Source organism: Megalobrama amblycephala, linkage group LG7 (genome assembly GCF_018812025.1).
Source record: "Megalobrama amblycephala isolate DHTTF-2021 linkage group LG7, ASM1881202v1, whole genome shotgun sequence".
NCBI lineage: Eukaryota > Metazoa > Chordata > Actinopteri > Cypriniformes > Xenocyprididae > Megalobrama > Megalobrama amblycephala.
In genome coordinates, this window is record NC_063050.1 from 50,570,032 (window position 1) to 50,692,798 (window position 122,767).

General features: G+C 35.2%; 4 protein-coding genes across 4 annotated transcripts; 1 reads left to right on the forward strand and 3 right to left on the reverse strand.

Annotated features, from left to right (window-relative positions):
• Window positions 1-11,280: 11,280 nt before the first annotated feature.
• On the reverse strand, window positions 11,281-82,994 carry hecw2b (HECT, C2 and WW domain containing E3 ubiquitin protein ligase 2b). The gene is made up of 30 exons (XM_048197989.1): window positions 82,495-82,994; window positions 59,075-60,777; window positions 48,464-48,571; window positions 46,214-46,308; window positions 42,062-42,137; window positions 41,020-41,189; window positions 40,399-40,541; window positions 40,027-40,127; window positions 38,007-38,692; window positions 36,527-36,842; window positions 35,112-35,213; window positions 34,800-34,950; window positions 33,335-33,435; window positions 33,064-33,188; window positions 30,507-30,692; window positions 28,466-28,600; window positions 27,053-27,152; window positions 24,400-24,496; window positions 24,240-24,323; window positions 23,985-24,094; window positions 22,176-22,296; window positions 21,982-22,095; window positions 21,697-21,849; window positions 21,431-21,529; window positions 19,765-19,894; window positions 19,527-19,673; window positions 16,198-16,312; window positions 15,922-16,007; window positions 15,723-15,835; window positions 11,281-12,888 (listed from the first exon to the last, which is right to left on the reverse strand). Exons 2-30 carry the CDS (start codon window positions 59,406-59,408, stop codon window positions 12,777-12,779), a joined length of 4,410 nt encoding a protein of 1,469 aa, XP_048053946.1. The 5' UTR covers window positions 59,409-60,777; window positions 82,495-82,994; the 3' UTR covers window positions 11,281-12,776.
• A 1,005-nt stretch (window positions 82,995-83,999) lies between these two features.
• gtf3c3 (general transcription factor IIIC, polypeptide 3) lies at window positions 84,000-100,789 on the reverse strand. Its single transcript, XM_048197990.1, has 18 exons — window positions 100,571-100,789; window positions 100,275-100,389; window positions 97,509-97,798; window positions 97,262-97,385; window positions 94,249-94,440; window positions 93,954-94,119; window positions 93,643-93,790; window positions 92,151-92,277; window positions 90,779-90,879; window positions 90,055-90,226; window positions 89,733-89,935; window positions 89,543-89,644; window positions 87,337-87,472; window positions 86,830-87,055; window positions 85,084-85,274; window positions 84,784-84,908; window positions 84,414-84,566; window positions 84,000-84,216 (listed from the first exon to the last, which is right to left on the reverse strand). The coding sequence occupies exons 1-18, from the start codon at window positions 100,655-100,657 to the stop codon at window positions 84,094-84,096; spliced, it is 2,781 nt and encodes a 926-aa protein (XP_048053947.1). The 5' UTR covers window positions 100,658-100,789; the 3' UTR covers window positions 84,000-84,093.
• Window positions 100,790-100,949: 160 nt separating this feature from the next.
• Window positions 100,950-111,586, reverse strand: fastkd2 (FAST kinase domains 2). Its single transcript, XM_048197991.1, has 13 exons — window positions 111,452-111,586; window positions 111,076-111,157; window positions 108,873-109,509; window positions 106,613-106,716; window positions 106,420-106,528; window positions 105,489-105,612; window positions 105,258-105,397; window positions 104,709-104,881; window positions 103,166-103,326; window positions 102,863-103,087; window positions 101,729-101,813; window positions 101,471-101,585; window positions 100,950-101,283 (listed from the first exon to the last, which is right to left on the reverse strand). The coding sequence occupies exons 3-13, from the start codon at window positions 109,470-109,472 to the stop codon at window positions 101,155-101,157; spliced, it is 1,965 nt and encodes a 654-aa protein (XP_048053948.1). The 5' UTR covers window positions 109,473-109,509; window positions 111,076-111,157; window positions 111,452-111,586; the 3' UTR covers window positions 100,950-101,154.
• Window positions 111,587-111,668: 82 nt separating this feature from the next.
• Window positions 111,669-118,346, forward strand: mdh1b (malate dehydrogenase 1B, NAD (soluble)). Its single transcript, XM_048197992.1, has 9 exons — window positions 111,669-111,796; window positions 112,218-112,330; window positions 112,459-112,593; window positions 114,303-114,445; window positions 114,892-115,406; window positions 116,729-116,870; window positions 117,067-117,242; window positions 117,383-117,522; window positions 118,159-118,346. Exons 1-9 carry the CDS (start codon window positions 111,775-111,777, stop codon window positions 118,198-118,200), a joined length of 1,428 nt encoding a protein of 475 aa, XP_048053949.1. The 5' UTR covers window positions 111,669-111,774; the 3' UTR covers window positions 118,201-118,346.
• Window positions 118,347-122,767: the final 4,421 nt, after the last annotated feature.

Genomic DNA, 122,767 nt, shown 5'->3' on the forward strand with positions numbered 1-122,767 from the left:
ATATTAAAAGTGTGCTTTGTTTGTTTGTTTTTTTGAGAAAATTAGGAGCTGAAATGGAGGATGAAGGACAGTGTGAGCATTTAACACACTCCTTTACCAATCATTCAGCCCACATTTGCATTTCAAATAGAAATAAATATTCCAAAACATTCCATGAGTAAACAAGCTATGAAGTCTGAGTAATAAAGTTATAAAGTCTGAATTGTGAGATATAAACTTGCAATTCTGAGAAAAAAAGTCAGAATTTGTGGGATATAAACTCGCAATTGTGACTTTCTTCTCAGAATTGTGTGATATAAAAAAGCTGAGATAAAAAACGTTGCGAGATTAAAAAAAAGATAAAAAGTTGCAATTATCTTTTAAATTGCTCTATTCCTTATAGCGGAAACAAGCTTAGTTCTCCATCCTCACACTGATTGCTACGGAAAAGGATTAGGGCCAAGCAATAATAAAAAAATAAAACCATCTCGAGATTAAAGTTGTTAAATTTTGAGAAAAAACTCGTTAAATTACGAGAAAAAACTCATTAAATTTCGAGAAAAAAGTCGAGATAAAATGTTGAGAATAAACTTGTTAAATTATGAGGAAAAGTTTGTTAAATTTCGAGAAAAAAGTCGAGATAAAATGTTGAGAATAAAATCGTTAAATTACGAGAAAAAACTCGTTAAATTTCGAGAAAAAAGTCGAGATAAAATGTTGAGAATAAACTCGTTAAATTACGAGAAAAAACTCGTTAAATTTCGAGAAAAAAGTCGAGATAAAATGTTGAGAATAAACTCGTTAAATTTCGAGAAAAAAGTCGAGATAAAATGTTGAGAATAAACTCGTTAAATTACAAGAAAAAACTCGTTAAATTTCGAGAAAATGTCGAGATAAAATGTTGAGAATAAACTTGTTAAATTATGAGAAAAATGTCGTTAAATTTCGAGAAAAAAGTCGAGATAAAATGTTGAGAATAAACTCGTTAAATTACGAGAAAAAACTCGTTAAATTTCGAGAAAAAAGTCGAGATAAAATGTTGAGAATAAAGTCATTAAATTATGAGAAAAAAGTTGTTAAATTACGAGAACAAATTCGTTAAATTATGAGAAAAATTTCGTTAAATTTAGAGAAAAAAGTCGAGATAAAATGTTGAGAATAAAGTCATTAAATTATGAGAAAAAGTCGTTAAATTATAAAATTATTAAAAATTATTAAATTATTAAATTATTATTTAATTAAATTAAATTATTCTCGTAATTTAATGACTTTTTTCTCATAATTTAACGAATTTGTTCTCGTAATTTAACAACTTTTTTCTCGTAATTTAATGTCTTTATTCTCAACATTTTATCTCGACTTTTTTCTCGAAATTTAACGAGTTTTTTCTTGTAATTTAACGAGTTTATTCTCAACATTTTTTCTCGACTTTTTTCTCGAAATTTAACAACTTTAATCTTGAGATGGTTTTATTTTTTTTTATTATTGCTTGGCCCTAATCCTCTTCCGTAGATTGCTTCCTGTTTGAGATGATTGATCTTAAAGGGCAAGTGTCACAACTGTCAAAAAATGCTCAAAAAATAAAAAAAGGTAATTGCAACTTTATATCTCACAATTCTGACTTTTTTCTGAGAATTGCGAGATATAAACACAATTGTGAGTTATAAAGTCAGAATTGCGATATATAAACTTGCAATTCTGATTTTTTTCTCATTTGTGACTTTATAACATGCGATTGCAAGTTATAAATTCAGAATTGTGAGATATAAACTCGCAATTCTGAGAAAAAGTCTTTTTTGCTCACAATTGGACATTATAACACAATTGTGAGTTCATATCTTGCAATTCTGAGAAAAAAAGTCAGAATTGTGAGTTTATATCTTGCAATTTCGAGAAAAAGTCGCAATTACATTTTTTTTTATTTCATGGCGGAAACAAGATTTCACATTTGTGAGACACATTCACAATTGTTAATTTGTTGTACTCTGAGGTGGAAACTTGAGGCTGAGGCTTCCATATGATGTATTGAACATGAGTCATGAAAACAGGAAAAAATACATTTCGACAGTGTGTTCGACTCTATCTCAGTTGGTCGATGAAGCTTTCAGCTCTTTCAACTCTCAATAGTCCTTGAAGGAGACACCAGAAAGTCAAGAGGGATGGTGGCAAGCTAAATAGACATCTCATTAGACACACTAATGCATTCTTTTGTGTTGTGCTGCAAATCAAAAAGCCCCAAAATATTTCCAATTATTGGAAATGTGTCAAGCTGACCTGTTGTAATTAACACTTAATCATCATGGCTGGATTCAGAAAAAGGGCTCCTCATTAGTCAACACCTGTCTCCAGAGATCCAAACCCGCTGCCTCTGCTCATGAGAGACACACTTCACGCAGAGATTTTTATTCAAATCAGCCTCCATTTGACTAAACCAGATATGCATTACTTATCACCCAGTGGTGCTTTTATCATGGTGTCACAATTTAAACTCCCTGAACTTCTCTGTACATGCAAAGAATTTTGTTGTAGTTTATTATTGGCACTGGTTAAGATGATAATAACCATCCAGAACTCTTAGCAACCACATAGCAACAGACCATAAACCCCTCAGATCATCCTAGATTGTTGCAGCATGTTTTGCATGCATGGGCAAAATCATTCATATTCACAATAAAATTGTTACAATAATAATAAAATAGTTTGTCCAAACAATTGCACATCTAATATTTTTACCAGGGCTGTCACTAATGATTATTTTGGTAATCGAGTAATCAGTCGATTATTTTGACGATTAATTTTTTGTGGTAAATCGTGGATTCTCATCTGTGGAATGCACCACTTCCGGTATTTTACCGGTTATTTGACATGGGCTATTTGCAATCGAGGATTTTTTTAAATCAAGTGCTCAAATTTAAAGGGGACCTGTTATGCAAACTTCACTTTTACTTGGTGTTTAAACATAAATGTGTCATCAGTGTGTGCCACCCTATAATGGTAAAAATCCACACACTCCTTTTTTTAATCCTCATAAATCATAAGCAGTGTCTCAGAATAAGCTGTTTGCAGTTTCTATGCAATATGACGTCACATTACACAGGCCCCGCCCATGACTGCTGACTGACTCCTCCCTATTAGCTTAGCTCCTCCCCTGAGTGAGCTGTACATAGTCTGCCATGTTTATCTCCTCACCAGAGCATTTAACAGCAGCATTCAAGTGAGAAATATATTCCTATTAAAGCTACTAAAGTTATTCAGTCAAGAGCAGTGAAAGATTTTCTGTTTTTCTTTTGTTGTTTGATTCATATACAGCAGTAGGTACTGTATATTACGCTACTGTCAATTGAATACACAGATCTAATGTTAACATGTGATTTCTTTCCCTGCTGTTTACGTTCACAGACATAACCGACTGTGTTTATGTGAACTTTGTGTGTTTTTGAGTTTAAGTGCAATAACATGTGAAAGAGAACTTAGTTTGATACTCACAGGACGCTCCGTCTGACATCCAGCTTTCTGCGCGTGTGCTTCAGATGTGTGCGCTCAGAAAACCATATATCAGAAGTTTAAACTGTTATGGCTTTAAAACACATGCAGATAATAAACTTTAATGATGACGAAGAACTGCAATGTCACATGAGCGTGGCCACGATATAGATGATAATCAAAACCAAACAGATGCTTTAGTTTTTGCCAGAGTATCTGAGGCACGGTGTTGTACAGGCTCTGCCCTCTTCTGGAAAGTGGGGCGGGGAGCAGCAGCTCATTTGCATTTAAAGATACATGCATGAAAACAGCATGTTTTTCCTTCCACTCAAAAATGGGCATTTACAACATGCTATAATAAATGATCTGTGGGGTATTTTGAGCTGAAACTTTACAGACACATTCTGGAGACACCAGAGACTTATATTACATCTTGTGAAAAGGGGCATTATAGGTCCCCTTTAATCGAGGAATTGTGACAGCCCAAATTTTTACTGTATTTTCTTTCCTCAGAATTTACAAATCATAAAATGCACATATACGTACATACACACTAAATATAAAAACATTTTTTTGTCTGTTGTCCCACTAGAGGAAGTGCTGTTTTTTTTCTGTCCTCTCCTCCTCTCTTTCTCTCGGGCCATGCATAATGCAAGATAGCCTTTCCATTCCACTTCCTCCTGCCATGCCTGTAAAAATAGACCCATGAAGGTCCTCACTGTTCCTGTTTCATTATTTTATCATGCATACTTCTGTTCTCCACAATGCAACTGATCACATCAGAGCTATACGTCAGCTTCACGACAGATGTGTTTTGTATGTGCGATGATAATGTGTCTGGTGAGCTGTGGCTGCTAAATTGTCACACGGAGAAAAATTGGTGTCTGTCTGTTTCCATGGTTCACATTAAGTGGGTACTTTTCAGAAAAACGTTTATCCATGTCAAGATAAATCTCACGATTGAATAGATATGTAAGCATACAACATCTGTTTGGAAAGGAGGGACAAGGAATGTTCAATATTCAAGGCATTTATTGTCACCGATATGAAAAGTGATAATGGCTAGCAGGACGATTCAAGATCTTGGTTCTGAAGCACCACATTAAACAAACATAGTCTTAACCTCAACCACAAGCATATTAAAACTAAAATTAATTATCAAGTTAAGAATGCTATTCAAGCCCTAAGATAAACCATAACTATAACCCTAATCCTAAAATCTAACATGGTTAATAACATGTTGTTCTTGGACCAACAAAGTTGTTGATCATGTTCTACTTGGCAAAAGCACAGTCATTGTGCAAAATACCATGGCACTTCTTGTTATATCTTGTTACCACATTTAACATACATCAATCAAGCATAACATTATGACCACTGACAGGTGAAGTGAACCGGCGACAGGGTCATGGGCGGCCAAGGCTCATTGATGCATGGAGTGCGAAGGCTGGCCCGTGTGGTCCGATCCAACAGATGAGCTACTGTAGATCAAATTGCTGAAGAAATTAATGCTGGTTCTGACAGAAAGGTGTCAGAATACACAGTGCATCACAGTTTGTTGTGTATGGAGCTGCATAGCTGCAGACCAGTCAGGGTGCCCATGCTGACCCCTGTCCACTGTCGCTTACCTGGGGAACACATGGCACCAGGATGCACTATGGGAAGAAGGCAAGCCGGCGGAGGCAGTGTGATGCTTTGGGCAATGTTCTGCTGGGAAACCTTGGGTCCTGCCATCCATGTGAATGTTTCTTTGACACGTACCACCTACCTAAGCATTGTTCAGACCATGTACACCCTTTCATGGAAACGGTATTCCCTGGTGGCTGTGGCCTCTTTCAGCAGGATAATGCTCCTGCCACAAAGCAAAAATGGTTCAGGAATGGTTTGAGGAGCACAACAATGAGTTTGAGGTGTTGACTTGGCCTCCAAATTCCCCAGATCTCAATCCAATCGAGCATCTGTGGGATGTGCTGAACAAACAAGTCCGATCCATGGAGACTCCACCTCGCAACTTTCATGACTTAAAGGATCTTGGTGCAGATACCACAGCACACCTTCAGGGGTCTAGTGGAGTCCATGCCTTGATGGATCAGTGCTGTTTTGGCAGCAAAAGTGGGAACAAATCCAATATTAGGAAGGTGGTGATACTGTTATGCCTGATCAGTATATATACCATGGTATTTGACACAGCATTTCATAATTACAGTAAATAAAGCTCCCGAATTGCTCACGGTACTTTGATGTCATACACCAATTGGTCTGCACAGCGCCACTTCAAGTCGAACACACCTTAAATCTGCAGTGGTCATGTGATACAAGTCATCGCTCTCAGAAAATTACAAGTTTACATGTTGTAATTATAAATTCTACAAGCACATGAAGGCTTTTTACAGTTCAGTTATGGTAATTACAAAATGGCGTGAATGCACCTGTCCAGTAAGGCCCTCTAGTGGTAAAAATAAATAAAACTGCATGTGTCTTGTGGAAGGACATTACGGAGCTACTTTTCTCCATATGGTAATGATGTGACACGCATGGCAGAATGCCATGTGTGCAATTTCCAGCGCACTCCGTCCTGACAGCTATAAATCATTATTATAGATTTATAAAAGTATATTTTTGTACTTCTCATTTTTATATACTATAGGCCTGCAGTCCTTGTCCAGAGTATTATTGTCCATAATACACTATCACTTGTACTATAGTACAGTGAACATGTTCACAGTTTATGTCAAGTTTAGGCTTACAACCAGGGTTTGGTGCTACATCAGTGTTATTCACCTATCATTTCCCTGTGATTTTAAGGATAACTCATGGGTAGGGTTAGGACTAAATTTTTCAAACAGGAATGTTGTTCCAGAATCTACTAAATATGTTGATCCAGGAACATGGCTTACTTGGGAAAATCATGGTGACCACTATACTACCATGGTATTACCACAGTTTTTTGAACATGTGCCACGATAGACCACCATATATCCTGTTCTCAAGCCTATTCTTTGGATTAAATACTCTAAATAATTTTGGTGCCATAGTATTATTATGATACTGCCACAGTACTCATTTGCAAGGCATCCATAAACATAGTAATACCATGGTGCCTTCTGGTCTTTTAATGTTAATACATTGTACAAGTACGACAAGATCTAGATTGACTAAAAAGACATGTCTTTGACAACATTTTGATCTGTAGTTGACCAATGTAGGTTTTTCAATGGCTGATTTTTTAAATATTACATTTTATCCTCTTCAGTATCTTGATTTTCAATGTCTTGATTTCTCATTTCCTCAACCCAGGGGAAGATATACCATATGCACATTCTCGTGACCAAAATGATTCGCAGGGAATCTTTGAGCTTTTTTACTCCCTCAAGGTCAATAACTCAATATGTCCGTGTGTCTGTGCGTGTGCATCTGCACGTGCACATTTGTGAGATATTAGAGTGCACGGAATGGCAAGTGAAAAAAATCGTCCATTATTGTGAATCTGTGTGCACATGCCTGATGCATCCAATACCAATGATTGCATTTACCGTAGTATTTTGTCCAAAAAGAAGAAAAAAAAAGAGTAACCTTCCTGATTTATTATTATATATTGGATGAGTTTATCACATCCCATGGGATCCTACACACCAGCTGTTACAGCAGGGTCACCCCCACTCAGTTTACACACATACATACACACACACACACACAAACAGTGCATGGTCCATGTCACACTAAAAGCACAAGGGTTTATGGGTAGTGTCAGCAAAGCACTACTGAACAGATAAAACAGCTGAAATAGGTTTCTAAGGGACCCTGAAAATACTGCCTCATTGAACAGAGGCGGTGGGCCCGGAGTCACACAACCGGCAATCAAGGCCCGTGTGATTGTACGGCGAGAGCATTTCTAGCGCCGCGCATCAACACGCTCTTTCATGCAGCAAAGACTCGCATCTCTCGCAGTTGTGGATGTGTGCGCTTTGCAGTGGAAGGTGCTAATTAGCATCTATTTTCATTCTTCTAACCGACTGCCATATTGTCAGAAAATCTGCCTGAAATCTGACAGTATTGTGCATCTTCTGTGCAGTGTATTATAACACGGTTCTGAGGTCACTAAGTAAGATTCAGAGGTTAATAAACATTTCAGATTGGATGGACATTTGACAGTCTTTAATGTTGTTTTGGTAGGAGACCGTCTGAAATTAAACCATAAGTGTGGTCTGCCATCTGCTGTTCACAAATGGACATGCATGCATCATGTTGAGGGATTTATTAATTTTGGTTTCTTTAAAATGCTTATAGATCTGAAACAAGTATGTTCATGTTGCTGTTGTTGTCGTTTTGATTATATATGAATATTTTAGCATGGCTGCTGTATGTGTTTAATTACCTTTCTGCGAGAAAAGCTCTATAAAAGGAAATAAGTTACAACTATTTATCATAAATCATATTTTGATTAACCAAATCAAAGCAAGGCTCAATTAAGTAGCCGATTCAAAAACTTTGAAAATCTCATTTTCTCATAATTGCGTTACTTTAATGTATTTATATTTTTTCAGCATTCTTTTGGGTCTTGAAGACAAACTGAGCCATTTTTTCCATTATGTAGTTTCCTTCGCATATAAATGTCCACTTAGCTGGCAAAATTAGCATTTAAATGGGTTAAAAGACAGAATTTTCAAAAAAGAAAGAAATAATAAAAGAAAAAGAAAGAAAATGCATGGAAATAAAAATAAAATAACATTTTGATATGGTTTATACTTTTCAGTTTGACTAAAATTATTGCATTTTTACTAAAAATTTTTACTGAATATGCAATCAACAACACAAAATCAACATGCAATATGCAATCAACAACACACACACACACAGAGAAACAGTATGAAATGAAGACTCAGTCATTTTCTGTGAGATAAACAGCTTTATACAATCATCTTTGCTGAAACAAAAAAAGAGAAAACCCATGTGGAGCTCTGAAAGCTGTTATCCAGTCAACAGTCACTCATTTCAGAGCATGTGAACGGTGCAAAATTGAAGTTGTACATAAAGTCAAAAGCAGCAGCTTTCTTTTAATGAACACCAGCAGAAAGCTGGAGTCTGATCTCAGTCTGAAGCCTCTGGTCTTTAGGAAGGCAGGATACATTTAGGATGTGTTCACACTTGGCAGATTTGGTTCGATTAAAAAAAATTCTGGTGTGATTCTTTGTTGATGCAGTTCATTTGAATAAGTGTGAACCTTGGTGTGCACCCAACAAGCGGACCACCTTTTTGGTGCAGTTAGACTAAATATGAACATAACACGGACATGCGACCCTAAAAAGGACAGAATGCTCAAGGATACCTATTTTTTCTCGTCATATGATCCATATGTTGCCCATTACACTTCAGTACAGGTGTCAGAACCATGTCTCCTTGCTGCAGATCTTTGTGTTCAACAAAGGAACACTTTTTGTTATACGGGTTAAAACTCTCTTCATCCCGATAGCAATCAATAATAGATGTGGTCTAAATATTAAATATATATCTTATGTGGATTTCTCAGGACCAAAAAATGTCAGTTCAATCGGTCTGAATGCAATGATATGATCTCCTACCTGCCTGTCAAAATGTATTTCCATTCCTCCACGCACATGCTCGCGCAGACATCATCAGCGTAACCAGACGCAAGCGGCGCGACGCAATGCATCAAAACACAATAGAACCCATTATAATCCGTGATACGGTCTACACTGGATTCGGCACGGAAATTCCCGACAGTAAATGGATTCCCCGTTCTATTTCTGACATAGTCAAAGTGCTTTGCAACGTTCAGTTTGTCGCGTTCAGTGTAGACAGCTTTTAGCTGTTGCGGCGCGATGCAACGCGATAACAGTAAGGCTATGCAGAGTTGTAGACAGTCACCGAGCGCCACAAACAAACAGCATCCACATTTCACTGTTCCTCCTGAACCAAAACAACAAGCTTATGCTGCGTTGTATACGTGTCATAACCGCAATTACGAGATGGCAACCCGTGACGATGTCCTCAGACTCGGATTAATGTGTTTCTATGTCAACACTATTAATGCCAAAATGATTCTGCAGCAGTCAGGTGGTACAAGTAAGAGCTCTGTAAGTTGTTGACGTTCATTATTATTGTAATGTTATGTGCTTTGAGACACAATTTAACACAGACTCATGTGTTTTGAAGGAGTGGCGGCTTTGGAGACGCTCTGAAGGGAGGGTGGGATCTTATGCTTTCAAGGCTAGTTTGCTATTGCTAGCCTCTCCTGCTAAAAAAAAAAAAAATAAAAATAAAAATACCACTATGACACACACAACGAGCACATTTAGCCCAACACAAAGGACAAATGCTTTGCAACGGGTGCTTTGCCGCGTCAAAGTCCCTTTAAGACAAGTCATTTCACTTCGGCCATCTTTGAAACGCCTCTGGGGAATGCAAGTGCAGCTCCGATCTCTTTGAATGGGGAAACATCAAATTTTCCAAAGCTGTTTGCCAAGCTTTCATATTTGACATCACCAATGAAATCTGACAACAACTGTCCCATAAATTGTGTTTCTAAACGCTCGAATCATAACAAAAAAAAAAAAAAAAAACTGTATTTTTCAGGCTGGATCAAGCCAAAGTCCCTTTAAGACAAGTAATTTCACTCGGCGGCCATCTTTGAAACGCCTCTCGGGCATCCTGGGCATCATGCAATCTCTTTGAATGGGGAAACATCAAATTCTCCAAAACTGTTCGCCAACCTTACAATTAAATTCCATATTTGAAATCACCAATGAAATCTAACAACAACAACCGGCTCATAAATTTAGTTTCTAAACGCTCCAATCATGACAAAAAAAAAAAAAAAAAAAAAAAAAAAAAAAAACTATTTTTCAGGCTGGATCAAGCTAATGCGCATGCGCAGACCTAAATGCTCGTCTCTTCGGAGGCGCGCGTCTGACTGTTTCTATAGAAACCGGTGATTCTAACGGCCGCTGATGTGACGCGATGACTTTACCAGTCGGCGATTGGCTCTGATTTAGAAGGCGGGACTAATTATTATACTTAATAATTACTTAATTATTCCGCCATATTGCGCGTATTACATTTTCTCCCATTCAAAACAATACGAGTGACACGTCTTGTGTTATTCTATAGTCTTTTATCATGCTAATGTGCATGCGCAGTCCTAAGCGTCTGTTTCTATAGAAACCAGTGATTCTAACTGCCGCTGCAGTGACGCGATGACTCTTATTGGCTCTTATTAGAAGGCGCGTTGCACTTTCTTTCATTCAAAACGATAGGAGTGACGCGTCTTGTCTTTGGTCGCGTACAGTGTAGACAGCTTTTAGCTGTTGTGATGCAAGTGACAACATCCGGTGTAGTGTTAAAATGACAGTGTGAACGCTAAGCGAACCAGGACTAAATGTATAATTTTGTTGATTCGGACCAAAACAAACCAAGAGAACTGGATAACAAGTGTGAACATACCCTTAAAGGAACAGTTCGCCGAAAAATGTAAAGTCTGACATTGTTTACTCACCCTCAAGTCTTAATCCACATGATGTTCTTTCTTCCTAGGAACGCTGGATTTGATTTTCTAAGTCATAAGACACGAGGGTGAATAAAGGACAGAAATGTAATTTTTGGCTGAACTATCCCATTACGTCGCCTGATGATAAACCATACATTAGACATACTGCATCCACATCAGCAATGCATTTTCATCTTCAAACAACAATAAAAAGCAGAAGTGAGGACACATTTTATAGCTCCTTTATATTTAGGTGTAAAACAGCATTGTGAAAAAAACTACTCTAAAAAGTCAAATTAGGAGGAAAAATTGGGTGATTAAAAAGATTTGTCTTTTAATATTTGTTTTAATAAAATTTCTAATAAAACATAGACAGAAGTGGGGTAGGGACAGTCTACGGCAGCCCTAAACCTTTGGTACATTCAGCACAAATATCACCGCAAAAAGCCTTAATACAAAAAACAAAAATCTATCTGGTTTGTATTAATGACCTAGCCAGCCAAAATTGAATTGACAAAGAGGATATGCTTGTATTTTTCTTCTGTTGCTATTCCAAAATGTGATGGACCTCATGGCAGTTTCAACTACGCCAGTTTTCACTGGAAGCGATATTAATTTCTTACACAAAAATTCAGGTTACAAAACATTCAGAACTAGAGTACAATCCAGCGTTCCTCAGCCACGGCAGTGTTTCATAAAAGGCTGGGTTGAGTGAACGCAAACGGAAAGGTCTGGAATGTATCGATATGGTTTTTTGTGGGCTTGATATTCCAGTTGCAAATCATACAAGAAAACACGGTCAGACTCGAGAGTAGCGAGTACAAAAATGAAAAGGAAAAGGGGGGAAAACATTCAAGAAAGCTGCGTTGACATCAGCAAACATTCATGTAAACTAAAGCTATATGAGGATATGGAAATAATAATAAAGTCATCATGAAATAAGCCATTTTGGGTCAGTTTTAAATTCATGTTGACTTGTTGAGTGGGTATGTGTGACCATTCTCTCTTTCAAAATGTCATCAGAAATAAAACAGTGTTATCTGAGGACAACGGAAAGGCCAGAAGGTCATAAAATCATCATTTTTCTATCATTTAGTGGTCACATTCATGATGTTGTAGTGCGTCAGTATAACATGCCCTTTGAAAACGTTGCGTGTGAGAGCACATGCACAACCAAATTCATTCAAAAGTGTCACAAATCTGACACGACAGCTGGACAGAATACGCTTTCAAACCAAACATGTGACATGGACTCGTGTATAAATATGATAAAAAGAAGAGAGAACACACATTTCAATTCAATATACAGGGCAGCGCTGTCATGTGTCTTGCTTGAGGCGATCTGAGACGTCTGGAAAAGCTCACAACACTATATTTGTTCATTCACGCTGCATTTTGATGCTCCGTAAAAAAGTCTTTTTTTTTTCTTTGTTTTTTTTTTACAGATAAAAAGAGTGAGAATATCAAAGTCCTTTGGGTTTGTTTTGTTCCTCATTTAAGTAACTCAGCTTTGCATTTGGCTGGTCACATCCTCCTCAATGCATCCAGAGCCGATCAGTTTTTGCTGTGACGCCACACAGACGGAACAAAAAAAAAAAAAAAAAAAAAAAAAAAAATCACGTTTGCATCTGGGAAACATTCAGAGAACATCCGAACTTCTATCAGTTCTGCGCGTTTCCGAGGAAGTATTTTTAAGTGATACGGTGTACAAAATATACGTCTAAGTGCTTCTGGTGTCTGTTACTTCCTTTGCTCTTCTAGACATGTTGCGGGAATGTATTTGATCGGCTCAGAGCGCAAAGGTCAACATTCACTCCAAACCGAAAGTGCTGGTCTCCTCCACTGCCGTCAGCATCTTCTCGTACAGCATGGAGAAGGAGGGATACGGGGGGAGGTCCAGACGGTTGAAACATGTGTGAGCCCTACAAGGACAAATAAACACACAGTTCATTCTCTGATCATATATGATGACATCCACAATTTTTGAGTGACTGTATTATGAATTGCCAGATTGTGCCATCTTGTGGATCACATAAGCAATGACATCGATGGCAAAAAAATTTAATTATATATAATTTTAATTCTATTTTTAATATGTATAATTTATAATAATATATAATATATAATATATATCTTTGTTTATTTATATACTCGTGTATATATATATATAGAGCAGCAAATCATCATATTAAAATGATTTCTGAAGGATCATGTGACACTGAAGACTGGAGTAATGATGCTGAAAATTCAGCTTTGATCACAGGAATAAATTACACTTTAAGATATATTCAACTAGAAAACAGTAATATGTGAAACTTTGTGACTTTTGTTACATTATCTATCTAAACAAACAAAAACTGGGCTTGATTCAGATGTACTGAAGGTATGTAAAAAAGTCACACTCATGGTCTTTGAAAATGAATGGGAAACAGCAAAAAAAATAAGAGTTTTTATCTTTCATTTTTCAATAAAATCAGTAAATCCGGCATAAATTTGAACATTTTCAGACAGAAATGAAGGCCTGGTACTAGATCACATATTCAACACACACACACACACACACACACACACACACACACACACACACACACACACACACACGTTCGTTTTTGTGAATTGTGGGGACATTCCATAGGCATAATGGTTTTTATACTGTACAAACTGTGTTTTCTATCGCCCTACACTACCCCTACACCTAAACCTACCCATCACAGGAAACTGTGCACATTTTTACTTTCTCACAAAAACTCATTCTGCTTGATTTATAAGCCTTTTGAAAAATGGGGAAATGGGGGTAATGTCCTCATAAGTCACCCTCTTCTTGTAATAACTATGTCATACCCATGTCATTATACAAATTTGTGTCCTGATGTGTCACACACACACACACACACACACACACAAACAGGTGTGACTGCAACAGATGGCATTTGTATAGAATTTGACAAACAAAATCAGCCACAAATACAGATATAAAAGGGTGAGGCCTAACACAAACACATACACACACACTTATGCAAACACGCACTCGCATGCACACACACAAGCACATGCACACACACATAAAACTCCTGTTCATTTCTGCTTGTTGCTATTATTTACATATTTTTAAATAATTTCTTATTTTAACATTAGTTATTTTTATTATTTTTTTTTTACATTTGGTTTATTTAAATAAATAATTTGTGAATACAATATAACATATTTTTTTAGTGCCATTTTAGTTATATTTTTGCAAATTTATGTGGCATTATTGCAAAAACAGGCTGCAAAACACCTCAAACTACAACAAAAAAAGTTCACAACCTTTCACAAAAATACTGTTTTTAATGTATTTTAGAATGTTTAAATATATATATTTCACAAAATATATCAAAAAAAGTTGTGATAGGAGCAGTTAGCCACATCCAGAAAAATGAATGGATGTCTATGGCCCTCTGCTGGATACAGTATATGGTCAAAACACTTTATTTCTGAAAATGTTCCTACAGGTTTTATTCTAACCAGCAGATGGCAGAATTCTGCCTCTAACACCTAGATCAATATCCAGAAACATATTTAATTTAGATCATCATTAAAGTATATATATACACTACCGTTCAAAAGTTTGGGATCGGTAAGATTTTTAATGTCTTTAAAAGAAGTTTCGTCTGCTCACCAACACTGCATTTATTTAATTAAAAATACAGTAAAATCAGTAATATTGTGAAATATTATTACAATTTAAAATAACTGTTTTCTATTTGAAAATATTTGAAAATGTAATTTATTCTTGTGATGCAAAGCTGAATTTTCAGCATCATTACTCCAGTCTTTTGTACAGATGTACAAATTATTTGTGTACAATATTTTTTTTCAGGATTCTTTGATGAATAGAAAGTTCAAAAGAACAGCGTTTATTTGAAATATAATCTTTTGTTACATTTTAAATGTCTTTACTGTCACTTTTGATCAATTTAATGCATCCTTCCTGAAAAAAAAAAATTAATTTCTTTAAATTCTTCTCAAAAAAATAAAAAATTTTTTTACAAAAGCTTTGTATTTCAAATAAATGCTGTTCTTTTGAACTTTCTATTCATCAAGGAATCCTGGAAAAAAAAGTACACTGTATAACTGTTTTTAACATTGATAATAATAATAATAAATGTTTCTTGAGCAGCAGATCAGCATATTAGAGTGATTTCTGAAGGATCATGTGACGTAATGATGCTGAAAATTCAGCTTTTCCAACACAGAAATAAATTACATTTTATATTCTATTCCAATAGAAAACAGTTATTTTAAATTGTAATAATATTTCACAATATTACTGTTTTTACTGTATTTTTAATTAAATAAATGCAATCTTGGTGAGCAGACAAAACTTCTTTTAAAAATATTAAAAATATTACTGATCCCAAACTTTTGAACGGTAGTGTATATATAAATATATATATATATATATAAAAAACATGGCATAAATGTGCAGTTTAAAAAAAATGATATATCATTTGTGTGTGTGTGTATATATATATATATATATATATATATATATATATATATATATATATATATATATATATACACATACATACACACACACACAATGAGACCATGAGTGTAAAGGGTAATGTGGAGACTATGAGGGTTAAATATAAATTAATTTAGTTAAGTTTAAGTAGTCTATAGACGGACATGGACTAGACATGATTTCATGGGGTCATAAAGGCCCCTTCAAACTTTTATAAACAGGATCTAGTGTAGAGAAGCAGATCACCTGGGCAGAGACGAGATTTTCCCCCATTTCTCTACACAGAAGCGACGCGGTCCGTTGCTGCCCCTGAGGGCGGCGAAGCCTTCGTACGGGATACTGGACGTCCCGGTCACAAACTGAGACAACAGAGACAATTCAGCCACGGGGTCGAGTATGTACACCGTCTTATTAAAAGAGCTCACATTTCTCTTCCAACACTCACCTGGAGCAATCTGAGTCTCTGCTCATTGTTGAATCGCTCCACTGCCGCCCAGAACCAGCGAATCACGATGTGGTTGTCATGGTAACCTGGAGGGAAAACCAATAAACTCAAAATGTGACCTGTATGGATGATAAACACTGTGGAAGCTCACAGTCTATCATGCGGATAATATTACAGCAATAAATCAGAAACTGATACCACGGTCTCACTATGTTTTACCATAGTTCTGGACACTACCATGACGGTAATATCATAGATATAGTAATCATTTATTACCTCCTCTGTACTCAGTGTTGTTCCTCCAATCTCCCAGATCGATCTCTGCCGTTCCGGCGATCACCAGCTCCAGCTCTCGCGCGTCAAACACCGACACCAGCCGCGCATCTACAACCTTCACAGACATACGGATCATAACACATCTGCTGCAAGCTCAGTGCCAACTCTATGAAATATGATGTGAAATTCTTGATTTTCTGAAACACTCATTGGGTAAAGGCCCGTTCACACCCAGGACAATAACTGTAACGATAAAGATATCATGGCAGCGGCTATTTACACTAAGTGAAAATAGCGTTATATTTTATTTACACTATATAAAAAAAGTAGCAGTTCATTTCATCGGACATTGTGCAGTTCAGAAATGAAACTCATCAATCATACATTAAACCTACTGAGCTCTATTAATTAATTCATCTTCTTTCCCATTTCATTCAAGGTCACACTAAATAATTTAGGATTTTAAAAATAAATTTTCATTCCTCACTGGCTGACTTGTTCGTTTGTCAGTGATGATAATTTAAGGTAACAAGAACCAGTAACAGCAGAACTGACGAATTTTAGAATTAAGAGAGAAAAATCTGTAAGAAGAGTCTTTAAAAATGACTTTTTCATGTTCCACAGGAAAAAAAAAAATCAACAACAAATTAACAACAAATTAAATAGAGTAAATAATGATCGATTTTTTTATTTCTGTACCTGCTCGTTTAAGTTGATCATATAATGATCCGGCTTACTGAAGACATTTTAATGAAAAGCTAACATCATTTGATTAACGACAGTGACATTTAAAAGCTGACCTTTTAAAAATCATGAGATTATTATGACATAATATGTGGATATGATGTGGTCATGACTATAACCTTTAAAATCAAGATTTGATGTAGTCATAACACTACTTATATTAAAATACCTTTTTATGTAATGTTAATTGGTATTTTTAAATTTAACATTATTAAATAATATTATCTAACAATATTTAATACATTTAACTCTTAACATATTGCCAAATTTAATATTAACTAATATTAACTAACAATATTTAATACATTTAACTCTTAACATATTGCCAAATTTAATATTATTACATAATATTAACTAACAATATTTAATACATTTAACTCTTAATATATTGCCAAATTTAATATTAAATAATATTAACTAACAATATTTAATACATTTAACTCTTAACATATTGCCAAATTTAATATTATTACATAATATTAACTAACAATGTTTAATACATTTAACTCTTAACATATTGCCAAATTTAATATTAAATAATATTAACTAACAATATTTAATACATTTAATATATTGCCAAATTTCATATTAGTAAATAATATTAAATATATATATATTTATTGCATTTAACTCTTAATATATTGCCAACTGTAATATTATTAAATAATATTAACAAACAATATTTAATACATTTAACTCTTAACATATTGCCAAATTTAATATTATTACATAATATTAACTAACAATATTTAATACATTTAACTCTTAATATATTGCCAAATATAATATTATTAAATAATATTAACTAACAATGTTTAATACATTTAACTCTTAACATATTGCCAAATTTAATATTAAATAATATTAACTAACAATATTTAATACATTTAACTCTTAACATATTGCCAAATTTAATATTATTACATAATATTAACTAACAATGTTTAATACATTTAACTCTTAATATATTGCCACATTTATTATTAAATAAAATCAACTGACAGTATTTAATACATTTAACTCTTAATATAGTGTTAAATTTAATATTATTAAATAATATTAACTAACAATATTTAATACATTTAACTCTTAACATATTGCCAAATTTAATATTAACTAATATTAACTAACAATATTTAATACATTTAACTCTTAACATATTGCCAAATTTAATATTAACTAATATTAACTAACAATATTTAATACATTTAACTCTTAACATATTGCCAAATTTAATATTATTACATAATATTAACTAACAATATTTAATACATTTAACTCTTAATATATTGCCACATTTATTATTAAATAAAATTAACTGACAGTATTTAATACATTTAACTCTTAATATAGTGTTAAATTTAATATTATTAACTAATATTAACTAACAATATTTAATACATTTAACTCTTAACATATTGCCAAATTTAATATTATTACATAATATTAACTAACAATATTTAATACATTTAACTCTTAATATATTGCCAAATTTAATATTAAATAATATTAACTAACAATATTTAATACATTTAACTCTTAACATATTGCCAAATTTAATATTATTACATAATATTAACTAACAATATTTAATACATTTAACTCTTAACATATTGCCAAATTAAATATTATTACATAATATTAACTAACAATGTTTAATACATTTAACTCTTAATATATTACCACATTTATTATTAAATAATATTAACTGACAGTATTTAATACATTTAACTCTTAATATAGTGTTAAATTTAATATTATTAAATAATATTAACTAACAATATTTAATACATTTAACTCTTAACATATTGCCAGTTATGTTAAAGAAAGATTGGCATGAGCACATTTGTGAATTTTACAGGATTTCTTTAAATACAAAATTTGGGGTCAGTAATCAGTAAGATTTTTTTAATGTTTTTAAATTGAGGCTTTTTTGCTCACCAAAGCTGCATTTATTTGATTAATAATACAGTAAAAACAGTAATATTGTGAAATCTTTTTACAATTTAAAATAAGTGTTTTCTATTTTATCGTAAAATGTAATTTATTCCTGTGATCAAAGCTGAATTTTCAGCATCATTACTCCAGTCTTCAGTGTCACATGATCCTTCAGAAATCATTCTAATATGATGATTTGCTGCTCAAGACACATTTCTGATTATTGACAATGTTGAAAACAGCTTAATATTTTTGAGGGAACCTTTATACAATGGTTTTTTTTTCAGGATTTTTTGATGAACAGAATGTTCAAAACAACAATTTGAACTTTTTGTAACAATGTAAAAGTCTTTACTGTCACACTTGATCAAAATAATGCAACCTTTCTGAATAAAAGTATTAATTTCTTTAAACAAAATATTAATTTACTGACCCCAAACTATTGATCGATAATGTACTGAAGTGAGTGAAAGCATTTCCAACCAAAACTGTACAATGATCCAAATCTATCAAACAGAAATTCAATAAAAATGCGTTCTGGGAAATCTCAGGGCATCTCCACATGGCAGAAGTGGCATGTTCATGTCATGTTCTAAAATAACGATCAGTGACGGAAAGCATCCGGAGTGTTGATTCGATTTCAGCACCTCATAAAATCCTCGCACGAGACTCTCCGTCTGTTGGACGACACCCCGCTCTATACGCCACTTCACCATGCGCTCGATGTACTCCTTCTTATTCTTCTCTGACACAGGAATATTGGCACCGCCAGGCTTCAGCTCACGCTCTGTGATCTAACACACACACACACACAAATGCTTCTGTGAGACAATAGCCAGAAGTTGTGCAAGCTCACACACATTCAGTTTATAGTCACACACTGACCTGTCCGAACACCTCTTCGTTGACGGTGAAGGTCAGGTCCAGCATATCTTCTATGTCATTGTCCTTCATCCACTGGAGACTCTGATGAAACTCCTCATCAAGATACTCCAGATCACTCAGATCACACGGACTGCAAACACAGGTAGCAACAAACATGAAATAATGCTTGTGATCTAAGTAATCATACAGAAGATCATAAGTCTAGTTCAAGCACCTGTTGAATTTAGTAAAGAAATTTTATATTTACGTTTGCATTGGTTAAATATGTTCATTAAATTTATTAAATATTCTTAATTAATATTGATATATATTATAACAATAATTATAACAACATTAATTACTAATATTCATTTTAAAAATAATATTAAATATAGCTGCGAGCAGCAATTATTGGGGTTTAAGCGGTTTAAGGTATTTAAGCACGTGCATAAAAAGGTATTATGTTTTATTTAGCAAGCCTGTAACCACTTAGATCATAGATGGAAAAGACCATTTACAGTAAATACAGGCAATTTACCATAGGAAATACATGGTTTTTGAAGCTTTTTAACAGTTATCGAGGTTGAGCCAAAAACCTAGGACTAGTTCACCAAAGTTGGTTTTTGAAATAATCTCCAATATTTAATGAACGATTCAATTGACAGCAGCATTCCTAGAGGCAAAGTTGCTCAGAAAAAGGAGCTCTACCATGTGGTACGAATTTCATGGGTGTGTGTAAAAAATCGCGCAATATACGATCCTTTATGCATGTGAAAAATGCGAAGGTGCCCCCTGGTGGCTGATTTTTTTCGAATTTCTCACAGTCCTTTAGTGCCGGGAGACAAACAGGCCCAGCAAGTTTCGTTCCGATCGGCCTCTGTTAACCATGTCTGATAGCTGCTCAAATTTCATTGGCCGATGGCGGAAATGTTTTTTGAGATGCGTCAATGTCCTCATAAACAGTCATAGCACCTTGGATGAAGACACTGCATGCCAATTTTCAAGTTGATCGGACTAATGGTGAAGTAGTTATAGCCATTTTCATGTTTTTTTCATGTTATAGCACCACCAAGTGGCCAATCGATGCATTCTTTTTCACGCGACCAAAGAATGAGCTGTGCTGAGTTTGGTGGAAATATCTCATTCCGTTCACGAGTTATAGCCATTTTAGTAAAAGTGGCTCCACCCACTTCGAATGTTTTGGCGGCCCTTAGAGACAGAGATTCGAAATGTCAACTTTTTTTTGATAACTACTGACAACCAGATGAGCGAATTCAGGGCATCTTGTCTGTCTTGAGCCAAGGATTCCAACAATATAAGACACTTTTAAGAGGTTATGAGCCATTCATACTTTTCACTGCTGTCAGGCCGATTGGGGCGAGTCTTGGTGACGTTGTAGATGGTGTAAGTACTACCAGAGCAGCAACATATTTGATGCTAAAGGTTATAGTCAGAACCACAATGTCCACATGGTTATAAAATTTAAACATTATTTTTTAAACCAATATTTTTAATTAGTTTTGTGTTAGTATTTTTTATTCTACAAATACTAATAAGATCACATTCAAATAACATGCTTTTATAGCAAAAAAATTGTAACCAGCTTTTTGAAGGGGATTTTTACTTTTTGTTCTATGTACTAAAATATTTACCCAAAAATGTATCAGAAATGTTCTTTGCCACTCACATTCGCAGTAGGCCTTTGTAGAAGGGACGTGTGAAGAAAGCATCCAGCAGGTACTGATGGATAAGAGCGAGACCCAGAATACGGCCACTAAACCGAAACCTGACAACAGAACATGATTAAAAAACACTGGGATACATCTGTGCAAGTGTGGTCTATCGGAAGACATCTTTCTAAATCTTGCTTTTAATATTGGATGTGCATTGAAGCTTCACATGTGTAATAAAACTGTAAGAAAAGACATAATATAAGAGAAAAATGTCACTCACCACTCATGATGGTTGTCAACGAAGGCAGACATGGGGCTGATCTGGACGGTGTAGGTGTCATTGGCCGAATACTCAAACAGGCCGTAGTAAGGGTTAAAAAGCTCCCGTGACACCAGAAAGAAAAACTCTCGTGATGGGCCGCTGTAGTCCAGTCTGAACGGGAGCAAAAATAAACAAACGTGTTAATATAGGCTTTGGGGAGGCTTATGGAGAGATAATTCCATATGTATATTTTATATAAATATCTTTTAGTGTAAAGTCTGGTTAAGATGTGGCAACACTTACCCCTCTTCTCCAACAAAACTGACGTAGAGTTTACTTCTCTGTAGATCTTTGCGAGAGTAGCACATGATCTGATTGAAGGCGTCCTCCAGTAGATGATCTCTGCGGATTATCAACCTAAAACGAGCATAAAAGGTGAGCATGAAAGTGAAAATGTGTTATTAAACAAGACCTCAGAGTACCTTACAGATGCTTACTTGACTTTGCCTGGACCCTGTCCGTAGCCTTTCGTCTCCAGTTTGCGATAGAAATTCCGAAGTTTGGCTTCAAAGTCCCGCTTGTACGGCGCAGGGGCCCGAGCGTTGGCTCGCTGTGTACCTGAGAGATCAGAGTTATGAGAGAGTTTGGTGAGAAAAGTGACTCTGACAAGAACCAAAATCAGCTGGTTAGCAAACATAGATAAATGTGTAGAAAATGTATAGATTATGTGGAAAAATTCAGGCTTTATTTGTCAAATCTGATGGCCATTATATCTTCTGAGATAAAAAAAAGAGCCATCTCTGAGCAATAAAAATGTCCAATGATACAGTGGATGGATGGATGGATGGATGAATGAATGAATGATACAGTGGGTGGATGGATGGATGGATGGATGGATGATACAGTGGGTGGATGGATGGATGATACAGTGGATGGATGGATGGATGGATGGATGGATGGATGGATGATACAGTGGATGGATGGATGGATGGATGGATGATACAGTGGATGGATGGATGGATGGATGGATGATACAGTGGATGGATGGATGGATGGATGGATGGATGATACAGTGCATGGATGGATGGATGATGATGGATGGATGGATGGATGGATGGATGGATGGATGGATGGATGGATGGATGGATGGATGGATGATACAGTGCATGGATGGATGGATGATACAGTGGATGGATGGATGATACAGTGGATGGATGGATGGATGATACAGTGGATGGATGGATGGATGGATGGATGGATGGATGGATGATACAGTGCATGGATGGATGGATGGATGGATGATACAGTGCATGGATGGATGGATGGATGGATGATACAGTGGATGGATGGATGGATGATGGATGGATGATACAGTGCAGATGGATGGATGGATGGATGGATGGATGGATGGATGGATGGATGGATGGATGGATGGATGGATTGATGGATGACAGTGAATGGATGGATACAGATACAGTGGGCAGATGAATGGATAGATAGATGGATGGATGGATGGATGGATGGATGGATGGATGATACAGTGCATAGATGGATGGATGGATGAAAGGATGGATGGATGGATGGATGGATGGATTGATGGATGGATGATACAGGAAAATAGAGATGTATAATACAATGCAGTCTATCCATCCATCCACTGTATTATCCATCCATCCATCCATCCCTTGTTCATTATTATATCTAAAGAGATATAATCCATCCATCCATCCATCCATCCATCCAACCACAGTGGTTGGATAGAAGGATTGATTATATCTCTTTACATATATTAATGGATGGATGGATGGCTGGATAGAAGGTTAAAAGGAATCCGAATGATTTCTAATCGAGAATATAAAGCACTGTAGAGTCAGCAGAAGCTGTATCCAGCGGTCAGTGTAATCCCTGAGTGTCATCGGTGACTAAAGTCAGATCACAGTGAGTTAGAGCATGATTCCCTCTGGCAGCGTGATGTCCGCCACACTCCAAACAGACTTGTGAAAATCAGAGTGTCAGTATGACGGTTAAAGAGCAGCCTGCACGGATTAGACAAAAACCCTGAACTCCAACCACACAACAAATCCCAAATAGCGGATTTGACGGCATTGGCAGCTAACTCAAAAAGTACCCAGGAAATCTGGTGGACTGAAGTCAAGCTCTACAACCAAACCAAAGCAATGCTGTGGAAGGATGGGTAGGACCAGAAACAGCATCTCTTAAAGTAATGTAAGATATCAAATCATTTTTTAAAAATTTAAATAGTATTAATAGTAAAAGTTTTTTAAATGAGACCGTGAGGAACCGACCAGGGGAGTTCTGAGGGGAGGAGACCGGAGACCCTCGTGGTGATTGACAGTAGCTGGGGTGCAGTAAGGCATGAGGTGGCACATACGACATCACTTCCTCTTCAAACAGGCTACAGAAAGAAAAAGAGATTGTTTACGTTTGGAGGCAAACACAGAACAGGTTTCTCAGCAATGTTTTGATTATGTTGATAATTTAGAGGTCTTCAAAACGTATTATTATTTCATATTTTCTTACACCATTTTTGCAGAAAGTACCTGAGTAAAATCACCAAGTCTGCATCGCTGGAGAGGCGAGCTAAACCCGAAGCTCCTTCATTACGAATAAACTGCACCTTCTCCCTGTGGATTAGAAATGGCAACATTTTCATAATCAATATCTCAAGACTTTGTTTTGTAATATTTCTTTGAGTCTCACCTGAGTGAGTGATTCCTAATGAGCTCAGGCTGCCTCTCCTGAAGGATCTCAAATATGTTCGGCTGCCGCAAAAATGCCACTATTTTATCATTATAGGCTATGAAGAGAGGAACAAAGCAACTTGTGAAATGTCAAATGAAGTTGATTCAAAAGTTATAACACCACATTTTTATAAAACAATGCTTTATGAAGGATATTACAAAATGAACAAATCTAGTTTTGTCTAAACTAGTGCTGTCAAAATTCAGTTTAACGTGTTAAAAATATTTAATGCAATTAACAGCATCCGTTTTTTCATCATCCTAGCATTACATTATATGATCACGCTCTTATTCGTGCAAATGCTTTTAAACCATTCAAGCGCAACAAGACACAAAAGAAAACTCATTGTACCGGCGCGCGTCTGTGAATCTCCTGTCTGTGTGATAAACACACGATTCACACACACAGAAAGCCGCTTCAGACAGCGCTCTAGTACAGCACTGAGTTCTCTTTCGTGCTTGAACGGACAAAAACACACAAAATTATGCCAAAATACCAGTTTTGTCGAGTATCCTCGTAAGCACAGTCTTAAATGATTTAAATAAAGTCTTAAATGAACATACAGAGTTGTGAGGACATCGGATGTGTGTCATGTGCGTAAACTCTTAAAGTGACAGCAGCCTAATAAACCTGCTGCTGTCATTTATGTCAATCAAAGAACAAAAGAAAAAGAACATCACTCACTGCTCTTAATTGAGTAACTTTTGTAGTTTTAATCAAAATTAATCTATATTTTAATCTAAATTATGCAGTGAAGACTGTGAAGTGTTTGATAACTGCTTTGATTCTGGATATTTCCTACCTGTTCGATCAAATATTTAAAATATACTGTCTTTATGTTGTTTCTACATTAATTTGGAGAAAAAATTTTCTAACAATAGAAAAATATCAGTTTAATATTAATTTAATAAACACAATTTAAATCACACATCAATTTTGGCTGAGAAATTACCCCCAAAAGATAATGTCATTATTGTGTAAAGCGTTGAATAGTCATTACAAAAAGTAGCTTCAGAAAGAAATATTTTGATTCAACAGAATTTATTATGAACTTTTGGACCATGAGGTTGAGTATGACTGAATTTTCATTTTTGGGTAAACTATACCTTTTCTTAAAGAATTAGTCCACTTTTAAATAACTTTTCCTGATAATTTACTCACCCCCATGTCATCCAAGATGTTCATGTCTTTCTTTCTTCAGTTGAAAAGAAATTAAAGTTTTTGATGAAAACATTCCAGGATTATTCTCCTTATAGTGGACTTCAATGGGCACCAAACAGTTGAAGGTCAAAATTTCTAAATTTTCTTTCTCATTTTCTAAAAGAAAATTGAAAATTATATAAGTTTTAATCTTAAATGCATTAAATGTATTACGCTTAACACTGCTGGAATTCAAATAGAAGAGAAGAAGAAGAGAGTTAGTTCAAGATGAGCATTTAAGGTTAAAACTTATATAATTTTCAATTTTTTTTTAGAAAATGAACAATGGTTTCTCTAGATAAGACCCTTATTTCTCATCTGGGATCGTGTTGAACAATTTGAAGCTGCAATGAAACTAATTTTGACCTTCAACTGTTTGGTGCCCATTGAAGTCCACTATAAGGAGAATAATCCTGGAATGTTTTCATCAAAAACTTTAATTTCTTTTCGACTGAAGAAAGAAAGACATGAACATCTTGGATGACATGGGGGTGAGTAAATTATCAGGAAAAGTTTATTTAAAAGTGGACTAATCCTTTAAATTAATATGGAAATATGATTTTTTTTTTTTTTTTTAAATAAAATTAGACTCTAAATAACAAACTAAAACTGCCAGTAGGTGGCGGTAAATGTCTTAAATATTAAGTCATTCATTCGATTCATTCAAACGGCTGATTCATTCAGAAGTGAAGTAAATGGTTCTCTTCAGGCTTGTTGGACTTGAAGCAACGCTACACAGACCGGTGTATAACATCAAAGTACCACGAGAGCGGTTAGAGAGCAGACGGCTATGTTTGCTTTTGAATTGCTCTCACTGTACTTTGATGTCATACACTGATCGGCCTGGACAGCGCTGCACTGAATCATTGAATCATTTCACTCAGTTTGTTCAGAACATGGATTCAGAAATAAAAACACTGCTGTGTATTGTGTGGAGATGAACAGTTCTGCTTTGTCTTGCAAATTTGAAAAGAACAGACAGTATTGTGTCTAAAATAACACAATATTAACTTCTCATTTACTGATCAGTATTGCATGTGCACTCATTATATATGGAGCACTTGTGTGATATTGCTCAACTCATATGATCTAAAATGAGACAAAAACTCAAACGGGCATTTTTGCCCCCATATCTTGAATTTTAGGGTCTTTCTGACTGCATTATATAGGCTTCAACATGCAGTGAGCTGTTGTCCTGCATCAAATTCATCATCAATCAACTGTATGAATTACAGATAACCTACAACCTACAGGTTTGGGGCGGGGAAAGTGTGTTAAATCTTAGCGTTTTTTTTTTGTAAATTTAACATGTTAAATCATAACATTTAAGAGAGAAAAATTTGTGATTAATTAGTTCATTTTAAATCGATTGACAGCACTAGTCTAAACACTTTCTGATACACTGACTCACCAACAGGAACTAAATCTTGACACTGGTTGCGATTGGTTGTGAAGGTGTTTGAGGGGCGTGGCAGTACAGCGGGTCCAGCATGCCGAGGGTCATCGCCCACCTGCAGCACAAACAAAACAGGAAGTGACCACTATGTACCTCACATCCACAGGACGTCACACAAGAAAACACTAGTTTACTGCATAAATACCGTATGCAAATATTGCAGGGTTTCCATTTAATATTATATATATATATATATATATATATATATATATATATATATATATATATATATATATATATATATATATATATATATATATATATATATATAGTAAAAAAAAACACAAAAAAACAGATGATTAGACATATCTGTAACTGCAAATCAAATTACTTAGGCTTCAGTTGCTTTTGCATAATTCACCAGATATTTGCTCCCTAGCGAGTGGACTTTAAAGATGAAAGCTTCATTACGGGCCCTGTGACTAAAGATCTGACAGCTCTTTTGCTCAAGCTGAGTGGATTGTAAAACTTTCCCTGGCCTTTATTCCCTGGGTGTTTATATAAGCAGAGGGACTTTTTAATTAAGTGGGCTCATTTGCATTTTTATGTTATGAAAACACAGAGGATTTAAAGATTAGTGGAATAATATTTAGACACAATATGTTTACATGCATCCACATATGGCCCACTGACAAACGCACTCACACAAGAGACTGTGGGTGGACTGATGTGAAAATGACACCGCTGCATGCTGGGACACAGCGGAGGCCGATGCTGTGAAATTAATCAGCATATCTAAAGAGGCCTGAGAGGGCGATCTGTTCTCCACACGGCCACGATGTGACAGAAGATCAGATTCCCTAATGAGAAACCTGATGAGAATATTTTATAAGGAAAAACTAAAGATATTTTCATTAGAATATCTGATTACTGTCCCACACATGCTTAGCATGTTATTATTGGTTTAATAAAGGCTTATTATGCTTAAATCAAAAGTTATTATGCTGATACTCATCTAGTCTGCATTTATTTGATCAAACACACAGTAAAAACAGTAATATTGTTAAATGTTATCAATTTAAAATAACTATCTTTCTATTTGAATATATTTTAAAATGTAATCTATTCCTGTGATGGTAAAGCTGAATTTTAAGCATTCAATTTTAAGTCTTCAGTGTCACATGATCCTTCAGAAATCATTCTAATATGCTCATTTATATTTTTTTGTATTTTTTCCCTCTTTTTTTTTTTATTTATTTATTTATTTTTCCCTATTTTTCATATGCAAAAGTTTAAATCTAAAAAGGTTAGATTTCTGTTCAAATTCCCTTTGCAATGATGCTTGGTGCAAACCATGTGGGTGGAGCTTGAATTCTAATCTGAAGCGTCTGATTGGAGGAGGCCTCTTGTGGGCGTGTGAAGGCTCACCTCCCCTGCGCTGTGGCTGCGCTGGCGGCTGAGGTGCTGGCGGTGGGCGAGGAGGCTGCTGGGTCGGGCGCTCTGAAGTGGCAGTCGTGGGTCTATGAAGGTGGTGGCCCTGCAGTTATGGTCCACGAAGAAAGGCTGATGGGAAAAAATGATCATGTCAGCAAGTAGGCCGAAGGGTTTAAAAGCACAAATGTGAAGCTCATATTCATGTTAAAGCACTTGTGCCAGTAAAAACATTAACACATGAAATATTTACAGTAAGTGTTAAGGTTGTACTTTCAAAGTATGCTTTAAACATTCATTTGCAGCACCACCTGCTTTCCTGCTAAGCTTTCATTATAAGAATATTACTATGAAGCTCTTCCCGATACATCAAAATGATTTTATGTGGTAACTGACATCAAGCCACTGATGAATATAGTATGAATTCACTTATGGTATGACAATTATGCTGAAAATCATTCAAAATATGTCTAAGGAGCCAGAATATTAAATAATCAAATTGTGTAATACATTATAGAATTTTATAAATATATATATATACACACACACACACACACACACACACACACACACACGGAAGAGGATTAGGACCAAGCAATAATAAAAAAATAAAACCATCTCAAGATTAAAGTTGTCAAATTTTGAGAAAAAACTCATTAAATTACGAGAAAAAAGTAGAGATTAAAAAGTTGAGAATAAAGTCATTAAATTACAAGAAAAAAGTCGTTAAATTACGAGAACATATTCGTTAAATTATGAGAAAAATGTCATTAAATTTCGAGAAAAAAGTCGAGATAAAAAGTTGAGAATAAACTCATTAAATTACGAGAAAAAACTCGTTAAATTTCGAGAAAAAAGTCGAGATAAAAAGTTGAGAATAAACTCATAAAATTACGAGAAAAAAATCGTTAAATTTCAAGAAAAAAGTCGAGATAAAATGTTGAGAATAAACATAAAATTACGAGAAAAAACTCGTTAAATTTCAAGAAAAAAGTCGAGATAAAATGTTGAGAATAAACTCATTAAATTACGAGAAAAAACTCGTTAAATTTCGAGAAAAAGTTCGAGATAAAAAGTTGAGAATAAAGTCATTAAATTACAAGAAAAAAGTCGTTAAATTACGAGAACATATTCGTTAAATTATGAGAAAAATGTTATTAAATTTTGAGAAAAAAGTCAAGATAAAATGTTGAGAATAAACTCATTAAATTATGAGAATTATGAGACTTTATTCTCAACATTTTATCGACTTTTTTTCTCGAAATGTAACAACTTTTTTCTCATTTAACAACCTTTTTGTCATAATTTAACGACTTTATCGTAATTTAATTACTTTATTCTCAACATTTTATCTCGACTTTTTTCTCGAAATTTAACGAGTTTTTTCTCAAAAATTTAACAACTTTAATCTCGAGATGTTTTTATTTATTTATTATTGCTTGGCCCTAATCCTCTTCCGTATATATATGTAAGTACACAACTCAACAAAATATATAACATTGCTTTAGTGGTTTTTGAATATTTGAATATTTGAATATTCAATATTCATATTGTGCCTTTAGTGAGCATTTGCTATAAGAAACATTAAAAGTCTTAAAGGGATAGTTTTAAATATGGATATTTTTCTAACAAAAACCCATTGATTCAGAAGGCATTTATTAACCCACTGGAGTCGTATGGATTATTTTTATGATGGATGGATGCGCTTTTTTTAGCTTCAAAATCTCAGGTACCATTCACTCCCATTATAAAGCTTGGAAGAGCCAGGATATGTTTTTAATATAACTCTGATTGTGTTCGGCTGAAAGAAGAAAGTCATAGAATAGCTTGAGGGTGAGTAAATCATGGGATAATTTTCATTTTAGGGTGAACTAACCCTTCAATCATTCCAAACTTTGGAACATTATATTTAGATTATCATTTGTTTTTTAGGCTATATTTTATTTTATTTAGAAATTAAAAGCAAGGGGATATATACAGTCGACTAGCCACAGAGAGATTTATCCAGAATGTGAACACAGAAGAGATGGTTCCAGACCTTTCCCGTGTGGTCGTGTTTCATTTCCCAGCCTCGCGGAAGATCCAGCTGTTTGTTGGCGAACATGTTGAGGAAGGCAACCAGGTCTCGATTGTGCTGGTAGCGCTCGAAGTGGTGCGCGTCCCGTCGCACTTTACTGATCATGTGTTTTAGACATGTGTTACTTGTAAACATGCGGTAGGCACTCTGAGAAAGGAAAAGCAAACAGTCAAGAGTGTTTCATACTGGGTTTAAGTAATGCTAAATATGTAACAAAATTACTTGCACAACAGCACAAATGCTGCCAGATTTAAAAGAGTATCCCAACTATGACTGAAGCCACAAAAATTTGAGGGTTCATTAATTACATTTTAAAAGTACAGTTTATTAACAAAAACACAATTACACATTTGGCCTTAAAAAATTAAGACAACTTACTAACTTAGCGTGTGACTTTTAATTATAAACAATCCCGAAATACACCGGGACTCTTATTTTGAAATGTCTACACAATTGTGGGCTGATCCTTCAGATTCTTACAACCATCTAAAATATTTTATATAAAGGCCATAAAGTAGACATTGTAATAATTCATCAACTTGAATTCATCAGCAATCGCTTGGCATAAATCTGCGCTTTTCATTGATTGAGAATTTGAAGCAGTCTGAAGCGCTGTTGCGCGAGCCTATAGAACTCGCAACAGCGCACCTTGTGATTTTGCAACATGCAGCGCTCTTTGTGAAATATCCACAGCATCTCTGCAGCGCACGTGGGAATGCCAGCGCGAGTAAACAGTTCTGACGCACACGTAATGAGCAGGTATGAAACATGCAGAGCGAGGGGAGATTTTCCACTAGTTATTCGATCGCGGATGGTTTAATTATCTTGGGCGGATACAAAAGTAATAAAAGCATAAATGTGTCTCTATATGTACTTGGGTGGCCGTTAATATAGGGAGTGCAGAATTATTAGGCAAGTTGATTTTCTGATCATATTTTTTTCCCAAGCACATTTTACCAATTCCAATCCACATCAATCTTAATAACTACGCATAAATCTGCGCTTTTCATTGATTGAGAATCACTTTGAAGCAGTCTGAAGTGCTGTTGCGCGAGCCTATAGAACTCGCAACAGCGCCACCTTGTGATTTTGCAACATGCAGCGCTCTTTGTGAAATATCCACAGCATCTCTGCAGCGCACGTGGGAATGCCAGCGCGAGTAAACAGTTCTGACGCACACGTAACGAGCAGGTATGAAACATGCAGAGCGAGGGGAGATTTTCCACTAGTTATTCGATCACAGATGGTTTCATTATCTTGGGCGGATACAAAAGTAATAAAAGCATAAATGTGTCTCTATATGTACTTGGGTGGCCGTTAATATACCTGGGCGGCCCACTCAAGTAAAGTCTATGTATGGAAAGCACTGTGATGGAATAGGTTGGTTGTGTTGCCAGTCTTGTTTTTCACCGTCCGACAACATATTTTACAGATCGTTTTAATCTGCGCCTGGTCGCTATTTAAATAACCAAACCATTTCCATATAACTGAATTTTACTACCTTTTTTGTCGACAATTTCATCATTTTTGGATAATAACTCGAGGTTAGTTTCACTTTCGTTGCCGCTTCCACTCATTTTTGTCGTCCTTGTGGCGAGTTTGCTTTGCAATGTGCCGTAGGAAATTGACTTTGTTCTTTGACGTGAACGTTAAAAGCTGCACGCTGATTGGCTGTTGTCGCATATTTCTGCTGTATGATTGGCTCTTATATTAATCCATATTGAGTAAAAATGCCCAGTGCCTATCATCGTTATCGACATATATTTTATCACGATTCGATATGATATTGTTTATTGGCATGATCGTGAATTCAAGCACATTCAAGAGCAATGTTAAAAAAAACAGTGTTGTCAGTAATAATGGCAGGGCTTGACATGAACTTTTTTGCTCTCAAGCCACTGTGGCTAGTGTTTTTCCAAAGTTACTAGCCACTCAGCATTTTCACTGGCCACAATTTTGACATTGATACCATGGGGAAAACTGCCATATAGATATTTTTAATATCTCATATTTTGGCAGCAGGTATATTAGGCTGCTGTCACTTTAAGTCCTGATGCACGGATCCATTATACTGTTACACATGAGTTTTCTTTCTCAACTGTTTACATTCACTTAAAACATAACTGACTGTGTTTACATGAATACTCACCATTTTGACATTATTTTGTGTGTATTTGACTGTTTAAGATCAATAAGAAGCAAAAAAGAACTTAGTGCAATATGAGCAATCTCACACCGAAATTCAACCCCTGTAACATCAACAATTTTCATCCGGAGCAAATGAAGCGAGTGAGTGAAGGGAGACGAGTTAACTCGCTGTCGGAGAGATTAGAGAGAGAGAAAGAGCATCTGGTATCGTCTATCTATTCTGCGGAAACCCGCATTTGGCGGATATTAATATCAAGCCCTGAATAGCGTTGTTTTCGCAAGTTTATATACCGGTGTGAAAATTCCCTCACCGTGACATCCATACCTGTGGGTAAAAAAGAGTGAATAATTAATGTGTTTGGAGACTAACAGGGTTGGAATGCAGTACGGTGAAGAAATCTGGGCTGGTGAGAAACTTGGCGCTGGGGGACTGAAGCAGCAGAGACAACCGGGAGCGAGAGCTAGTGGGCCCAACCACACCGTCCCGACGGTACTCTGAAACAGAGGACAACTTACAGTGTGATATGTCTGCTGGGTTAAAACAAAAGATCTTTTTTTCTCCCTCTATTCTATTTTTCCTTGTATAGTACCTAAATAACAGACTCATATACAAGCAGTGCATTTCTATAGTGAGAGAGTACCAGGTATGGAGTGATGCAGCAGGTCAGTGTCGTCTGTAGGCATCTCTGCAGCCTGTTCGTCTGTCCTCTCATTGGTTATTGTCCTCCGAATACTCTGATACCTGAACAAAACACAGAAATACTTACATTTATTGGCATATTTACCATGTAATAATTTTGTACAAGGATAAGTGTACTTTATCCTTCATAAGTATAATGTAATATTATTATTACAAATAAATTATAATTGTTATTTGCTAATTGTTAAATTAGTTGGTGCTACTCTGCACAGATTTAAATAAATAAAAATGTAAAATAATAAATAATTTTAAGTAATCATAAATGTTATTTTTAAAACATTTTTATATAAAAACTTATTAAAAATAACATTTATGATTACTTAATATTACTTTTTATTTTATTTATATTTCCCGATATATATATATATATATATATATATATATATATATATATATATATATATATATATATATATATATATATATATATATATATATATATATATATATATATATATATATACACACACACTTAATAAATACTAAAATATATATTAAAATATTAATATAATTGGTATATAATATCATTAATAAATAATTTAATATTAAAATATTATGCATCAGAACTGTTTTCAACACTGATTATACCTTATAACATTAATACACACACATATATTTTACATTATTTATTTTTACATATATATATATATATATATATATATATATATATATATATATATATATGAATATATAAAATATTCATATAATATTAAAATATTAAGCAAATGTTTTCAACAGTGATTATAAGAAATGTTTCTTGAGCTCAAAAATATTAATATTAATTAAATGTATTATTAATTTAATTTAATTCAAAAGATGAAGAATGAAAATAAATTAAATTATTAATAATTTATTTTCTTTGCTAATATTATTTGTTTACTTGATTTGCACTTACTGTTTTACTTTTAATTTGTGCAATACCTGTGAATTAAACATTTTTTATTCCACAAATACTTACTGCAAGCCATTAAACTGTATTTTGCATTATTTTTTAGTTATGAAGGGAATATTCAACATATGTGATGCCACAAAACTTAAAAAGCATTCGATTTCTACTGACATTTTGTGCTTGACAAACTGTTAATTTTAGATGCTGCACATGTCTATGGCACAAATGCTTTTGCCTACGAAATGCATGCCAATAATGCAATAAATGATGCTGAGGGAGAGAAAGCATGATAATGGAAGAATAGATCAGGTTGCTGTGGTGACATTTTTAACGAGTTGTTTTTCCCATACGAGAGAGGATTAACAAATGGCATTTCAGACTCTGATAAATCCCACGATATTAGAACTTAAGGTCACCATGCGCTCAAAACTCTCCTGCTATCAGAACTCACTCTAATCACAGCTGATTTCATGCCAACTTGATAGATATCTGCTCGTGTGAATATTGTGCGTCTGACCTTCGGTTAAGCTGCTCCATCTGTTGAATAGAGTTGGATCTCTGTAGGATCTGAGGTGCAGCCGGAGCAGTGGGCCGCTGCCAGGTGGTGGTTCTGTTCACATGATCCACATAGAAAATCCTGCCGTGGCTGTCAATACGAGCTTCCCAGTCTACAACATACACATTACAACGACCATGGGCTTTTTTTCATGGACTAAGAAAAGCTTTGTGTTATGCCTGTTACAATGTATGCAAATATAGGACAGACCATCAATTAATTTAGGACAGTGGTTAGGTGAACCTTAAAATACATAACAAAATATTCTCTCACTTGGCGGAAGAGGCTCGTCCACTCTCTGATAGCGGCTGATGTCGTGACGCACTGAGGGAAGAGAACGCACTGGCTGATGGCCGTTCACTTGAGCACAGGCTCCTTCAAAAGGGCAAAATGAGTAAAATGTTGTGTTGTGAATATAAATAAATTATGTAAACATCAATACACTATACACAAATTATTCATAAAGTCCTCTATTACTCAAGTAGATTTACTCTGTAAAGCCATACAGCAATTTAATTCATTTTATTTAATTGAATAGAATTATTATATTTTAATAATACTTAATATGTTTTAATAAAATATATTTAATAATTATTTTTAGTTGATGCAATATTTTTTTCACATTATACATTTCATATTTTTGTTATTCGTGTTGTTGTTATACTACTTTTATATGAATATTATTAATATTATTTTTAAGATTATTATTCATGTTCTTAACATTTTTTAACATTTTTTATAATAAAGTATTATTAGAATAATAATTTTATATATTGTAATATATTATTTTTTTATATTATTATCAACAATAAATAAATCTAATATAGTGTGTTATATTTTTAAAATGATAAATATTATTTGTTATATTATTATTCATGTTCTTAATATTTATATAATGTCATACTTGAATACTAACATCATAAATTACTGTTTTTATTTAGTTTAATTATTTTTTCATTCCTCCTCTATTAAGTCTTTTATTACTCAAGTAGATTTTGTAAAGCCATACAGGAATTTAATTAATTCTATTTAATTTAATAGAATTAATTATATTTTAATAATAATGTTTTAATTAAACCTTTAATTATTATTTTAATTGATGCAATATATTTATTTTTCATATTATATCATATTATATATTTCATATTTTTATTGTTTTATGTATTTATTTTATTATTATTTTATTATTTTATTTAATATCATCAATATTATTATTCATGTGCTTAATATTTATAAAATATTATATTTTAATAATAACAAAGAAAAATAATTTGATATATTGTAATATATTTATTTTTTCTATTATTATCAACAATAAATAAATCATATGTTGTATGTTATATTTTTTAAAATGATAAATATTATTTGTAATATTATTATTCATGTTCTTAATATTTATATAATATTATACTTGAATACTAACATCATTTGTAATAAAATAAATTACAGTTTTTATTAAGTTTAATTATATATTATATATATATATATATATATATATATATATATATATATATGTTTTTTTATATAATATTAAAAAATATATATACATATATATATATATACACAATACATATATATATATGATGTGAACTGATGTGAAATCTGAAGGAAGTTTGATCACAGCTCTCTCATAAAAGTCTCCTAATGCTGATTTACTTCATAAATATCATGCATCATCACACAGTTACCTGTCTCTCCATCTGTTAGTGTGGCAGCCTGTGCTGCGTCAGCTGCCCCTCTCGCTTCATTGGTTAATTCCATCGCTTCAGCCTGTGATGCATTCCCTGATGCTTGCAGACTCTGCCTCCTCTGCCAGATTTCAGCATCTTCTTCCTCCTCATTGGCTGCCTCACTGGAGTTCCCCTGCTCTGGCTGTTTAGCTGCTGTGGCTCCGCCCCCATCACCAGCTGCATTACTGCCAGATGTTGAGGGCTCTGTGACCGCAGCAGCCTCTGTTGATCCTTCATCCCTAGTGACTGCCTTGGATGCAACTCCTTCCTCATCCTGTGAGAAATTAATTAGGAAAAATTATACAAAGGAAGGACTACATAATACAAATTTGTGCAAATTATTTATAATAACTTATTACTATCATTATTTTATTATGCATACAATTATGATAGTAATAAAAAAAATTATAGTAATAAAATTAAATCATAAAATGTTATGTATAATATGGTTTAATTAACAATAGCTGACAATGACGATATATATATATATATATATATATATATATATATATATATATATATATATATATATATATATAAATAAAATGATATATTTTTAAAATAATATTATTTGTAATAATATTATTCATGTTTTTAGTATTTATATAATATACTTTAATATAATAAATTATTGTTTTATAATAACAATACAAATTTGTGCAAATTATTTATATTAACTTATTGCTATCATTATTATCATTATATTTATTATCCATAAAATTGAGATTATCATAAAATGTTATTCATAATATGGTTTAATTAACTGTAGCTGACAATGACAATTATATATACATATGCTTAAAATAAAAACAAAAAAAATATTATTAGAAATATATATTACTAGAAATAATATTAATAAAAACATTAATATTTTTTACATTCTTAAGAGAAGTTTAATGGGTAACAATTTGTGCAAATTATTTATATTAACTTATTACTATCATTATCATCATTATTATTATGCATAAAATTATACGTCTATTTATATATATATATTTGTTAACATTAATTTTAACATTTATTAATGTTAACATTTATGTATTAACTAACATGAACTAACTGAGCAATACATTTGTTACGGTATTTATTAATCTTTGTTAACATTAGTTAATAAAAATCCAGTTGTTCATTGTTTGTTCATGTCAGTTCACAGTGCATTAACTAATGTTAACAAATGCAACTTTTGATTTTAATAATGTATTAGTCAATGCTGAAATTAACATAAACAAAGATTAATAAATGCTGTAGAAGTGCAGTTCATTATTATTTAATGTTAACTAATATAGTTAACTAATGTTAACTAATAAACCTTATTGTAAAATGTTACCATTTATTGTTTACAATAAATTAAATAAAGTTTAAATGAAATGTAACTATATATAACTGTAAAACCTACATGCAAACTGGGCTAATACAAAATACGCCAAATCCTACAGACCTGTATTTTGAAAACGGGCTGGTGAGAGCTTCTGGTGTTTTGTGTTGAGTCTCCAGAGGCAGCAGCTCCTTCTTGGCCGCCCTCAGCGCCTCCATTTTGGCTCTTTGTGGATCCACTGCTTGACCCTGATGCCGTGGCTTCAGTATCTGTGGTGCTGCTTGCAGCTTCCGACTCAAGCCTCTCCCTCGCTTTCACTGGACCCTCTCCTTTGTCCTGTTCAGAAGAGGTATGTCCATCAGGCTGCGGAGTGCCATTGGTCAAAGCCGTTTCCCGGGAGGCGTGTCCTTCCTCGTCTTCATCAGAGTCTATATGTAGCATAGCATTGAGCCGCGTGTCAGTGGGGAAACTTGAGCGCAGTTTAGGTGAGGCGGCCCCTAGCGGTCTGTCTCCGGGGCCCTTAGGGGCCTCAATGGCATCCAGGTAGTCATTAAGCGAGGCCTGGCGATGAGTATGGCCCGGGGTTACTTCGGCCGAATCTGGTGGTCCGTCTCTCAAGAGCCGATCCTCATCAGGATCCATCATGCACTCCTCAGTCCTAAAAGCGTCACCGTGCAGGGACCCTTCGGAGCCAGTGGGTGAGGGGCCCCTGGCCATGCGGGAGGAAGGATGCAAAACATCTTCGTCATCTGATGGGCTCCCAGGGTCTCCGTTCATAGAGGAGGCTCCCAGCAGAGACCCCATTGCATCTACAAAATAATATGACACTGAATATTTGATCTTGATGATGGGGACCCACTAAACAAAATGTTCTAAGAAATGTTTCCTCTTATTGATTCCTTTGTGTGCATTTTAATATGACTTTAAACCATTCAAGCGCAAGAAGACCCGCACACTGTTTTCTATGCTGTGCACACATCCAAAACGTGCACACAGAAAGCCGCCTCTCATACTGAATAGTACTGAATTGAGTTCTCTTCTGCGTCTTTTTGCACTTGAACGGACAAATACACACAGAAAATATGTCAAAATATCCTCGCAAACACAGTCAGTTATGTCTTAAGTGAACGTAAACAGTTGACAAAGAAAATGCACGTGTAACAGTATATTGAATCAGTGCAGCTCTTAAAGTGACAGCAGCCTAATATTCTATAATAATGTTAATAAAACAACAAAAGACAAAGAGACAATTCACTCACTGTTCTTGACTGACTAACTTTTGTAACTATATTTGTATATTTTATTTATAAAGTGCAGTGTTATTTTACATTTGATTAGTTTCTGTACCTGAATACCTGAAAATCATAAAACACTTTATTTCAATCGTATCTTTGTTCAGTTGTATTTATTTGTGCGATTGCTAATTTTTTAATTTGGTCTTTATTCTTTTCTCAGAATTGTGAAATGTAAGCTCATAATTATGAGAAATAAAGTCAATTGCAAATTATAAATTAACAAATGAGCGTTATAAACTCACAATTGTGAGATATAAACGTGCAATTCTGACTTTTTTCTCGCAAATCAATTTATATCTCATAATTCTGACTTTTTAACTTGCAACTTGTTTTAAAGTCAGAATTGCAAGATATAAACAATTCTGAGAAAAGAAATAAGAAATGCGAGTTTATATCTCGCAATTCTGACTTTATATGTTGCAATTCTGACTTTATAACACAATTCTGACTTTATTACTTGCAATTGCAAGGTTATATCACCAAATTCTGAAAACAGAAGTCAAAATTGCGGGATAGAAAGTCGCAATTGTACTTTTTTTTTATTCAGTGGTGGAAACAAGCTTCCATAGTTTGTGCCATGGTAGCACAAAAGTTGCTTGTGTAAGTGTTCTTTAGCCTGTTGATTTGTGTTCATGGTATTCAGATACAATTAAATGTTTTGCAATAAATGTGAATGATATCTAAGTTTTTTTTCTTCACCTTTAACCTTTTATCGAAATTATGAATCGATAAGAATTGGAATTGTTAAAATTCGAATGCTACCCAACCCTACTTGGTGAGCAGAAATCTTAATCTTAATAACCTTTGAATGGTAGTTTATGTATTAATAAACACACTGTAATTGGTACCTTCATGTCCGTTGGAGGTGATCTCCACCCTGAAGTGAAGCTGTCCGCTCACATGTTCTGTCGGCAGACGACGGCAAAGCGTGAAGCTCACATGTTGATCACTTTTACCAAAAACAGTCACACAGAAAACAATTATTGTTATTTCAATAAAAGCAATTTGTAATAAAGTTATGCATATAAAGTGCATGTAATCTTGTAATGCAGCACATTTCCGCTTTTATTTTTACAATAGTTACCTCCTGAATAATTACACAACTTATGTCTACATAAACATCAGTGGACAGAAATGAACTGAAAAGCATTTGACTCTGTTGTTAATGGAAGCTCATATATAATAGATCCTCTCAGGTATATTTAACAGTGAATACTGACCCCGCTGTATGTCTCTCCAGCAGTCTCTGCACCGGCATTGTCAGCTGACCTAAAAAGCGTTTGATGATCGGGCGACTTTTTGCAAATTTGTCCTTGACCTCAATTTCCAAAACGTCCGTCATCAGTGCAACAAAAGTGTACTTCTGCAGGGGAAAAAGAATAGAAGTATTAAAATTCAGATTTGCAGTTATGTTTCTGTGCTGAGGAAGCAAAATAATATATATATCATATATGGTAACAAAACTTTACTCTTTACTTAAAGGGGATCTATTATGCCCCTTTTTACAGAATGTAATATCTCTTAAGTCTCAGGTGTCCCCAGAATGTGTCTGTGAAGTTTCAGCTCAAAATACCCCACAGATCATTTATTATACCATGTTGCATTTTTGAGTGTAAGGAGAAACATGCTGGTTTTGTGCATGTGTCTTTAAATGCAAATGAGCTGCTGCTCCCCGCCCTGCTTTCCAGAAGAGGGCGGAGCCTGTACAACTTGTGCTTCTGCTTCTCTTACTACTCTCACAGCTACTGACAAGCAGGAACGTTACCCTGCAACATCCAGAGGTTATGTGCTGAAGAAGTGAACATAAACTCATTAACTGCCCCAGTCCGAATATGAATTACCTCTCCGTGCCACACAGGGTTAGTGGTGTTAGATATGATGGAGGTTCGTCTCTCTTGGCCGTGGTGGGTGAATGTAGGGAAGCCGTGCCTCTTGCCTGGTTGGATACTCATCTTCAGATAGGGGTCCGGATTAAAAAACATGCCCTTCTTCAGACCCTGAGCCCTGATATCTGCAATATATAAATACACAAATTTAAGCTAGCAGCATAAACATATCAATCTATCTATCTATCTATCTATCTATCTATCTATCTATCTATCTATCTATCTATCTATCTATCTATCTATCTATCTATCTATCTATCTATATCTATCTATCTATCTATCTATCTATCTATCTATCTATCTATCTATCTATCTATCTATCTATCTATGTGCACTAGCAGCTTATTACCACAAGAGGGCACATACATAGCAGAGTTTTAATTAAGAAGACAACACATTGATTTATTTATGAGATTGTATATTTGGGTTAGGATGAGACATTTGAAATCATTGTAAATTAGTCTGCAATATCAAAATCATGAAAGGGATTCTGTCATCATTTACTCACCCTCATGTCATTCCAAACCTGTATGACTTTCTTTCTTCTTTGGAAATTAAAAGAAGATATGTTGGTAATCAAACAGTTTCGGTTCCCATTGACTTCCACTGTATGGGCAAAAAATACAATGGAAATCAATGGGAACCAAAACTGTTTGGTTATTAACATTCTTCAAAACATCTTTAATGTTCCACAAAATGACAAAAAAAGAAAAAAGAAAGTCAAGTTTAGAACAACACGAGGATGAGTAAATGATGACAGAAATTTTATTTTTGGATGGACTACGCATTTAAGCCAAATTAACTGTATTATTTTGTGCACAAATTGTATATTGTGACTACTGTTTGTATAAAAATGTTATTATTGTTTTTCCATATATTCATTGTTGCGAGGAAGGTATGGGTGGTAAAATCACTGTGTGTCCTCTCATACAGTTTCTAACATTATATAGAAATCATTTTCATAAAGAAATATGTGGTAAATATCAACTATTCTTACCTGATAGAGTAAAGCTGACCAATTTCCTGCAGTGTTCAGTGACAGACTGTCCATCCACCTGTCCTTCTGTCCCGACCTGTAGAGGACATCGTAACACACAATTACACATTATGATAGAGATACAGAGGCCTTAGCATGCTGCATAATTAATATCATTATATTTTATATTATATATATATATATATATATATATATATATATATATATATATATATATAAATGTTAATGTTAACAATATATATTTTGTATATATGTATATATATATAAAATGTTAATGTTATTAACACAATATATATTTTTAGCATTATAAATATTATTCATTTAATAATTCTTAATTCTTAATATATATATATATATATATATATATATATATATATATATATATATATATATATATATATATATATATATATATATATGTTATTAAATTAATATTTATAAAAAAATATAATTTACATTAATACAATATATATTTTTAGCATTATAAATAATTTTGAATTAATTTAATTAAATTTTTAATTAAATTTAATTAAAATTAAATGTTTATGTATTAAAAATAATATATTTTACACACAAAATATTACAAATATAATATATTAAAATAAGTGATTTTCCTACAGTTTATAATGCCCAGAGAAACCCATACCTAGATGGCCTAATATATGAAGTCATATATTGATATATGACATACTGTATATATATATCAAAGCTGAAGTAATTAAAATAAAACTGGTAACCTGGCATTGACCACCACTTTAATATAAGATAAATGAATAAATACCTAAATCTTCTTGAAAGAGAGCTCATTTATTAATTAATTATTCAATATACTCAACATATTCAACACATTAATACATTTAAATATTTACGCCATGTATTTATTCAATTTGATATATTTTACAGCAGTATTTTGGTAAAACTATGGTGGTTATAGAGCCTTTAGCAGAAGAGATGATCATCGCTCAGGATCATGGTCATGAATAATTCAATCACATTATAATGTTCCTGCTCATTAACGTGGCAGTGTGATTTATGATTATAGACGATTGTTCAGCGGCAGAGCCCCAAAATGACGGCGTTTGAATGATGTTGAGATTGAGATATTACAATGTACATTTCTGTATGTCAAGCTGATGCACATTAAACTCACATTTTGGTTATTTTTTTGGTGTGTATTTGCTCAAAACATGTCACGCATCAATCTAAACCATATAAAATAGTAAGAAGAAACAGTAATTATATCAAAACATCCATTTTATAAAATGTTCAGAGTTCAGATCGAATCTAGAAAATATTCCAGTAAGCTTTAGTTATGTTATATTTGCCTGAGGAATCACAGATATGCGGTTTAGCACAAGATGACAGTCACATGATCAGATGTATTCATTTCAATAGCACAAAAATAAGTTCAAACAGCAATAGTGAATCCGTCCGGTAACTCTAGGGGTTCGAGCTCATGTCACAGAGGGTGGAATGTGCCCTTTGCACTAGTTCTGTGGCGCTGTGTCGGCAGCCAGGCGCTAAGCATATCAAAGAGTGCTCTCTACTTCCTGTGCATTCCCTGCATGCCTGTGAACATTATACGTCTCTGTGGAGTTCAGGCAAACTCCAGCGCCTGATAATGGAGCCTGCAGATACACAGGCTGAGAAACACATGCAGACCGAGACGATGAGAAACCGTGAGGATCACGCGTGTATCTGCTGCTTTTGAGGATGAGGATGAGCTCTGTTCGAATTTACCAATAACCAATATTAATATTAATGCAATTAGTTCATTGCTTGAGAACCATAACAGCCTTAAATTGGGCTAGTGAATTAAATTAGCATTCATAAGACTGGGGTCAGTAAGATTTTATTTTAATGTAATTATTATTATTAAATTGTGACAGGAAAGACATTATTTCTGTTTCATGCTGTTCTTTTGAACTTTCTATTCATCAAAGAAGTCTAAAAACATGTATTACGTTCCCCTGTTTATTGTGCTTAAAGCAGAACTCAGTAAGATTTGCGAAGCTCCCCCTACAGGTTCCTTCAGTGAATCACACTGTCTTAAATACTCCAAGCGCAGCTCTGGACTACAACGACTACAACGCGCACCAGTGCAGTAGTTTTGCAAATACAGTACAAGAAATCTCAATGGAGGTGGGTAATTTTCTAAATTGTCTTATAAACTCATAATATATACATTGTTTTTGAATTACCGTAAAGCATTTTGTCACTCTCGTGTGAACGTGAACATGAGGCGAGATTGTGTCGGGTCGAAGCTCAACTTGAAAGTTCTGTTTTCTGGCGTAGACGTGCCAGAGGGAGTTAGTGCTCGCCTCAAACACACCACTACAAGTCAATTAACCATCGTAAGGACTTAGAAAACTATTTATGAAGGTAAAAAAGTTACTTAAACAGTCAAATACACACAAAATAATGTCAAAATGCCAGTCTTGGCGAGTATTCACGTAAACACAGTCAGTTATGTTTTAAGTGAATGTAAACAGTTGAGCAAGAAAATGCATGTGTAACAGTATAATGGATCCGTGCATCAGGTCTTAACCCTTAAAGACCTAGAGCATTTTTGGGGCTCCTGACTCGCCTGCACTTTTCTCTGGTTTTCTGACCCATTCTAGCAGTTAGAATCAAGTGCCATATATCATTTTAAACAGGACAACTTGAAGTTTCAATTTAAAGTCCCAATTTTACATTTATTTTGTCTGAGAATCGATCAAATTTCCAGAATTTCAAAAAAATGCCAGCAAAAATCTGGTGTTTTTCACTGTAAACTCACACAAAACCTCCTGAAGTTTGGATTTTTTCTTTTAAAAAGTTATATTTGGACGTTTTAAACTTTCAGATGAAATTTTGTCTAAATGTAACAATCTCTAAGCAAGTTATAGCCATTTGTTACAATATTACTCTAGATAAAACTACAATATTACTCTTTAGGGATAAACAGGTATACTTTATTTATTGATAATGTGTGTCCAAAAAAGACCAGGGAGTAAAATAAATAAAAAAAAATGTTACACAACAAAACACTGAAGAAAAAGTGAATTATTAGAGAAATATATTTTCAGTCTGAACATGATTAAAAACAAATAGTGTTGCAAGTAATGAAAATGTGCAATGAAATGCTTGATGCTTGTGCAATGAAAATGGCACAAAATACACACAAAATGAGAGAGAAATATTAGTTCAACTGAACTAATAATGTAAATGCTCTTCACAAACTATAAAATAAGTATTTAGATAATATAACAAGCAAACAGAGCAGTCCTGTGGCTGTACTCCTCACTGAAAGCGCCACATTTGATTGCATAGAGACACGTTTGAAAAAAAAAATTGCAATAACTTATCTGATGTGGGACTGTTTTATCCTCATTTTCAGTTCATTTTATGTCAAAGTCATGCTTTGTAACGTGTTCTAATTCAAATCTGTTATTTTTGTGTTTGTTTTCATACACGCAGATACAAGCAAATACTTTCACTTTGCACTAATTCATACTTCCAAAGAAACTTGATAGTATCATGGTTCAACTGACCAAAACCTATGTTTATTGGTTGAGATGATGATGGTTTGAACCAATCTGGGCATAGGAGGCAGGACTAGGCATCAACAATCGTTCCTGTTTGGCTTGGAGGAACAAACCACATGCATTGCCTTGACGAATCAATGCTGCAGATTTTGATGACGTAACAAGTCTCACTACGGAGCCTATGAATGTCAGAAAAAGTCAAGAATCTCCTATTTATGGTACATTTTAAAGCATACAGTTTGGATTAGCGGTTCAGAAGTTATTAAACATTTTAGAATGATAGTTCTTTTTGTCCGTCTCGGTTTTTGAGGGTTAAAGTGACAGCAGCCTAATAAACCAGCTGCCAAATTATGAGATAATATTAAAAATATCTTTATAGCAGTTTTTCCCTTATGGTATCAATGTCAAAATTGTGGCCAGTGAAAATGCTGAGTGGCTAGTAACTTTGGAAAACCACTAGCCACAGTGGCTGGTGAGCAAAAAAGCTAATGTCAAGCCCTGATTATGGGAGAAAATACTCAACTCTGTTTTCAACCACAATTCAAAGATTGACAAAGATCAACAGGAGCATGTTTGCAGCCCCATCTGATGCCAACAACTCAATACTTTTAAGTCAGACACTTACTGTGACTCCAGGGTTGCTGACAGTGATGCAGGGGGTTGTGGCCCTCAGCGCTCCACTCACTCCATGGTAATATTTGAAACAGATTTTGGTCTCAGCTGAGAAATTTAAACACAAGATCATGTTTCTGAGAGCTCAAACATTTGAAATATAAACAGCACTTACAGTATCACCATTCTTATTCTCACATAATATCTTATTTAATCATCGTTTCAGCCTCAGGTCACAGACCGTCTGATCCATAATGCACACAAAAATGGAAAGAGCTTTCTCAAAAGGGCAAGCTGTAATCTGATTGGCTGGCTTATGCAATTCCCAGGAATGAGTGTGCAGAGGATTTATTGTTTCTCTGCTGAGAAACAAAGTGTTTTCATGTTCCCAGGCTGCAACACTGAGCGTTTCAAAAAATAAATCTTGCCAAAGTTTATGAGATTTATGGCATCTAATCTTTCAAATATTTTGTAAGACACATTTAGTGCTAAGTGAACAGGATATCTGTATATTTAGCTTCTCTCTGAAATTAAAATCTGATTTCAGCTTTACTTGCTCCTAAACATCACAGAAATTCAACACAATAAATATAGAAATAACCACTCTAAAAGAAGCTGGGTTAAAAACAACCCAACTCAACTACTGATTCAAAATTACAATATAGCAATTTTTAAACAATAGTTGAGTTAAATAAAACTACTCAGCAGGTTGGGCAAACATTTAACCCAACCACTGGGTCAAAACAACCCAACCGCTGACTAAAACAACCCCATCGCTGGGTTTGTTCATATTTAACCCAACTTGGGTTGTTTTTAACCCAGCATTTAGAGTGTATACGGTACAGTTGAACAGGACAGGTTTGTCTGACCAACATGTAAAGCACTAAAACACTGTTTGTTAATAAATTAATAAATGTTAATTTCCAACCGATTTTGAGTTACTTTTAGGTGAGCAATATACTAATTTTTACACAACAGTTCAGTTAAATAAAAATACCTAGCAGGCTGGGTCAAACATTTAACCCAATTGGTCAAAACAACTCAAACACTAGGTTAAAACAACCCAGTGTATATTTCTATATCTTATATTTCTTGTATCTCTCTCTCTCTCTCTCTCTCTCTCTCTCTCTCTCTCTCTATATATATATATATATATATAAAAATCAATAATATTTATAATGATAAAAAATATATCTTAAGAATATATGCATTATTAAATTAATAATGTGGAACAAATTTTAAGATTATAATTAATATGAATAATTATTTATTTATTTATTAAAATTGATTTATTTTTTGTATTTATTAAGTAGTATATAAATCTATTTTTAGAATATTAATTATTTAAAAAAAAATATTATTATTTATTTACAGACTGACAATTGTGACAGCCCAGGAATTAATAATATACATATTAATAAAATTAATTATAAATTAAATTAATAATATTTATAATGCTAAAATTATATAAGTTAATATAATATAATAATATAATATAATATATGAGTTAATATAAATTATACTTTTTTTAAATAGTTAATATTGTTAATGTAATAACATATATATAACATATATAATAATACACATATTAATAACATTTATAATGCAAAATCTTTTTCTGATTTTTTAACTCAGCATTTTTTAGAGTGTATACTGCACAGTTGTACAGGACAGGTTTGTCTGACCATCATGTAAATCACTCAAACATTATTTGTTTTGTTTTTACACACGGAGCAGATTTAAATTGCAAGTTAATATCACAGACATGAATGAAAAAAAAGTACTTCACAGAATATGCATTTTTGCTCTCACATTTCCAGTTAGTTTGCTATTAAACTTTTTAAAACTTTATATAGAAGTTTCTACACTACCGTTCAAAAGTTCCACAAATCTAGAATATCATTTTAGTTTACTGCTCACCAATTCTGCATTTTTTTAAATCAAAAACACAGTAAAAAACAGTAATATTGTGAAATATTGTAATATTGTGAACAATTTAGTTTGAATATATTTGAATATATTTTAAAATGTAATTTATTCCTGTGATCAAAGCTGAATTTTCAGCATCATTACTCCAGTCTTCAGTGTCACATGATCCTTCAGAAATCATTCTAATATGATGATTTGCTGCCCAAGAATATTATATATGATATTCTTATATTATATCCTGACCTCAAACTTTTGAATTGTAGTATACCAAACACTTGATGCCAGTAAACTTGTAAACCTAAAGCATATATCATTTTTCAACACTCTCACTTACGCTCCATGAAGTACGGTCCGGCCTCAAGCCTCCAGACGATCTGCCCCCTCTGAGTGCCGTTCACCCCGCGGTTCTTCGAATCCCAAACGTTAGCGGGACACGTCTCATCTGTGTTGGCACAAAAACGTGTAAATATTTGCTTTATACATAAATGACTAAGATGAAGGGCCTCCGCCAGGAGTCAACAACTCTCATGGCTGTGAAACTCGTAGGGTTGGCTGATCGATTGTGCCATGCAGCCGCCACACCTCAGGCACATTCTCTCAAGAGCTTAACGTCTTTTCTAAGGGTCTTGAGAACAAATCAATGGTAAAGTGTTTGTCCTGAAGGTAAGGAACCATGTTCTTACTTGGTGTTTCCTGCTCTTTAGCTCCTCAACTCAACATGCCCCCCTGATCAAACAAGCCTCCTACCAGCTCCCATCTGCTTGCCTCTCTCACAGATCTTACTCCATACAGACAACAGTAATACAGCGTAATACCCTTTCATGCATGATGCATAATACAGTAAATACAGCATACTCAAGCACAAATACACCATAAAAGTACTGTATTTACACAATGACAACTACGACAGCTAAAAGAGGCCAGGCAATGTTGTTTTATATAAAATATAGACATTATATGTTATATATATATATATATATATATATATATATATATATATATATATATATATATATATATATATATATATATATATATATATATATATATATATATATATATATATATATATATATATATATATATATATAATATTTATAATAATATTATAATTTATAATAAGAATATATGTATTATTAAATTAATAATGTGGGAAAAATTTAAGATTATTAATCATTTATTTTATTTTAATTTATTAAGTAATATATAAATATATTTTTAGAACGTTAATTATTTAAAAGAGAAAAATATTATTTATTTACAAATTAAATGAATAATATTTATAGTGCTAAAAATATAGTGTTATTATAAATTATAATTTTATAAATAATATTGCTAATTTAATAACATAATAACATATATAAATAATATTTATAATGCAAAAATGTATATATTGTGTTATTAATATTAATTATATATGTGTATGTATTTTAGCATTATTAAGATTATTAATAATTCATTTATATTTATATATATATATATATATATATACACATATATATACACATATATACATATATATATATATATATATATATATATATATATATATATATATATATACATATATATATATATATATATACATATATACATATATATATATATATATATATATATACATATATATATACATATACATATATATACATATATATATATATATATATATATATATATATATATATATACACATACATATATACATATATATATATATATATATATATATATATATATATATATATATATATATATATATATATATATATATATATATTTTTTTTAGAATGCTAATTATTTAAAAAAGAAATTAAATGTTTATATATATTTTATATGATTATATAGAGATAGTAAATAGAAAATAGTAAAGAGATAGTATGAATTTATAATCTCTATATAATCTATATAATCATATCAATATATATATATATATATATATATATATATATATATATATATATATATATATATATATATATATATATATATATATATATATATATATATATATATATATATATATAAAACAATCTACATATACAATTTTATTTTAATACAAAAAATGATTTAAAATACAAATTGTAATCAGCTGTGGGACAATGCAGAATGATTAATCTCCATTACAAGTCCAGTATCTATTGGCAAAGTAAAAAGAGGGCACTAATGAAGTGATTGGCAGTGATTCAGAGCAGACAGGCATTGTGGGTAAACCGAGTCCATGAGCACATTAGCTTCAATTTCCAGTCTGAGCTTGTCTAATCAATACAGCCACATAAACCAGAGACCCAATGACCCACTGCTGATTACCTCTCTGTGACACAATCTTTTTCTCCTTTCCGCCCTCTGATTCAGGACAAACTGTCTCTGAACAAAAGAGTGGATAACATCTAATGACAAAACTCCCAATTAAGCAATCAGCCTGATTTAGGTGGAATTAGGTCTTAAGACAGACAGTGAACATGTGACTCAAATCTTTCCAGTTGCAAACAATCATAAATGAATTCATGAACAAGAATCGGACATTCAGAAGTGAGTTTCCTCTGAAGAAGTGTTTACAGCCCGTGTTTGTCTCTAGTCTGTGAACAGTAATTTTAGGACACTGTTCATTCTGTCAGATCCTCAGTGAACAGACCAGCCTTGTCTACTGTGATCTACAGCAGCTCATCTGAAACTATATCACAGTGCTGACACTGGGCCTCTGTTACTGAATGCCTACAAGGAGCCACAATTCACCCGACCGTGTCACATGACTCACGTAAAAATCAATCATCTCTGACTCCATTGCAGCGGAGCCTTGCATCATCCTGTTTCCCGGAAAAAACAGCTAAATGCCTTACTGTAAAGTCAGGATATATTCTGAGCATGTGATCAAAAATAAGAGAAGTAAATAAGTTTAATACAATGTTTAATGTGTTAAAGGGGTATCCTGTAAGTTTCAGAGCTAAAAACTTCCTTGTTGTCCAATAAAAGCTTTTATTGACACCAGACCCAGCAAACGACAGGTTTTTCAAATTGGGGATCTATGACGTCAAAGGGCAGCAAGCACCGCCTCCGCAAAAGAAGATCAACGCCTACTTCATCACTACCTGTTTAGCCCCGCCCACCGATTTGTGCATGACATGCAAGGCAAGGCAAGGCAATTTTATTTGTATAGCACATTTCATACACAATGCAATGCAATAGAATAGGTAGCCTAAGTAACATAGGCCTATGTGGTGCTAAACCGAGCTACCAAGCAATAAACATGCCGCTGAGGATTACAAAATATTGTGCAGTGCCTGGACTCGACAGTAATGCAACAACATGTAAGTTACTGTGTTAATTCTAATGCCTGATCTGATATTAATGATTCATGTACAGTCATGTTCTTTGTCTGTGTGTCAGTAAATCAATCCCGTGACTAAACGTAAACTTGCGTTGTTTCTCTTAGTAGGATGAAAATAATCTCTTATTTAACGGTGATTAAATTATATAAAGAAAGTGATCAAAGAAAGCTCCCTTGGCAATCATTGGAGCAGCGCATGCTGAAGCTGTCAATCAAACAGCGCAAGTTTATCGTGACTGACGCGCAAAACTCCCGTTTAATTCAACGAATCTCTTAGTTATATCGCGTTTGCACTTTTAGTGAAGATGAAAGCATTTGTTAACATGCAGAAATTGAGTTGCAATGACGAGATCACTGCTTTCATGCGCTCAACAACAACATGTCTGTGATCAGCTACAGTGTTCATCTCTGCAACCTTTAATGCCACGATCTAAATATAATGCCATAGATCTAAATGAATGCAGCACTTTTCACGATTAGTTATCCTTGAGAGCTGTAATAGTAAAAACGCGTTAAATGAGAGAGTAATACTTGGCCATTTCAAATGGAAAGATGTCAGCCAATCACAGCAGTGGGCGTTTACACTGAAGTCTCACAGCAGACACGCCCCTTAAAACAGAGCGCTCAAACCAGAGGACTAAAATCAGGGTAGGAAAAATGCCTTTTATTTATAATTTATGACAATTTTGGATGTAAAAAGCTTATTAACATTATAAGTGCACCCCAGGAAACATTATAAAACAATAAAACAACGCAGTTCATGACCCCTTTAAAGGTAACTAATTTGACATTAAAAGAAGAGAAATGGCAAATAACTGTTTATCAGAAAGTGTTAAATAGACCTTCTCATCCACTGATTTATGGGTGGATCCTGAAGCCTTTTCGAGGTAACATTTGATCCCAAAATAAAAAAAGACATTTTTTAAAAATATGAAATAATATTTTTCATGAGGAAAACAAAATGTTTTAACACCATTATGATTCTTTTTCATGACATTTTCATAATAATTGAGCATATGATCTTTAACATAACGTGCCAAGATGTTTTATGATGGAAGTTTTTTGTAATCCCCATTATACTCAAATTATAATGAAAAAATTAACATACGTTTCTTTCAATTATTTAAACCAGCATAAAAAGGCAGTAAAACAAATATTATCATGATATTTAATTTTTTTATGATGTATAAAGAGATTTACTTTGTATTGACATGTATTTACCTCTTTTAATTTTAGTACAATTAAGTAAAAGTGAAGAAAATGTGCTTAATTTGTCATGAAAATATTAATGCAAAAAAAAAAAAAAAAAAAAGACCTCAATTTCTTTATGGAAAATATAATTTATCGTTTCTTTCTTTTGATTTTGGGCTGAGATGTGACCATAAATGTGGTGTTGGTATTGATTTTTTTGAAGGATTAAATCTTTTATCGGAATAACTGAATGCATTCAGTTGAATGCATACATTAGAATGAGTCATACATATAAAAATAATGAGATTAATATTATAATTATTGTTTTAAAACAAATAAAATGGTTACACTTTAATTCCGATGGTCCACTTTAGACATTCTACTTACTATAAGTAACTTTCCAACTACATGTTAACTAACTCTCATTAGAGTATTAGTAGACTGTTAGGTTAGGGTTCAGGTTAGTAGAATAAATTGACATATAGAATGTCTGTTGAGGAGCATCAAAATAAAGTGTTAGCAGATATTAAGCAGACTGTCTACTAATACTCTAATGACTGCTAGTTGACATGTAGTTGCAAAGTAATGTCTAAAATGGACCATCAAAATAAAGTATTACCAATAAAATGAACCAAATCAAACTGGTCATATTAAGGCAGTTGTTCTGTTTGTGTGTAGCACAGGTCATAAATCAGGTCACTCCCATGGGGAAAATAGGACTATGAATGAAACTCCAGAGGATCTGAGCGGATCGATAGTGGGCACAATCCCTGAGCAGAGGCCTTCCTCTGGGACAGGCCACAGAGGAATTCCCCCGTCCTGATCGATGGCCTCATGAAGATGGCTGTAGTAGAGTGAGGGATCGGCTTTCACTGACCCTGAACCCTGTGCTCATACCAGCAGAATCTTCTTTACTGTATATAATATGCATCTATCTTTAAGAATAAGCAAACGAAAAGCAAGGTTTTATGTGAACTACATCATTAAATCTTATATTTTTTACCAATATGTGAGTAATGATTATATGATTTTGTGGGAGCTTGAGGGGTTTTATGATATCAATATTCGATCCCTAGATAATTTAGGTCCATCTAAAGTACTTTTCGGCCTGTTTTTTCATTTGCAAAGAGAAAGACAGATCACCGAAAAGTAATAGTACACCGAGCTGCACAACTCAAGGTATCATTACCGTAGCTTGCACCACTAAATACCCACTTCCAAGAAGCCAAATCTATAGAGATTGTGTTTCTGAAGCAGTCTTGATACATATGATTCAAGCTAATGCTTTTCTTTAGCTGAAAATTTTTTATGAAGTTTAAATTCACTAGTTTACATTACAAACATAACGGAAATGGTTGCAAGTGTTGGAGGTGTTTTCCATGTTAAGTTGACAACTTTGTTTATGGCTGTTGGCCATTTAAAAGCATTAAACAACATCTGCAAAGTTACGGCGCTCAAAGTTCAATGCAAAGGGAGATATTTACTTTTACAGAAATCGCTTTTTAAGGACTACAACAAACGGCTGGTATGGACTACAACAAGCTTCTTCCTGGATTGGTGACAACACAAACCCTAAAATTTAGATAAACCCCGCCCCCAAGAACATGCAACAAAGGGGGTGAGGCCATGTTGGGCTGCTTTAGAGAAGAGGAAGAGTTGTTGTAGTAGAGAGTTGTTGACATGCCGTCATTTACATCAAGTGAGGATCAATTCAACGCTGGATTTGCACAAAAGATTAACATGACGGCACATGCTAGTCGATGAGTTGAATCAACTCCACAGCAATTACATAAATTTATCCACTAACCATTCAGAAATATCCAGTTTCATCTAAAAGTTGTAACTTCTTCCTGAGTCTCTCCATCAGTGTCGACTCCAGTTTGAACAATGTAAGGCTGAACACCGTTACTGACAATCCTCATTTTGGCTGCGTAAGATTCTCCAGTTTTGTTGTTGTTGTTAAAGCTCCACCCTCTTCTGGAAAGGGGGCCGGGAGCAGCAGCTCATTTGCATTTAAAGGGACACACACAAAAACGGCATGTTTTTGCTCACACACAAATAGGGGCAAATTTGACAAGCTATAATAAATGATCTGTGGGGTATTTTGAGCTGAAACTTCACAGACACATTCTGGGGACACCAGAGACTTTACATCTTGTAAAAGGGGCATTATAGGTCCCCTTTAAGAATATTATTCCAATTGGATTTGCACCTCAAACAAAACCATTTCATTTAATTAAAGATTTTTAAATAGCTAACCATCACTACACTATACAGTGGGGAAAGGAAATATCAAATGTGTCCACTTTACCTGCAACTACCCTAAAATGATAGTGAAATAATGTCTCTGAACATTACAAATGTGTGAATAGTGCAAGTCAGTGAATGGTTACTTATATTGCAGTTGCTCTTCTAGTCTGTATCTAGGGATACTGGTGGGTTGAGCTTGTTCATGGTTGGTTGGTATCTCATGGGACACACTTCGCTAATCCTCCCACCTCTCCTCTACAAATCAAAACTACGGCGGTTATGGGCTCTCAAAAGCATCCGCAATAATGCTGAGTAATTAGATTCAATCATCAGTGCAAGTGCAGAGGAGAAGACGAGATAAAATGTAGCTAATGACGTGGTGCAATTAAGACAGTGAATAACAGAGTCAGCAGTTCATCTGTTTTCATGTGTTTATTCACTGGTAGTCTTCTGTATTTACTATGCAATTTAAAGAATTTTTCAAGTAATTTTTCAAGAAATTTTAAAATGTTTGCAGCATGGTTAAAAAATACGCTACAGATATAAAATTGTGTTTTTGAGAGAGAAAAAAAAGTCACGTATAGGTCACATTTTATTATTAGGCCTACATTCAGAAATAGTGTAAAATACTGGTGAAGAACTCCTTTCTAATACACTATAAACATAGCTATAGGCTATTTTAGATCCCCTCACTCCACAACAAATCCTTTAAATTTAACGGTAGTCATGCTGAATGGCACAGATGCCGAGTTAGCAATGCTAGAACTGTGTGTGAGTGTGGTTGTGTTTGTTTGTGTATGTGTGTGTGTGTGGCGCCTGCGCGATCACTTGAATTTTTTCCTTATAACGACGGAAACCATTTAAAATACTCTGTCATTTATGGTCATACTGATAAGAGTAAGCTCAGTAGCTGAGTAGTCTCAGCATATATAGTGTTTTCTTTCTTTTTGTTAATCTGTTACTTATTTATAGGCCTATATGTAATTTTATTCTTTTTTCTGTGTTCACAGAAGCGCTGCATGTGCGTCATGTGACGGTGTGTGCATCCTCACGTTCTGTTGTTTATGCTGCTGTTTGTGGGTGTAATTTTGGTATTTTTAATGGGTCACAGACAAATTTATTCTAATTTAATTTAATTCTAATTAGAGAATCTTGTCAGTTAACAGTTAATGATTGGATAACGAGTGTTGGTTATCAGTCAGGGAAAAAAAACAAAATGAACAATAAATTTTGATGATTTTGGCGAGCATCACCACTTACATCAGGTGTAGATACGATGTTTACATTTAAATAAACTTACATTTTGGTTTGCATACATAAAATAAAAATCCAAATAAAGCAAAAAAGTCAATTTATATGAAGTAGCATTCTGATGTTAAATATTTACTTTACATGATTATCAATAAATATGCATTAAAGGTCCCGTTGTTCGTGGTTTTTTGAAGCTTTGATTGTGTTTATAGTGTGCAATATAACATGTGTTCATGTTTCGCGTGTAAAAAAAACACAGTATTTTTCACATAATTTACTTATCTGTATACCGCTGTTTCCACTGTCATAAAAACGGGCTGATGACTTCCTTGTTCTATGAAGTCCCTCCTTCAGAAATACGTAACGAGTTCTGATTGTGCCAGCGGTTCCTGTGTTGTGATTCGACAGCAGCTTAGCGTATCTTGCCCGGAAAGGTCACGCCTCTTACCATAACGTGGAGATGCATGCGCTCAGTGTTATTGTAAACGTGTCTTTAATTTTACCCTATCAATTTGAGCCGGAATCAGACCCGGTGATTGGACTGCGGGATGAAAATAACAGCGTTTCGACGACATGGCGACAAACACACTCTACAAACGCAACTCTTGTGTATTCCTGTGGGCGGAGGTTAGTCAAAAAACTGTTTTAGTGACGTCATTAAAGAAGGAAGTAGAGGGATGTAGTCCAAACTGGCCGTTCGATGTAGGCGACTTCTGTTAAATAAAATATCTCGCTTGGCATTGAACTTTGAGCTTTAAAATTTTACAGATTTTATTTATACTCTAACAACAACATTACACACTAACTAAAGTTTGAAACATGGGATCACGAAGAACGGGACCTTTAATGCATGCTTATGTAAAATGCTTATGTAAAAAATACATATAAACTGTGGTTGAAATATTGCATTATACTTTACCATTAATATAATATAAAATTACTCATATAACGCAATAAGAGTTTAGTCATACCACCCACCTCTGGGTTACAGCCTGTCCATATCCAGCTCAATGGAGCGGTAACAGAAAGAATCATCTTTTTCCATTTATCCACCTTTTCAGACCAGAAATGTTTTTTCTATCTCAGCTATTTCCAAACCTTGTTCATATGACTGTCAAAACATATGACAAATCTGACCTTTAAGTTACCAGATAAAAATAAACCCCTAACAGAAAAAAACTAGTAGCAAACATCTTAAATGATGAAGAAAAACTTTGAATGAATCTGCAAAACATTAATAAAACTCCATAACAATAATCAAAGATCATCTAGAGAACAGACTATGTGCCTTTTGGATATTCAAAGCCAAAATTGGGGATAACACATCACAAATTATATAATGTGATCTATTCATAAAATCAGAATTAGCACAATTTACTGCCTTGGTGCTTGGTTTCAGCCAGAAATACTTCAGATTAAAGTAAAATGTTGCAAACAACACTTCATGTTGACTTTAGTACACTATATGTATTCTTGTTGGCCTACATGGCATCCAGTCTACACAAATAAATGGTGCAAAATGTCAAAACAAGGTCTCTTTTGAAACAGAATTAACAAAGCTGTCCAAACTGCAATCACAATGTCTACAGGCTACATTCTCTGCATGAAAAATTAGGCCTATACTACTTTAAAGGTGCCATCGAATTGAAAATTGAATTTACCTCGGCATAGTTGAATAACAAGAGTTCAGTACATGGAAATGACATACAGTGAGTCTTAAACTCCATTGTTTCCTCCTTCTTATATAAATCTCATTTGTTTAAAAGACCTCAGAAGAACAGGCGAATCTCAACATAACACCAACTGTTACGTAACAGTCGGGATCATTAATATGTATGACCCCAATATTTGCATATGCCAGCCCATGATCGAGGCATTACACAAGGGCAGCCAGTATTAACGTCTGGATCTGTGCACAGCTGAATCATCAGACTAGGTAAGCAAGCAAGAACAATAGTGAAAAATGGCAGATGGAGCAATAATAACTGACATGATCCATGATATCATTATATTTTTAGTGATATTTGTAAATTGCCTTTCTAAATGTTTTGTTAGCATGTTGCTAATGTACTGTTAAATGTGGTTAAAGTTACCATCGTTTATTACTGTATTCATGGAGACAAGAGCCGTCGCTATTTTAATTTTTAAACACTTGCAGTCTGTATAATTCATAAACACAACTTCATTCTTTATAAATCTCTCCAACAGTGTAGCATTAGCCGTTAGCCACGGAGCACTATCAAACTCATTCAGAATCAAATGTAAACATCCAAATAAACACTGTACTTACGCGATTAGACATGCTGCATGACGAACACTTTGTAAAGATCCATTTTGAGGGTTATATTAGCTGTGTGGACTTTGTTTATGCAGTGATAGAGTCGAGAGCTCGGGAGGGGGCGGAGAGCGCAAGCAATTAAAGGGGCCGCAGCCTGAACTGGCGCATTTCTAATTATGCCTCAAAATAGGCAGTTAAAAAAATTAATTAAAATAAATCTATGGGGTATTTTGAGCTGCAACTTCACAAACACATTCAGGGGACACCTTAGACTTATATTACATCTTGTAAAAAAAAAAAACTTTCGATGGCACCTTTAAGGAGACAAACCCTTCTCCACCTCACTTTAGTTTCGAAGCTGCTGCAATTTCTGCACTTCTATTGGCACCAAATGGCATTGCAATCTGCTTGTTTGAGCGTAACAACATTAGTTCAACCAATGCCGTGAGCTTTGACCAGAACTACCTGTTTGTCTAAAATGATTGAATGGGGGAGTGTTTATTATTTTCTGCAATTCTGTTAACGGCAAAAGGAATAATGCATTGTAACATTATTAGCTGCAGTAAGTAAACATAAGTTTACCTTCCAAAAAAGTAACATATTTCATCATTTTCAATAGAGTTTCCCCACACCCCAAAACATCTTACCGATATGGTACAGCCCAATCCAATCAGTGGCATCCACCTCCTCCTTGATGTCCCAAGAGATGACCAGGTTTTGCCCTCGCCCGAGTGTGAACTGGTACGTAGAGGCTGTTAAGGAGGAACGGCTATCCGACGTCACCAGGTCGGTGTCGCTGTTGGCTCGCTGCAGGCCCATCGGTTCAGCAGCTCCTCCTCTAGAGCTCCCCGCATTCCCAGAACCACCCTGTGACGAAAGGCTGCGGAGGTTTTCCGGGCTCAGCGTGTAGCGCATGTGCGGGGTGCGCCTCCGCACCACTAGGAGATGTTCACGGGCGGTGGTGGTTGTGCCGGTTGCCATGGTGACTTGGGTGGAGGGGTGGGAAGTGTGGTGTGGGGAAGGGGTTGGGTGATGAGAAGGGGTTGGGTGATGAGAAGGGGGAGGGTGGGGGCGGGAACGGGGAGGGAGGACTGCCGTGGCCAGCGAGGGGCGAATGGTGGAGGTCGGGATGAGATGGAGGTAAGAAATAGGAGCCAAATGGCCAAAAAGGGAGGGAAGGGGTTGAGATTGGGTTTGGGCTCAAGAAGCCCTAGTTGGATGAAGTTTTCCTCTTCCTTAAGTTCTCTGGAAATGGTGGTGGCATCTAATATGATAAGTTTATTAATTTGACCTCAAAAATTCATAACAATCTTGGGTTTATGACCTCAAGGTATTTTAAGCACATCTAGTCCAGAAGATTGAGGGTTTGCTGGGCCTCCAAAACTCAAAGAGCATCTAATGCGAGTCAGATCTCTCAAGAGTTCATTTTCAAAGTCTTTGAGGAATGGTGGAAGTCATACAGAGATCGTTCCTGGGTGGTAAATGGCCTTAAAACAAGGTTAGATATGGGTTCATGCCCAATAAGAACCAAAAGTCCCTAGTCAATGGAAGTTTTCTCCTTCCTTAAGTTCTTTGTAAGCGGCAGTGGCATCTAAAATGATGAGTATATAAATTTGATTTCCAAAATTCATAACAATCGTGGGTTTGCAACCTCAAGATATCTTAAACACATCCAATCCAGAAGATCGCGGGTTTGCTGGGACTCCAAAACTCAACTGAAAGAACATCTAATGCCAGTCAGATCTTTCAAAAGTCCATATTCAAAGATCATTCCTGGGTGCCAAACGGCCTTAAAAAAAAAAAAGAAAAAGAAAAAAAAAAAAAGCTGAGGTTTGGGTTTAGGCCCAAAAGGGCCGACAAACCCACTCACAGCACTAGCTGATGAGGTTTTCTCCTTCTCCGAGTTCTCTGGGGTTTGGCATCTAAAAAGACAATTACATAACCCACTTCTAAAATACCCAACAGGCTTGAGTTTATGCCGTTGAGGTATCAAATAAGCATCCAAACCAGAAAAGAAAAAGAAAGGCTGCCGGATACCTCTCAAAGGTCCATATTTAGAGTCTCAGAGGGATTAAAGCACTGAAAAACAAAAATGAACTGAATATAACATATTTCTCAGTATCACAACGGTTTCTGTCCATTTCATCTGCTATGGGCATTACTACTTCCTGTTGTTTAATGCAGGGTGGATTTTTCCTGTCCATTTGTACTACCCAAGAGGGGAATAAGAACTGGATATGTGATGTAAGGAATCTGATCTCCGCTTTGCCTTCAGGTCCAGGAGATGGTTTGATTCCACGCTGGGGTTTGGTTAATTGCACATATACCAGCAGGCGCAAATGGAGGATACCTAAAGGAAAAGAGAAAACAGGAACAGGGGTAATTAGGTAGAAAAACAGAATGAGTTTATAAATTTATCACAATGAAGTTGAGGACAATGATTCATCAGGTTAACATAAGCTATTGACATATTGATTGTAAAAGAAAAAAAGAAAACTCTAAATACTGCACATGAGCATCACCGTGTAATCCTTTTGTAAACCTCTTTCTTACACTAATTTTCCCTCACTTTATCTCTCTCACAGTCAGCCCTCCTTTCAAGCTTAGATAAGCGTGTGGCTCCTAAATTAGCTCTTTCTGCTTGAGTTGTCTGTGCAGGTTTCAAGAAGGGTGTGAAACACAGAGCGATGTGGCCTGCCCAGCTTACCTCAGCACGTCCTGGCCACCGACCAAACACAAGAGCTTTCTATACTACTGCCAAAATCATCCCGTATACAGCCACGAGTGTGTCTGTCTCGCTGTGTCTGTAGGGGCTAGTTCACACAGTAGAACCTGTTTTTGCTTTGAAAAATGCAAGATGGGGCAGTGGAATAGGGAAAAATGCAAGGTATCAAGATAATTAAAAGTTTAACTGATTTTAACTTGAGCGCAGCGGTCATACGTGTCCGCCTAGCACGTTTATATAGAAAAACAATGAGAAAGTAGCTCAATGGAATGGAAAAACATGTTCTGTAGTCTATAGACACTGCCCCATCCAAATACCACATTTTAGTACATGAATGTGGTAATCTATCAGTATCATGTTATATACTATATGGGTCATTCCGTGTCAACTCAACCAGAGGTCCCTGGTTCGAATTTTTGATTTTGTTAATATTTTTTCTGTAGAAAGACAATTTAGTCAAATTAGAGGGGTGTAAAAATGACTTTAGAAAGATGGCAGCATTAATATTTTATTTTTACACAGAGTTTGGTAGGTTTATTAGTAAAATCTGATGACTTTAGCAGTCTTTGTTTCATTATATGCCAACGGTGACAGTTCAAAAATGGCAAAAAAGCACTTCTTGTGTTTTTTGCCTCAAGTTTACATGCTTGTAAGTCAAGAAGTATTAAATATATCTTAATATTCTTTTAGATTCTGGTTCTTAACTAACTTTCCTTTGGGAATCTTCATTTTAAAGGCCCTTGATGGTTCAATCCCAGAGATCTCAATGCAGCTCCATGAGTAAATTGGTAAATTGTACACATTTTCAATGGTCAAAAACCAAATGTGAGTCACTTTGCATACAGCTTATACTTTTTTCTTTTAAAGAGGAATATCTGAAGAACAAATAATGTTGAAACTAGAAGTGGATCTTGTGTTTTTCTTTTACCTGAGTGCCATAAATACTCCTTTTCCAAAGTTTGCATGCCTGTAACTCTAAAAGTATTCAAGATATCTTAATATCCTTCTAGATTCTCATTCTTAATAAACCTGAAATCCTTATTTTCAAGGCCCTATATAGTTCAGTTCCATGGATATGGGATCTTAAATCAGCTCCATGTTCAAGTTGTTGAATTTTATGCATTTCCAGTGATCGAAAACCAAATGTGGTTCACTTTGCACACAGCTGAAACTTATTGCATTTAAAAAGGAATGTCTGAAGAATAAATAATATTGAAACTAGAAATGTATCTTGTTTCCCTCTATCAAAAGAATTGCATAATTTGGTTGTTTTGACATGGAAGGACCCATATATCGATGTTACTGCTTCTAATGCCATGGTACACCAATGTATTTTCCTGTAAAGGAACATTATCAGTAGATGCTGTATATAAAAAGATGACTTTTGGAACTTTTTGGAAAAATTAAAATAGGTTTAATTTGTTAATTTTATGCTTTGAATTTCACCACAAGTTGATTGATTTTGACAGAGTAAAGCCATTTTGATAAATTGCTGTGCAATGGTTTAATATGGATCCAATTACACAGAAAATGAGGAGAATCAGAGACAGATGGAGCAACTAAGAAACAGAAGAGAAAGCGATGAAACTCTGGAGATAAAGTGTGATCGAGATCAGACGGTGCAGTGGAAGTTATATAACTACAGCAGAGACAGCGACAGAGAGACTAAATGAAAACCATATATCAGATATGGCATATGAACACAAGCAAGGCATTAGATCATAAACATCACACTTTAATGACATCTGTAGCCAAATACTGTTTACACGGTTAGGTTTACTCTGATTGGTGAGATCTTAAAGAAATATTTCACCCAAAAATGGCATCAGTTACTCATCATGCCATTTCAAACCCGTAAGACTATCTTTGTTCTGTGGAACACAAAGGATTTTTGAACATTTTGGATATAATCAAAGGCGCATGAGGACTGGTGCTGTCAAGCTCCAAAATGACAACCATAAACTATGACACCATAACAGCATCATAAAGGTGGTGTGATATAAATAATTTGGTATATTCTAAGTCTTTCGAAGCAGTACAATAGCTTTGTGTGCGAAACAGATCAAAATTATCATTATTCACTGGAAATTTTGACACCCGCCTTTTGCATTCATGATTGTTCAAGAAGGATGCAGTGATTCGTGAACAAATCATTCTTTTGAAAGTTCTTTTTGATGAATGATTGATTCAGGGTTACCAGGATTTGTCCGTAAATTGGAATGACGAGGTTCTCAAGCTCACTGTAGGGGAAGATTTTCAGTGAAAATCATCTTAAATTGACTGCAGAAGACTTGAAATGTAGCATTTGTATCATACTTCTATGGTGCTTTTCTGTCTATTTTGAAGCTTGAAAGCTCCAGTCCCATTATATTGTAATGCAAACAACAACGAATACATTCTTCAGGAAAAAAAAAAGGTTTTGTAACAGCATGAGTAAATCATGACAAAATTGGTGCACAGCCATACTAAACACTCTGGAGAGAAACGTTAAAGCTCAGTGATGCTGCAGCAATGCCAAAAATAGTCACATTTCAGATGCTGTACACGAAAAAAAATCTCCTGATCTGCTTTATTTTTATTTATTTATTTTTGTTTGCCTTACTCTGACGTGCAATCATGCACATACTAATAAAAGAAAAAAAAAACTTAGAAGAAAAGGGTCACACTTTATATCAGATGTCCTTACTATGCAATTGCACCAAAAAAAAAAAAAAGTGTACAGTGTACTTATTGTGTTCATTTTGTATTGCAAAACACTTTTGCTGCTATTGAGATGGGATACGCATAAGGTTAGAGACAGGTTTGGTGGTATGGGTAGGTTTAAGGATGGGTTAAGGTGTAATTATTTATAGCTGTAATTACACATAGGATTTTATATGTATGTAAACAATAAGTGCATTGTATCAAATTATTAATTTAAATGTCAGTACATAGTAGTTAAAGACACCTAATATGTTAGCAAACATCCGACGCTGCCCACTCTTTAGATGAATATGTGAATATATGCCACAAGCTTTTCTCTCAATAACAAAATAATCACACAACAAAATAAGAAAAAAGATTTTTTTAGCATTTTTTTTAAATAAAGCATAAGAATCTGATCATAGCAATGTTGATATGTTTGCACGAGCTCTGCAATTCGGCACTTTAGTAAAGTCACGCCACTTTTAGCCTATTTATAGCACTTTATTCAATAGATTGCATAAAATCAAGCAGCTTTAAAGTATTAAACATGAAAACCAGCATCTCGTTTCATCACAACTTCATTTTCTACTATAAAGTGTCTTTCCAGTGTGTTCACGTTTTCACTCTCAGACGTCTGACCTCAACGGACTAAAAAAAAAATGAACCAGAGAAGATTTCCATGGGAAAGAAGGCAGAGCCTCTGAGCCACACCTACCTATTACATAATTGCCACAGACTAATGGTAGTACAAAGGTGTTTACCAGCCGTAGCAAACCAGAAAGTTCGCTTTGGTAAGCTGTTTCAAACTCCCAAAACGAACTCCAAACAAACTTAGTTTTGGCCTGATTTTGTTCAAATTGACTTCACAATAGTTTGTTCTTTGCTTTCGCTTGATGTATATCAGGGCCTTTATTCAGAAAGGATGCATTACACTGATCAAAAGTGACAGGAAAGACATTTATAATGTTACAAAAGATTTCTGTTTCAAAGAATAAAATGGATCAGTTTCCGCACTGTTTTCAACACTGATAATAATAAATGTTTCATGAGCAGCAAATCATCATATTAGAATGATTTCTGAAGGATCATGTGACACTGAAGACTAGAGTAAAGATGCTGAAAATTCAGCTTTGCAGCACAGGAATAAATTACATTTTAAAATATATTCAAATATAAAACAACGTAATAATATTTCACAGTATACAGTTTTTACTTAAAATCGCACTGACCCGAAACTTTTGAACGGTAATGTACTAATATTTCTGATACCAGTTTAGTGTACCATGTGAATACGCTGTTGTAAATGTGGCTGAATAAGTGTGATGGAAAAAAAAAAAAAAAAAAAAAAAAAAAAAAATGGACAAGTGAGGCTGTTGAGATGTTGAGAGAAGGTCCCAGCGGGCGGTCTGGTGCTTATGTAACTGCCATGCTGTTCATTCGCTCTCCCACACATTTCTGCTGCATTGTTTAAAAGTGTGACAGTGATGAACTTTCCTGGGAAATGTCACTATCAATAAAAACAGGAAGAAGGGAGGTTGAGGGGTGAGAGGTGAAGTATGTTTACCTTTCCGTGAAGCCTATGTGTTTGTAGACTTACTCTGAATTGCGCAGGATCGTTCATGTTGTCAAACAGAACACGCAAGCCAGTCTAAATGTGCTGCAAACTACATGGGCTGGATGCAGTGATTTTAAATCCTCCATTTTTGTTTTTGATCTTTTTTATTTAAATTTTTGCTCACCTATTCAACATTAGTCAATAACGATTCACAATAAACAAATTCTTTAAAGGGCTCCTTGATTATGATTTCACTTTTTTTTAACTTTAGTTAGTGTGTAATGTTGCTGTTTGATCATAAACAACATCTGCAAAGTTACGACGCTCAAAGTTCAATGCAAAGGGAGATATTTTGCTTTTTAAGGACTACAACGAGCTTATTCTCGGGTTAGTGACATCACAAACCCTAACATTTACATAAACCCCGCCCCCGAGAACACGCAACAAAGGGGGTGTGGCCATGTTGGGCTGCTTTAGAGAGGGTCAATTCAACGCTGGATTTGCACTACAGATTAACATTACGGCACATGCTAGTCGACGAGTTGAATCAACTCCACAGCAACTACATAAACCATTCAGAAACGTCCAGTTTCATTCTAAAAGTTGTAACTTCTTCCTGAGTCTCTCCATCAGTGTCGACTCCGGTTTGAACAATGTAAGGCTGAACACTGACAATCCTCATTTTGGCTGCGTGAGATTCTCCAGCTTTGTTGTTGTTGAGCTGTTAAAGCTCCGCCCTCTTCTGGAAAGGGGGCCGGGAGCAGCAGCTCATTTGCATTTAAAGGGACACACACAAAAACGGCGTTTTTGCTCACACCCAAATAGGACAAATTTGACAAGCTATAATAAATGATCTGTGGGGTATTTTGAGCTGAAACTTCACAGACACATTCTGGGCACACCAGAGACTTATATTACATCTTGTAAAAGGGGCATAATAGGTCCCCTTTAATATATTCTACACTTTGGTACACTAATGCAGCCAATGTAGCTGTAAAAAAGCATTTTCCACGCTCTCCGTTTAATATACAGATTACGTTCACCATGGTTTTTCACACATCATGTTAACTGATTGTGCTCACGACGCCATCAGATATTTCAGTTTTTTACTGTCCTCACCTTTTCTTACTGCCAAAATTAGCTTCCGATGAAACTTTTCATCATTACTTCAACAGCTCATCTGTACTCTGCTGTCAGAGCAAATCCTCAGAGGAGCGACTGCTCCATTTTACAACAGCAACAGCTGACACGGAAGCATCGTTACACACAGCTCAAGCGTATTCGAATGGCACATTGAAACGAGTGGGCTCTTTCACCTGAGAAAATTAACTGGTGCCGTTCAGTTTGGAAACCCAGTGTTATATCTCCACAGAGCTTATCTAAAAACAGCATTTTAGGAGAACATTCAGCAATTCTCTAGTCTTGCAGAGCCAGATTTTTGAGCATGGCTGGTCCACATTTTCACCAAATCTGTGCCCAATTAGATCAGCAGGAGGGAGAAAACTAAACATAAAATTGCTCTTTTTTTATTAAACACTGGTTTATTGAATTGTGTCTCTGTTCAAATAAGATTAATTATAATCAATGTTTTCTTAAGGATAAAAAAAATCTATCTCAGTTAATGCTGTAAACTATATACAGGGAGCCCTTTCTTCACATTGCTATAATATTACAGTTTACAATTAATAAAACGGGCCAAACTATTAAATTCAGTTGCTATTTAATTTTAGATATAATAATCAACACTCAAAAATAACAAAAAAAAAAAAAAAAGTAAATTGCACATAAAGCAGGTAAAATGCTCCCCTCTAGAGTTTATTTCTCTAGTGAACTAACATGCTGTGGACACTAAATGACTTGCCTGAGGTAAATGTGATGCTACTTATCATTCTGTCTGTTTTTGTATCGTTCTATCTATAGTTCTATCATTCATTGTATTATTCTATCTATTGTTGTATCATTCTGTTGTTCTATCTATAGTTGTATCATTCTATCTATTGTTCTTTCGTTCTATTAATCTATCTATAGTTCTATTATTCTATATATCATTGTACCAGTATTCCTGGTGAGAAACATCATTACCAATGGTTCTGCAAAAAAAATCTACATCAATCAGAGATTTGCGACAAGAAAACTGCGCTAAAAGAACTCTGTTGGCCCAAGCACTCCAATTAAGGACTGTGAATGAAGTTTCCTTACACTCTCAAACTACTTAAATATTTTTATATATATGCATATATTCATAGGACTGTAATGCTTTCCGTCATTGAAGACTTTTTTGCTTCTAATGTTGTGATTAACCTTGTAGCTGGTTTGTTTGGTTCATGGCTTAAAAGTCTTTAAGACTTTTTTTCTGATCGCCATAGTAAAAATACTTCTGGAAGCAAGTAAGCTGAAAAGTGGGTGAGCACTTTTGACCTCTGTTGCTACCTGTTGGCATTTCCAAGAACCTTATGAACTTGTCTTTGCAACTAATCTACAGAAAAAGCAGCTATAGTTCCATTACAAGATTCATAGAAAAATCTATAAATCTACTTCTAGAAGCTACTTATAATTTTTATAAATATGAAGTGTTATAAATAATAATAAACAATTATAGATTTTGTTCAAAAAGACAAAGCATTTTAAAAAAATGATACAGCGTTAAACTACATTAAGTATTAGGGAAAAAAAGTTGCAGCATATAGTGTTAAGTTACATACTTCAGTGACACTTTTGGTTTGTCATTGGTCACGTTTAAACCAAATACACAGACTTTGTAAATGTAGTTTACTTTTAAATAGATTCAAAGTCCTGCTTGATGTAGTCATGGCATTTGTGGGACATCAGGAAAATGACTGACCTAGTTTTTATTAAAACTTCACTCTTCTGAATTGCATCCCAGCTGTCTCAGCATGGAGTGCACTGATGTGAAGATATCCTGCTGACCAACATCAGAGGGGAATAATGAATTAGATATCTAACACTTCCTGTCAGCTTCTCTGGTAGTGTGAATCTCCTCTTGATCCTATTTAGTTTCACCTGCTACCAACACCTACCGTGATGCTCTCAGAGCAATCTGAGACTAATTTGTGAATTTAAGAGGAAAGGAAAAGCACAGTGGGAGGGATGATGGAATTGGATTGGATTTTTTGAAGGTTCTCCTAATGTATTTCTTCATTTAACCCCAGTAGTACCAAAGACAATAGAATAACACAAGACGTGTCACTCGTATTGTTTTGAATGGGAGAAAGTGCAACGAGCAATATGGCGAAATAAGTCCCGCCTTATAAATAAGAGCCAAGCTCCGGATCCTATAGAAGCTTTTGTATTTTAAAGTTAGCATGAAACGGAAGTTGTGATAGTCTTGTCTTCCCTATTGTGATGTATATCCTCGCACTGTTTTTGGCATCCTATTTTGAGAGTTGCGTCTTTAAGATCCCATATCAATGTAAAAATACTATCACTTTTAATGACAGACAGACGATAGATAGATAGATAGATAGATAGATAGATAGATAGATAGATAGATAGATAGATAGATAGATAGATAGATAGATAGATAGATAGATAGATAGATAGATAGATAGATAGATAGATAGATAGATAGATAGATAGATAGATAGATAGATAGATAGATAGATAGATAGATAGATAGATAGATAGATAGAATTACATAAAGATAGAAGGATAGATAGATAGATAGATAGATAGATAGATAGATAGATAGATAGATAGATAGATAGATAGATAGATAGATAGAATTACATAGATAGATAGATAGATAGATAGATAGATAGATAGATAGATAGATAGATAGATAGATAGATAGATAGATAGATAGATAGATAGATAGATAGATAGATAGATAGATAGATAGATAGATAGATAGATAGATAGAATTACATAAGGATAGAAAGATAGATAGAATTACATAAGATAGATAGATAGATAGATAGATAGATAGATAGATAGATAGATAGATAGATAGATAGATAGATAGATAGATAGATAGATAGATAGATAGATAGATAGATAGATAGATAGATAGATAGATAGAATTACATAAGGATAGAAAGATAGATAGAATTACATAAGGATAGATAGATAGATAGATAGAGATAGAATTACATAAGGATAGATAGATAGATAGATAGATAGATAGATAGAATTACATAAGGATAGATAGATAGATAGATAGATAGATAGATAGATAGATAGATAGATAGAATTACATAAGGATAGATAGATAGATAGAATTACATAAGGATAGAAAGATAGATAGAATTACATAAGGATAGATAGATAGATAGATAGATAGATAGAATTACATAAGGATAGATAGATAGATAGATAGATAGATAGATAGATAGATAGATAGAATTACATAAGGATAGATGGATAGATAGATAGATAGATAGATAGATAGATAGATAGATAGATAGAATTACATAAGGATAGAAAGATAGATAGAATTACATAAGGATGGATAGATAGATAGATAGATAGATAGATAGATAGATAGATAGATAGATAGATAGATAGATAGATAGATAGATAGATAGATAGATAGATAGATAGATAGATAGATAGATAGATAGATAGATAGATAGATAGATAGATCTTCTAATAAACAAATTTTTTGATAAACAAATCAATATATACTTCAGCTCAATGACAGCATGTATCTGGCACACATGCAGTAGGTGTGCTGCTGATCGCTGGGCGAGGATTAGAGGGTGAATGGGTGGATTTAGCGGTGACAGAATGCTTCTATTAATCCCTGTATTACCACGCCAGTCTCATCTCATTTCTATGGCCTGATCGCCCCTCCCTCTGTCTCTCCTCATAAACACAACAGCACAGGCCATCTCACATTTCACCTCGGCCTCCTCCACCTGTCCTACTGAGATTTTTCATTACACTGTAATTTCTTCCTAACATGTTTTTCCCAAACTACACAGCATATGTCTCTCTTATCTTTTTGGATTACTGTCATGCACTTAATCTTTCTCAAATGAATAAACAGTATATCATCTTTTTTTTAATGCTTTATATTGTACAATTTAATTCTATTTTAGGAGTATATGTCTAAATATACCATATGTATCAAAATTGTGATTTGTAATAGTTATAAAATTGTTAAAACTGACCACCGCCGAAAGTGCCAACAGTGGGTATGTGAGCATCAGAACTGGCCCACGGAGCAATGGAAGAAGGTGGCCTGGTCTGATGAATATCAATATCTATATTCTGGTAACTACTAAATATGTTAGTTTTGTCATCTGCAAGGAGAATGTCCATTGTTTTGTGGTCTGAACCCCTGCTCAACTAATCCAGATTTGACTCAAATTCAACCTCCAAATCACAGTCAATCGCCGAGAGTAGACAGATTAGTCAAAGATATCAACTATAAACCATTAAGGAATTGTTGGAATGATGAATAGAACAGATTATTTTCTCTATAAATTCAGTATGAGTAAATGCTTTCAAACTGCGCTTAACCATCATCACCGCTTTTTACCTGGGGTTATCAAACCCTGCTCTGGAGCGGGGTTTGCACCTCTTTTTACCCGGGGTTATGAAACCCTGCTCTGGAGCGGGGTTAGCACTGCTTTTTACCCGGGGTTATGAAACCCTGCTCTGGAGCGGGGTTAACATTGCTTTTTACTCGGGGTTATGAAACCCTGCTCTGGAGCGGGGTTAGCACTGCTTTTTACCCGGGGTTATGAAATCCTGCTCTGGAGCGGGGTTAGCACTGCTTTTTACTCTGGGTTATGAAACCCTGCTCTGGAGCGGGGTTTGCACTGCTTTTTACCCAGGGTTATGAAACCCTGCTCTGGAGCGAGGTTGGCACTTTTTTTTACCCGGGGTTATGAAACTCTGCTCTGGAGCGGGGTTTGCACCGCTTTTTTCCTAGGGTTATGAAACCCTGCTCTGGAGCGGGGTTAGCACTGCTTTTTACCTGAGGTTATGAAACCCTGCTCTGGAGCGGGGTTAGCACTGCTTTTTACCCGGGGTTATGAAACCCTGCTCTGGAGCGGGGTTAGCACTGCTTTTTACCCGAGGTTATGAAACCCTGCTCTGGAGCGGGGTTAACATTGCTTTTTACCCAGGGTTATGAAACCCTGCTCTGGAGCGGGGTTGGTACTGCTTTCTTACCCAGGGTTATGAAACCCTGCTCTGGAGCGGGGTTTGCACTGCTTTTTACCCAGGGTTATGAAACCCTGCTCTGGAGCGGGGTTGGCACTGCTTTTTACCTGGGGTTATGAAACCCTGCTCTGGAGCGGGGTTGGCACTGCTTTTTACCCGGGGTTATGAAACCCTGCTCTGGAGCGGGGTTGGTACTGCTTTTTACCCGGGGTTATGAAACCCTGCTCTGGAGCGGGGTTGGCACTGCTTTTTACCCGGGGTTATGAAACCCTGCTCTGGAGCGGGGTTGGTACTGCTTTTTACCCGGGGTTATGAAACCCTGCTCTGGAGCGGGGTTTGCACTGCTTTTTACCCAGGGTTATGAAACCCTGCTCTGGAACGGGGTTGGCACTTTTTTTTACCCGGGGTTATGAAACTCTGCTCTGGAGCGGGGTTTGCACCACTTTTTTCCTAGGGTTATGAAACCCTGCTCTGGAGCGGGGTTAGCACTGCTTTTGTGTATTTAAAGATTACTTACTCCGCATTTAAGTGCCAAACTGGTACAGTGTGAAAGGTGAGATGCGGTGTTAGAATGTTACAACTAGATGCTTAGCAACTGACAACTAATCACATGACAGTAGTTGGCCTGACAGAAAAAAAAAAATATATATATATATATATGCTTGTTATAGCGCCCTCTGCAGGAATATTGCGAAGACATTGCATACTTCTGTTGCACTATGAACAGGCTTTCATCAGTTCTCATTACATCCACTTGCCGAAGTCCTTTGAAGGTATCTTGAGTAAAACAGCTCTATATTTAACAAAGCACATACAAAAGACCTGAACAGGAAGCTATGCAACATGTTTTTGAATATGGAAGTTTGTAAATTCAGTGAATGTAAAGAGGTGTGAGGACATCGAATGTGTGTCAGATCCATGTCATGTGCGTCAGATCTTAAAGTGGCAGCAACCTAATAAACCTGCTGCTGTGATGTCTGACATTAATGTTAATCAAAGAATAAAAGAGAAAGAGAAAATCACCCACTGCTCTTAACTGAATAACTTTTGTAGCATTAATAAGGATTAATCTATATTTAATTTATAATTTCTGCAGTGAAGTCTGTGAAGTGTTTGATAACTTTATTCAGTTTCTGTAATTTCCTACCTGTCACATATTGAAAAAATACAGTCTTTATGTTGTTTCTACATTAATCTAGAGATTAAATGTGAAATCATTACAATATAAAAATACATTAAAAACTTTAATGTTAGGACGATTAATTGGGATTAATTACAGACAAATGTGTGATTGATTAGTTATTTTTTTAATCAATTCACAGCACTAATTTTTACATTTGATTACGTTTCTGTACTAATTCTAACTATATGTTAAATAAACTTATTGTACCTGAAAAACTTAATTTGTTTAATTCATATTTTTGTTATATTGTACACAAAATAACTATTGTGATATATATTGATATCGTGAAATAAGAATTTGGTCATATCGCCAGCCCCAACACGCAACTATGTTTTATTATAATTAAAATAAATAATTTAATTTCAACAAATTTACCATCGACAGCAAAACTCTGTCCCCCTTATTTTCTCACTGACACACTCCAAACTCAGAAACTCTGGCCTTAAAGAAAGTTCAGAGTTTCCCAATCGTAACTGCGGTGGCATTCATGCACGTTCAACTCGTATAAACGATTTTTCAGACATGACTTAAACACACCATTGGAATTCACATTCTGCAGTAGAGTATGTTTTGGGCCTACAAACCTACAATGCACAAGAATCCATCAAATGTACAAATAAAGCCAAGCCACCCAACCATAAACCTTACCCCTCCATCCGTCCAGTTAGTACGGTCCATATAACTTCAACTGCTGGCCACTGGACCACGCCAACATGCCTAAAGTAATGGGGGAGGGCGATATCTGCTCTGGCCACAGCCTCCAGCAGGTCCGTCTGTGGCGCCGACGCCTGTGGCTGTTACTCTGCCAGGAACGGTCAGCTCACCTAAGATGCATTAGCTAATGATCTTACATCCTGTCCCCTCCTCAAGGCACTTCCTCCCGGAGCAGTTCAGGCAGCGGATGACTGACTCAGCGCTCCCGGTCTGAGACAGCACAGCTAAATCCTGTCTAATGCCTCCACTGAGAGACCTTACCTTTGAACCTCAGAGCACTCGGGCTAAACACCAGCCTGATGGGAGGACACATGCACAATACTAACTAGAATATTTGGGTAAATCTGAGAATATTTGAGGTAGAACCTTTCATATTAAACTTTACAACAAAGTATCTAAATGATCATCATTATGCAGTCTTCACTGTATGCATATCTGTTTTCCTTTCCTTCAATAAGATTATCTCTTGGCAGGATAAGGAAATGACCATATAAACCGATGTCGTGGCTCATTTCAGAAGAATTTTCTGGGTTCAGATAAACAAATGGCCACAACCTCCCATACAAAGATTTACCATGGTAATTGTCCACCAAAATACCATAGTTACTTAAGACATCATTATTCCAATATAAATTAAATAGAAAAAAACAATTATAAAAATTAAAATATTGCGTTCCAGGAGCGGTGCGTCTGCAGCAGTGCAGCGATCGTTTACGTACGGAGTCTATCAGATTGTGTGTGGGCAAAATGAACATGGATTGACCTGAAATTGTAAAAAATAAAAAAAAAATAAAAAAAAATTATGCACATTTAAACTACTTTGTACATTTAGTACATTACATAAAGAATTTTTTTTTGTTGTTTTTTTTTTTGTTTTTTTTAAAGATTTAACGCCATGCCAGCAACAAGCTATATTCATGCCAAAAGGAAACATTTCAATTTCACAGTTCAGTTGTATCATTTCAAAACAATTATTTTATTAAAAAAAAAAATGAACAGTGTTTACTTGCATAATGCGATCAGATATGTTTTTCCCCATCGTTGGAGGGAAACTCGCATCCCAGCAGGCAATGACGTGACAGGCGGACCTAAACCAACCTGTTCAAAAACAAGGTGACATGGATGACACTCGTCTCATCGTTGAGGTGGAAAAACATAAAATTCTGTATGACCCGCAGAATGTATTGTACAAAGATTTGAATGCGAAGGAAAAGGCATGTGAAGCAGTTTCGTCGGCTGTTGGTGTCGACAGTAAGTTTTCAAATCTTTGTGTCATGTTTACGTGTACTAAACTACTCCAGCAACTGTCAATATATAAGCGTAATGAATATAACATTAAGTTATGTTTATGGTTTTTCAAAATTATTACAAACATATTATTTCTGTAAAGCCTATATGTTGTTCGTGAATACAGTAGTGTTGCTATCTTTTTTTTGGGGGGGGGGGGGGGTCGTCACTTTGCAGCTAAATGTCATTAGCATGTAGGTGTATACATTTAAGTTTACGCATTAAATAGCTCGTTGTACATACATTTGTATGTCTAATTAGTATGCTTCATGTCATTTATATAGGGCAGACCGTGAAGTAGTTATAAAACGTCTTAATGTATCAATGTACATCTAAATAAGTATGTTGAAAGTGTACATAATGTATAAATATAAATCTGGAGTACACGTTACAATTTTGATGAATTTTCATTTTAGTAAATATTAAACTCGTACAGTCTCGTAGCGCACTGCAAACGTGTGCTGTGTGAAAGCACAATGGCCGCTTCCTGCTTCAGCAACACATATGCACTGCATATGGACCGCACACGCACTGCAGACGGATTATGTGTGAAACAGGCGTTAGTGGATAAATTTATGTAGTTGCTGTGGAGTTGATTCAACTCATCCACTAGCATGTGCCATCATGTTAATCTTTTGTGCAAATCCAAAATGACCAAAATAACTAGAAGATCAATAAAATGTAAACATTTTTCATCTGTTAAAGTCATATAACGTGTAAACAGCACACACTGTATAGTTTTTCAACAAAATTCAGCATAAAACTCTTCAGCTAAACAGCTACTGATATATATCTCTTCACATTTTCTGCCTGTATTTACATTTCTCCGGTCAAGAGTAGATAAACTTGAGATTTAGGAACAAACACTCCCTCAAACTAGACTAGCCCCTGCACTGAAACACATGTCGTATCGTTTCACTGTTTATTTATACAGCGTCGAGGGTGACGCTATTTATAGACGAGCCAGCACATCCCGGCCACTCAGATGCCAAAACACTGACCCATATCTGAGGCGGGTTTGTGCATGCCAGCTGGTGTTCACAGCCAAACAATAGGCTAATGTAGCATGTTAACGTGCTTCCTAGCAGTACGGCGTATTCATGTCCATTCATTAGCACATACTGATGTTATGAGTCACGTTACTGCCGGTTTAGCATGAAAGAATGGATTAAAGTCATTTGTAAGATCTGTAAAGATGCTGCCACTCCAACAAAAACTGACAGTATTAGCAAAGGGCAAATAACGAGAAGGGGAAAAACAAATGAGATCTCTTTAATATCTAATTTGTTTCTCCAAGAAAGCATGGAGAAAAATGGAGAACTAGAGACTTTAGCTTCTCAGAAGAAAAAGATGCTAATAATCTTACACATTTATCCACAAAATGTCTCAAATTGTGCTCATATTTGCCAAGATAAAATCTTCAATCTAAAGTCAGAGATTTCAGTACTAACTATAAACATTTTTTATCATATTATCCAAAGACAATCATTTAAGAAATGTTATTGACATTCATTTTATATCTCCATACTTTTAGTGTATATCCACAATTTGTGTCTCCCAAGGAAGAAAGTTTATACTTCACTGAAACATACTTGATAAGTCTCCTGAGTTACAAAAAAAGCAACTTTTGAGCAACAAAATTTCTCAAGGCCAACTTATTGTGCAAATGTCATTTGGCTGTTTTATCATCTGTTGAAATCCCAAAGACGTTGTGACTAAGGTTGGGTATTGTTTGAATTTTAGCGATTCCGATTCCAGTTCCGATTCTTCTTTAGATTGCAATGAGGTAAAAATAAAGTCAAACATTTACATATCCACTAACTAACTAGATTAACTAACATACATTTTAAAACATTATTAAAGCAAAGTAGGCCTATACAGTCAGTAATACAATAAGAACAAATAAGCAAATTAGCAATAGTACAACTAAACAAAGTTCAGAAATTGAAATCATAACACTACGTAGATTTCTTTTTATAAATAAAATATAGATTAATCCTTATTAAAGTTACAAAAGTTATTCAGATTTATTAGGCTGCTGTCACTTTAAGACCTAACGCACGGATCCAATATACTGTTACACATGCATTTTCTTTCTCAACTGTTTACATTCATTTAAGACAAAACTGACTGTTTAAGGGTATATTTTGACATAATTTTGTGTATTTATCAATTTAAGCGCAAGAAAACGCGAAAGAGAACTTAATTCAGTATTCGTGCACTATATGCTTTTGTACGTACGCTCTGGATGTACCCAAAACTGAAAAAAAAAAGAAAAAAAGAAAAAAAAGCATTTCCTTGCCCTTGAATGGTTTAAAACCACATTAAAATGTGCACACAGGAATCAACAGGCGGAGTAGAGATTTTAATTTTATAACAAGTATCCGATTCCTGACCTTATCCGATTCCAGAATTGGAATGAATGACGTTTGACTAATATTCAATAAATGTCATCTGGGTTTATCAGACAAATATTTCATCCTGTATTGACAAATAAGGCTGAGAAATGCCACATCAGTGTGACCGCACTGTTTGGATGAACAATAGGCCATGATGCATATTCTATTTCGGGTACAGAGTGATGTAAGTGTGTGTGTGCACATGCATTCTGCTCAAGGAAGCACCAGGAAAGAGCCTTGACTTCTTCCTGCGATTGCTCTGTACACAAAAATAAAACATTAAGCTTACATGGTTACCACAATGATGTAAGAACAATGACATACGCTCTTCCCAGGAGTCAACCGCAAACCTGAATAATGTAAACATACCAATGCACAAAATTAGAAACAAACTTACAATGCATTTGACGCGAGAAATGTCTAACTTACACACACACAGTCACGGTGATGCAAACCAGGCGTCCAACCAGAAAACACACACAGACCCACATGCATTTCACTGACCTCATCTGACGGGAAAACATAACTATTTTATGAGGTGGCGATTTTGTATGTTTCGAATGCCAATCGTACAAAAACGTACGATTATGAAAATGTCAAGTTAGTTTGTAGTCTCAATGTCAATGGCTAAAATGAGCGACAAGTAGTTAGCGGCAGAGTGTTTAATAAGGTTTACGAGTTAGTAAGAGTGGTGCGGTTCACAGCTTCAGGCTGAATACCACTATGTTTATAACACTCGAAGTCCAGAAGACCTCCAGCGATTTTCACTTCTTACAATCAGTAACATACTGCTCTAACATACTACTGCATAAAAACTATTTTAACCCTAAAACTGGCAACGTATCCTGTGGGATACAAACATTTGAGAGGCTGTGGGGAGAGTCAGGGAAAGTTTAGGTCTCATTTCTTGGTTTCATGTTAAAAGGGTGTTTGTTGTGAATATTTAGATATATTGACTTTGTTGATCATTTTTTTGTTTGACCTTACAGGCAGCTTTTAAAAACAGCGTGACCCCCTGTAGTGGGAAATCTACTCACCTTCTGATAAAAGTTTATATATTTCACATATTTAAAATATTTGGAGGGGACCAAATCAAACATAAATCAAATATACCAAATATTTGTTTCAAACTAGAATAAATAATTATATCCATAGCCAACTGGAACATCTGACAACATCTCAAACCCATCACAGGAAAGGTGTATGTAAATACCCTTGGTTTCTTTCATTCAGTAACAAAGCAAGTGGCTGAATTTATGAATGAGTCATTGAATCATTGACTCTCTCGATTTGTTCAAAGCCGCAGATTCGTTCACTAATGAAACACTGCTGTGTGTTGCTTGGTAAAACAGATCTGCTGTGGCTTTTGTTGAAACTATTATTTCATTGCAAAATAGAGCAAACTATACTACTATACAAGTATAAAACTATACAAGCTGCTTGTGTGGATGGATGCAGTCAGTTTTGAGCGCAACAGATGAGGTAATTTGATTGGATGTCATGTATTTGACCTTTTACAGGCACTACCGTTTTCCTGTTTTTAACTAGAGCTGGCATTTTGCCTGTTAGGAATACATGTTCAGTTTTAATGTTATTTTTAAGTGGGGTTGGCAAAATGCAGCATTTTGTGTGCGTACCTCACATACCCCATTCTGGGAACTACTGCCCAAACCAAACACAACACCACCAACAAAACAATTTCATTCACACAAAAACTACAGAACAAACACTGGCTAACATCAGAAACTAACTTTAAGAGTCATGCCATTTTTATTTAAACATTTATTGAGTTATGTAAATGCAATTATAAATCTGTTGTTTGGCTTAAAGCAACTGTATGATTAAAAGAACAGCATTTGTTCTTTAATGTCTTTAATGTCACTTTTGATCAATTTAAAGTGTCCTTGCTATATAAAAGCATCATTTTCTTAAAATATATATATTTTACCAACCTCAAACTTTTGAATGGTACATTTAAACCCCTAATACATCACAACTAAAAGCCCATAAACACTATAAATGTGTGACAAAGCAGTACCTGATGTGATGGCACACTGATTCTGTAAGATAATAAGGCGAAGTCAGGACGTGCTAATGAAACTCAGGCAGGCTTAACGGGTGTCACCTTACGTGACTTTGACAAAACACTTGACATGCAAAACACTTCAGAACTGAATGATGGAATTATAATGATGGGAAGTTGTAATGCTTGATGTTTGATCAATCAATTGTTGCCTAAAAGAAAAAATAAAGTCCAGCTCTACATTTTATTGATATTATTATTCTTTTTTAACTTGGAAATTCATTACATTATGGAAGTGAAATGGCTTGTGAACGACTTTATCCAAAGTTTTTTCTTGAACTTAACTTTTAAAATAATATTACACAAACTCCTCATCAGTGGATGTCAATCTCTTAGTGGAGGAAGTAAAACAACATAAAATGTGAATAACCATATTCTTGCCAGCCTATAGCCAGAACACAAACACATTATCAGTTCATTTGATCATTACCATCTGGACCACCAAAAGTCATTTTTACTATTGTGCACAGCTAATTCTAACTGCTCATGCAATAAAAAAGTAAATACAGCCAATTAACTATTTGTCAAGCCAATAAAGTACAAGCTGAATTGATTCCTTCAGTTTCTATTGTCTGCTATTGTCTCAAACCATATATCTCCGCTCTTACTGTCCGATGATATCAGACTCACTCTGTCTCCACCTATAGCTTCTGCTATTATTCATCCAAGACTGTCTGATCCGATGTCTAATAACATCCTGACCCACAGAGATGAATCAATACTTAAATCAAGAAGATTTGATCAAACGTTGCAAAGCCCAAAGACTTCTCTGTATTTTAGGTGCTAAATTTAACAGGAAAAGTCCAAAAGAACACTAAGGAATTTTATGCAAAGCACACAACACTTGGACGGCTCTCAGGAATGAATCTGCATGGATATGTAACCAATTGAGCCTTTTAGAGAGGTAAATATTGGATTGAACGAGAACCAGGCCATCCTGAAATTGAGTCTGAGGCCAGGCATTAATGACTGAGCCTCCAGCTTTAACTGTGTCATTTAATCCACAGATCACATAGATGGTCTAAATAGTCCTGAAGTGGGATTTTGGAGCTGCTCTTCAAAGCAAAGCTTTATATGACCTCATTACTGGTGACGAAAACTAGTCTTGGAAAAGGAAACTTTCTGCTAGGCGTGTCTGAATTACTTTTTTGGACATTTTTTTAACCATAATACAACTATAAAAGCATCTGATTCGACAATTAAAACTCACAATGTAAAACAAAATCAACTATAGGAAACCCAGACCATGTGCAATTCCTCTCACAATTAAATCTGTTAGCCTTAAAGCCTGAAAGAACCATCTCAAGTTCTACAAGAAACTTCGTATTCTCTTCTTCTTAAGAAAACTATCCCATACTTGCACTTTAATAAACCAGGAAGCCATAAACTGATCTGAAAACCTATAAAGAACAAGTTTTCGACTCCAAAGATTCATATAGAATCAACTCAAGAACCCGAAAGTTTGTTTTAGAATCTAAGAACTAGAACATTTATTTGCTCCTATTGTACATTCAAAAAATGATTTTACAATGTTCAGTTTATTTTCATTTAACACCATTGTATTAGGTTTCTCATTCAAACAATTGCATTGTGTTAAACTGACTTGAAACAGTTGTGTTTTGGCTCAACTCAATATTTTCATTTTGAAAGAACATGTTTTAATTAAGTAGGCCAAAAATAACGTTTGATTCTCGTTCAATTTACTTAAGCAAATTAAGTTAATCCAACACAATTATTTTCAACCACTTTACTTAATCCATTTGAGTACATAAATGCTAAAACTAGGAACAGGATTTCCCCTTCCCATCATCCTTTGCACACGGATGGATAGGGAGAGTAAATGTTGAAATAAAATGTATGCTTTATTTTAATCAAGATGATAAAATTGGAAGACATGTTAATGCTTAATATTCTTTTCTGTTTATATTTAAAAGAGTTTCTGGATGGTTAGTGTTTTTGGAGGTTACCACTGTGGTGAATTTTTAATAATAAAAAAAACCCAACTATTTTATGCCATGGATTTAACAAATCCATCTTCAACACCTAAGAATAAGAGTCTTTGATTTTGTAAAGGTTATTCTTGTTAGATTACATTTGTAAAAGTTATTAAAAAAAAAAAACAGTTATTGAAAGCATTCATGAAATAAACTAAACTAATCAATTAATTAATTTTTGCTTGATATTAATTTTAGGAAAATTTAACTTAATAGTTTTGGAAAACATTAAGAACGCTAACCTGACTCAACTAAATGGCACTGAATTAACCTTAGGCTAATAAACTTAAGAGATAAATAATGTTATTTAAATGCAACATGCAATGCAACCCAGTTACGTCGAAGCTGTTGACATAAGTAAATCCAACGTACCAGATGCAATGCATAAAAATGAATGCTGCTGCATCAATACCCAAAGGAAAATATGCTGATTATTATTACACATTTTCATAATGTTTTTAATGCCCATGCCACATTGGCAATCAATGCTGTGAATAAAAAATAAAAATAAAAATCTGCATACATACATGATGATGTAAGGCAGTGATTTACTTGACATTTGCATGAAAAATAACCAGCTTTCAACTATATATCATCACTTATAGTTGGGTCAAGCAAACATAAAAAATAAAAAATAAAAAATAAAAAAAAACATTTGAGGGATAAATTCTCTGACATTCAATTCTAGCTAAACCTACCCATATAAAATAAACCTAAAAGTATAATATTCATGCTTTTTCCCCCTCATATGAATCAATATTCTAAGGAGTCTATGCTAATTATATTGCAAAACCATGGACATACCACATTGGCAATCAATATTTCAGCAAATGAAATCCACACAGAGATAAACATGTGCACGAAAAACATCTATTGTTACGGTTACTTGTAGTTCAACCACACACACAATAAATCTTGCCAGTCTTTATAGCAAATGCATCTATTTTGATGCACCACACCACAATCTACACTACATTTTAGGCAATAAGAGCAACTTTAAATGCGTCTAGAATTGAATGTCAGAGAAACTGGCCCTCAAATGCCACAGGTTCTGGGTGTTTAAGTTGGTTTAAGGATACGAAACAGAAACAGAACCTGTGGCATCTGGGGGACCGATTATCTGAAATGCAATTTAAAGTGCACTTAGTGTATAAGATGTTTAAGTAGCTAAATGTAACATACAAATCATCCATTAGAATCAACGGTAATGTGTGGGTTAATGCATTTGCCAACAGATTGCTTTTAATGACTATTTTGGTAGTAACGTTAAATCTAAATGAAATCCCCATGCAGGTAAACATGTCACTTACCGTCAAATAAATGTGATGATGAATTGAGAAAGCTCAAATAAACACACAGGAATGCTCGGAACAGCTGATGTGCGCAGCTGAGGGCCTCAGTTCGGGTCAGGCGCGCTCCTTCCTCCACTTCTACCTAAACCTTCCGTCTCAACGGAACGACGACCCAACCGAACCAGCCCGAACCCAGCCCAGCTGATATTTACTGCGCAGTGTCGGTCTGCGTCCGTGCGCGCGGTGTGCCAGTGTGGATCCAGCCGCGTTCATCTCTTATTCATTTACAAAGACCCCGTATTCGCTATGCCACCTCATACCCACTGAAAACACTCGCACCCGAACAAAAACGTGCGCGCGGCCGGGCGTACAGCTTCATTTGAACGCGCAAGAGATGAATGTTGCTTTGCATTTGTGTTGGATTAATTCCACGGGCTTTGCGTCTGCTTTTGTTTTGAGCACCAGCCCACAGTCGCGCAGCGCACGAGAGGGAGGCGTTCACTCGCACTGTTGTGATGTTCGAACGAGTCAACCTGCTGCTGAACCGGTTCTTTTGAATGATTCGTTCTGAACGATTCGAAAGGCTGTTGTTCACACAGAACGGTTTTCATATATTATGAAGGAGTGTTAACTTAAAAGTAGTTTAAAATTGTACTTGGAAAATATAACACCCATGGTGAAATGCTAAAAACAGCAATGCAGCTTCGGGAACGCCTGAAAAGAAAATTGGGCAGACAGAATAATACAAAAACACATCTTGAGTAAACGGTCGAAAAACTTGTGAAAACACCTTGTTCAAACACTTTTGAGAGACTCAAAGCAAAGGAGCCACTGAATAGTTTGATTGGACACAATTCATAGAAATGAATCACCCAAAAGAACCGATTCAATAAGGTGAATTGAACTTCATTTCACACAGGAAGTGAACGATGGCCAAGGGGATTACTACTGGAAACTAATAATAATAATAATCTTGATTTGCATTCCCTAAAGGAACTGAAAGTACTTTAATTGGTAAGTTTGCACTTTGCAAGCACTGTAATAAAATAACTTTGCTTACAAAAGAGTTAGCACACCTACGGCTGAATTACTTATAAAACAAAGTGTGAACGGAAAATGCTTGGAGCTGAATTAACTTCAGAAAAGTGTGTAGAAAAATATAAAGTATTACGGATTTCTATATAAAGTATTACAGATTTCTATATAACGCTCACCTTTGTATACCTACACATAAATGCTCAGCTATATAATTCCGCTGAAATATAACAACGTAATGAATTGCAAATAGGCTTTGTGGCTCTATAAATATTTGTCTACATTATATTATATATTATATACATGCACATGTGATATTTCAGTTTTTCTTTTTTAATAAATCTGCAAAAATGTCAACAATTCTGTGTTTTTCTGTCAATATGGGGTGCTGTGTGTACATTAATGAGGAAAAAAATGAACTTAAATGATTTTAGCAAATGGCTGCAATATAACAAAGAAAAAACTCAAAAACTCAAACACTGCATGAATATTATAAATTAGTTTATTGAAAAGAAAATACAGTAAAAATAACATATTTTGTACATTTGTAAAAGGAACCTGTGAGTCTGACGGCTCATTGAGTCAGACGATACAGTAAGTATAGATGACATGGCGGGCCATCTCCTTATTTCCACTGGCCTGGTAAATAAGAGATAGGTTGTAGGCAATCTCTCTTCTCAAGTCCACTTGATCATCATCAATCCCCTTCAAATGACAAGAGATTTCACAAAGCATTTAAAACAGCCTATTAATGCATAGATACATAATCATATATACAGTATAGAGCCTTTGAAAGTGTGTCTTGTGGGTTTTCCCCAAATCGTTTACAATGTTTTGGGAATCTGAGATGTTTCTTTAAAGATTTATGGTGGATAACACGCATTAAACTGAAAGAGTCTTACCTCCAGTTTGAGTGGGGGGAGGGCGAGGGCTTTCTCGTAGTAGTGAATGGCTAAATGACTGAGTCCGAGCTGGTGTAAAGCCCGACCAAGATTATACAGAGACTCTTGACAATGACCTCTGAGGTCCACATAGCGCCACATGAATGAGAAACCCTGAGGAACAACCAAAACACGTGATATATGCACACACACAGATTCAAGATTACACAGATTACTGTCTGGGAAGTAAACACATACATGAATCTGTAATTTAATGCTTTTTCAAATTTAATTCAGCAGTAAATGAAAATGTAAAATGTATGAATATTACATTAAAAAAATTATACTACATAATTGAATAATTAGAAATAATATAATATATATAAAATACCTGTACAACGAGGGGATGCCTTTTCATGACAAACCTCTGACAGCCCATATGGAAGAACGTGAGACCAACAACCAAACTATGAAGAGGATGGTCCTTCTGGTTTCTGAACGCCTGCATGTACTGACCTACTCAGAGAAGACAAAGTAGAATAAAATAATGATGTTAATAATAATAAAACTAATTTTAATAGCGCAAGTTCCACCAATTATGCCATTTATGCTTATATGCAAATAAATTACAGAGCCTTGCAATAAACACCAGAATTGTGCTTTAGGAAATGGTTTTGTGTCTAAACCATACCAAGTGCATGCTTGAAAGTCCCAGAAACCAGCGAGGTATGTCCATTGAGAAGGTAGAGCGCATGGTTATCGGGGTGTTTGAGCATGAGACGCAGACAGAAACGATGATGTCTGGCATCCTGAGAGTGCAGGGTAACCTGATTAAACACGTTCCACAGCTGAGTCCGTTCCACATTGTCCATTAACATCAACCTGCAACAGATGCAGTATGTTTTAAGTATTCTCTACTGAGAACGAAGCACAAATGCTCACTAAATTCACTTAAATAGCAACTTGCAATCAAATAACAAAAAAACTGAGCCTCAGATTTCATTTTCCACCCTCTGTTTCTCAAAAAGGACCAGTTTATATTGAGTTTTACAGGTTCTTCCCCTTGTGTGCTTGTTTATGCAGTATTTTGGATAATTTCATCATATTTTTATCTTGTTTAAAACAGAATTCCACAATTTCCACCAAAATTGAATTTATTTATGTGAAAAAAATGCAGGATTCTGTGTTTTAAACATGAACTTCTGTATTCTGAGCAGGATAAATAATAAATATATAAAAACTATAACTTATATATATATATATATATATATATAAAATCAGTTTTTAAAAACACAGTTTTATGTATAAAACACAGAATTCCACAATTTCCACTAAAATTGAATTTATGTGAAAAAAATGCAGGATTCTGTGTTTTAAACATTAAATTCTGTAAATAATAATAAAAATGTTTATTAAAATATTAAAAGTTTTATTTATGCAAGTATATATATATATTTTTGTGCATATTATATATATATATATATATATATATATATATATATATATATACAAAATAATTATAAAAGTAATAATAAAAACTCGCATATATAATCAATTTTTTAAAAACTTTTAAATTCTGTATTCTTATATATATATATATATATATATATATATATATATATATATATATATATATATATATATATATATATATAGATAGAAGTAATAATAATTAATTAACCACAAAAATAAATACAATTTTGTATACATGTATTTTAAACATGAGTTTTAAAAATGATAAATCTAAATAGCCAAAATACTTTGCAAATAAATTAGATTAGATTACATTAAATGTGTAAGATATTTATCAATTTAATCAGTTTTTAAAAAAAACACAGAATAAAGAAGTCAAGTCAAGTCATTTTCATTTATATAGCGCTTTTCACAATACACATTGTTTCAAAGCAGCTTCACAGTGACAAAAGGAAAATTATTATGGTTGATTGAATCACTTCTGTTGTAAAAATTGTTAATTATTACTTTAGGGGCCGCTTAAATGACACCTTTCCTACTGAAAAATGAATACCTTTAATGCATTCTTGCCGTTCCTTTACATGTTTAGTCTATAGGTTTGCGTGTTTGAGTGTGTATGTGCGCAGAAGCTTGGTCTTTTTTTAAAAAGTGACATTTGCCAAATTACTTGTCTGGTCCGCATAATACAGAAAAATTTGTTGTGTCCACGGATCTATGCCAACTGGAATAATTTTGATAAAGGACAACATGTTTAAAACACATAATCCTGCATTTACCACCAAAGTGAATAAAATTTGTGGGGGAAATGTATGATTCTGTGTTTTAAACATGGTACAACGATAAATCAAATTACCCAAAACACTGCATAAACACACTCTCAAGGAGAGGAACATGACTTTTTGAATCGATGAATGATTTTATATAGGATGTTTATGTAGACAGAATTAGTGTCCAACTGACTGACCTTATATAGTCATAAGCTTTGCGGAAGTTGTGGTCGAGGAAGGCGGCGGACAGGCCGAGGTATTCAAGCTCTTTGCGCTTGACACGGTCGTCGTAGAAGGAGTAGTACTCTAAACTGGAGTCGACTAATAACTCGGCCTCAGCAAAGCGCTTCAACTCACACAGCACGGCCAAACAGCGCAGTAACAGCTTCCACCAGTCGTCTCGAGAGAGGACGCTCGTCTTACCTTAGAGAGAAAGACATACTTAAGAAGACTTGGAAAAGGTCAAATGAAAAGGTAAGATGTTTCAGAGGAGGACCAAGGCTTGTTGACTTTAATGAACCCAGATGTCTGTTTTTTTAGTCCGTTTAGAGCTGGTTTAATTTAAATCGACTGCTGCTGGGTTGTAGTGTGTAAATATTATTGATCATACAATTCATTGTGTGATCGTAAAGTCCTAGGACAGCAGTTCGATGAGAATGGCACAATGAGTAAGCATCAGTGTAGTCGCATCTGATGTGCTTTACCCGTCACATCCAGATAAGCTGCCTCCTGGTCATCAATCTCCGTCAGTTTGTTGCGTGACACTTTTATAAGCTTCAGATGTTTGACACCAGAGGATGTATCAGAGACGACACACACCTTAGCCCTCACCATCGCCACCTTCACAAAACAAGAAAACACAACCACATCACAAATTTGAGATGAAGAGAATGTATTTTGAGTCAAATGTCTAAACCTGGTAGTCAGAGAGTAGGAATGAACTACTAGTGGTATGATAATGACAAAAACACAAGAAAATGACTAAAACTAACTAAAATTAAATTGAAAACAGGAAATATAAAAATAAAATCTAATTCAAAATATTTTAAAAAATATATATAATAGCAATCAACACTACTAAAATGCTGATGCAATTGTATATAGGCCAATTAATCAGATATAGTTTAATATATAATGATTATTCAGATATACAGTAGAGAATATAGGCAATAATAGCCAATTAATGGGGTTGACTCAATTTGGTATATGTCAATTAATGAAAAATAGCCTGATCAATCTGATATAGACGATGTATGTAGAGCATCGCTACAAATATCAGCCAATTAATTGGTTACAGACCAATACTAGACAATTATATTTTATATTAAATGATTATAGTCCGACATAGGCTGTTCAATAAAATATAGACAATAAAACAGAAAAATCAATAAATAAAAGCCATTTTTTATATATATATATATATATATATATATATATATATATATATATATATATATATATATATATATATATAGACAGATGAATGTGTGCATTAATCAAAAACAGACTGATGTACTGTATCAGTGAGTATGGTGGTCACAAATGTCTCAAAACAGTAAATATTATGTAAAATCCACTACCGTTCAAAATTTTGTGGTCAATATTTGTATTCAACATGGACGCATTAAATTGATTAAAAGTGACAGTAAAGACTTTTATAATTTCTATAACAAATAAATGCTGTTCTTTCGAACTTTCTATTCATTAAAAAAAAGTATAATGATTTCCACAAAAATATGAAGCAGCACAACATTTTTTTAAGATTGAATGGAAGCTTGTTCCTGTCACAGAATTTAAAAAAAAACGTAAAAGATAATTGCGCCTTTATATCTCACAATTCTGACTTTATACCACGTAATTCTGACTTTATATCTCACAATTCTGACTTTATACCACGTAATTCTGACTTTATATCTCACAATTCTGACTTTATATCTCGCAATTCTGACTTTTTATCTCGCAATTCTGACTTTATATCTCGCAATTCTCACTTTATATCTCGCAATTCTGACTTTATATCACGCAATTCTGACTTTTTATCTCGCAATTCTGACTTTATATCTCGCAATTCTGACTTTATATCACGCAATTCTGACTTTTTATCTCGCAATTCTGACTTTATATCTCGCAATTCTCACTTTATATCTCGCAATTCTGACTTTTTATCTCGCAATTCTGACTTTATATCTCGCAATTCTCACTTTATATCTCGCAATTCTGACTTTATATCACGCAATTCTGACTTTTTATCTCGCAATTCTGACTTTATATCTCGCAATTCTCACTTTATATCTCGCAATTCTGACTTTTTATCTCGCAATTCTCACTTTATATCTCGCAATTCTCACTTTATATCTCGCAATTCTCACTTTATATCTCACAATTCTGACTTTATATCTCGCAATTCTCACTTTATATCTCGCAATTCTCACTTTATATCTCACAATTCTGACTTTATACAAGTATCTCACAATTTTAACCATATATCACACAATTCTGGCAATTTTGACTTTATATCTCCCAACTTTTTGCGAGTATACATCTTGCAATTGCAAGAAAAATAGTCAAAATTGTGAGATAAAAGTCACAATTACCTTTTTTATTTTTTATTCCATGGTGGAAACAAGCTTCCACATATAAGAATGATTTCTGTGACACTGAAGACTGGAGTAATGATGCTGAAAATTCAGCTTTGATCACAGGAATAAATTACATTTTTAAATTCAAATAGAAAAAAAGTTATTTTAAATTGTAATAATATTTCACAATATTACAGTTTTTACTGTATTTTTTAACAAATATAAATGCAGCTTTGGTGGGCAGAAGAGACTTTTCAAAACTGTATTATATTACCCACAAGCCACACTGCTCTCTTTATATCACTATCAAACACGGAGCGCAGAATCTGACCTTAAGAAGCATGGACAGCATGGTCAATACAGTATCTATGTAATCATCAGTGCGTCCTTGAGCATGCAGGAGAGTCGAGCGATGCAGCAACAGCTTCAGCTCCTGAGAAACATCACACACATGATTATACACAAGCACTAACATAACCCTGTGTCTACACCATAAACATAAGACTATGATATACACACACCTGCTGGGCAGCAGAAGAGTCCTGCGCAAGGGTTTCGGCATCATACATGGGCTCCAGGGCCTCGAGGGCCATGTTGGGTCGGCCCAACTGCTGCTGGAGGGTGGATAACGCCAGACGGGCGTCTAGATGCAATGGAGCCATTTCAACAACCTTACTGTAGCTCTTCACCGCAACCTCCAAATGACCAAGTGCCTTTAGACACTCTGCAAACAAGCAAATCACAATCCATTTCCTGTTTAAATAGGCAGTTCTTGACCAGAACAAGACATTTTACTGTTATAACGGCAGACTTTTTTAATATGCAATAAAAAAAAGTTGCAACCTGCGTGTCGGAGCCAAACGACCGCCAGGTTGTATCTCTCCGAGCAGACGAGGGCGGAGAGCAGAGGCAAGGCGGAGTTATACTCGCCCTCTTCCATGAAAGCCTCGGCCACGTCCAAATACAAATCACCCAGCTCCTCCGGGCTCTGCTCCATCAGAGACGTCAGCATGGGCTGCAACCAAAATGTCACAGGCAAGAAAATCAAACATGGATGACATCCCTCGACACATTTATTCTATCAGCGCACACTTTCATCTGGAAGATTCTTGAGTGTGTTCGCTCATTTGCAATATGTTAAAATGATCCCTTTTGAATGTGAAAACAGCATTTTATTTATGAATGCAAATTGAACAATATTAAACAAATATGATGCTTAAAATAGAAGGCAATGCTTTGCATCTATTTGCATTTATTAACCCCACGGAGCCGTGTGGAGTATGTTTATGATGGATGGAGACACTTTTCTTCAACTCATACTCGATCCCGCTCACTTCCATTATAAAGCTTGGATGCATCAGGATATTTATTAATATAACTCTGATTGTGTTCATCAGAAATAAGAAAGTCACATACACCTAGGATGGCTTGAGTGTGAGTAAAGCTTGGGCGAATTTTCATTTGAAGGTGAACTAATCCTTTAAGTCAAGAATTAAGATAGGAAGTTTCTGTAATACAGATACAGTTATATAAATGAGAGCTTGTGTATGTGTAGAAATCTACTTACATCCAGAGGTTTGAAGACTTGCTGGTGGATGAGACACACCATCATCTTCACTCTGATGTCGACTGGAACATCATCAGGAATCACCACCTCTAAGATTTTCCCTACGCATTTAAAAACATGTCAGCGATGTGTTTATAATGCTTTTTTATGATTAATCATATTATTATCAGCCTAGTCCTACAAAACTAGCTCTACATTGCAAAGACAGCAAAGAATATATATATATGTATATATGTATATATATATATATATATATATATATATATATATATATATATATATATATATATATATATGGTACACCGTGAAAAGATACAGTACAGTCCAAAAGTTTGGAACCACTAAGATTTTTAATGTTTTTAAAAGAAGTTTCGTCTGCTCACCAAGGCTACATTTATTTAATTAAAAATACAGTAAAAAAACAGTAATATTGTGAAATATTATTACAATTTAAAATAACTGTTTTCTATTTGAATATATTTCACAAAGTAATTTATTCCTGTGATGCAAAGCTGAATTTTCAGCATCATTACTCCAGTCTTCAGTGTCACATGATCCTTCAGAAATCATTCTAATATGCTGATTTGCTGCTCAATAAACATTTATGATTATTTTCAATGTTGAAAACAGTTGTGTACTTTTTTTTTTTCAGGATTCCTTGATGAATAGAAAGTTCAAAAGAACAGCATTTATCTGAAATACAAAGCTTCTGTAGCATTATACACTACCGTTCAAAAGTTTGGGGTCAGTAAGAATTTTTATTTTTATTTTTTTGAAAAGAAATTAAAGAAATGAATACTTTTATTCAGCAAGGATGCATTAAATCAATCAAAAGTGGCAGTAAAGACATTTATAATGTTACAAAAGATTAGATTTCAGATAAACACTGAAAGTTCTTTTGAACTTTCTATTCATCAAATAAACCTGAAAAAAAAAATATTGTACACAAATATTTTGTACAATTGTACACATTAAATGTTTCTTGAGCAGCAGATCAGCATATTAGAATGATTTCTGAAGGATCATGTGACACTGAAGACTGGAGTAATGATGCTGAAAATTCAGCTTTGCATCACAGGTATAAATTACTTTGTGAAATATATTCAAATAGAAAACAGTTATTTTAAATTGTAATAATATTTCACAATATTACTGTTTTTTTACTGTATTTTTAATTAAATAAATGTAGCCTTGGTGAGCAGACGAAACTTCTTTTAAAAACATTAAAAATCTTAGTGGTTCCAAACTTTTGGACTGTACTGTATATATAAATAGATTTAAATTGCAAGAAACTTATTTTTATTGTATATTTAGACAGCTCTGTGGTACATCAGTACACATTTTGAAAGAACATTCATCTCTTTCGTCTCACCTTTTTCCTCTTCCGAGTCTTCTTTCTTCTCTTCTCCTTCTTTATCTTGTGCAGGCGTCTGGTCAGCAGTCTCCGTCTCCTCCTTCTCCTGTCTTTTCAGAACGATGCCACAAAACTTCACCAGTGCCTGCAGACACGTAGATTTAAACATTTACATTAACATGAATACAACAGGGGAAAGGGGAGTCACTTAGAACCATCTTGCATCATGTGTGCATTAAAATGTTTGACATGTCGGTAACACAATACTTGAAGGGGTGTGCATAAGATTGACATGACACCTTTATAATCATGACATGAATATGAAGGAGGTTTTATGCATGTTTATGACAACTGTCATTAAGAGTCATTTTGCATTTTTAATGCAAAGATGACATTGTTTGAGATGTCTTTGTTATGACAACTTGACATTACCAAGACAACATAATCTGTCATAAACATGACATAGCAGATTAATTATCAAACTTAAGAAACTACTTTGCTTTATGGGTTAACATTACATTACATTATTTTGGTAACACTTCAGTATAGGGAACACATATATAAACTATTAGCTGACTTTTCCCTCAATAAACTCCTAATTTACTGCTTATAAATATAGTTAATTGTCAAGTTTAAGTATTGGGTAGGATTAAGAATCTAGAAAAAGGTCATGCAGAATAAGGCATTAATATGTGCTTAATAAGTACTAATAAATAGCCAATATTCTAGTAATATGCATGCTAATAGTAATAAGCAACTAGTTAAAAGACCCTAAAATAAAGTGTTACCATTATTTTATACAGTTTCATCTTTTTTAAGAAATTTGAAATTGTCTATTATCTGACCTTCTGTTGGAGGAAAAAAAGCATAAAAAAAGCATGAAATAAAATTTAAAATATTCATGATGCTGTTATAAAATTATTTGACAGTATTAACACCTAATGACATTTTAATGACAAGTTCAAGTACCACTGAAAAAAAGTGGTCAGAAAAACATTCATGACACTATTATAATGGCCTCATGTCAAAACCAACCACATGACAGTTTAATGTAATGTTAACCCATAAAGCTAAATAATGTCAAGTTGTCATGACAAAGAAACTGACAGGTTATGATGTATTGGTTCATGTCAAGTTGTCATAACAAAGACATCTCAAACAATGCCATCTTTGCATTAAAAATGACATAATTGAGCGAATGACACTTAATGACAGTTGTCATAAACATGCATAAAACCTCCTTCATATTCATGACATGATTATAAAGGTGTCATGTCAATCTTATGCACACCCCTTCAAGTAAAGCATTACCGAAATGTCAGAAAAAAAGTGATATTTCTTCATTATGAACCTCTTAATCTACTACCAGAGTAAGCAAAACATAATGAATAATAATCAATTCAATCCATTTCTATATAATAACGTTATTTCGGCCAACTGGCACCCTTTTCTGCTCTAAATATTTTGTTATTGGCCACTGACCATCCTGCTAGTCCTCATCAGATCTCACCTCTAGAGCTTTGTCATGCTGATGGTTGGCTATGAAGAGTTCAGCAGCCATGTTGACACACTCATGTGAGACTAGTTCAGGATGCCTGTCCAGAGCTTCCTCCATGACCCCTATAGCGGAAGGCAACTCGCTGCTCTCATAGTAACTCCTGAAATAAAAACATGCACAGTTCTGGGGTTTAAGAATATACAAGCTGTATGGCATTCAGAAATGGTCATGGCATTGATGGCATTATCTACATTTATACATAAACTCCAATTTAAATCTTTTAATCTAATCATAACAGAGGCCACTTCCATATGTGAACATACTTTGCCATGTCTCGTGAGAGCTGCATGAACTGTTCTCCATCGGATGGCGGCAGCAGGCTGAGGATGCGGCGATACCCGTCCATGGCTTGCTTGTGCTCCCCGACCTGCTCGTAAAGGCTGGAGCGCTCCCACAGGTACTGAACATTACTGGAGTCGTATTTAATAGCTGGGAACGGAACAGCATGCTTTAGACACATTTTCACAGCTTTTTGTGTTTTTGCTCAAATAAATGCAGACTTGTTGGCCATAAGAAACCTCTTCTGAATGGTAGTGTATCTACTGTATGTATACAGACCTTTAGTGTAGCAGATGATGGCTTGTTTGATGTTGTCCTGCTCCAAGGACATGTCCGCAAGCTTGACCCACTCTTCACAGTCACTGGGGTTCAGATGAGCGGCGATCAGTCCGAACTGAAGCGCTTTCTCCATGTCCCCCTGATCCTCGTAGATCATAGCCAGGGTGGAGAACGGCTCGTACGCCACAGGAGCTGAGAGAGGTGGACGAGACGGGGTTTATTCTATTGCACTTCTGATTTCAACTACAATTAAATTCACTTTGAAATCAAAATTGACCATTCTTATCTTCAATGGTATATTTGCAGTGTTTATTATAAATGTGTGCATGCATGCCATTATTTATTGAAACTCATGTGCCCTCATAATCTTTAACCAAAATAACTTCCCCTCCCTCTTGCAGTGACATCTCTTCTCTTCTCTGATGATGCGTTTACTGGCGCGAGGGCGGGACATCCTGTCACTCGCATGAGATCCACCAATAGCAAACCACAACCATCCAATCAATTCCCCAATGACAAAATCAAGTCCCATCCTTCCTTTTTATCTTGTTCAAGAACCTGTTTCACTTGAATAGGTCACAGTAGGGAAGAAAAGATTATCACAATTTCCATTCCGTGCCAACTTTTAACACTGCGGCTCTGTTTGTGGGAGTGACCCCACGTCAACTTTTGGCTAAATCACAAATATCACAGTAGGGCTGACCCCTAATATTCGACTAATCGATAGCTGACTAGAAGAGGCTTTGTCGGCTAGTCACAGAAAAAAAAAAAAAAACTCATGGTGAAATCATGTAGTCCATTAAGGGACAGATCATTAACGATGGTTTCTTACAGTGTGTCGGACAGGAAATCCAAACATTTGCCGATCATCCATCAACCTCAAATATGGCTTATCATTTGAAAACATGTAAGTAATAACTTTACATGGACGTTTACAACTTTACATGGAGTATTATTAGGCGCATATCCAAGTGTTTGTGTGGAGTGTAGAAGCTGAAGTATAGTGCTCTTACGGCATGACACGGAGACGCCGGCGCGATCACTTGCATTTTTTTCTGGTAACAGTGGAAACAACTTAAATACATCATTCAAAACTGTAAAGGGTTAGGGTTAGGGTGGGTTAGGTCTACTTTTATTTGTTTAAATTCACAATAACAAGAAAACATTGTGCGTTTCTAAAATAAAGAAAACACAGGATGTGCTTTCTGCCATCTCGGTCTCCCTGAACTGCAGCGCGTCACAAAAATGAACCAAAACTCAGCATATAGGCTACTTGCCTCACAGACATGAGATATATATATCAATAGAAAGCTTGAAATGTCTACTTTTAAACAATGTTCCTGAAACGCTTCCAATACTCATTTTCCACAGAATAGATACATGATACCAGCTGCTCTTTCTCTCTCTCTCATCTCTCTGACAGCGAGTTGACACACAAATCCTCCTCCCCTCACTCACTTTATTTGCTCAGGATGAATATTGTTGGCGTTACAGGGCTTGAATTTCGGCGTGGGATTGCGCATAATTTTACTCATTCTCGCAGATTTTGTTCTCACACCCAAAGTGCGGCACATAAAGCTGCCTTTCAGTACTAAATTTAGTTATTTTCAACTGCTCATTGCTCTTAAACAGTCAAATATACACAAAATAATGTCAAAATGCCGGTCTTGGTGAGTATTCATGTAAACATAGTCAGTTATGTTTTAAGTGAATGTAAACAGTTGAGAAAGAAAATGCATGTGTAACAGTATAATGGATCAGTGCATCAGGTCTTAAAGTGACAGCAGCCTAATATACCTGCTGCCAAATTATGAGATAATATTAAAAATATCTATATGGCAGTTTTCCTCATGGTATCAATGTCAAAACTGTGGCCAGTGAAAATGCTGAGTGGCTAGTAACTTTGGAAAACCAGTAGCCACAGTGGCTGGAGAGCAAAAAAAATGAATGTCAAGCCCTGTATGTATATATATTAAACGCTCATTATGGTTTAGTATTCTCCTCAGTGTTTAACCTGTTAACTGTTTTTTTTTTAGAGAAGAAAATGCACTATCCAAACTTAAATGGTTGTAATTCAAGAACACTTTGGAGTATATACATATGGCTGGTCTCGTTTTAAAGATGAAATTCGGCAGATTATTGTAGAAGTGAAATAACTTATGTAAATGAAACAGAAAAAAAGTTATAGAAGTTTAAGTTTATGAAAATGTAAAATGTAAAAATATAATATTTTATATTTTATATAAAATATATATTTTACAAAACAAGTTTTACTCTAAAACTGCAAGGAAATCAAAGCCAAAGTTGTGTTCCAAATTTCAGGTTGATATCTCAAAAAATGAACTTTCAGTAAGATTTTGTTTGGGCGCAGTACCACTGTTTTTCACTAGATGACAACCAAGCTCCATTACTGACCACATAAAGGCGCCTCCATTTCCATTTATGGTTTGAGTGATCTGAACCATATATTTCCATAATTTTCATACAATTTATGAAGTAGACATCCTATATAGAAGTAGTATGGGAAGTTTGGCAGAATTTGATATGAATTCAGCCTCTAATAAACATAAAAACAACATGTATGTGGGTTATAGATCGCCGCCACAATCATAAATGTATTTTTTTTTTCTATTAAAAACATTTTCAGACATTTTTTTCTCAAAAAATTGAATGGATGTTATCTTTTGAACTCTTGGCATGAAAACAAACATGTTTCAACCAATCTTTAATGGTTTTTCATGTTCATCGCTATTTCAAAATAAAGGTCTGAACATGCCTTATGAGTATGAAAATATGCTTGTTGCAAATTGATAAATTACTGCTCCTGTAATTTATTTTGAAAATATCAGTCACCAAATTTGAAAACTAGAGATTCTAAGCTTTCAAATGATATATAGTTTGTCAAGATTAGTTTAGGTTTAGTATAGAATATTACTGTTTTAAATATGTAATGGCTGTGGGCCCACCGGTGGGCCCGTGACAGTTAACAGGATAACCAACAACAAAAACCCACCTTGGCGAATGATCTCCATACACATCAGGATGGCATCCTCCTTGTCTCCTCTAGCGTAGCGGATGTTGGCCTCTCCCATGAGTCCTCTGAGAGCCCGTGGTAACTTACTGCGGGGACGTCTCTCCTAAAAAAATAAAAATAAGACTAGTGTGCTTATAAATAAACTAAAAATTTGATCAATGCTACAAATGTATCACGTTCAATAACAGTGATTATTAATGCTGACCTAGCAGGGCGATCTACTGACCTTCATCATTTTCTTATTCTCACGGTTCAGCTCCATTTCTAAGGCGAACACATCTCCGGGTGTGACTTCATTGCCGTCGTTGTCCTCTTCATCTTCAGCGTCATCTTCATCGTCATCATCATCATCATCATCATCATCATCATCATCGCCATCCTCTTCTCCAATGACTTTCCACTCCATCTTTCCATCTTCATCCTCCTCATCCTCATCCACACACTCCTCCAGTCCATCTCCCATCATGGAGGCAAAAGCTCTCTGAACAGATGGACTCACTCCTTCTTCTGTCGTCTCTGTCAAGAGATCACACAAAATACAACATGTGATGTGATGCTGCTGTGTCACACTGAATATTGATCCCCACATGCTTCATTCAAATGCAAAAACACGTTTGCTATACGAGCAAGAATATGTAACCAAAAACTATTTGATCTATCAGTTGTCAGTGATAATAATAATAATAATAATAATAATAATAATAAATGTTTCTTGAGCAGCAAATCAGCATATTAGAATGGCCGCCTTCTGCATTCAACTTAAAAAGAAAGTGTAAAACTCTCGCAGTTCAAAAAGCTTACACTACGTCCTACGCCTTCCCTATTCAACTTACAGAAAAAAACTTAACTGACGCGATGCAAGTTAATACTTCATAACTTGTTAAATGCATCATCACAGATGCATCATTTTGCTTCAGAAGGGCTTTAGTAACCTTTTATTAACCAAAAAGGCCTTTATTAATATGATGGATGGATATGGGTGGAAGCAGCTCATACTTGTTGGTCCCATTCACTGCCATTATAAAGCTCGAATGCATCAGGATATTTATTAATATTTCTCAGATTGTGTTCATCAGAAAGAAGAAAGTCATATACACCTAGGATGGCTTGAGGGTGAGTAAAGCTTAGGATAATTTTTATTTGAAAGTGAACTAATCCTTTAATTAATTAATTTAAATTAAATAATTAACTAATAATATAGTAAATATTTGGCCAGTTGCATTAACTGCTTCAACTAGTCTAATTTTAATCTGAAAAGTAAGACTGATTAATTACCCTTTTGGCTAACTGCTAGTAATTACACTGAACAAAATTATAAATGCAACACTTTTGTTTTTGCCCCCATTTTTCATGAGCTGAACTCAAAGATCTCAGACTTTTTCTATGTACACAAAAGGCCTATTTCTCTCAAATATTGTTCACAAATCTGTTTAAAACTGTGTTAGTGAGCACTTCTCCATTGCCGAGATAATCCATCCACCTCACAGGTGTGGCATATCAAGATGCGGATTACCAGTGTTGGGGAGTAGTTAACTACATGTAGCGGCGCTACTAGTTTAACTACATTTTTCAGTAGCTTGTATGTAGTTCAGTTACTTTTAAAACAGAGTAGTTTTTCCAGTAGTTAACTACATTTTCCAGCAAGTAACTTATCGGTGTAGCGCGACCAAAAGCTACAAGCTACATTCCATTTTGTGTTCTGACGAGCTCGTCTTCAGCGTCTTCAGATCACGAACTGATATTGTGCATTACCGCCATCTATTGTTATATAACGCATCTTGCGGCTTTATCAGTTCATCGGCAGTTCATCGAGAAGAGATCGTCTGGTGATTATGTAAAGGACAAAGCATCCGTCAACTGAACAGAAAACAAAATCGCGTTATAGCTTAGTGCACTTATCACACGGCAAAGGCTGATCTAATAAAAACGGTTGCTCGGGTATAAGAATGTTCACGCGAGAAGCACATGATTCGCGTCTCAAAGCTTTATAACTGCATGTGCTGTGAGTTTAACCTGCATTTTTCCGTGTATCCAATTTAAGTTCCGGTTCGGTTTAAGTGCTGGTCCGGTTCCAGAATCAAATCATTGAGGGTGCCTCTGAAATCAGTGAGGGTGTTATAATAAAGTGCAGATGTAATGTGTAAACAACGGCTCCACCATAATAAGAATACCAATGTATAGTGAGACATTTAAGATTAAGTAATTTTACAACTAATTGGAATAGAATTTCAAAAATATTGATACAAAAATTCTAATATTTTTCTAGTCATTTACATTGCTTATTCTTATTATTGCATATGTTTGTCCCGTGTTATGGTTATGGTAGCAATTTTGAGCATGAATCCTGCATTTATATGTAGAAATCACTTCTGAAACTGCAGAGTGCAATTGGTGGTCAGTCCTCTCATAGCATGAAAAACAAAATTTATATTAAAATTCTTAATGTATTATATATAAAGCATGCATAGGCTACATTTGAGTATTGTATCTTTTGATATAGTTTACAAAATAAAACAGTACGCTTTGAAATCATAATTGCAGTGCATTGCTTTGTTTTAAACCCCAAACATCTTGCTTAAACATTCTTCATGAACAGTTATCCAGTTATTTGTAATAAGCTATGTCATTTAAAAATAATAATAATAAAAGTAGTTTCAATGTAGCTAGCTACTTTTTGATAGTAACTTGTAGTGTAGCTAACTACTTTGTCAAAAGGGTAGCTTGACAGTAGTTTAACTACTTTAATTTATGAGTAGCTTGTAGCTTGTCAAACTACAGTTTCAGAGTAGCTTCCCCAACACTGCTGATTACACAGCATGATTATTGCACAGGTGTGCCTTAGGCTGGCCACAATAAAAGGCCACTCTAAAATCTGCAGTTTTATCACACAGCACATTGCCACAGATGTTGCAAGTTTTGACTAATATTTTTTTTACCCCTTCCACCTGTAGCGTTACAAAAAAGTACCGTTGTAATGTCATGTAATGTCCACCTGTTTGTCGTTTCCGTGCTTCTCTAGCACATCGTTTTGAAGTGGACGGGACAGGATCCTCCTGATCAGCAGCTTCATCCTCTTCCTCATCATCTGACACTTCTCCCTTCTCATCCTGAAGCAAAACACACAATACCATGGTGCATTACTATGTTAAATGCCCAAATCACACTGCAAAATGAGATACATGCACTGTAATATATTCATACACATATTATATAATTCATATAGAAGCTGAAAGGAGAACATGTGAGTGGATCAAATTTACTAACAGAATAAAAGCAGAGTAATGTTACCTTATGCTTTGCTTTTCTTTCCTCTCTCCGCCTCTCAAACTCCTCGAAAGTAATCTTACCTTCTAAATAATCGTTCAGTTCGGACATGTTTGCAAATAATGAAGTTTACCGCTTCATGTCGCAGACAGTACAATCACAACACACTCATGTGCGGCTCGAGCAGTTCCTGTTTCTGCCGTTCAGCCAATCAGAAAGCTCAAATTCTTCTTCGACGGTGAGTGAAACACAAACACACAGACGTAATCCCAAAAGTTCTACACCGCTCTCAAGCGTCCAATGAGTATAAAGCAATCCGCAAAAATATAGAAAGATAAATATATTTTATGGAAATATTATTTTTTCTGCATTTTAAGTTCAAATAAAATCACATTGGGAAAAAAACAATGAAAAAGTCTTTTTTTTTATTAAAAAAAAAATCAGTGCATATTTATTTATTCATTCATTCATTTTGTTTTTCACTTGGTGTTGGAGGAATACATAACTGTACATCATTGATATTATACATCAATAAATATGTATCCTGAATCCATCATAAAGGCAAATGAAATACAACAGAATTGCTCCGTCAGGAACGGTTACGAAATTCACTCCTCTTTTGGACTGTTGTTCAGTATTTCCTGCGTTCCAGAGGATTCCTGTGCTGGAAAAATGAGCTTCTGTAGCATCTGAAACTTCTCTTCCTCAGTTTTAGAGTTGAGCTCATGGACAGGAACCTAAAAAGGGTGATGCATATGAGGAATAATATTGGAAATGCAAAAAAAAAAAAAAAAAAAAAAAGAACCAGAGATTGAACATTTGGTTAAAAATGTTGAACATTTGGTACCAAACATATTGCATAAGTGTGAGTATCAGGTTTTGGTGTGATTATTTAGTGTGTATCAGAGGAATTAACACACTTACCAAAACAGGTTTATAACCAAGTTTTTCAAGATGCCTTAGTTTGATGACCAAGCTGGCTCGAGGATGAGTTGTACCAAAGCAAAATGAACTCGGTGGAGCGCAGACCACTGCAATCCTGAAACACACGACAGAGAACAGATGCTTATTTCTCTCTAAAACAACCTTCTAACAGTACAAAATTGGGAGGGGGAACATCTAAGTGTGTGAAATTATCATGTGACTTCACATAAACTTGACAGTTGTCTTGTGTTGTGCTACCTTCGGGCACATTCAGGTGATCCAGAATCCTCTGCATGGAGGCCGCAGGTTTCTTCTTTGGGATGAGGGAGAGTAATCACACAGTCTAGAGCAAAGATTCAAACGTTAAATCCAACATAAAAAGCCATTCACATTACATTCGATTCTGAGTAAAATTATTCAGCAGGAATGTAGGGATTTGATTGATTGTGCAAAGTAATTTATATTAGCTTTTATATATATATATACACACATACATACATAATAAAATAATAATGTAAATTAATATGCAATTAATATAATGTTATTATAAAGCCACTTATAAGTCTGGCTTTTATGTATACATATTTTTTTATTTAGTAATTCTTTATTTTTTATATATTATTATTATTATTATTATTATTATTATTATTATCATAATTATCAATTATTTCTATTTTGCTTTATCAACATTTCATTGTTGATAATTTTTATGAAATAATATATATGAAATGTATACGAAAATATAGATACATATATATATATATATATATATATATATATATATATATATATATATATATATATATATATATATATAAACTATTTTTTTAATTTTCATTGATTGTATTGTGTGTCAACCACTTGTTTACACTTGTAAGGCAAATTGCATTGTATTGGATAACTTAATGGTGCTAAAAGTTTTATTTTTAATATGCAAACTATCATTTCTTATTTTTATCCTTTTGATTTTGGAGTAAATTTAATCTGGACATGTTTTCCTGACATTTATTTTGTGTCTATTATCACTTATTTATGCTTGTAAACACTCACTTTAAATTGTACTGGAAGGTGCCATATACATAATGTTTTAGTGCTTGATTAATATAATAATAATACAATATGGTAATAATCTGGTAAATATGGTAATAATAAATAATTAAATATAGTTACTATTTTTTTCCCACCTCAATGCAGTTTTGGTTACACCAACATAAAAGAAAAGTCTTTTCTGAGAAGGAGAAAATTATACTCTAATAAAAACATTTATTTTCTTTAAAGTCTGAGCTGTGGCCTAGCGATTAAATACATTGAGCTATTGAATCCAACTTGTAACATCTGCTACTGTAAATAACACTAAGCAATAACTGTACAGTAACATGAGCTTCATCTCACCAATGAAGTAGATGCTCTGCTCCAGCACACTGTCCTGAACAGCAGCATTTCCCACAATGCTCCGGATCGCACTGAGCATTTCCCGGTTGACTGGGACGTCATGAGCAGGAACTGTGAAGTGAACGTCTGGGATAGACCTCAAGGAGGGCGGCAGCGGAGGTTGATCCAGACGCAAACACAGATCCAACGTGTGCAGCCACCTCTGAACCTTATTCGACTGTTTTCCTATGAGGACACGTAACAGATCACAGCTGAAATGTGACGCACTTTGGATGAGGAGAGAGAGGAAGTAGAGATATTAACCTTTCTGTATCTGGTCCAGGGTTTCCTGTTGTAGCAGTTTATCCATTAGGGCTTGAGGGATGTGCTCCAGTAATGCCAGATAGTAAACGGCTTTCAGGAGGTCGGTGGCGGACAACTTTGGAAGGTAGGACTCTAAGACCTTCACCACACTGGACACAAACCTAATTAAAAAGCAGGAAGTAAAAGTTTGCTGAAGTCAGACACATGCCTGTCCTGCAAAAAACAGCTTTTGCTTTGGGTTTTTGAGGGATTTATAACATTGAATATTCTGATAAATAAGAATATTTATTTTTTATTAGAAACTAATTTTATTGAATATAAATTACCGTTCAAAAATGTGGGGTCAGTAAGATTTTACCAAAGTCTCTCCAGCAGGAGTTATTCTCTATATCAGTGTCACTGTTTCTGAACTCCCTGAAACGCCTCAGTTGTAGTCTTGAGTTTTTTTCCGGGAACGAACACGTCACAATATTCCTCATTTAAATAATTCCCACCCAAGGCATGCACAAAAAAAGTGGGCGAGGCCTGGTTGAGTTAGTTAGTAGTATGTGCTAAAAACTCACAGTAATGGTATGGGGCGGGACATTTCCCAAATACACTTAACCCTTTGGTGCTGTTCGCGTGTCGGTCAAAAATGACCTTTTTTTTTTTTCCCCAAAGAAATGATTGTACTATATTTTAGTTCGATAATGTTTTTTATTTCATATTTTGTATTTTTAGGGGATTTAATAGTACTAAATTACATTTAAGCAGTAGTTACGATCCATTTATTCACTTTTTTAACATGGACCTGAAAATTAAATTTCTAAAACTGTCAGAAAATCAAAGCCATAAATCTAAACAAGCTGTGCTCCAAAATTGAGGTTGATATATCAAAAAATGAGCTTTCAGTAAGATTTTATTTGGCCGCAGTACCAAACGTTTCCACTAGATGAAATTTGTGCCCCATTCATTTCCAATACAGCCTTTTTTGACCACAAACAATACTATTTTTTCAGGACTATTTAACCTTTTTGAATAAAAAAAAAAAAAAAAAAAAAAACATAAAAAATAACCCAACAGTACCAGAAGGTTACAGCGGTTGACCAATCACAACACATGGATCCAGCCGACAAATCAGAGCACATTGTGCTTTTTGGAAGGAATCAAATATGTCTAAACCAAATATGAAAACCTATTGTAGTAGACCTCAAAAAACAAAATCAAGACTTTGAAAAAGGACATAACAGGCTCCCTTCAACTGTTTTCAACAATGATAATGATAAGAAATGTTTCTTGAGCATCAAATCATCATATTGATTTCTGAAGGATCATGTGACACTGAAGACTGGAGTAATGATGCTGAAAATTCAGCTTTGATCACAGGAATAAATTACATTTTAAAATGTATTAAAATAGAAAAGTTATTTTAAATTGCAAAAATATTACTGTTCATTTCTGAACAAATAAATGCAGTCTTGATGAGCTTTCAAAAACATTTAAAAAATCTTACCGACCCCAACATTGACAGTGTAGGTGATTAAGACCTATAACAGCAGCTTACTCTGTTTTTTTCTCTTTCAGGTCATGATTGAGGAGAGAAAACACTTTTAAAACACTAAGAAGGTCTTTCAGCGTCAGACTGTCAGGCTTCTGGATGATTCTCTCTGCAAATGCATCCAACAGGACAACAGGTCTGAACAAGAGATCCTCAAATGATACCAGAATGAGAATCACCTGGAAAACATGAAAAGCATTTAATAAAAGAAAACAAATCCTGCTGCATAATTATGTAATTCATCACAGGCCACTAATCATAAATGCAACTCTTTGCTCTGATAATGTAAAATTAAAGGCAGGAATGCAACAATATATTCTGGTAAAAACTATAGCACACATTTTTTTACTGTGGCCAATACTTGATCTGATGGTTGATTATATACATCACCACTCAAAAGTTTGGGGATGGTAAAATGTTGTAATGTTTTTTAAACATTGTGCTCACCAAGACTGCATTTATTTGAGCAAAAATATTGTGCATTCCTCTTTATATATACAGTAGAGTTTCATATGGATCAGTTTGATTGAAAGCTCGGCTCAGCAGATATCGCACCTGTTTGTTGGACCACATATCAAATGTGCTGGTCATGTACTCAGAGACTGAGCTGAAGAGGGTGTAGTTTCTGTAGCGAAGCTCATGGCAGGACTTCAGCACAGACAGAAGCCTACCGAAGGGGAATTCATGCACATTTTCTGCAGGAAACAATGAGAGGTGAAGTGACAGTGACAGGTCTTGATTTGCTTTAGTTCTGGGAACATCTGAGAGGATCATGGTCCTTCTCACCAGCTATGTTCTTGCTGCAGACATCCAGCAGAGGTTTGAAGTTTAGGCCCATGGCAGCCAGGCTGGAGAACATGTACTGGGTGTTGGGTGGACTGAACTCATCTGCCAACGACAGAGTCTTTGTCTGAGGGAGAATGCAGAGGAATTGAGCTAGAAACTGATCATGACAAACCACTAATTCGTTCAACAGGCAAAAAAAGCCTTGAAGCAAGCATCATTTCTTGTTAGATAGTTGCATCATGTTAGGATTATTTCACCCCAAAATCGTAAGGAAAAAAAAATTATAAATTATATTTTGCTTAAAGTCATTTTCAATTTCAATTTCAATTTCAAGAAAATTAAGCACAGTTTCCTTCACAATTTATTATTATCATGCAAAAAAAAATCTCATTCTCAGTACTGTAATGTGAAAAATAACTTAAAATTATTTAAAAATATTCATTATAATTAATAAATAATGAAAAATAAAATACACAAACTGCAAAGTATTTATATATCATGGCTGTTAAAAAAAAATGTATTACAGGAATGAGACTTTAATGAGAACTAATACTAAGGGTTATTATTGTTAACTAAAACTATTAAAAACATTTCTGCTAATTGAAATAAAGCTGGAATGAAATAAAATATAAATATTAGTTGAAAAACTTAAACTAAAAAAAATAAAACTAACTAAAACAAAAATAAATTAAACCTAAATAGCAATATTAAAAAAAAAGAACAATATGACAAAAACACATAACGAAATATGACATGAAAAAAAAGCTTTATTTTCATTATGCAAAATATAATTTCCTGTTTGCTTGTTTTTTTTTTGGAGTAAACATTTTTATTAGATTCATCCACAGAAATCGATTGATTGAGAATTCTAATTTCTGTGTGAGAGTGTCAGTAAACAATACATTTTAGGTGAATAAATGGTAAATCTAACCGCCAGCTGTCTCTTCAGATGTATCGAAGAGTTTTTGCCCACCGCACGCATCATGCTCTGCAGGACAACCACGCTCTGGATCTCAGGAATACGATCCTTCAGCAACAACCTTCAAAATCAGAACTCAAAGTGATGAAAACACACACAAATATCACATTATAAAGTTGTATAAGGGCTGTAACAATCTTCACACCTTAAAGCCTCTCTTAAGGCCTGAACGTTCCTACAGTTCTCCATCTCCCGTATAGAGGCAGCCAACACCGAAAGAGACCTTATATCAAACTGATTCAGCCGTTCCTGGAATCAGCAAATTAGAAGGATCATGTGACACTGAAGACTGGAGTAACGATGCTGAAAATTCAGCTTTGATCACAGGAATAAATTACATTTTAACATATATTCAAATAAATAAGACTGGCTCACTCTCACCTCCCACATCATGAGTGGACACACCCCCTAATGCTGATTGGCTCACTCTCTCCTCCCACATCAAGAGTGGACACACCCCCTGCTGCTGATTGGCTCACTCTCTCTCCTCCCCCATCATGAGTGGACACGCCCTCTACCGCTGACTGGCTCCCTCTCCTCCCACATCATGAGTGGACACGCCCCCTATCACTGACTGGCTCACTCTCTCTTCTACCACATCATGAGTGGACACACCCCTTACCGCTGACTGGCTCACTCTCTCCTCCCACATCATGAGTGGACACGCCCCTTACCGCTGACTGGCTCACTCTCTCCCCCATCATGAGTGGACACACCCCCTACTGCTGACTGGCTCACTCTCTCCTCCCACATCATGAGTGGACACGCCCCTTACCGCTGACTGGCTCACTCTCCTCCCCCATCATGAGTGGACACACCCCCTACTGCTGACTGGCTCACTCTCTCCTCCCACATCATGAGTGGACACGCCCCTTACCGCTGACTGGCTCACTCTCCTCCCCCATCATGAGTGGACACACCCCCTACTGCTGACTGGCTCACTCTCTCTCCTCCCACATCATGAGTGGACACGCCCCCTATCACTGACTGGCTCACTCTCTCTTCTACCACATTATGAGTGGACACGCCCCTTACCGCTGACTGGCTCACTCTCCTCCCCCATCATGAGTGGACACACCCCCTGCTGCTGATTGGCTCACTCTCTCTCCTCCCACATCATTAGTGGACACGCCCTCTACTGCTGACTGGCTCACTCTCTATCTCCTCCCCCATCATGAGTGGACACGCCCTCTACCGCTGACTGGCTCCCTCTCCTCCCACATCATGAGTGGACACACCCCCTACCGCTGACTGGCTCACTCTCCTCCCCCATCATGAGTGGACACGCCCCCTATCACTGACTGGCTCACTCTCTCTTCTACCACATCATGAGTGGACACACCCCTTACCGCTGACTAGCTCACTCTCCTCCCTCATCATGAGTGGACACACCCCCTACTGCTGACTGGCTCCCTCTCCTCCCACATCATGAGTGGACACACCCCCTACTGCTGACTGGCTCACTCTCCTCCCCCATCATGAGTGGACACGCCCCCTATCACTGACTGGCTCACTCTCTCTTCTACCACATCATGAGTGGACACACCCCTTACCGCTGACTAGCTCACTCTCCTCCCTCATCATGAGTGGACACACCCCCTACTGCTGACTGGCTCACTCTCTCCTCCCACATCATGAGTGGACACGCCCCCTATCACTGACTGGCTCACTCTCTCTTCTACCACATCATGAGTGGACACACCCCTTACCGCTGACTAGCTCACTCTCCTCCCTCATCATGAGTGGACACACCCCCTACTGCTGACTGGCTCACTCTCTCTCCTCCCCCATCATGAGTGGACACACCCCCTACTGCTGACTGGCTCACTCTCTCCTCCCACATCATGAGTGGACACACCCCCTACTGCTGACTGGCTCACTCTCTCCTCCCACATCATGAGTGGACACACCCCCTACTGCTGACTGGCTCACTCTCTCTCCTCCCCCATCATGAGTGGACACACCCCCTACTGCTGACTGGCTCACTCTTCTACCACATCATGAGTGGACACGCCCCTTACCGCTGACTGGCTCACTCTCCTCCCCCATCATGAGTGGACACACCCCCTACTGCTGACTGGCTCACTCTCTCTCCTCCCACATCATGAGTGGACACGCCCCCTATCACTGACTGGCTCACTCTCCTCCCCCATCATGAGTGGACACACCCCCTACTGCTGACTGGCTCACTCTCTCTCCTCCCACATCATGAGTGGACACACCCCCTACTGCTGGCTGACTGGCTCACTCTCTCTTCCATCATGAGTGGAAACGCCCCCTGCTGCTGATTGGCTACAAGTGTGTTGTGGCGCTCGGTCCGATCCACTTTCAGCAGCGTTTCTCAGAAATCACGTACTGCACCTTTAATGAACATGTGAATTATAAGACAAAACCTCTTCACTCACCTGTATAACACGCAGCAGCGTCTGCACAACACGTGTGTCTTGTGAAACTCCCAGGTTGACAACGGCCAGCAGAGTGTAGGCCAGATCCTCACTCCTCATGCGCCAGGCGTCAGCGGCGGCCCGTTCACAGACCTCCTCAAACCCCGGGTGATCGAACATCAGCCGCAGCTCACAGCGCCGCTGCTCATCCGTCATTTTCTTCGTGCTCTCCCAGATGCGTGTGAAGATGCTGCTGATGAGCTGCTGCGACACTGGGATCTGCTTCAGCGTGTCCAGCACATCCGTGGGACAAAAACAGTTCTGCAAATGGCTGTAGAAAGGAGTCCTTTCTGCTTTATCCAGGAGTTCACTGGTCTCTGTAGAAGCTGGAGTTTGTTTAATTTGAGCATTGAGAACATCATGACCACTCTGACTGTAATACAGTACTTGTTTTAATGTGTGTCCTTGTATGCGTTTTCTCCCCAACTGAGATGATGCAGCAAAGCTTCTGCTTTTATAACACAAAGACGTCTGTGTCCATATAAAAGAGTCACATTTCCACAGCACCGTGGATCTCAGAGCACATCTGAACATCTCCAAACCTGATTTATACATGCTCATTCTGGGAGATTCTCTGAAGCTTCAGACATGGTGTGACCTGTTTCAACAAATGAAAATGTGAAACAGAAACAACTGTACTTACTACACTTTGTGCTACTACTGTAAAATCATCATAAAAATTATGGTATTTTGATTACCACAGTATGTTTTACCATTTTTTTCCCCAACAACTTTTTCAAAACTCTTCACACAGTTCTCTTTACCAACTTTCAGTTTGGCACAGCAGTTCATTTCACATTCAAAATGCACTAAAACTACCAAAACACTTCTCAAATCAACTCATTCTTCCATAACAGCAGCACACCACTGTTAAGGGATTAATTACTCAATTTCCAAAACCATAAGACTTTCATTCATCTTCGGAACACTAATGAACATATTTTAATTAGATGTGAGAGATTTCTGTCCCTCCATTGACAGTTACGCAACTGACACTTCGATGCTTCAAAAAGTTCATAGAGATTGTAAAACTAATCCATATGAATTGAGTGGTTTAGTCCAAATTTCTGAAGAGTCATGATCGCTTTATATGATGAACAGATTGAATTTAGGCTTTTACTCGCATATAAACATTGATCAGTGAATATAAACAAAAGCTCAACCAAATCAGCTTGATGCACAAGAACAAACCTCTTGCTGAAGCTCAAACGTGATGCGTAACATGAGAATGAACCTCATTGGTTCTCACATGTAAAGCAAACATGTTTGAGCTTCCGTTTACCACAAATGGGCTTTGTGTTCTTTCTGAAGAATTTTCGGAGCTTGATGAAATCGGTATAAATACATGTTTAATACTGCAAAATACGCTCAATGTTACAGTCACTGCTCTTGCCTTCCAGAATAAAAGAGAACACATTTGTAAACGACTTTACTTGAACCCATTGTGCCAGCTGTCTCTTTATTACCATGTGGTTTATATACATGTTGCTGCTGATTGGGTTGACAATTTTGACGCACCCACCAAACAAGAGGAAACATATCTCAAACCTGTTGCACACATCGTTCAACCCAGAAACAGTAGCAAAACATCGCGCACCGTTTTGAGCTTGAACGTGCCCCTGATGTGCGAGTTGATCAATGTTTATATGTGAATAAAAGCCTAAATTCAATCTGTTCATCATATAAAGTGATCGAGTCTCTTCTGAAAATATGGATTAAACCGCTCAATTCATATGGATTAGTTTTACGATCTCTTTATGAACTTTTTGAAGCGTCAGTGTCAGTTGCATAGCTGTCAATGGAGGGACAGAAATGTCTCAGATTTCATCAAAAAGATCTCATTTGTGTTACATGTTTTGAACACATGAGGGTGAGCAAATTTCATTTTTACTATCCCTTTAGTTAATCAGTTTTGGAAAAAACTATGTAAACATGAAAATTGAAAAAAAATTGAAGTTTTGGTTGTGGTAGTCTGAGAAAGAAAATAATTCGTATAATTTGAAAGAAGTAGTCACTGAATGCATTTGCCAAAAAAAAAAAAAAAGGAAAAAAGTCCACAGTTTAGCCCACATAGACTGCTGTTGTGCTCACTGTGGGAAGAGTCGAGAAATGACGATTGTAAACAAAAACAACATCAACAACAAAAAGATGTTTCTGATTTTACCTTTCATATGTTTTGTCTCTTCTCATGTGCAGTGAAATGCATCCGACAGGGTCACAGATGGATGCAAGATCTTGAAATATTACTAGAATTAGAGTTACAGAAATAAATGTACATTTTTAGTACGTATCTGTCTGATTATCCACAATACATTTTAACCAGAATAAATAGCCAAATGTTGAACTTAGCTAAACACATATATAAATGTAAAATCAAGTCAATAAACAAATACATTTAGAGGACATTTGTGCTACACGTCCTTGTACAGAAACCTTGAAAAAATGCTGTAAAACCCGTATATTATTTACATGTTTGCGGTTAATTATGGCACAGTCATACATTTTAATTATCTATAATAATCATAAAATAAGTATCTAACCCTTCGGTTGTTGTCTTCACATGTTCACTGCTCTCACTGTGAGCGCAGCCATGACAGAAACAGGGAGCGCGCGATTACTGCCGCACTATAGTTCCGCTTCCAGTATCGCGTGATTTTCATAATGTTAATTTAAAAATGCAGCCCAAATAGTTAAATAAACTCCTTTATAACGTGTTTAATTCATATTATACATAAAAAATTATTTTTTTAAATAAAAATATAGATTTTAAAAACGAAAGAGAAATGTTTCCTCTTCAGGAAATGTTATGCGAGCGCACAATGTTACCTAGCAACGCCGGACGCGCTTGTGACTGGACCAAAACATGGCGAAATTTGTTCTTGCAGGTTGGTCGAACGAAATTTCTATCTATCTATCTATCTATCTATCTATCTATCTATCTATCTATCTATCTATCTATCTATCTATCTATCTATCTATCTATCTATCTATCTGTCTGTCTGTCTGTCTGTCTGTCTGTCTGTCTGTCTATCTATCTATCTATCTATCTATCTATCTGTCTGTCTATCTATCATCAGCCTATCTATCTATCTATCTATCTATCTATCTATCTATCTATCTATCTATCTATCTATCTGTCTGTCTGTCTGTCTGTCTGTCTGTAAACTTTATGGTTTAACTTGTTATAGCTGTTATTGTAGTTTCATCTAGTCAAACCCTTCAGTATTTATGATTATGTTTGCGGTCAGTCATGTCACAGTCCGCAACATTTTAATGCTATAATATTCTCTCCATTCACTTACACAGGAAGAGCAGATTGTCCTCATTACGCAAAAGCTGAGCTTCTTGCTGATGTGCTGCAAAGAAACCTACCAGATTTCCACATTCACAAGATCTGTGTTCACCCCAGTGACTGGAAGGTAAACCTGTGAGTTCATGTGGAGCTTTAAGAGCTCTTTAATCATTTCCACACCATTTTTATGTTGAACTAAAGATGTCCTCGGTTCATTTATGTCTTTTATTCATATTGAACCACTTTTCTGTGTAGATATGGCTGGAGGACACCTGCGCATCAAATGGATGGACACATTCAAGCTCTCCTATAGTATGGAGGGAGCTGATTGATCGCGGGGGTAAAGGAATACTGATCGGAGGCTTCAATGATTTCCTTGAGCATGCTCAGGTTTGCATGATAGGATACCAAAATAAAATAGAGGAATTCATTTCAAGTAGTCAAGCGAAATAAAACACTACCTAAATAAGGATACAGTCCATATAAATTAGGGTTACAGCTTTTCTCAGTCACTTTGGCTCATTTTTTTTGAAGACACTTGCAAAATGTAGCAACTCAAGTGATAACATTACAAGTAACGCAAGTTACGTAATCAGATTACTTTTTTTCCAAGTAACTAGTAAAGTAACGCATTCAACTTTTAAAGTTACAACAAAATGTATGAGTTACTTTTTTTTTTTATTGACTGACAGCTCTCCTGTCACCATGTTGAGAGAAATTGTAAGTCCAGAGGCTTATTCGTTTCAGTTTAGGTGTGAAAAAGGCCTTTACATTTGCCAAAAATAGTACAAGCAAACCCTGCCCAGGTGAGAAAAAGTAATGCAAAAGTAATGTAACACATTACTTTCCATAAAAAGTAACTAAGTAATGCAATGAGTTACTTTTTTAGGTATTAACGCAATATTGTAACACTGTACTTTAAAAAGTAACTTTCCCCAACACTGTTCATGCTTCAAAACGTAGCCTAGTTATTGTGTAAGAAAACTGGCCAAGGTTTTTAGAAACAGATTTTTTTTTTTATTATTGGCAAAAGTATGCACATTTGTATGCATATATACTGCATTTATTTTTATAACAATGTGTTACATGTAAACAGAAAACATTCCATGTCATAGATATTTATGGAATATATAAGTACATGTCAGAAAGATTTTGTATTGAATTAATCATTTTGCATGTAATGATGGCTCACGTGATTACAGAATGTTTAGGAGTTATAAACAGTATGACAATTTCACAGAGAATCAACTTATATTGTGTAAATTGTAGACAGCTAATTACTCTTTTGCGCATATGTACTAAAAAAAATTGCAAATCTGATGTGAGAAATGAAGAAATTAATTATTCAGAGATCTGAAATTATTGTTTTGAGGGGAAAAAAAAAAAACTCATTTGAGATTCGATCCTGTTACAAACTGCTCCGAGACTTTGGTTGAAGATCCAAATGCAGCTTTATTGGGACATTCCAGAATCGTAATCCATATACCAAGCAAAGGTCAAACACATGGGCAAACAACACAAATACGCAACAGGGCAGAAATCACAGGCAAAAAAGGGTAATCCATAATATAGACAGCAAATAAAAAAACAAGACTCAGGAAACCAGGATAATGCTCAGAAATGCAGTGTAACAACATACACGACTTCGCATAAACTGCCAAAAAAGGGCTTATATAGGCAGGGTTAACAAGGATAATGAGACAAAGGTGGATGTAATCAGGCATAATGAGTCCGGGCAATGGGTTGTGGGAAACGCAGTCCATGGTACTATAACCAACACAGGAGTGCCCTCTGGTGGAAATCAAGGGCAGTCCAGCTGGTGGATTTAACAGATCCAAAGCGACTGAGAAAAACTGTAGAAACTGTAGTGATTTTATGCAAAAAAGATTTCAGATTTTATTTTAGCTCTAAAATTACTGCAGTATATTTATTTAGACTACAAGATAAAACTTAAAATTAAACAAATCCTTCCACCAAACAACTACAGAAAGTTCCTTTCTGCCCTGAATTATTAATTCACAAGATAATCTAAGATCAGCGACATCCAGTTTCATTTAGATACTGTATGTGAAGATCAATACTTCTGTCCTCTCCTGCAGGGTTACTATGGCATCACCTCAGATATGAACTCTGATCTGATGCTAAAAATTGCAGTAGAGAATCAGCAAACTAAAGAGCTGTGTATGAAGGAGGAAGTCCACCGACACATGTCTCTCAGACCTCTGCACATCTGGATCAGCAGGTGGACGTGTTTCATCAGGCCCCTTTGCCTTTAAAGTGTCCCTATTATGCTTTATCTGAGATTACCTTTCATGTAGTGTGAATGTAAAAGGTCTGCAAAGTTTCAAAGATCAATGTGTTTGATAAATTTGATAAATTGTCTCGCAAAAGAAAGAACGAGTCGTCAGTAATTCCAGTTTTATGATCTCTTTATGAACTTTTTGAAGCGTCAAAGTGGCAGTTGCGTAGCTGTCAATGGAGGGACAGAAATCTCTCATATTTCATTAAAAATAAATGAATTTTCATTTTTGGGTGAACTAACCCATGTATGTAAACCTATTATAGTAGACCTCCAAAACAAAATTAGGATCCTTTAAAATAGCATAATAGGGGCACTTTAAAAGAGTAAAAAAGATTTCTTATTATCTTTAGATGCATGACATTTAACCTGAGAAAAACCTCTTTCAGTGCTCTGAACCCCATCTGCTACAGCCTCATCCCTCAGTTGTTCACCCCGGGACTGTTTCCAGGTCTCCCTCTTTTCAGCCTTCACCTCATGGACACCTGCGGCTCTGAGGAAATGTTACGAGGACTCAAGATGGAAACAGAAGACCTCGCCCTGCCTCAGCTCCATGAGGTCACTGTCCATTCAGACCAGACACAGGCGTTTCAGGAAGCCCACTTCATCATCTTTCTGGATGAGCTACAGCCTATATGTGAAAGCAACGACGAGCCGGATGACAAGGACCACATGGTGAGCCGGGTTGCAGAATGTTTCTGTTGCTATGGGCAACTCATCGAGGCGAATGCACGGAAAGACGTAAGAGTGATTGTGGCGGGAGACTCCTTTATTAATCTGAAGAGCTCGCTGTTAATTGAGAACGCACCCTCTGCTGACCCGCACAACTTTGTGGCGATGACAACGCAGCTGGAATGCGAGGCAAGAACTCAGCTTGCGCAGAAGTTGTCGGTGAAAACAGCAGGTAAAATAATAAATATTTGTTCTAATGTTCAATTGCAATACAATGATGCATTTGAAATTTGATTCAGATCAGTTTGATTATTTTGATTTATTGATTTATCATCAGAGCCCTCAAGATTTATTTTCGAAACAATATGCCCTTTTTACTTTCACAAAATTAATTTTCATATTAATATAACCTTTTATAAAAATATTATATAATTTAACATATGTTACATTATTATATTATTTATAATCAATAATTACATTGTTAAAATAACATAAAAAATAAATTATATTTATTATAACTTATAATACTAATATATATATATATATATATATATATATATATACAAACCCGATTCCAAAAAAGTTGGGACACTGTACAAATTGTGAATAAAAAAGGAATTAAAGGAAATCTCATAAACTTATATTTTATTCACAATAGAATATAGATAACATATCAAATGTTGAAAGTGAGACATTTTGAAATGTCATGCCAAATATTGGCTCATTTTGGATTTCATGAGAGCTACACATTCCAAAAAAGTTCGAATCAAAATTTGAAGTTCTTTTTGGAAATACTGGGACGCCATGTCATCCGGACTAAAGAGGACAAGGACAACCCAAGTTGTTATCAGCGCTCAGTTCAGAAGCCTGCATCTCTGATGGTATGGGGTTGCATGAGTGCGTGTGGCATGGGCAGCTTACACATCTGGAAAGGCACCATCAATGCTGAAAGGTATATCCAAGTTCTAGAACAACATATGCTCCCATCCAGACATCATCTCTTTCAGGGAAGATCTTGCATTTTCCAACATGACAATGCCAGACCACATACTATATCAATTACAACATCATGGCTGCGTAGAAGAAGGATCCGGGTACTGAAATGGCCAGCCTGCAGTCCAGATCTTTCACCCATAGAAAACATTTGCCGAATCATAAAGAGGAAGATGCGACAAAGAAGACCTAAGACAGTTGAGCAACTAGAAGCCTGTATTAGACAAGAATGGGACAACATTCCTATTCCTAAACTTGAGCAACTTGTCTCCTCAGTCCCCAGACGTTTGTAGACTGTTATAAAAAGAAGAGGGGATGCCACACAGTGGTAAACATGGCCTTGCCCCAACTTTTTTGAGATGTGTTGATGCCATGAAATTTAAAATCAACTTATTTTTCCTTTAATAATTATATTATATTATATTATATATTATATTTCCTATAATAATTATTTCCATAAATAATTATATTAATAAAATAAAATAATTAAAAATATGTTATTCTTTTCTTAATGTCTTTTGCTGTGCATGCTCAAATTTTCCCTTTTTCTTATATTCACAGACATGACTAATGTTATTGTATGGGGAAACATCAGTGGCAGTTACCATATTGACCTGCAGAGGGCGAAGGTTTTCAGATATGATGGCGCAATTTGGGGACCAGATGGTTTTTCTCAGCGAGTCATTGAAATGATTTATGATTGGTAAAGATCATTGTGGTGCATGACTCAGGCCATATGGCTCTTTTACGCAATTTCATTATGAATCCATTCATGAATCATTATAAATGGTATAATTAAGTAAACAATAAATCAGATGTATGTCATCAGATGAACAGTCCATACATATCTTAAATACATTAATTAAACTCATAATTATACTCATCTTTTGTTTTATAAGGAAATGGCTGGAGACAGATTTTATGACTTTAGTACATAAACATCGTGCCACAATTTCATCAATGACTAACAAAGCCACAGCAATATCATCAACCAATGGAATAATGAGCATTTTAAGGGCCTGGAATAATGAAGCTTCTCCAGAGGAAGTTTTCTCATTGGGTGTTCTTAGTACAGGCAAGATCAAACAAATCATCCTCAAACATGAAATAAATATGGCTTATAGTATGCATATTTATAATGAATCTTTTATTGTTACTTTATAGCTAATGCTTGTAAATGCATGATCAGCATGTGTGACCTTTCTAAATCTGCAGGGCAGTTTGGGATTCCAGCAGGTTTGGTGTTTTCTATGCCTGTGAGCTTCAGGGATGGTCTCTGGTCAGTGCGGTCTGATGTTACTGTTACAGAAGAGTTGAGGGTAAAACTTGATGCTTGTGCTGATGAACTTAAAATGGTGAGTACAAGTAGTAAAATATATATTCTATTTATATTACTTATTATATTATATTTGAAATGATCCCATGATGGGAAACCATAAAAGGTGAATGTTTATATGTGAATAAAAGTTTAAATTCAGTCTGTTCATCATATAAAGCGATCGTGTCTCTTCAGAAAATTTGGACTAAACCGCTCAATTCATATGGATTCGTTTTATGATCTCTTTATGAACCTTTTGAAGCGTCAAAGTGGTAGTTGGTGTAGACTGTCAATGGAGGGACAGAAATCTCAGATTTCATCAAAAATATCTTCATTTGTGTTCTGAACAGAAGTCTTACGGGTTTGGAACGACATGAAAGTGAATAAATGATGACAGAATTTTCATTTTTCACCTTCAAGGTTCTACTGCATATGGAACCTTTTCGTCTAAGAGTGTAAAACTTATCAGCCAATCAGAGAATGTTCTCTGCTTTTTTGGAAAGTTTTGGAGACTGCAAAGGTCTAGCGAAAGTTTGCGTAGTTGCTTGGCAATAACAAATAAATACATGCTTTTATGTGCTTCTTCCTGGTGGGACACGGATAGCACACTTGATCAGCTTTGATAAGATTGAAGTGGTTAATCAATGTTGTTTTATGCATTTATTTGCTTTAGGAGAGAGACATTGCTGCTAGAATACTGAAGAAAGATGAATGACGGCTCTCCAAAAGCAGACTTCAGTGACGTGACACATCATTATTCTAATAAGGATTACTATTTTTAAGCTATATTTGCATAATCACAATCTCAATGCTTTAAATGACAAGTGTGATGAAATTGTCCCATAAAAATGTTCAGCTCAATTCTTGAGAGACTCTTTTTGTTGTTAGTTGATCATGCAATTTTACCCAAAAAATGTGGAACATTTGGGAATTTTAGATGGAAGACTATACTTTCTGTTTCAGGTTCTCAGTCTTTTTCTAGTAAACACAAATGTGAATCAATACCATAAGAATTTTGTGCTTAATATGTTATTTAGTCATAGTTGCACTGCAAAAAAAAGGTTTTGTCTTGTTTCTAGTCAAAATATCTTAAAGTTCTTAAATCAAGAAGCACTTTCTTGACAAATAAAAATTATTTTTTTGTTTTTGGTAAAAATAAGTCAAAATTAAGTGAGTTTTTCCTTTAAAACAAGCAACATAATCTGCCAGTGGGGTAAGCAAAATAATCTTATTTCAAACCAAACATAAGCTGTATAATCTCGTGTTCAGTTTTTATTAAGATTATTTTGTTTGTTTTAAAGGTGCTAAAGAGGATCTTTTCGTCGACTGAGAAACCAAAGACTGTTAGTGAGTTTTTGAAATGAGCGCATGCGTAAAAACAGCCCCCCTTCTTCACAGCTCATTTCAAAGGAACGCCTCCCAAAACTTGTGCACGAGTATTGGAACACGAGTGTTTACCACCGGCATTCGCTGTGTCGTGTTAGTGGATTCATTATGTCGGACTCACCGCAGGTAACTCATAATCTGCAGTTGTTACTCCTGTCACCTGACAAAAACATTGCATGCAGCGCCTGTGGAGTGTGGAAAGTTACTGGAGCGCGCAGCCGCGCACATCTCTCACAAGGAACGTCACGGCAGTGATTGACAAGCCAGAGGGCCAATCTGCGTAAACGATTGGCTGATGTTTTTAAGGCCCTACCTCGTGCACAGATGATGTATATTAATATTATTACTTTCAGTGCACCTAATAAATAGTCTTTTATCAGTTAGTAAAGACAGTTTCAAGTAATATTGCAAAAAATGTATAAAACAAAACATCCTCTTTAGCACCTTTAAGGAAAAACTCACTTAATTTTGACTTCTTTTTTTTTTCTAAAAACAAGAAAATAATTTTTACTTGTCAAGAAAATGCTTCTTGATCTAAGAATTTTTAGATATTTGGACTGGAAACAAGACAAAAATTCTAAGTAAGAACAGCATTTTGTTTGCAGTGTGCCATTTATTTTTATGCTATTATTTCCTTAATCAAACTTTAAAAATTAATTTCTCAAAGATATAGGATTAGGGCAGCATACCCAGGTGGCCTCAACAAACTTCCAAGAGGGCTGCAGGATGTCCTAAAAGTATTTAAATTAATAAATTATTATTATCTTACCTTTGCTTACTTACCTTTTATAGACTGACAGAACAAGGAAAAACAGAAATGGTACTGGTTATTTTCTGGCAGGACATTTTCCGCTTAGTGTAGTTTCATTAACCTTAAAACAACAAGACATTTTTCTGTTAATAACGAAGACCTCTGTAATGTTGCCATACTCAAGAGATTTATCACCCCCACTTATCGAGATTACAGTCACCTCCGACTATAAGCAGTGCGACCATCTGCCTTCGGTTCTGTTGCCAGCTCACCGCATGGTAGCATTACCTCACATGCCCTTTGTCATGCCTGGCTTTATCTCTCGCTGTCCCCTGAGGACAGTCAGCAAATATTTAAAGGTGACCTGTAATGCCCTTATACAAGATGTAATGTAAGTCTCTGATATCCCCAGAATGTTTCAGCTCAAAATACCCCACAGATCATTTATTATAGCTTGTCAAATTTGCCCCTATTTGTGTGTGTCCCTTTAAATGCAAATGAGCTGCTGCTCCCGCCCCCTTTTCAAAAGAGGGCGGAGCTTTAACAGCTTAGGTTTCAGTTGCTCAACAACAACAAAACTGGAGAATCTCACTCAGTTAAAATGAGGATCGTCAGTAACTCTCTCTCTTCTCTAAAGCAAAATTTATTTTTAATTTCTGCAGGTTTGGTCCTCCATACTATACTACTGCACTGTTAGATCTGATTTATTTAAATCAAATTTTATTTATTTGAATCAAATGTATATATTTACTTAATCCAATGTATTTATCGAAATCAAGTTTAATTTATTTTAGTCAAATATTTTTTATTTGCATCATATTTTACTTTTGATATTTTCTTTATTTGAATCAAATTTAGTTGCCTAGTTTAATATTAGTTTTATTATTTATCTTTTTAAAAAAAAAATGAAAAATTCCCAGACCACCGTTCGAAAAAGTACATACATCATGCTCTTTCTTCCCCCAGTGTCCACAATGAACAGCCGACTCTGAGCATCCATTTTGGATCCCCAACAAAGACCGTGATGCCACAAGCGGTGTAAACTAGAAGAGTCCAATCAGGTTCAGTTAGGTGAGAACAGTCCCCTTTTCAAAAGAACACAAAGCAGTTGAAAACCATCTTATGGGTGTATATTAGAGATATTTGGAGGTGCAAGTCAGTAAACAAAACGACATTCAACAATACATTTTGTAGTTCAATGCTCTAAGTGCCTTTTTTATAGATCATAAAGCAGTAACAGCATGAGCAAAACACAATCACTATTAAACAAAGATAATCTTTTCGTAAATATATTGAAAACACAAATCTGCGGTCTGGATCAGATGTGTGTGTTTGAGGGTATCTACAGGAGAAGAGGCGAAACGCACTCAAATCGTGCAAAACAAAAACACTGTCCTAACCATCCGACTCCGACGCGGCAAGCAATTCGTTTGTCCACTTTGAAATTAAAACTACAATCACAGCAACACAGAACAGGTTTGCAACTACGTGGCGCAGAATTTTTTGACCAATCAGCTTTCACAGTTGGCAAAACTCAAATTATAATGGAAGAAACTTCTGACTGGTCACATTATGATGTGAGAGTAATCCATTTCACTTTCAACTTTAAAGGAATGTCAACCTGCCTCCAAACAACGAACAGTTCTGTAAAACTCTCTTTATGCGTGAAAGAACGCCCTGTATGATAAATATATACATTGTTTTTATATACACGTTTCCAGTTTAAAAGATATTTCCCTTTAGTATGATTAATAATTGAAAATATATATTTATATATCGGATCATAAAACCATCTTATTATATCCACTGTGTCATGTAAGAAGTCACTCAGACCTTTGACACTGACATGAAGACAAATGAACAATCAAATTCTTTAAAAATAAATCCCAAATATGCTGTCTGAGTTTTACGTTGTCAATTCTAGAATTACCCTGACATACTGAGTACATCTTATAAAGATAGATAGAAATAAGGCTCAATCATTCTCTTAGGATTCCCCTCTTGCAAATGTTCATTTCAATTTAAAAAAGTGAAAATAATTCAGTCAAGTTCATGCATGAACTCCTTCTAAACTAGTAAAGTTTTAGTTTATAATTTAAATTATATTTCAGGCAATCTGTGACCACTTGATGCGATTTTTACAATGCAATATAATGTACGCTACCATTCAAAAGTTTAGGGTCAGCAATATATATATATATATTTTTAATTTTGGAAAAAGTGCATTTATTTAATTAAAAAATAATCTAATATATTTTAAATTATTAAAATATTACATATTATTTTAATATATTTTAAACTATAATTTATTCCTGTGATGTGATACGATTTCCAAAAGAACATTTATTTGAAACAGAAAATTATGAATCTCTTTACTGTAACATTTGATCAACTGAATGCATCCTTGCTGAATAAAAGTTTAATTTTCTTTGGGGGGAAAAAAAATCTTACCGACCCCAAACTTTTGAATGGTAGTGTGTTTGGCATGGTTATGAAATCTGGAAAATGTCCTGCAAAATTTGAGCATGTACAGACCAACAATAGTTCAAAAGTGCATCCAATTATAATATATTGAACCTGAATATGAACATATGAAAGTTAGGGTTAGACTCCTAATTCTTCTACATCACGTAAGGGGGGAAAATGAACGGGGAATTTTTCTGCCAGCTAAAGTATGCTATGCTGCATTCACGGTCACTTTTGTGCAAAAAAATAAAAATAAAATTTATATATGCGAGAAGTAAATGACAGAATCCATTATTAATTTTTCAAAACAATTTTCCGAAATTGATTTATACTTAAAGGATTAGTTCACTTCAAAATTCAAATTTCCTGATAATTTATTCACCCCCATGTCATCCAAGATGTTCATGTCTTTCTTTCTTCAGTCGAAAAGAAATGAATGTTTTTGATGAAAACATTCCAGGATTTTTCTCCATATAATGGACTTCACTGGGGTTCAACGGGTTGAAGGTCCAAATGTCAGTTTCAGTGCAGCTTCAAAGAGCTCTACATGATCCCAGACGGGGAATAAGAGTCTTATCTAGAGAAACAATCGCTCATTTTGTAAAATAAAATAAACATTTATATACTTTTTAACCACAAATGCTCATCTTGCACTGCTCTGTGATACGCCACGCATTAC

What these genes read in the sequence shown, in the direction of transcription:
- hecw2b (XM_048197989.1), bottom strand. Translation starts at nt 59,408, where the DNA reads ATGGCAACCGGCACAACCACCACCGCCCGTGAACATCTCCTAGTGGTG. An exon ending in ACTAACAGATGGAGAGACAG is followed by an intron (nt 35,214 to 36,526) that starts GTAACTGTGTGA and finishes GCCCTTTTGAAG; the next exon opens with GAGCCTGTGCTCAAGTGAAC. An exon ending in GACTTGGTGATTTTACTCAG is followed by an intron (nt 24,095 to 24,239) that starts GTACTTTCTGCA and finishes TTCTTTCTGTAG; the next exon opens with CCTGTTTGAAGAGGAAGTGA.
- gtf3c3 (XM_048197990.1), bottom strand. Translation starts at nt 100,657, where the DNA reads ATGTCCGAACTGAACGATTATTTAGAAGGTAAGATTACTTTCGAGGAG. An exon ending in ACTCTTCTGCTGCCCAGCAG is followed by an intron (nt 89,645 to 89,732) that starts GTGTGTGTATAT and finishes GATGTTTCTCAG; the next exon opens with GAGCTGAAGCTGTTGCTGCA. An exon ending in TCCCCCCACTCAAACTGGAG is followed by an intron (nt 84,217 to 84,413) that starts GTAAGACTCTTT and finishes TGTCATTTGAAG; the next exon opens with GGGATTGATGATGATCAAGT.
- fastkd2 (XM_048197991.1), bottom strand. Translation starts at nt 109,472, where the DNA reads ATGAGCATGTATAAATCAGGTTTGGAGATGTTCAGATGTGCTCTGAGA. An exon ending in ATCTGAAGAGACAGCTGGCG is followed by an intron (nt 105,613 to 106,419) that starts GTTAGATTTACC and finishes ATTCTCCCTCAG; the next exon opens with ACAAAGACTCTGTCGTTGGC. An exon ending in ATATGTGGTCCAACAAACAG is followed by an intron (nt 104,882 to 105,257) that starts GTGCGATATCTG and finishes CATGTTTTCCAG; the next exon opens with GTGATTCTCATTCTGGTATC.
- mdh1b (XM_048197992.1), top strand. Translation starts at nt 111,775, where the DNA reads ATGGCGAAATTTGTTCTTGCAG. An exon ending in GGCGAAATTTGTTCTTGCAG is followed by an intron (nt 111,797 to 112,217) that starts GTTGGTCGAACG and finishes TCACTTACACAG; the next exon opens with GAAGAGCAGATTGTCCTCAT. An exon ending in GTTGTCGGTGAAAACAGCAG is followed by an intron (nt 115,407 to 116,728) that starts GTAAAATAATAA and finishes TTATATTCACAG; the next exon opens with ACATGACTAATGTTATTGTA.